A 144,179-nucleotide genomic window follows, 5' to 3' on the forward strand; every position below is an offset into this window, starting at 1 on the left:
TTTATTTCATGATGTTTATTTTTTTATGTGTGTATCTGTATGAACTTATGTCATATATACGTGTGTATATATAATACATGTGCATATATATACATATATGTGTACATATATGTGTACATATATGTATGTGTATATATATACACATATGCACACACATAAAAGAAATATAAAAGGTTATAGTTACAGTCATGGATGGACCTGTGATTTCTTTTTAATAGAGAAGTCCAAAGTGAAGAAACTACATCAACCAATGTAATAGGTATCTTCTCTGCAATTAGAATATTAGAAAATTACTTAGGACAGTTGTGTCAAACTCAAATAGAAATGAGTGTTCATTAAGTCATTCATTAAGCCATCTTGTGGGCTGAATTTCCCTTAGAAAATGGAATTTTATCATGTATCTATCTAAAATGGCTTAGTAGTATCTATTTGTTTATGAATCGATCAATCTATCTACAATCTATCTGTATCTATGTATATTTGTAGGCAGGTATACTGATTGTGTTGAAAAAATAATAGAAACAATCATCCCCTTCTAGAATAGATGTTAGTACATATTCATATAGTTTAGAGACTGTACTTTATGAGGATGAAAAAATGTCTGTAATGTTTTCTGTGGAGGGGGAGGGAAAGCATCATTGTTACTATAATAACAACAACAATACCGAGTTAGCCTTTATATATATCCATTATGCTACTATAGATACTTTTTGCCATAGAATCTTCTGAGTCAGGCGCCATATTAAAGACTTTACAAATAATGTCTCACTTGATTCTCACAGTAATCCTGGAAGAGAGGTACTATTATTACCATCATTTTATAGTTGTGGAAACTGAGACACAGAAGATAAATCATTTGTCCAAGGACAAGCAGCTACTAAGTATCTGAGGCTGGATTTGAATTTGATTCTTCCTGCCTCCAGGTCCAGTGCTCTTATCACAGTGTCACTGAGCTGCTAATCTCCCACCCACAAGAAGATATAAATTGAATATATCAATCTTAGAATGACAATTTAGTCACTACTAGATTAAGTAGGATTTTACCCAGTTACCAGAATGAATAGGTTCTTCATATTTGGATGGCTCCTTTGAAAATTTAAAACATTTATCTTGACTTTACCATTTCTTCCTGCCTCTCTGTGCATTCCTCCTTTCACATCTGTATTTTTTGGAGGAAGGCATTCTCTAGGCAGATTTTGGTATTCTGCCAGCTACTATTGCTAGCTGGCTGAATAGCATCCTACAGGCCTACTCAAACCCAGAAGAATCAAAGTACCACCTCCTCCTGAAACGGTTTTATCACGTTCTCTTCTCTCCCACACTTCCACCCTTTCACTTGGCAAAACATAAGACTTGGAAAATTGCCCCCACTCAGTCACTCTTTCAACTCTAACACCTGGCTGTGATTGTTGAACTAAAAAGAAGTACATAAAGACCCCCAAAATTAGAAATTAGTTTTGTAGTCTGATTTGTATAAGACATGAATTTGAGAAGGGGGAGTTGGAGCAAGTAAAAAAAAAAAAGAAATGAAAAACATTGTTTCTCTTCTCAGTAAAAGATTTAGATCTCTATGTTGGCATAAAAAGGTCATTTTTGGCCTGAGGGGTTTGATGTTGTTCTTTTAAGTTAGACCATCAACCTAAACTATTTTTAACACTTGCCACGAAGAACAAATGACCTTTAGTTACTTGCCCAGAAGACAAGTGGTACATTAACACACTAAATACAGTGGGTTAGCATCTCAACCCTTTCTTTAATTTTCAATGAAAAATTCTTAGATATTTTAGAAAATAGTATTATGTGATGATTTTTTTCTTTTTATTTGTAAATTTGATATTTCAACTGAGATCTATATCATCTGCATATTTCAGTCATATGGGATTGCATTTGTTCACTCAGAGTAGGTGAAATGATGAAAAGATCTATATTGAGTGTGGAAGTAAGGTTAAAAGAAGGCAATACAATGTTAGTGTTCACAAACTGCCCTTTTATTTAACTGCTCTTTATTCTGACAAGAACCAAAGATTAAATAGATAGTTTCTTCAAAAGTAAGTTCAAATCGGCCTTTTTGATATGATGGCAGATTCCTTGTTGGCACTGCAGGTGGTTCATATATTCATATTTGTCTGTTGTATGGAAGGAACTCTAAAAAGTATAAGGTAAATAGAGTATCAGGGATGTATGTATGTATGAACAAAGAAACTGGGTATTGAGGAAATAGTTATTTAATCTTAAATTAAATGTCATTATTATGAAAATTCTATTAAAATTTATTATTTTTTTCCTACAAATATTTTGACATTATTTTTCAATCTTTCAATCACATTACCCAGGAGCTAAATTCACTTATTCCACTTATCTCTCATGCTATTTTCCATCCTATCATTTAATTTTAGGAGGAAAAGGCTAATACTCAGATCTTGCTTATAGTAAAATTGTGAGATCTAAACTGCTATCACCTATTTCTTTGAGAAGCTTTTGTAGTAAACACTGATGTCTTTCTGATGTCTAGTATTGAAAGTTTTAATCTTAAAAAAGCAAGGAATAGTAGTAAAATAGCAACTCTGAATTTGATGGGCAGACTTATCTATCTCTTTCTGTCAGTTACTGCAATAATAATTTAGGTATTATAAAAGTTGACGATGACAAGTTATAGTCCTGGAATTCAGCTTCAGACATCCCCTGCCTTAGTTCAAGTAAAAGAAGTTCAACACAGACTTTAATCAACCTCTTTTAGAAACAGTGTGGTAGAGTATATCAGTGAGTCTGAGGTAATTTCTGCTTATCTTCTAATTCTGGTAAATTCTATTTTAATCAGAATTTTGGACATGAATTTTCACCTGGCAGTTTCCAAAGCAGGAAGAAACTATATAAATTTCTCAAAAAAAATGTGGTCTTTTTCCATAAATCTGTCTTTTCTTATTCATTTTTCTCATACTCAGGAAAAAAAAATCTGTAGACATATACAATAATTTGAATTATAAATTCATTTAAGATTTTAGTGATATATATTTTCTTTTCTTTTTATATTTTATATATTTTTATAGAATAATATATCAAGAATATAAAAAAGTTTTACCTAGAGGAGATACAAAATAATGAACATTTTCAATTTTTTAAATTTAAAATTTAAGTGATTAAATTTTCAGTTGTATGAAACATAACCATGCCTGTTTTTTGTCTCAGTAGGTTCACTGTGTCTTTAGGATCAATTTTTAATAGCCTAATATTATTTGTGCAGCCATTTTACTGTTAGTACAATAAAAAAAATCTTAGTTCATTGTCTTTTAGACGTCCCTCTTTTTACACAGTATAAGAAATGCTCCTTTGTAAGTGTCATATAGAAAAAAATCTCCAATTTTCTTTTTCTCTCTTCAAATTCTAAGCCACTGTGAATTCTTGGAAATCATAGAAATTGGAGAAAAGATAGATCTTATAGCTCATTAAACATATTTTGAGGGTAGAAATAAACTGAAAAAACACAGCAAAATACAACAACAACAAAAAAAAAAACCCTATAAGTAATAAACTCCCTTAAAAACCCCAAATATCAAATATAAGAAGAACTTAATTACCAAATGAAAGGAATACAAACTACCTATTGACTCAAGTAAGTTTGTTCCTTATTTCCAAACAAACCTGAAAGCATATGCAGAATGAATATTCTTTCAGGAGGCATTTTACCATATTGGGTGGGCAGCTACTGGAGAAGAAGTAGCAACCACTGCCTCAAGGTGGGCATAAAAAAGATAGAAGACAGAAAACTTCCAAGAAGCCATTAGAATGGCACAATCACAAGGTAATTCTGAAGCATTTGTTTCCTTATCTTAATTATAGAGAACTCCATTTTAAAGTTCACATAATAATAGCTACCATTTTTATCACATCTACTCTGTACCAGATATTGTGCTGTGCTTTACAAATATTATATCATGTGATCCCCTGGGACCCTGGGGAGGAAGGTACTCCCTTTACATTTCATGAGATTGAGGCAGATAGAGTTAAGTGACATGTCCAAGATCACACAACTACTAATTATTTGACAAGACTCAGTGGAATTATTTTCTATGTATTTCAAAGGAGATTTGATTACAATGCAGTTACAATGCAATGGATGATGACTATCACTTTCTACTTTGTGAGTCAGTCACTGAACTTCTTTGGGTCTCAGTTTTTTCATTTATAAAATGAGGGGGTTAGATTCGATCACCTCTGACTCTTAGAAACTGGATCTTATACCTATAAATTTGAAAATTGTTTTATTTTCTCTTTTTCTTTGTATTCCTTGTTTGGTCATTAATTTTTTTCCCTCATCCAGAGATCTGAAAATTAATTTTTCTGTCTCTTCTAATTACCTGATGATATAATCTTTCACATCTAAGCCATGTATCCATTTAGGGCTAATCCTTATTATATTGTAAAATGTTTTTAAGCCTAACACCATGAATGCAAAACAGTATTTGTTGTGGTGTAAGAAATGACCAAAGGAATGGTTTCAGAAAAACTTGAGAATACTGGAATAAAATGCTTCAGAATGAAGTGAAACAAAAACAATTTGTATAATAACATTAATATTGTAAAGATAAACAATATTAAAAAATAAAAGAACTCTGATGAACACAATGACTTATTACTATTCAAGAGGATCAATGAGGAAGTATGTTTTCTACTTCATGACAATAAGTGTTGGTCTCCAGGCAGAATAAAACATAAATTTTGGCCTTGGCGAGTGTAGGGGTTTGTTTTACTTGACTATGCATAAGTCTATTTCATTGGCTACTACCTATGATCATATTTCACATAATTATAACTTCAAATAGTATGAATTCAAATGCATATGACCACTTCATAAGATTAATTATTCAGATCAATTGAAACTTGACTGTATTTGTTAGAAGTATTTTTCTTTCTTTTTTTATTTTTTTCATTGGAGTGGGAGGTGGTTCAGAGGGAGAGAACATACTGTTTGTTATTTGAAAAAAAAATCATAAAGAAACTGATGGAAATTTGAAAGAAAAATATTTTTAGTATGGATAGCTATATTAAATGGATAAAAACCACATATTATCTCTCTTTATCTCTATTATCTATGATACTGAATAGGAATGCCACAAAATTCTAAGTAGCTCATTAATATGTATTTCTTGGATAAATGCTTCAAGTGCCATTGATCTAAGGTTAGTACTGAGTTAAAAAAAAATGATTGGTCTGGATTGCATTTGGGAATATAGATAGCATTTTTGATAATCCCAAATCTCTTGCTGACACAAAATTTTGTCTTTATTACAAATATTCTTATGGTGATGTCATATAATTTATATGGCTATAAATTATAGAATACCACAGTCCCAGAGGAATCAGTTTCAAGTGAAGAAGAAAGAAATGAAAAAATACATGGAGTATAACAAAAGGATGAAATCATGGATTTACCAAAGTTAATATCTATTTTCAACAATATAATTTCATTTGGATCCAAGTGTAAATCATATAATATTATGACCTGCAAAGAATAAAAAATCAGAGTATTCATGAAAAGGAATGGATGAGTTGTAAAGAATGAGAAAGCATGGGTAGGTTGTCATCTGTATCTTAACAGGCAATATCTATATCAACAAGATCACTATTTTATTAAAGTTGAAGTACATTTGAAGCACAATTCAATTCAATAAATATTTATTTCATTTCTTTATTAAACCTGTGTGGAATTCACATTTTGCATACTTTTCTTATGGATTATTTCCATAGCAGCTGCTTTTGATATCTACTATTTTATCCCACAAATTCTCTATTCTATTCAAATGGTTCTAGTTTTGCCTATTTTCTTGGTTGTCCAACTCTTCCTGACCTACTTGAGGCTTTCTTGGCAGAGATTCAGGAGTGGCTTGCCATTTCCTTGTCCAGCTCATTTTACAAATGAGGACATGAGGCAAACCAGATTGAACCAAGGGTCACACAGCTACTGAATGTCTGAGAATGGATTTGAACTCATAAAGACTAGCTTTCCTGATTCCAATATCAATATTCTATCCACTCCATCTAGATGCTAGGTGGTACAATATTTAGAGTGCAATGTATAGATCTGAGTTCAAATATTGCTTCAGACATTTACTAGCTATGTGATACTGGAAAAGGCAAACACTTCAGTATTTCTGCCAAAATAAAATGAAAGAGACAAAAAAAAAGGAGGGGCACAAAGAATGATTGAAAAACAACAATAATAATAGCAGGCATGTGAGTTAGTCATTATTGATGTAGTCCTAATTTTCTATTTTTTTCTAGGACTATTGGGTTGACACAGTGTATTGAGTGCTGGTCCTAGAGTCAGAAAGATTAATCTTTCTGAGTTTAAATGTGGCTTCAAGTTCTTATTAGCCATGTGACCTTGGGCAAGTCACTTAAACTTGTTTGCCTCAGTTTTCTCATCTGTCAAAAGAGCTGAAAAAGGAAATAACAAATCACTCTAGTATCTTTGACAAGAAAAATCCAAATGGGCTCAGGAAGAGTTATACATGATAGAAAAATGACTGAACAACAAAAGCATCAATTCTATGCAAAGCTCTGTACTAAGTACGGGCGATACAAAGAAAGGCAAAAGGTGGTCTCTGATCTCAAGAAACTCATAGTCTACTGGGGGAAACAGTATGTTAATAACATTGTATAAATAAGTATACACATATACACATATAAATTGTATAATTAGAAATAAATTAAATAATATAATAAATTAGAAATCATTAGCAGAGGGTTAGTTTTTGTCACTTGGGATATTTCTCTCGAATTGTCAAAGGAATATTGAGGAAGTATGATCCTTTACCATTTCGCACTTTCATATTCTTAGAATTCTTAGTATCTTTTAGGAAGGTAATTTTAATTTAAGGTATTCATTCCATAGAAACCAGAAATATGGAAATAATACCAAATATGGGTGATATAAATGAATAAGAACAAATAAATAATTTAAAGAGGGATTGTAATGAAAAGTAGTTTAGACAGTATATGACTTAAACCTACAGAAAGCAACAAATCTAATGTACTTTAAATTTTATAAATTAGACTAAGAAAGAAAAAAATTCCAAGTTTGTCATTTTCATCCCTTTTGGTAAAATTTGCCTTCATTTCATGTGTATTATTATTAGTAATCCAATCTGAAGAAATGAAGTGGCAAGCAACATGGGTTAAAAGAACTAACTAGGTATAATTAGCTGAAATGTGAACTATAATGGGAAAAATAACGAATAGCCAAAATTTACTTCTTTGTAAAGCTTTTGAGTCCATGACCCTCAGTAAAAGGAAGTTAATGTGAGTATCACTGGTGTATAGTCTATAACCTCTTTGCAGTACTTTCAGGTCAGCAGTATATATTAGCTTCAAATATACATGGACAACTTGTACAAGAATCCTTCTCTAGCATAAGGCATAACTGATTAAGCTCTGTATTTTCACAGATGGGAGCCTTTTTTTTTTTTTTTGAAGAATTTAACTAGAGAACTTTTAGGATTTTGTGCTTTTTGTGGATACAACTAATGAAGGGAATTTGAGTGGCAGAATAGGAAATATGTTTTAAAATGTATACCTAGGTGAAATTGATGTGCGACAAATGCTTAGGTAAACCTTTATTTTAACACTAATTTGATTTGTTCGATTCATATTAACTTAGATATTGCCACAAGACATTAATCTGTTTGATGGCTTACAGGAATATTTTTGGTTAAGAATCCTTTAAAACTGATAACTACCAGGAAAAGCTCTATTACAACTCACTATATTCTCCAAGAGCTTCATTAAAGATATTGAAAAACAATTCATATGTAATAGATGAGTCAACTTTAAAAGGAAGATTTCTATCAAACCACTGCAAAACAGAATAATATTGAGAATAATGTATTATTACTCATTCGATTTTCAGTCTCATTTAAAAAGACGACTATTAGTGATCCATGTGTAATCTAAGAGGATATTTCATGACATTTTCCAGTTCATAGTATGAAAGTAACAAAGGAGGGGAATGCCCACAATAGGATTGAGTTTCTGTAGTGAAAAACTGAGAAGAACCACAAGTAATTCTCACTACAGGGAAACTACTGTAGAGCTTTTTGATACTTTGACTTTCTGGGAAGTGTCTACACATTTTTTCTTTTTCTTTCTTTTTTGGGCAAAAGAAATACTTTCTGAGTTTAAGTGTTATTTAGAGAATAACAACATATCACAAACATACACACACACACACACACCCTGTTTTTGAAAGAAAAATGAGGAAGTTCACTCAAATGACTCATGTGGAGTCAGTGATATCTGAGAATAAGTACCATTGTAATTGTATTTGAGTTTCCCTTGTTAGTATCTTAACTCTTTATTTCTCAATCATTTACCCATTATGAAAGAGTTGGCATAGATTCTCAGCTTGTTCATAAAAACAAGTAAATAAGCAAACTTATTGAACAAAACAGGGCAACGAAAATTGGCTCCACAAAATAATAAATATCTAGAAAATTATTGAGAAATAGACATTTATCCTAAACTTTTTCTTTCTAAATTTCCAAGTTTCTGTTTAGAGATAATTCACAGCTGCAGATTTTTTTTTTTGTTATTCTCTAAAAGACAGAATTCTTATAATATAAATTGTCAAGGAGTATCACAACCAGGTAACAAATAAATGAAAATTACTTTAAATATTATTTTTTGAGAAAGCATAAGTTTGCTTTCAAATAGATAACAAGTTGTTGGAAAGGGAAAGACCTTCATGGAAAAGAGTCGGATTAAAAGTTCTCAAAAATCAGTGGGAAAAGATGCAATGTTTTACATTTAAATTTATTTTTCCCCAACTGACCAGTTGCCATATTATCACTGGTTTATGTACAGTCCTATTGATGTTCAATAAATGGTAATGGTGAGAGGTAAGTATGACATCTCTGATTTAGAAAAACTTGGTGTCAGCATTAACATGACTGAATAATCTATGAGGAAAGTAGTTCTCGATATGTTGTTTTGACTGAATGAAAACTGGTCTGATTTCTCCATTCTTTGCTTTGGGGAATTCTACTTAATCTTTCATTCTTTGTCAGAGCAAACTGTCACTTAATGATTAGGGACATGAGTTCTGAGTATATAGTTTTCTCTTTCATATGAGATCCTTTCTTACTGTTAAAGTTGCCTGTAGAGTTGTTGAGAGTTTTAAGTGAGGTGGGCAAAGTCAAATGAATGATAAGCCTTAGAGATGAAATTTGATCCCACCTTTAGAGAGAGAGCTCCTTGCACCCATTCATGCTACTTCACTGAGACATTCATACCAATATAACTAACATTTAGTAACAGACTATTCTGTGTATGACAACAATCTATCAGAAAATGTTCTAAATGTATCTTTTAAAGAAAAAAAAAAGCTAGAAAAAGAATAAAGAAGAAGATTACAGCCCTATTCAATGAGGAATTTTAATGTGAAACTAAACATTTGCCTAAGCTTTTAATATGCAAAATAATAAATTATGTAAGTGGTATTGAGGGATATGACATGATAAGAAAAGCAAGAATATTTGACATTAATATTAATACTTTGGTACTTAATGGTAATTCATAAAATTATTTTAGTATAACAATCAAAAAAGTTTTAAAAAAATCTTTAAAGAGACATAAGTTAGAAAAGCTTTGATTTCAAATTTCCTAGGGTTCTTTGTGAATTTTTTTCAGTAAGGTATAAATTAAGCTTTTAAATTGTTTTAACCCTTTTTTTGCCATTTGATTTTAACTCAGTTGTTTGAAAGCATTGAAGTTTCTTCATAGAAATGTTTATTTTTTCTTTTTTCCCCTTCTAATACATCTATTTGGTACTTTAGCAAAATATATGATTTTTTGGCACATTTCTGTCATCAACTAGCAGCTTTGGTCAAATGTAATTTTCTGTATATACTGTCATTTTCTGATAGATTTCAATGGAAAGAAAAACACTGTCCATTACTGGAGGTATTCTAGTATATCACAAAAATGGTACTTTGCAGTAAATTAATACCTTTCATCTGAAAAAATTTTTGAAAGCTTAAAAACACTAATTTATGGTAACTCTTAGTGCCAGCAGTATGTATCCCTCTTTCAAAAGGAAGACTAACTTTAGTCCTAAGAAATTATTCGACTTGTCCAAATCAACAAAGGGAGTTACTCCTCCTTTTTCTAGTGTAACAAAAAATAATATCTTATTGTTTTTCATATATACTTTGAATATTATTGCATTTTCCCTATGGGCTAGTGAGAAATAACCATATTTAAATCTAGTATGAGAATATCTGTTATGGAGAGTTCAAAAATTATTGGTTTGAGGCAGTATTCAACATTTAAAAGAGTTGTTGATTTCTAAAGCAAAAAAAAAAAAGAAATATGTGCATACACTTAATGCATGAATAAAAATATTCTTAGAGAGTATTTAGCCCAGTTCCTTAAGCATAACTGTAAAGAAAATGAGACTGAAAGAGATTATGCCTCATATACTCCAGGTTCCAGATTCATTGTTTTGCCTCTGCTATTGTTCCTTTCAAAAACATCTACTTAGGATTCTTTTTATTCTTTTCATCCACCTATAAAGGTAAGATCTTAACCTTTTCCCCTTCACTTTTTTATCAGCTAGTTATTATTGATTTTAATTAAGTCTGGATTAGTTCTTGTTGTTCTCACTTCCTTCAATAAGCCAAGAACTTAAGATAACCCAAAAATTAAACTTCTAGGAGATGTCTGTATATTAAAAATCTTCCAGTAGTAGCATAAATTGCATTTCTGTCTAGGTTTAGTATTTCTTTTTGGGAAAAATACTTTGTCAGAACAGGTTTCTATATTTTTTTCCACAAGGTTATTATTACTTTCCTGCTTACTTTTATCCTTGCTCAGATATTATTATGCTTCTATTTTTTCAAGTTTTTGAATATAAGCATATGATTTATCTAATGTCTACTCAGCATTAACACATGATCAGTGGCTCTAACAATAGAAATTGTGGGTGACAATAGCAAGAACAACAGCAATAATAGTAAATATAATAATAGTGTTATTAGTCACCAAGATGTAGGGGTTAGATGAAAAGCCCTCACAACTGATAGAATTGATCACCCCAAGACATATTTAGAAAGATGAATGCCTCCTTGTCAAAAAGGAAAAAGAAATTGATAAATGTTCTCAGTGCATACAATAAACAGTTAAACATTTACATAAATATTTTTTGCAGCAAACAGAGCTCACTTCACTAAGCAATAGACAAGACTGATGACAGGTATATACCACTGGATTTATTGCATGAAACTAGAAGTGGTTTAACTCTGGGCAGAATCTATGAAAAGACTAAAATTCAAAAGTGGGATCCATGTGCACCATCTGCAAATATTTAGTCAACAGTGTGTTGACAAGAAGAACCAAACAAATGGATGAGTCATATAGATTTGTTTATTAAAAACAGAGACGATAATTATAGCAATTCAGGATCATGTCATTGCTACCAAAATTTTGAGAAAAGTTATCCTTAAGGACCTAGACTTAGTGATCAATGCAAATTATCCAATGAACTGGCGAAAACTATGTAGCATATTACTATGGTTTACAAAAATTATCATGTGCTTATAAATGTGTGATCAAGTAATAAGGATCATATCCCAAAGGTCACTTGTAAAATAACAGATTTACAAATACTCTGTTATAAATGCCAAACCCAAGATATTCTTGAGAATTCATCAGATAGATTATACAATTTCTTAACAAACCTTTTGATCAATTCTCTTTTTGCTCCTCATTTCACCTGGGAAATGGACAACACTTCCATTAAGATTCATATGAACTATCAGTATAAAACAGTTGGCCCATTTGTAGCATTTATGGTTCAGCTTTCCTAAGTTTATGGAATATTTGTTTTTTCCCCATAGACTGCTTCATCCAGCATTATTTTGTCTTATTTTTTGTTGTGCTTTATTTATTACCCATTTGTCGTTACTGATTGACTTACTTTCTATTATTTACTCTTTATGATCTGGTCAAGAATCAAAGTACAAACTGCCAAGTAGCTTTATCATTATCATCACAATAAACAGACATTTTTCAAATCACCTGCTGTGTTCAAGGTACCATGCCAAGAGTGCAAAGAGGCATAAGACACAATTCTAATCATTAAAGAGCTTCTAATTTAGTTGGAAGACATTGCTGAATATGTCTCTATTTGTTCTGGGAACTCTGACAAAGCAAGATTGTGACAGGATAAGAAATATGGCAGCAGTAACCAAATAAGAGATTTATTAAGAATGAGGTGACCTGAAGGAAGATGTATTTTCAGAAGATTCATCTGTTGGTGATGAGAAAAATGGATTTGAGTGTTGAGAGACTGGAGGTAAAGAGGCCAGTTATCAGACTGTTGCAGTTGTTCAGGTGTGAGGTTATAACTGGATGCTCCTGAGAATCTGGGTGAGGTATGAAGAAGAGGAAGGAATCAAGGATGATCCTAAAGTTGTGATCCTCAACAATACAATTGTAGTTGAAGATCTAGAGTTTAGCACATGGTAGGCATTTACTATATGACTGTTGATGAATTAATTGAATATATTTAATAATTTCTAGGGGATTTTTAAAAAATATAAAGTGATTAACTTGATGTTTTATAATTTATCATATTATTTCAAGTGAAGATTTTTAAAATTAATATGGGATAAAGTGCATAAGGCAACATGAATTAGTCAATAGCAAATTGTAATCCAATAATTTACATAATAAGACATTAACAGATTAAGAAATATTAATCATACATAATTTTCCTACAGACAAAATTTCCCCCATGACAGAATTCAGTATCTGAAATGACATTACTTTGGGTGTGTCATCCAGATGGATTTAGTCAAGCATGACTTTAAGGTAGTTTATACTCACAGACATAATTTCTTACATTGTAAATGATTCTGACAAATCTTTGGCAAATAAGTAGTTATAGAGTGGTTCAGTCTGATAAGCCTTGATTATTAAAACTTTTGTGTTATCCATGTGAAAAAAAAAGTTGTGGCAAAACAGAAAAAAAGTCCTGATTTACTCCCAATCTGAAGACTCTTCTTCAAATCTGATATCTGTGTATTCTGAAGAATGAAATAGTGTGTACAGAAGTTTTCATGCAAATTGAATACAAAAATGATGACCAAACTACCAAATAGCTATTCTTTTTAGGGCTTTTTGTTTTGTTTTGTTTTGTTTTTGGTAAGACAATTGGAGTTAAATGACTTTCCAAAGGTCACACAGCTAATAAATGTTAAGTATATGAGGGTGGATTTGAACTCATATCCTTCCTATTCCAAAGCTGGGCATTATCCACTGCATCATCTTATTGTCCTAGCTATTTAAATAAATTAAACATATGGTCTCATCTACATTACCAATGTCCCTTTTCTTTATAGTATTGTACTATAAATCTTTTGATGATGGTGGTGTTGGGAGGGCTGTTATTGTTCGGGATTATTTGGGAGTCACAGACAACAGTATGTAAATAATGTTGGTATATATTAAAATACATCATTATATGTCTTTTAACCTTCTGGCATCTTTGAAAGAGAGAGAGACAGACAGAGAGAGATGGAGGGAGGGAAGGAGGAAGAAAGGGAGGAGAAAAGAAAAAGACATATAGAGGGAGAAAAAGAGAGAAAAAAATAAAGGGTGAGTGGAAGACAGAGAAGGAGAAGCAGAGAGGGAGAGAAGGAAGGAGAGAAGAAGGGTTGGAGGGAAGACGATTTGGAGAGAGAGACTTTCAGAAATATATGTATATTTTGAATATGACAATTCATATCATGTTCTAAGTTATTATTAAATGTACTTTTCCTAATCAAAAGATTTTAATATTAGTGAAAAATCTCAAACCAAGACTTTTCAAAATGTCCATAGCAATTACTTTTAAGGACAAAGCAAACAGTTTGCACATTACTTTAATTCTTGGCTTTCCCACTCATATGGATTAGACAGAAACTGATTACAAACACTATGACAGACACAGTTCAATGAAGGATCTTGTTAGGTCTAGGATACTGAGGTAAAGTTTCCTTAATTTTTTACACAAAATTCAAAGAAGTTGCTTAGAGTTTCATGATCAGGTTCCCATTTTGTTTTTGAATTTTCAGCTTCACAATTGACTCTTGTATGTTAGTTTAGAAGCAATGATTTAGATTTATTAAACGATTAATTTTCTATTAATTAGGAATTATCAGGATGGTTACTGCCTTCCACATCATAGATTGTTTTGCATTACCTGTTAGGGGAAGGCTAAATAAGGAAATATCTTACAAAGAATACAAATACAGCAGGATTTTTTCACTTAAGAACCAACTATTTCACTTGCTCCATTCTTTAGTGTCAATCCAAAAGCATCTCCAACTTCCTTTAGGTTCCTGTCACAGTTTGCTTATCTGTTTGCAAGGCGTCTGTGTGATCTTTCTTTTTGCGTGCTTTCACTTTTAAGATCTTGCCTTTCTTATGTAAAAAAGGCAATTAGAGTCATATCTGTTTATTTTAAATAAAATGGCTGTTAATTAGTGTGATCAAAAACCCTGCCATTGTAGACTATAGGCTTCACTTTGTAGTCATACTAAATTGAGTATGGTTTGGTGCCAATTGACATGATAGCAACACAAAGTCTGTTTTTTTTTTTTTTTTAAACTTGATGAACAAACACATTTATGAAGCTTTGTTATCTTCTGGTTTAGATCTATAGGTTCTGAACGCATTCAAGTTTTCTTATTTCTTACTGATTAATGGCATGGTTGCTACTTATTAAAAATGCTTAAAGTTTTAAAAGCAGAAAAAATATTATTGATGAACTTTCTCCTTTTGCTTTTTCTTTCTCCACTTTTTTAGAGGATAATTTAGACAAAGTGCAGTTGCATGCAGTTATAAAAACTACATTTTCTTTTAGTCAATTAATCACTGATTTGTAAGAGATATAGAGTACCATCTGATTATGTTACATCTAAAGCAAAAAAAAATTGTTAGTGAGCAAATAATGTTCTGCTTTTCATATCTCAATTTTCTGATTTACAAAGTAAAATTATGTTTTTATTAATTTATTAGTTGTTACTGAGAGAAGTGGGGCAGAGGCTTATTATCAAACTCTCAGGACTACTTCATACTTTTTACAATGATTGAGAACTCCCCATGCCCATGTCCAGGAACTTTTGTTTATGTGTTTATATTCATCAATATTTGCCATGCTAGAAATGAAAATATCTTAAAATTATTATGAAAATAGTTCAACTTTACTAAAATGTTTTGGGTACACCAAGAAATGTTTTGGGTTTTTTTTATGACAGTGCATAAAGGGTTAACCTAGAAATTCTGACGATAAAGGCTCAATTTCTACTTCTACATACTAGCTGTATGACCATGGGGTAGGTACTTAACCTCTCAAGATTCCTTGGGCAACTATGACTAAAGTATGACAATTTACTTTGATAGGAAAATTCTAGCTCCAGCTCTCAGGATGCTATAGCTTCCTAAAAGTCTCCAGGAGTAACTCAGAGAAGTATTGGGGTAAAATCTCTACTGATGTCAGATTCCCCATAAGTTTTTTTCCCTAAATTATCAGGAAGTCAGTGATTAATATAGTCCCATTAAACACTTAATATTAGATAGCTTTTGTAAAAGGACACATATTTCAAAGACACATATGTGCAATTCCCTCAATACCAGGGCACACTTTCTCTTGCACCACCATAGTCTGGAAAAGTAAGCCCAAAACTTAGCTCAATTCCTGTGCAACATTGGTCCTACCAGGTTCAGATCCTGATGTAGCTCCTTTTGCTGGGTTAGAATATTAAAGGTCACTACTAATGCTTGTTCACAGAGGTATGTGTTGTGATAGTTGTAAAAAATGACCTGGATTTTGACTCTTGGATTTTTGAAACCTCCTGATATTTGGGACACTAGAGACTGTTTTACCCTCATTTACCTTGGAAAAGAATAAAAGAAAAGGCCAACAACGAAGGCCACTTTTTCAGGGACTCTGTGTTCTCAAATCTTCTCTCTTATTACAAGGTCTTTCATTATACACTGTAAGAGTTACTGAACTCCCTTAATCAGCAGAGAGCTGGTAAATATTTAGCATCTAAGATCTGAAATACACACATAAACTTTTAAGTTTATTCTAAGTTGCTAACATTTTCTTAAGTCTAGACAATTAACAAAACAATGAATCAAGCCCTGATACTTAGCGAATGCCAATTTCTGAGGTGTGAATGCTCACACTTCAAATTTAACAATCTCTCCAAGAATTGGCTCCAATGTTCTCCTGGTTCCAACCCTCGCCTTGATCTCAACATTCCCAACACTAGTTCAACTTTTATGATCAAGCCCCTTGAAATCTTCTACCTGCTCCTAAGTGGTAGTTTATTATTAAACTTTTAAAAAAGAAAATGCAACATGGTGAACACAATAAAGTCTTGTAGTGTCTTGGGTACGTTATTCTAAATACCAACACTCATAAGTTTATATTATTTCTCTTTCTCTTTAATTTTGTTTCTATTTCTATTTCTATTTGTTCCTAACTCCACATGAAACTATTATGCTTCTTCCTTTTATTATTTATTACGCATTTAACATTATCTCACCACCCTATCCACCTGGACTTTTTCTGACTTCAGAGCCAGTGCTTTGTCCACTATGCCATCTAACTGCCCCTAATGTAGCTTTCCTAAAACACTATCCCATTCTCCAGCAGAAAATCCCACTGGTTTCATCTTGTCTCTAGGACAAAATGAAAAAGTCTTCTATTTTGGATATAAAATCCTTCCTGATGATCTCCCACCCTACCTTTACAGGTCTATGATATACTATTCCCTTCACATATGCTAGATTCCAATTAAAGTGGCCTACTTACTATAATTTATCCATAAAATTTCATCTTTTGTTTCATACTTTTGTACAATTTGTCTCCTATCTTCAGGATGCATTTTCTGCTCACTCTTCCTCTTATAAAACTTAATTTCCTTCATAGTTTAGTGCCAGTGCTAATTCCTTTATGAAAATTTCCTGATCTCATCAAGTATTAGCTTGGCTCCATCTATCTTTCCCTTATCTTCCAAATTAAATTTTAGTTAACTTGCAAATACTTTGTATTTATTTATATGTGTAGGTCTTGGTTTTCCTGTTAAAATGTGATGAAGACTATTTGATTTCTATCTCTGTGCTTTGCAAAGTATCTGGCATATGAAAGCATTTTACTATAAACTTGTGAGTGTTGATATTTAGAATAATGTACCACAAGACTTTATTGTATTCATCATGTTGTATTTTCTTTTAAAAAATTAATAATAGCCTTTTATTTTCAAAATACATAGAAAGGCACTACAAGACTTTTATTGTGTTCACCATGTTGAATTTTTTTAACATTTTTTAATAATAGCTTTTTGTTTTCAAAATACATAGAAAGGCATTTTTTTTGACATTTACCCTTGCAAAACCTCATATTCCAAATTTTTCTCCCTCTCTTCCTTTCCTCTCCCCTAGACAGCAAGTAACCCAATATAGGTCAAACATGTACAATTCTTCTAAATGTTTCCACATATATCGTGCTGCACACGAAAAGTCAGATAAAAAAGGAAAAAATGAGAAAGAAAAAGCAAGCAAGCAACGTGTATGTTCTTAAACAAGTAAGTGTATTTGTGCATTTTAGAACAATTTTGGGGGGGCAATGGGAGTTAAGTGATGCGTCTAGGGTCACATAGCTAGTAAGTGTCTGAGGCCAGATCTGAATTTAGGTCATATATACTATGCCTTCTTACTATCCCTAGAACAATTTTCAATATTAGGTTTTCTATCTCACTTTTAGTTATCCAAAAAAGTACAATAATCAGAAAATTCTGCTTAAGCAAAGTTACTAGTTGTATTACAATTCATTATTTACATATTGATGCACTCTTCTCTTCTATAAGCAAAAAAAAAAAAAAATACAAACACAGGGATGATTATCAGGGAGGAAAAGCTTGTTTGGTGAGGTGTGTAATAATACCATGGGGTTATTGGATACATGAAGAAAATTCTGATTTGGCTAGGATTGTCAGGCTAAAAAAATACAACAGGAGCATCTTGAGTGAATGTATCAATTAACATTTCTTAAACATTGCTATTGTGCCAAGCTTTGGGGATATAAATTAAATAATAAAAGAGAAAGTTCTTGACCTTAAAGAGATTACATTTTAGACAATCAGAAGCTGGTTGTAGAATCTACTCTATGATATTTTAGTGTTTTTTTTTAAACCAGATATGATTTCATTGGTATAGGAAACATCTGGCAAGGAACTTCCTCTACCAAGGTCAGATCAGCACCAATGCAATGTTTAGTCTTATAGGATTGCTTGGGATATTGACAAGTTAAGTGACTTAATGAAATTTATTAAACCCTCAAATAAGTGTGCTAACCAATTTAAATGTTTGATTCTTTACTTGTCTTGGAATATTATGGACATGATATCTCTCTTCTGTAAAGAATTATTTCTTGCTATTTGGCCTTAATTGTCTTAATTACACTAATTATTCCTAGTTACATTAATCATTATTGATTTGTCAGTAATGATACATCTTTTGCCAAATGTCTTTTGTATATAATATTTCCTATAGGATTGTGGGTGATATTATAATGACACCTGGAGATGATATGCTATAGATGTGGCAATCAAATAAAGAATATGTTATAAACCTATTATTAATATGAGTAATTAACAAATGGAAGTCAGTGTAGATTTGCTGGCGTAGCTATGCTTTGATTTTCATTTGAAGATATCAATGTTTGAAGCTCTTAAGTTACTTGGACTGAAATATGACAACATAATGAGCCAGCATAATTCATATATATGTATATAGTATGTAATCTCTCATTTTATATTCTTACATATGTCATATATATTTTATGTATAAAGTAAATATTATCCAGCAAAAAAAATTTTCCATCAAACTAATTGATACTTACTAGAGTTTCTTCAAATAAACTTGTTTGATTGTTTATCTCATTATAGGAAAAGAAAAAAGAAATAATGACTAGAGGACAGTGAAAAAAAGTAAATGTAATCAAAAGTTATAATGTTCAATATGTTGAATTAGGCATTGAAAGATCAATGGCAAATCTAAATTATGTTGATGATGATATTTTAAAACTATAATATTTTATGAATGATAGCATGGTACAATGATAGAGATCTGGCCTTGGAACCTTCTGGTGATGAAACTTTCTCAACTAATACAATTTGTGGGTTGTTTTGCAACTTACCATCTTATGATTAAATCCCTTGCCTAAAGTCTCAGAGCCAGAATGTGTCAGGGCTGGGACTTTCAGCTATTTGTACCAGATTCCAAGAACAGACTATTGTCTCCTTCACAGTGTTATCTTAAAAAATGTAAAATATCATAATTGATATAATTTAAGTTGCCACTGGTCTTTCATGGTATTTGTTATGTATCATTTTATTCTAATTCAATTTTGTATTGAACAATAAAATTTTTTATTATATTTGCTTTTTTTTTTTTTTTGCCCTTTAGGTCCTTAATTTTTTTTTCCCTTTCTTATAATAGGATAAAAAATCACAGAACTTCATTTGAAAAAAAAAAACAGTGGATATTAGCTAGTTTAGCAGAAGAAAATATTTTTGTTGTAAAATATTCATTCTAATCTGCTAATGTTTGCTTAATGGTATATCCACAGAGAGTGAACACTGAAAATCAGAAGCAGATTTTTATGTTCCACAGAGACTAGGTATCTTTTCAAACACTGAATGTGTGGGTATGTATGTTTTTCTCTTTAAGTTCCTAGAGTGAACAAACTTAATACTTTATATAAAGTGATTGTACATGAATTAGATACTGAATGAGACTGAAAAAAGTTATACCACCTACATAAATGAAAGATGAAGACTACATTTATATTGTGTAACAAGTGAACCTGAATACCTAAGGCGGAATTTCAAAAACCCAAATATAAAGTGGAGATCCAAATTCAGAATCAGGGTTTGAAAAAAATGAGAAGAAAAAGCAGACAGACTCTTAAAATTTAAATCAAGAGTTTAAAAAATGTAAATTAGGAGTCCCAAAACAGTTGTCAGGAAATCAAAAGTTGAAATAAAGGACTTGGAACGTGGTTAAAGACCTATGAAACTCTAGGTAAAATTGACTAACAGCAATTTGTAAATTCAACAAGAACTGGAAATAAAGAATTAGGTAGCCCTTAGCTTCAGAGATAAGGGAATTGAGAAAGAGAAATGTGAATATTTAACAATGAATCCTGTAAGGGAAAGACTGTGCATCAGAAACTAAGGTCAGTCAAATAAAGTTTTTTAAAAGAAAAAAAAAGAGAAGGAATTTTAAAAAGCATGAAAGAGAACTTAGACTCTAAATGAGATAGATTGGCTAACCATGTTGGTCTGCATATTGCTTAGGTTTGCCTGGCACTGTGGATCTGGGAGTCAAGAACTTTTCCATTTTTTGTTTTTAAAAAAATTTTAATGAGCAAAAATCCATTTCCTCTTCCTCCTATCTCACTGGCTAAAAGAAAAACAATATCCTTGCAACAAATATGCACAGCCAAGCAAAATAAATTCCCTCAGTGCATATATTCAAAAATATATTTCTCTTAAGACTATTTCTCTGCCATTTGATATTTGTGGGGCTAGTCTAGAAAGCCTACAATACCCACGCTGCCTTAATTTTGGTTACTTAGTTGATCAATAATCTTTTAGAAATGCAATAGTTTTTATTTCATTATGGCATTATATTGAGAATAGGGATAAGGGCTGAATCTGTGATTTCTGGCTAGGTCTATGGCTAGCTCTCTTTTTCTGTATATTAGGTTCCAGTGCCCCTCACACATTATATTAACTTTGATTGATTAATTTTTCCTATTATAACATTAATATTCTTAAACTACCTGAATCCAAATATTTTATCTCAGATTTTAATGAGTTAATATTTTGGTAATTTGTGTGGAATATATTGAGAAAGTATTCCCATTATCTTTAAGATAGATTATATCCACTCTACTTTAAGCTCCAGAAGTAAGTGCTATTAGAATATCATTTGGTAAAATAATGAAGTGTCCCAAAGTGCCTATGTATCCTTTATATATAACTCTAAAAAATAAAAAGAGATATTAATTTGTTTTAAATTGGCTACCTTGATCAGGATATCCTCATATTCTTCTCACTATATGAGTTGCTAATTACCCACAATATTTCAGTCAACATACATACTTATATATAGACATACTCACATATGTGTGTGTATTTGTGTGTGTGTGTATAGAGAATGTAATGCTGGAACCTAAAATATCAGTCAGCAAAGTACTTACTACAGTATAATTTATCAAAACTCTATTTATTAGCTAATTTTCTACAGATCAGAACAATAAAGAGAACATTTTTGGCAAAGATTGAGGATATTGAGATCTTTGCTTTTGTAATTCCTACAGAGAGTGATTTAATAATAAGCTTTCTCATATACCATTAAAGAAATAGTATTAGATAGAAGATGGTGAGCAATTATAGCCCAGCTTCATTAAGGTAAACAATAAAGAAAGCAGGCTTAAACAATAAAAGGAAAGATTGAGTTTAGATTCAGAATATATATCCTAGGATCCTTTTGAAACTCTTGGATTTTCCTTGAGGATGATTTTTGTGAATGAAGCAATGAGGTTATCTCTGAAGATTCCATAATAGATCACTACTATATGTTTTTATCAGTGTCTATTGTGTAAAATAGCATGAATCATTATATAGTTTGTGTATATATGTAGCTCTCTAAGGAGACCTGTTAAAGACCTTAGCTTAAAAAAAAAAAAACACTGCATTCATGGCCATCTCTAGTAGTCTTGATATATATCTTGCCATTGGACCCAAATGGCTCTGGAGGAGAATGTGAGGCTGGTGACTTTTCACAGCCCTCTCTCACATCCAATTCATTTTCGTGTCCTAGCAACACCTCACTGATGTTACCTCCTTTTAAAGAAAGGACAAATATCAACAACAATAAATAATTAACATTCCTTAGCCAAATGCTTCATCCACTCAGTCACACTGCCTTTTTTTCACCCATTGATTCCAGTGCTGCCCTGGGGATCAAGTGTAACAAATCTAATCCTTCTTCCATAAGACAATCCTTTCTGTGTTTGACTATAGGCATTATATCCTTCATATGTATATCATAAGTATCATTTTCATTTGTGGTTTCTTGGATTTTTTTTTTCATACATCATGTCCTTGGGACATTGTGCCATTCAGTAGATCACTCAACGCTTGATGTTATGAGAAAGAAAATTCAGATTTATGCAGGTTTAAGACATATGATCTTCCTAAATATTAATTTTTGTTCCCAGAAATCTTAACTCAGAGAAATATTTAGAAAATAACTCAGTGTAAGCAGAAGTCAAATAGAAGTGTTAAATTTGTTCCATTAATGGGTTGAAATTTTAGATAATCAGCCTGTAATGATGAAAAACTTCCTAACTGCTATATAAATATTCTGGAAGAAATGATTCTCTCTCTACCTACTAGAAACTTTCAAGAACACATTTGTCTTTCCTTACTACTGAAGAAACCGAGGCAAGTGGGTCTCTTGAGCTGCTTCTTAGCTATAGTAGGGCTAAAGTTGATTAAGGAGCTATATCAGCAACTTTTTTTTTTAACCACAGAAGATGGAAAGAAGAGCAGTTTACAGAAGATGGATATGAGTATAGATAAATCATCTAAATTAATATTAAGTTATATTATTCACCATTCTGAATGGTTAATAAATAAAATAAAACAAAATAAAAGCATATGACTTCTACTTGCAGGGAAATAAGGCCATAATAATTGGCAATGGAGAGAAGAAAAAGCTATTGAGTTTTTATTTTACTTCTCTTTTGTCTGGCAAGAAGAATGATCTTGGAACATTAAGTTGGCAAAAGAAACAAGGTTAAGAGAGAAATAATACTTCAACTAAGTCAGGAGCTAGTAAGATAACACCTAGATGCCATAGATGACTTCATTACCTGACTCATATCCTTTGGTACTGAAAGAATTGTCAGATGTGATTATTAGAGGATGAAAATTATAAGCCAATAAGTTTGACTTTGATTCATACAAAATTTCCAGAATGAGTCATAAAAGAGAATATATAATGTAATTCCAGAAAAGAAAGTGAAGAGTTCACTGATCAACTAAAGTTTCCCTAAGAACAGGCCATTTTAGATTATTAACTGCATTTCATTTTTGATGGTATCCCTAAGAATAAAGTCTATTAATAGAATTTACCTAGATTTTAGCAAAGTATTTGGTAAAGTATCTCTTTATTTTTGTGGAAAATATGAAAAGATCTGGACTAGTAGTATGGTCAAATGGATTCTGAATTGATAGAATGGCCAGACTCAAAGAGGAGTCAATGATTGATTGTCATATTAATCCCATGGAGCCTCTGAGATCTGCACTTATCCATGTGCTGTTTAGCATTTTTATTAGTTGTACAAAGGCATTGAAAGAAAGCTTGTAGAAAATACAGATGACAGAAATCTAGGAGGGATAACAAAAAAGATGTGGGGAAAAGCTGTATCCTACCATAGGATGACAAAGTCAAGTATTTTTAAAAATCTTGAAATATTAAAAAGATGCAAATAGATGAGAAAAAATGTAAAACTTTACAATTAGACTCAAATAATTACTTTCTGAGTATATTTTGCTATTGTTCATTCATTTCAGTCATGCCCAACTCTCTCTGACTAGGGTTTTCTTGGCAAAGATACTGTGGTGGTTTGCCATTTCCTTTACCAGTTCATTTTATAGATAAGGAGACTTGCAAATAGGGTTAATTGATTTGCCCAAGGCCACACAGCAAGTAAATAACAGACCTTGGATCCAGGTCTTCTTGATTCCAGATTTGGTACTTACAGTTATTAAGTATGATTATATAGAACATTGTCAAAAAAGAATCTAGGGTTTGAGATGGGCTGCAAACTCATTATAATTTTTCAAACTCATATAATTTTTTGTGGCAACCACAAAAGTTTCCAGGAATAAAGAGGGGATAGTTCCTCTACAATCTTCCAAGGTCAGATATCAGGAATAGTGTGCTCAATTTGGGGTGCCTCAATTCAGGAAGGGCATTGATAACAGAGAGAATCTAAGGGGTAACCACAATGGTGAAGCATTGTGAGTTATGTCATATGAAGCTCACTTGAATTAACCAGAGTTGTTTAGGTTAGAAAAGAGAATACTTGGGCCAGATATGATCACTGTTAAAATAATTAAAAGATTGGCACTGGAAAAGAGGTTCAGTTTATTATATTTAGGCCCAAGAGTAGAATCAAGAACAATGATGGACCTTGCAAAGACACAAATTTAGTACTGAGATCAGGAAAATCTCCCAACCAATCAGAACTGTCCAAAAGAGGAATGAGCTGCCTCAGAAAATCTTTAAGATTTGGGAGTCTTTAAGAAGAGCTCAGATTACAATTAGCAGGATGTTTCAGCGGGTATTCCTACTGAATGTTGACGAGACCAAATAGGTGTATAGATCGTATCCAGCTCAGAAATTCTATGGTTTTATAATCTCCACAGTCTCATCATTGTTGCATCAATTGCCCTCATTTTTGACATGACTTAGAAACTTATAATATTTCAGCATAGGTTTTAAAAGAAATAGACATGCTAGTTCTTGTTCACATGTACTAAGTTTAAGTCCTAGACAAACAATAGATGTTTAAAATATTGAATAAGAAATTGAAGTTAAGAAAAAGGGAAAAAAGTTTCTGGTCATGTAACTACAAAACAGTTGAATAATATAGATTTCAGTGTACCAAAATAAAAATTACATTTAAACTGGGACCAAGAGTGGAAGTTTTAGGTCAAAAGGACAATTTTAGAAAATCATGGTGAGAGAATGAGAGCACTAGTTTATTGAAGAAATCATTTTACTGTCTTAACCAATACTCCAAATCTCATACCTATAATCTCCGAAAATATGTAGTCACTTAGCAGTTCACATATCCACCAATTTGTTCATTCTTTCTTACACCTGACAGTCTTATTCTTCTTTCAAAAAATAAGATATCAAGGACTTTGCTGACATGTGGAAACATAAGATCTTTTACAGTGAAAGAAATCTAAAGATCTGGTATAAAGTGATTGTATAATCAGTTAAAACAAAACAAAACAAAATAAAAACCTATTAAAAAGTGAACATGATATCAGTGACTTCTTTTATGATGGATTTCTTCCTGTAGTTTGTTATTTATTGTAATGGACAGTATAACTTAACTTTTCATTGAATAAATTACATCAAATGAATTTAAAAAGATAAGGGTTGTCTGATGACCTCTAAACTCTCATAAAATATAATGAAAAACCATTGAATTCAGAATCAAAAGGGCCAAGTTTTTGTCATTTGTCTTTGCATGACTTTGGGTAATTCAGGTAACCTCTCAGGCTGTCAAATGAGGAAAATATGTATCATAACTACCTTGCAGGACTATTGTGAAGAAGTGCTTTCTAAACTTTAAAAAACTCTACATTTTGAAGGAAAAAAAGATTATTATGAAGAAGCAGTATTCCTTAGCAGGTACATAGCTGATCTGTGTTGAGAAGATCTAGATTCAAGACCTGAATCTGGCACATGCTGGATTACTCCCACCATCTGCTGCATTTGCTCCTACTTTCAGGCTGCTGAATGATGTGGGAGAAAAATGTGAAACGGTGTTTACTGGATCCACTACAATTCAATGTTACATAATCTTAGTGTATCAAGGCAATCATTTTCTACCTCTGTAATAAGACTCACTATCCCAGTCACTGCAGCAACTTTTCTAAACCTTTTCATCCCTTTTCATACCTCCTATAGCTTTCCCTCCAACTGTCCTCTTAACTGAAAACTTTGCCTCTTATTTGAGTGGAAAAAAAATGGAGGCCTTTGCTGAAAATTCCCTGATCCCTCTTCCTCATCTCCCATCTTGATTATGGCTTTCTGACACTCTTTTCACCCCTGTCTCACATGATGAGGAGGCCCTTCTCCTTTGCGGAAACAAACTCTTCTATATGCACGTGTTCCCATCCATACTGTCACTTCCAACAGATTTCCTCCTTTATCATACCTACTTTCTCAGTTATCTTCAATTTCTTTTTGTCTATTGACTGCTTCTGCTTCTTACAATCACACTGCTGGGTCCTGCAGCTTCAAAGTTCATTCTTTGATTCATCTATCCTGATAGCTATCATCCCATATTTCTCCTTTTTAAAATTGTGAAAGCTGCTTACAATTGGTGTTGTCATTTCCATCTCTTTATCTCTGTCTCCCTCTTTTTGTGTATCTCTTTGTATTTTTCTGTATATTTGAGGCTTTTTGTGTCTCTCTGTGTCTTTTTGTGTGTCTCTGTGTTCCTGTCTGTCTCTATATCTGTCTCTGTCTCTGTCTCTATTTTTTTCTCTGTCTCTGTCTCTGTCTCTCTCTTTCTCTCTCTCCTTACCCCTTTGCAGTCTGGCTTCCAATCTAATCATTCAACTGAAAATGCTCTTTCTAAAATTACTAATAATCTTTTAATTGGCAAATCCAATGACTTTTTCTTAAACCTCATCTTTGTTGATATCTCTTTAATTTTTGGCATTGTTGATTACCCCCTTCTCCTTAACATTCTCATCCTGTAGTCTTCTAACCTAACCCTTCCTTATCGTTCTCCTTTATTAGATCTTCTAGGTTATTTCCATTTACTGTGTGTAACTCCAAGGTTCTTTCTTTGGCCCTCTTGTTCCTTTTGTGCTATTTCATGTCATCATTTCCTTAATTCCCATGGTTTTAGTATCATCACTATGCTGATGATTCTCAGATTATTTAGTGTTAACCTTTGCTCACCTCCAGTTTCATATCTTTAACTGTCTATAAGACAATTGAACTGGATGTCCTATAGGCATCTTAAACTCAGTTATGTCCAAAATTAAATTCATTCTCTTTCCCACAACTTCTCTTTTTCTAACTTCTATATTGTCAAGGGCACTAATATCCTCTGTCTTTAAGACTTATAACCTAAGTGTTAGTTTTTATTCCTCACTATTTCCCATGCTCCATATATTCAATCATTTACCCAATGCTATAATTTTTCCCTGATAACTAGGCAGCACAATGGATAGAATGCTGGGATTGGAGTCAAAGACTAATTTTTCTAATTTTAAATTTAGCCTCACACACTTCCTAGTTGTGTGACCCTGAACAGTTAATTTAACCTTGTTTGCCTCAGTTTCCTATAAATTTCCTGTAAAATGAGCTGTAGAAGAAAAGTACAAAACACTTAGTATCTTTGGCAAGAAAATTTCAAAAAGTCTAAATAGAGTTGGATATGACTGAAATGATTAAACCACAATGATAAATAAATTTTACCTCTGTAATACCACTGGTGTATGATCTCTTCTCTCCTCTGACAAAACAGCCATTCTGGTGCATGTCTCATCAGCTCTTGTCTGGATTATTGCAATCATCTGCCTGTTGGTTTTTCTACCACAAGTCTCTCCCTGTTACAGTCTATACTCCTCTCAGATTTGATATTGATCTTCCTAGAGATCAATTTTGAGCACTTCATATCCCCCTTTCCAAGCCATTCAATCAATTTCAGTTGATTGTTCTCTGTAGCTTTGTAATTCAAATATAAAGTCTTCTGTTTGGTATTCAAAGCTCTTTGAAAGCAAACCTCCTCCCACTTTTCCAGACTCCTTTTATTTTCTCTCTTCTAACTCACCCATCATGATTGATTCCAAACTAACTGCATTTTCATTTGCTGAATCTCATGTCTGGGACTCTTTCCCTCTTGATATCCACCTTCTCTCAAATCTGGTTTCTTTAAATTTTGGGTAAAACCTCTTCTTCTGCAAGAAGACTTTCTCAGTCCATCCAGTACTTCCCCTCTGCTTATTATCTATTGTTTGTACATGGTTATTTGCATACTGTCTCTTCTAGTAGAATATAAGCTTCTTGAAAGCAAGAACTTTTTTTCCCCTTTCTTTGTATCTCCAGCATGGCACATAGAAATGGCTTAATTCATGTTCATTGCCTGACTGACTACAAGCTATTGACAGTGTAGTTTGCATTGATGGATAGAGTTTCTATATGAAGATTTCCCAACATTGATAAAAATCATAATCTCAGACCCTTGCCTGCAAATATATATCTCTATTTATTTATCTGTCCAGAATCCATATATTAAACCAAATATACAGGAAATTGATGTTCTTCAACATTTAGAAAACTAATAAATCTAAAAATTAATTTTAAATAAAATTCACAGATTTGTCAAAAATATCGATTTTTACCTTATCTTACAGTAAATACAGTAAATACGATTTGGAATCTGGAGAAACTTTAAGGGTCATCTAGTCTAACTCACTTTACAAATTAGTAAATTAAGTACAAGAGAGATTAAGTGACTTTCTAAATGTTATTTAAATCATATGTCATGAGTTCTAAAAGTCATACATATACAGAGTACCAAAGACACTATTTGAACTCAGGCCCTCTGATCTCAGTACTAATAAAGATTTTTCCCACTGTACCAGCTACTTGCTTTTATAGGTATGCAGGTAAAATGAGCTGGAGAAAAAAAGCTCAAAGCACTCTAGTATCTTTGGCAAGAAAACTTCAAAAAGTCCAGGAAGAGTTGGATGTGACTGAAATGATTAAATAGCAACAATAAATAAATTTTACCTATGTAATTTGTATGAAAATTTTTCTTCAGACTAAGAATCTTAAAGTACTATAGAATTCTCTGCCTTCAAAGGAAGATTTCACTATGTTTAGTAAACTGCCCTTACTAATTTTGTAAATATTTTGAGAGTATGAGTTGAAAATTAAAAACAAAAACAAAAACAAAAAATCCCCCTAGTTAAACTGATTTGACGAAGATATTCCATTTCTTAAGTTTTCTAGTTTTCAGTTTTCCTTTATTGTGGCAAGAAATTTTGTTTATTTTTATTCTTTGAATTTTAGATTTGGAAGGGACATTAAAAATCATTGCTACTTTCTCCAATTAAACCAAAATTTCTAATATGTGTAGCAGGTATGAGGGATATCTGTTTCCAAATATAATTAGATAGTATAATGGATAGAAATTTGGGCCTTAGATTGGGAAAATCTGTATTCAAAATCTTTCTTAGACAATTACTTAGCTATGTGATGTTGAATAAGTCATTTACTTGCTTTGTACCTTAGTTTCTTCATCAGTAAAATGGGACCAAAAATAGCCTCTGTTGCACAGGATCAAGTGAGATAATATTTATAAAGCACTGAGCACAGTGCCTAGAATATAGTAGAGACAATGTTTTTTTTCCTTTTTTCATACCTCTTCTCTTCCATAGAGAAGTAGTTACTTTATAATGATTCATTTCATTAATATATGTATATTAGCTTATACTATCCTTACATCATAAGCATGATTTTATGTATGGAAAGACTAAGATATAAAGAACAGGCAATTAATAACAGACATGGTTTATAATCTTGAGGTACACATTCTCACTACTAATGATTTCTCTGTTTCTCTATGGTAAAGTATGACATATTTAGTGTTTTAGGAAGTAAAATTTTATTTTGCATATATTGAAGCTAAAAAACTTTGATCCTGTGAAAGAAGAAAAAGTGGGAGGGAGGAGAAATCAGCCTTTATATAGTGCCTACCATATACTAACTACTATGTTCAGTGCTTTACAAAATATTCTCTCATTTGATTCTTTTTTTTTGGGTGGGGGGGGAACCATATATGTGATACATTTTCACATCTTAGTTTCTACTTGTATTGATGTTCTGAAAGTCACTAAACTTACCTTGGGCAAATTTGAGCTACATAGAAAAATTCTTATTTTTGTTAAGGTTATAATAAACACATTTTACTACTCTGATAATATAGATTTTTTCCTATTTAAGAAAAAATTCCCTTCCTTGAAATTATTTCACTAGTATATATGCATGTTAGGAAAGTGTGTAATACTTTACGATTTTATATATTTGAATGGGAAAAATGTAATCTCACATCGAATCTGTTACCCTTCCAGTTTCCCTTAATTCAGAGTTTAAGATTTCTTGAGATCTTCCATAAAACAGTGAGTGACTTTATTAATAATTCAGAGTCCAAAATCAATGCATTTAGGAAAAGGACAAAGCTGCAACCTTTTCTGATTCAGCTTAATAACAAATCTGGAGAAGATCCTACCCAAAGTACAGGTAGAATTTATCATCTTTAATATGAGACATAGAAATTCAGGAAAAGACTCGGAGAAGACTGGGATGCTTCTGCCTCCTTCTGTAAATGAGCTGTCATTAGCTGGAAGAAATAAGAGACCCAGATGAGTGATGAACACACCTACGTACATATACACAGCTTGATTCATTTTACAAAAACACAGCTTTTATTTTCCCCTCCCAAAGGCACTACTTTAAATAGCTTTTAAGATAACAAGTGAAATGTAATTGATGATCTTATTATTTACTTTTCAAAAAAAAATGTCCACAGAATTTAAACAATTCTTGAGCTGGACTATTCAGTCTGACTCCTCTATCAGTACAATCTGATACCAAGCAAGGACTTAGCAGGCGATGCTACGATTCTATGAACAGAGTTCATTTGTATAAGTTGGCTAGCAAGATTTTGTACAATTGTCCATTTCTTGCTATTTCTGTCAGAATCAAGTTTTATAAACCCCAAATTCAACTCTCCTTGACACACCCCTCAAGAAGAGGGAAAAAAATTCCTCCAAAAGAGCACTTTAGACAATAACATCAAATGACCTGATTGCGGCTATACAGCTATCATTCCTGAAGTGGAAAAGATGCTTTTACAATAGACCAAGGAAGTTTCCCAAAGTGACCACGTCCAAACAATTTTAGGCAACCTTACCTTTTGATATCTTATGTATGAACCACTCCCTCCCCGTTTTCACTCTCTGAACCCTTTTCACAGAGGAGTAGCAAAGATTAACTGCGCTGCTCCTGCTTACTCACCAGCTGAAGTTCCTTTTTGCGACTTTCATTGTGAGCTTTTTAAAAAGCCACACAGTACAGTGACAGACACTATCATATTCAATTGGACATGCTTTCTGCGGATTTGTTAAGGATTTACTCTACACATTTGTAGCATTTAGTTGCTATGGAGATGACCTCAGTAACAGCCTTTAGGTTGGACCTAGACATTCCTTTCATTTCCATTTAATTTGATTTGACTGCAAAATGTCACTTCCATTGCATTGATTAAGCTTCATTGCTGCCACAAGCCCTGTTAGAAAGGTTAAAGGGCAGGCCAGCCACTGTCATTTTGCTCCCTTACCGTTTTCTGATATCAATACAGATGGGCTTTGAAGATGAGAAACTCCTTCACTGAATTGATGCAAGACTGATTTCCCTTGCCCACCTTCCCTATAACCTCTAAAACACAATGAAACAAATTAGCCTCAGTTATTTCTAATTGCCAGAAGTCATGCTTAAAGAAACAGAAACAAAAACAAACATTGTTTCTATTATAACTCTAAGAACTTGTATGAAACATAGTAGGCTGAGTGTTATGCAATGCAGCTTTCATCTAAAATCTTTTTTCAAGTATATGCTGTTCTTATTTTAGAGTGGAAATGGATGAGGATTAAATTGGGAAATTTAGTCATATGTTTGAAGGATCGTTGAGAGACGGTACAGTGTAAGAGTTAAGAGAGCTAACCTCAGAACCATAGTCATTCCTTTGACATATACTGGCAAGTCTCTAAGTCTCCAGGTCTTAGGAAATTGTTCTTCTTGTAAGTTACAGGAAAGGTACTGCTTTGTATGGGTAGAGAGAGTTATGAATAAAACCACAGATTTGGTCCATTCCCAAATGTTTGAAACAGTTATTCTTCTTACTTGAAAAAGGTATTGGTTTCTGGGATTAGTGATCAAGAGTTCTAGGTAATACTGTGAAGGAGAGAATTTTGTCTTTGATATGTTTTTTTTCCTTCTCACTTTCAGTATCTGTAAGAATCCAGGATTCTTATGCAGTGAATAAGAAAAGGAAATAATTTTACATTTAGGTGTTAGGGCCTTACACTCTCTAAAGAAAAGTGATTATATTTTAAAACAAGCAGATAGGATATTCTATGAATATTAGAAGGCAACGCTTAACTGAATTGTAAAAGGTAGTGACTCAGGGCTAAATTGGGAAGACAATTTGGGAGGAAGATCTGCTAACACTCAAGTTTCCCCTATTGCATGTTACTTTCTCCACAAAACTATTTTGGAGAATTTCATCATAACAAGGGAATGGTTTAACAGAGAGAACAGAGGGAACAAGTATTTATTAAATACCTACTCTGTGCCGGGCATTGGGCTAAGTTTTTAAAAAATTAATATAAATAAATTAGTATTAATCTTAAAAACATTTATAATATTAAAATGTGTAAAGGGATTAACATAATGCTTGACATATAATAGGTAATCAATAAATGCTTATTCTTTTCCTCTTCTCTATTTTACTGCTCTGTTCTTATGACAGCATTATTATGATTCCCCAAACAGTTGCACTGAGAAAGTGGCCCAGTATAGGAGAAACTGATTTAAGGGTTTATTGATATTTTCATAATGTATTTAAATTTCTTAGTTGAGCTGAGAATTAGTTTATACACAAAAGTTTTGTCTGTGTGTTTCTGGTATATAGCCCAGAGTCTTGAACCAATTCAACATTCAATAAATAATAGTCTGATTGGATTTAATTGTAGATGTTTAAAAAAGTATTCTGAGATTATTAGGCTACACTTTAGAATTACTGGTTTAATACCCATTCCATCCCCTAATGCCAATTGTAACTTCTCTATGGCTTATTAGTTTATTTTCAGTTGAGACAGCCAAAAAATTCATTGCTATGTGGCCAAATTGGCGATGAATTTCTCCAAACTTAGATAGGTTGATCTTCAGGCAACAACAACAACAACAACAAAAAACAACCAACAACAATAAAAACAAAAACAAAACAAGGTAAATGAAATTAGAATTAAACTTTGCATTCAATTCACTATCATGTACAGGTCAAATGGTATAGGTCAGGCAAGAGTGACAGTGTGTTGTGGACTGGGAGAAAGGCCAAGCACCAAAGTTACCAGGGGAGAGGAGCAAATTGGTTAATAGAGCAGGCAGCTGAGGGTCTGAACCAGGGCATCAAGGCAAACTCAGTCAGTCTGTCAAAGACAATGATAAAGACTTTGTGATTACATGGAAGTCAATGCAGATGAAGGAACTAGGGTAGGGTGAAACATCGATATGAGCCAAAAGGTCAGAAGCCAGGTAAAAGAGAAAGAAAAGCAGGAGGAGAGCTTGTACTGAATGACAGGTTTTATTGTGCTCATATCCTCTGATATATTCCTTTGATTGAAGAACCAGGCACAATATTGGCCATTCCCTCCCTATTATTCCCCCCCTTTTTTTCCTAAAGTAGTGCTGTCAGACATCACAATTTGCAAAAATTACTTCACAAATACACAATAACAATACCACCCTCAGCACTTTGAATTTTTTATTTTTTTAAATTAGGAAGCAGGGTATTTATTTTATCTCAGGTAAAAAATGAAGATTATAGTCTGAATTTTTTGGAATAATTTTATGATATGACACATGTTCTCCACCTCCATAATTGTTTTGGTAATACTTACTGAAAACCTTGCCTAACACAAAACTGTCCTAAGATTAAACAAGCTAATATATAATAGCAAATAGATAAGGTGTATTGTTTTATATTCTAGTACAACAAGGGAAAAAAGTTTCATCTTTAAACACAGGAAATAATTAGTTTACAGTAAGACAGGTGTCCCTTACATTTCTTCTTTTCATTTGTAAAATTCACAAACTGTCAAGTTTGTTTTGTATAGAAATCAGTGGCTGTCTTCTTAGAAACTATTACAGTGAAAAAAATTGATTGTATTAGGACAAAAAGATACAAAGAAAAGAATTTTCACAAAAAAGTAGCCAAATGTTCTATCTTACTATGAGAATTGATCCCAGAAAATGAGAAAATTTTATGTCTATATAGTCAAACAAGAAATGCCATCAGCTTTAAAATAAATATAGATTAACTAAAAAGTTACAGATTTTTTTATGCTTCTTGGGTGAGAGATGGCCATCATTCTTTGATATAATCATAATTATAATACCTCAAACTTATTCAATATGTCCAAGTTTGCAAATGATATTCTGCATCAGTTTTGCATTTGTCTTAGAGAATAGCCCTATGAAGCATGCATGGGTAACAGTGAGCAATATCTATAGTGAAATCCCCAAAATCCATTTTTTTCAAGTTAGCATGAAAAGTAACCAGTAACATTATTAGCTCCTTCTTTTAACTGATTCCTTCCTTAGCATCTTTGTCACACATCTGGATCGTTTATTAGGAAGCAGACATTTCCTATGCCGGTACTGAATGCAGTGATTTGCACTTTAAAATGTGGTGTTGAGAACTCTATTTGGAACGTGTTGCTGTATATCAGATTGAGCTTTAATAGTGTTATATTTCAATCTATAAATAACTGCTTTTCTATCAGACATTAAAACAATGTATGGTATGTGGCAAAAAGCAAACTGCCAAATGACTTCTTAAGTGCCTTGTTAAAGCACGTCATTATAAATTTTATATACTGGCTAAAAGACTATAAAAATGGATATTATGCATACTACATTTTTAGCTTTACTAATCTATCAGCATAAATGATTTATTTTTATACCATGAAGTTAGAATTGCTAATCACATTCTATAAAGGGTGACATGATTTTTGTTTTAATTTGTATTCTGTCAGATTAACAGATGAATCATGAGGGAAACTATATGTCAGGTAATGAGAACAAGGTGGGTCATTGTAAATGAGACTCTATCCTTAATAAATAGAAGAAAGAAAATGGAGGTAGTATGACTGAATAAAAAACAAGGCTTATATGCAATAGCCTTCCCAAATATATATTCTTTTGAAAATAAAGTTTCTGGAAACTGCCCATTTAAACATAGAAGGGATGATGGAGAGAATTAAAACTTAGCCAGACCTGTGCTCAAATGATATTTCTTTCCTATACCATTTAGTCAATATCCTTTTAGGAAGTCAGAGTATTAAGAGAAGAACACGCCTTATTCTTCTTATGTTTTTGTTAGCTTCATAACAATTCAAATGTGAGACCTCATTTTTTTTCTAGGTTTCAGTTTCCCCAACTATAAAATGATGAATTTTGACTACAAGACCTCTTAACTCTCTTTTACCTGAATGAGTCTATGATTTTTATATGTGGTATATGGAACCATATTCCCTCTTAGTGTGAGAAGCCAGAGATATATCAGGAGTTCTGGGACAGGGCCTAATCAGTGTAGTATATGGATAACCTACTTCAATAACAGAATAGTAATCTGTAGGGCAAATGGTTTGGAGATTTTTAGCCTCCAAAATGGATTATTGCTTAATAATGGAAGTTGAATTTAACCTCCTATTTTGGGGGGATTCTAAAATGAATTGAATCAAAACACTTTAATCTGAATTCTTTGCTAAGCTGTGTACAAGATAAGAGTTTATTTTAATTTAATCTTATTTTCACTGATGCCTTTTGTTTTAATATTACACCCATTTCCAAATCTTTATCTCTCCTGTGCCCTGTCTAGTGAGAAATTGCTTATAGTCTAGATTCAAAAAAGAAGAGAACTAAAGCAATTTAACAAAATTAACTATTAGATTTATCATGTGTGACATAAAAAATATTCCATGTCCTATTCCAACGCTCTACTAATCAATAGTACCTCATCTTTGCAATGGATAGAGGGATGCATGTTTTCTTAACTCTTTTTCGGAGCCAAGTTATATTTACACAAGATTCAGTTTTGTCTTTTTCTTTTTATGAATACTGGTTTAATCTCTTAATTATTAATACTGGTTTAATCTGTTAGGTGGTACAGTGGCTAAAGATCTAGGTCTGGAGTTAGGAAGAGTTTAGATTTAGCCTCAGTCATTTAGTTAATTGAGACAAGTCAGTTAACCTTGTTTGCCTCAGTTTCCTCATCTGCAAAATAAGCAGGTGAAGGAAATGGCAAATCGTTCCCAAGAAAATTCCATGGAATTTAAGTCATGGAAAATAAAATATTACTAAAATGACTAAATAAGAATCATGTATGTACTATTTTCAGAAAAGAACAGTCTTTAAAAATATGATTTCAAAGGATTCTTACAGTTGCTTTTTTATGTATCATAAACTAATTTTGTCCTGTGGAATTTCATTTGTAATTATAACTGAAACAAAAAGTGCTCAAGTACAGTACCAAGCATTAAGAAAAAAACATCAGATAATAATCCAATAAGCCAGTAAAAAGTCAGCAAACTTTTGAACTTCAAAAAAAAAAAAGATTCAGTTCAGGTTCTGTTGCAGCTTTGCATATGGGATCAAACAGGCCCTTCCTGCATCTACACCGTTTTGCCCATCTTTAATTAGCTGCTTGTCTTTCAAGTTTCAGGATAGCGTGCTTCACAGATGACGTGCTGTGTATTAGCAGCCTGGGCTGAGACCCTGCAGTGAAGCTATTTTATGTGAGTTGAAACACAGACACTATATGGATGAGACCATCAAGAAGATAAAACTAATTCTAGCCTATATTTCAGGAAGTCCAAGTATATTCAAAATATCAGTGCATTCTTTCAGTGACAGTATTAGAAGGAATAACCCCTTAGTGCCCTGAAAATGAAATGTCAAACAACATATAATCATCTTCGTTATGGCAAAGAAAAGAGGGAGAAATGAGGGAAGAAGGGAGAGGGAGAGAAAATGAAGGAGAGACACAGAGAGAAACAGACAGATAGAGAGAGAGAAGATAAGAGACAGAGACAAATAGAGAGAGACAGAGAGACAGAAATATAGAGACACAGAGAGACAGAGACAAACACACATACAGAGAGACAGAGACAGACACACATACAGAGAGACAGAGAGAAAAACAGAAAAAGAGAGAAAGAGAGAGAGGTAGGTTTCTCTTTGTGTCAGATTTTTGATGTCTTAATATTCCTTTATGTATAATTTTGTAGAAAGTGATAATAGAGTTCCTGTCAAATTAGAGGTGATGGACTTTTTAACCTATGTCATGGGAAAAATAGTTATTATCATAAACATAATTCAAATAAAAGTTTATTTGTAATGCCATTATGCTGTAGGGTGCATTCCAAGCATATAATTGTATTCATCATAAATATTAAAAATTCAGAATGTCATTAGATTGAAAGGGAAACATTTTTTTAAAGTTTCAAATGCTTGTGTGTGAATATTTAGACCAGGGCTCCCCTTCAAGAGGGATCATTGTTTTTAGTTCTTAAAAACAAAACAAAACAAAACGGGAGTGATTACTGCAAAGAGATGTAGGTTTGAGTAATGATATTGTTAGCTGAAAGATAGGAAGTGATTTCCTCTTGTCATTTCTCATCTTTTACATCAGTACTTATAAACCAGAAAATGAAACATACATATCAAGAAAGTGTCTAGTGAGAGAAGGAAAGTTCAAAGAGATTTGAGGAAGGAGAAAACATTTAGTTGACTTTCAAGGAATGTCAATGAAACAGTGACAACATTTCTGAAACTTGTTTGGCCATCAGTCAAAATTGCATCCCTGAACCCAACCCTTCTATACTAAGTGGGAAAGGAGATGAAAAGGAATGCTATTATCAGTCTGCAGGAATTTTTCTAGACCTTTAGTGAAAATCATCACTGCTTAAGTAGTTATTTCAGTATATTTTCTACAATTCAATGATCAGGAGATACATTTTCACACATTCTAAAAAAAAGTATGTAGAGTATCTATTAAGATACTTTTTGAGGGGTGCACAAAAGTTATATTACCCATTTCCAACAATAGAACCAAGGAAGAGGAAAAAGACTTAAAAACAGATAACACAGTCTTAAGGGAAAAACATATTTCTTCAATATCACCATTTCCAAAATTACCAAATTGAATCACTAGATAATTAGATTAATTCAGCTACTCTTTGATTTTATTTGGAAAAAAATGTTTCTACTCCTAGATATCCACAGGATAGCATAAAATGGAAATACCTGGCTTTTTATAACTAAAGAGCTATTATCGTCATGCTGAATCAGAGAGAACTAGACACTTTTGGAGTATCAACACCTGGAACCACTTTGTTAAAAAGGCATGGCTTGGTACAGCTAACTAAAGGTCACAGAGTGGGAGTAAAAATTGGCTCTTGTTTACCCATCTTAGCTGGCTACCAGTTGGTTCACTTTAATTGGCTATCATGTCCACTTACCAGAAATTGGCTCTGTTTCACAGCTGTTGGATGTTAGAACATAGCCACTTGGAACCAATTTATCTGAAAAAATATTTTGCACAATGTTCTGTCTGCCAGAATATTGTTTCAGATTACCATTCTTTCATAGAAAAATCACTAATTGTGTATAGTAATATCAGTAACATGAGTACAGCTCTAGGACCTGAGAGTCTTGGCTAAATTACTATATAAACAGATAATTCCTAAGCACAATGTAAGAATAGCATCATAGGGGGCTGAATAATAATTATTGTAATTGAATATAGAGGTACATTATAACAAAGGGGACAGGAGCAGACTGGGGATTAGGACAATTTAGGTTCTTTTTTTTCCTGACATATTAGCTCTGTAACCCTGGAACAAACCATTTGATTCTCTGCAGAAAAGCTGCTGATCTTCATTAGAAGAGTAACTTTCACTAGGAGTTTTCTACCCCAATGAAATCAGTTTTGGAATGTGATGACTATTATGAGCAGCTAGGTGATACAGTAGATATGGTTCTAAGTTATAAGGATTTAGATGCTACTTAATTACAGAATCAGAATTTCAGAGTGGAAAATAGACTTGTCTGTATCTGAACAAGAAACACAATATGTTTGATGAGTAGTTCTGTAGCCCTTGCTGAAAAAGCTTCACCTACTAGGGCTTAAAACTGTAATGTTTTCTAGAGGCCATTTCATGAACCATTTAGAAATGTTCACTATTCTAGTTAGGAAATCTAACTACAATAGTTTCACTTTCCTTTTAAATTCTGTAGATGTCTAGTGTCCATATTATTCATTTGGAATATGTGGCTTGTGTTATATTTTCAATATTAATAACATGAGAGATGAGAATATATTGTAAAAAATTAAAAACAGACAAGTGGAAAACTTGGGTTCTGGTCCTACTGTGTCACAATGTGGCCAGGTAACCACAAATAACTTAATCTTTCTGAAACTATCAACATGGACGATAATAACTGCTCTAATAGTTGCAGAAATTCAGGATTTCTTGTTGTTCATCTAATTTTTTTATAATCCCATTTGGGTTTTCTTGGCAGGGATACTGGACTTACTATTTCATTCTCCAGCTCATTTTACAAATGAATAAACGAGGCAAACGGGGTAATGACTTGCTCAGAGTCACATAGCTAATAAGTATCTGAGGCCAAATTTGAACACAGGAAGATGAGTTTTCCTGATTCCAACTCTAGTATTCTATATTCTACATCACCTACCTTCCCAGAAACTGAGGCAGATGAAGGTAAATTTGTCCAGAGTCACATAGATAAAGTACCTGAGGCCACATCTGAACTAAGAGCTTCCTGATTACAGGCCTGGTACTCTATTCACTGAACCATTTCACTGCCTCAGCTGTGAGGAACTATTACTGTCAATCTATAAATAGTCATTAAGTGCATACTGTGTGCTAGGCACCTGGGAATTTTAAAACAAAATTGAAATAGCATCAGGATTCAAGGAGCTTATATTCCAATGGGGGACAACATGTACATATTCTGTACATTTATAAATTCTGAATGATATACCTGAATCAATACAAGGTGTTTTGAGGATGACCCTACAATTGGGCAGAACTATTAAGGAAAATCTTCATGTGAAAGGTGGTTCTTGAACTGAGTACCATTGAAGGAAATGAAGGTTTCTAAGACGGAGAAGTGAAAAGGGGATACATTCTGGGCTTGAGGCCAGTGCAAAGGCACAAAAATGAGAGATGAATCATGTGTGTGGAACAGTAAGCAGACTAGCTTGGTTAAATGGCGGGATATGTGAAGAGGAATAATGTATGAGGAAATGTATTAAGGGGCCAAATATGCCTGACTTCCCCTTCTAGAATTCAGTTTCTTGAGTGGTAGGAACCATGGTTCATATAGTTAAAGAATACGTTATCTTAAACATTAAAAAAATTTTGTGGACCAGTGTAAGGATTTCTTGACATGTAAATTATTTCTACTGACAGAGATCTGCAACTTATCTGTGATTTGTGGTCTTAGGGAGTTGCTTATGTCACTAAGAGGTTTAGTGACTTGCCTGTCATTACACACCGAATATGTGTGATATGTAGGTTGCAAGACTTAAATCCATGTCTTTCTGGTTCCATAGCAACCTTATGTCTACTATGCCATGCTGCTTTGCACATGGGTATTTAATAAATATATTGTAACTAATCGACTCATTTAACTGCTGCTCTCAATTAACCCTTTTGAATATCAATCAGAATGAAACTTGTCCAATAGAAAGAAGAAAGTAAATAGGTCTGTGGCTTGCATGTATCTAAAATATGTTGGAATATAATGAGACATTAAAGTTTTTTTGCACCTATTACAATACATACTACTTATTAAAAGCAGATTGCAATACAGACGACTCCTTCATTCCATTGCCACAAATCATTGTCAAATTTCTTAGATTTATGTCTAAGTTCCTCTATAATTCAGCTCCAATCTGCCTTTACAACTTTGACTTCTAATTTCTCTTAAAAACATTAATATTTAACCAAACTGGATAACTTTTTTCCCCTCAAACATACTCATTGCTTTCTAGCCCCAATTATTTTTTGTAACATTGTTTTATTTTCTCAGTGGTTTCCTACCCTTCTTTTCCACCTCCTATATACCAGTTAAAACTGTCGCATTCTTCAAAGTCTAGCTGAAATGCCAACTACTCCATGAGGCCTTCTGTGATATTAACTTTCTAGCTGGTAGTAATCTTTCTCATCTGACATCATAATACCTTATACTTCTTTTGTATGGTTATATTCTGCCTTTTATAATATTTTATACCATTATCTATGTTAGATTATAAGTTGATTCAGGATAGCAACTATAATTTTTTTCAAAAATTTTCATAGAATATTATACAATGTTTTGAATCCTTCTGGGACAGAGTTCTTGGAACTTACAACACTTCCACTCTTCTCTCTGTCTCTTTCTCTTAATATTTATCCATTCATTTAGTTGTTTATTTTTGCAACTCTCTAATTTGCTTTTGTAACAGTATGTATGATCCTTACCTTTATTTCTATTTTTAATAATAGCTTTTTATTTTCAAAATATATGCAAAGATAGTTTTCAACATTCACCCTTGCAAAACCTTGTGTTCCAATTTTTTCTGCCTCTCTTCCCTTCACTGCCCTCTACTAGATAACAAGTGATCCAATGTATGTTAAACATGTGAAATTCTTCTATTCATATTTCCACAATTATTATGCTGCACAAGAAAAATCTGATCAAAAAGATAAAAAATGGAGAAAGAAAACAAAAAACAAGCAAACAACAAAATACCATGTTGTGATCCACATGCTGTCCCCATAGTACTTTTTCTGGATGCAGATGGCTCTCTCCATGATAAATGTATTGGAACTGGAATAAATCATATTATTGAAAAGAGCCAGGTTCATCACAATTGATCATCATGTTTTCTTCTAGCTGTGTATGATGCTCTCTTCTATTCATTTCATTTAGCATTAATTCATGTAAGTCTCTCCAGGTCTCTGAAATCATTCTGCTGGTTGTTTCTTGCAGAGCAATAATATTCCATAACATTCATTCACATAACTTATTCAGCCATTCCTCCACTGATGGGCATCCACTCAGTTTCCAGTTCTTTGCCACTACAAAAAGGCTGCCACAAATATTTTTGCATATGTGGATCCTTTCCCCTTTTTTATGATCTCTTTGGGACACAGACCCAGAAGAGAAACTCATCAAAAAGTATACACAGTTTAATAGTCCTTTGGGTATTCCAAAAATTGTTTTTCAGAATGGTTCAATCACTTCACAACTCCACCAATAATGTAATAGTGTCCCAGTTTTCCCATATCTCCTCCAACATTTATCATGATCTTTTTCTGTCATCTTAACCAATTTGCCTTTGTTTTTCAAACCCTTTTCCGCATCGAAGGGACTTAAGATCATAGAAGTAAAGCTAGGAGGGGCATTGTTCAGTCAATTTTATTGCAACTGATCCTTCTTGACCCCATTTTGCATTTTGAAATTTTCTTGGTAAACATACTGGAATGGTTTGCCATGTCCTTCTCTGATTCATTTTACTGTGAAGAAACGGAGGCAAACAGGGTTAAGTACTTATCCAGGGTCACACAGATAGTAAATGTTTAAGATAAGATTTATACTCAGGTCTTCCTGACTCCAATGGTGGACACAATTACCCCTAATACTGCACTGTTTGGGAAATAGGAGATGTGTTTTATCTAAACTTTTTTTTTCTTTTTTAACATTTAGAAATTAGAGCACAGGTCTCATTGTGGTGCTTCATTTAGCACATGAGAATTTAAAAAAAAAATCATTATACTAAACAAGGTCAATTCTGATTCCTTTCAAAGTCTGAATAGGATTTTGATGGATAGTCTTCTAGTAGAATGTTAGTAGTACATGGCTAGCTATGATGTGTAAAACTACATCACTAAATCTCAGTTGCCAGAGGCCAGAAACAAGCATTGGATCCTGTAGGGCAGGAGGATCAAATTACTTAAATGTGAGTTCAAACTTCAAAACAAGGTTCAAGTCCAAGAAAAGTGACCTATCCAGGGACCAAAAGGACAATTTCCCAATGAGGCATCCATAAGATCTAAAGGAGAGGCATGAAGCAGAGTCTGCAGTCAATCTATGGCCTTGTGAAACTGAGTGTTTAAAAAGTTCCAGGCATGAACAGAGTTCGGATACAATCCCACATAGTGAAAGGATTCCTGAATCTTTCTCAACTTGAGTCTATGATTTCTTGCCTTTGTTCTTCTGAGTGAGTTTTGTTTCTGTGGCTCTTGGCTACTGCAGGTGATTTGTAGATGGGAAATAACTGTGTCCAAGAGGCAGTGGAAATGTAGTCGGCTTCTTCTGGGAGCTATTTAACTTAATAGGCCCTGTTTTATTTTTTCACATATACAAACCTTCTTTCCTCAAGGTTTCCAGTCAGTCTTTCAAGACAAAGAAGGCATGAAGTATAGAAGAGTAGACTGGGAAAAGCTAGCAATCCTTGGGGAATTTGGGATCAGATTTTAGAAATACTGTTTCATGGAGTAAGCTTAATCTTCTGAATATTGACATTTAATGCAATAGTATTCTAAGGACTTAGGTATATCCAACTTATTTAGTCATAGATGACATGAAATAATATATTTTACTGCTATTGTCCTATTGAGTGTTGAAAAAGCTGTCTCTTCTTGTTCATTCAAATCTGATTTCCCTGCAAAATGAATGTACATCTCAATCGGTTACATTTAGAATACACAAAAGCAGTTGATTTATGTCAATACTGATTATCGTGTTGCCTGGCCCGCTAGGAGATGTTATCCTTTCAGCAGCCAGTCAGTCTTAATATAATGTATCAGATATCTTTAATATTATGGTGACTCATCCCTGTTTCAATACCTGAATAAAACAGACACTTGACTGATGCCATCAGTGAATAGTTTATTTTTAAATATATATTATATACAAGCATGGCTTATCTTTATAGTTAAAATGTTTCTTACCTGAAATAAACTGATTCAATATGCTGAACTGTTAAAATTAATTGGTCATTACTTAAAACCAGTAGATAATATTCAGAATATTAGATGGAATTTGAAGGTTCCATGGGGTGTTTCTAGGGGATTCCTGAAAGCGTAGTCATAGGGCGCATTTGTGGCTATTTGGTGACCTCTAGACTTAAGTCCAACACTACATTAGGAATCTACAACATGTATAAAGATTTCATGATCTGAATAATTTAGAAAACCACAATAAATAAAATCATATATTTAACATTTCATATATTTCTACAAAACCATATATTTAGCATATATATTTTATAAGGAAGGGTGGATACCTGAAAAGCATAAATAAAAATAAAAAATAAATAAAAATTGATATCAAAACTAAACTAACACAAGATTACACTTCTGCTTTCTACTATAAATAAATGATGATTAAGTTGATAAGGGAGGGGGGAAAATAACACAATATAGATGTAAATTAGTCAGTTGCTTTAAAAAAAATCAATGGATATTATACCATTTTTAAAAATTGCAGTGTAGCCACGATAGTTTTTTCCCCCCTTCTCTCTCAGCAGCTATTTTTGACTACTTATTTTGCCTGTAGCTGCATGTACTCAATTTTTCACACCTTGTTTAGACTTGTATGTTTACCATACCACCACTGTTTTAAGTTTCCTACCTCCCTAAATCTACAAAACACTTAAGAAAGGATTTCCATGTATTATATTTTGTTCAGAGAGCCTTATCTCAAGCTGACATATTTGCCCATTTTATTTTTTAAAGGAATATATTTGAGAATTATATATTCACAGTTCTGTTTTCATAGCCTGGATTAGGATATTTCTGTGAAATTCCATTAAATAAAATTTTCCTTAAAATAGTTAACAATGCACAAAAAATGCTGATACAGTATTTTAGCACACTTAATTATTTCTTTTTTTCATTGTTTATCATTGTTTTCTCAATCTTCCATATCATTACCCACAATGCTTTGTTAGGTTTTCTTTGAAAATTCCTTTCCTCTGAACTTACTATGAACTTCTGTCTGTAACATGTTGCCATAGAATACCATAGTCATTTTTTAAAGGAAAAAAAAAAGTTTTCAACAATGGGGATCTGTTGTAAACCACAAATCAAGCCAAATTCCAGGTGATTTTAAATAAGTAAAAAAGTATTCACTTGCTAATATTAGTCTATTTAAAGATTCAATGTCTGATGAATAAGAAAGGTAATGAAATATATCCTAGATATGGAGTATAAGCAATGTACATATAACATCCTTTGTTTTGTCTTCTTTTTTTTTTTGTGATGACTATTGTGCTGATGCTTTGAAAGTATAGTGACACAAATTTGTGGATGGAAGGGGAAGTTTCAAGAGATGAAATAGGCTGAAGGAGAGGAACACACACAACATTAGTGTTCATGTAATGTTGGAGGTAGAAGATTGCTTACCTGATGTAGAACAAAAAGATGAATTGAACATTTCTGATTTATGGATACAGGCAATATTTTGTAATCATAATTATCCTATTTAACGAGTCCTATCAAAGAGTTACTGTTATTTTGACAAGCTAACATATATAGAAAGTTTACTATATGCCAAGCACTTTGTTAAGTATTTTGCAAATATTATCTTATTTGATTCTCATAACAACCTTGTAATTTAGGTGCTATCATTTCCCCCACTTTTACAAATGGGGAAATTGAGGCAAATGGGTGGAAATAACTTTTTCAAGGTTACATAGCTAGAAAGTAACTAAGGCCTTACTTTTAGTCAAGTTTTCCTAAATTTAAACCCAGGACTTGGCTCACTGTGCCACCCAATGGCCCTTACAATAAATTGTTACAGAAAAAGAGACAAATAATTTTGATTCAAAAGACCTGGATTCTGTTTATAGACAGATAACTGATTAACATTATGACCTGGGACAAAACATTTCCCTTGTCAAGACCTTAATCCTTTCATTGGCAAAGTAAGTGGGTTGAACTAAGTTATCTTCAAGACCCCTTCCAGCTTAATATATATATGGCTTTTATCATGTTGTCACATTATTTGCACTTATCTAAACATAAGAAATTATAGGTTAGTGTACAAAAGAAGTTCAGAAATAAAAGTGAACATGTCATACTTTTTGCATATTTTATAGAACTGCTTCCTCTTCCCCCTTTTAATAAAAGAAAGTAGCAGATAAATATAGAAAATAGATTTGTATCTAAATTTGCTTTGGTCTTATATGTTATGGTATTGCCAAAAATAATCCAGTTTTTCTTTTCATTTTTCAGTGTATGTTTTATGCAACCTGAATAGCTTTCTTTTATCATTGGAGATTTGAAAGGTGTGCATGAGTTAGAAGCTATTGGAAATATATGGATTAAGATAGGGATTAGAGTTGGGATTTCATTGTGGGAGGGAATTCCAAGTGAGGATGCTCTCTTCAACAATTCAATCTAGCCTTTTTAATCATTATCTTTCCAGATCTCTCTACAACTTTGAAATGTTGATTATCCATTTCTCCTTGATATTCTTTTCTCTATATATCTCTGTGTCACCAATCTTTCCTGCTTCTTGTTGTATACTGTGAATATTCCTTCTCAGTTTCTTTTGCTATTTCTTTACTTCACACTCATTAAAAGTGGGTAACCTCTAGGGCTCTGTCTTGGGCACTCTTCTCTCCATATGCCAATTCGTTTAGTGATTTACATCAGCTCTTATGGTTTCATTTATTATTTCCTTGCTGATTATTTTTAGATCTACTTGTTTAGTCATTTTTTTGTCACATCTGACTCTTTGTGACCCCTTTTAGGGTTTTCTTGGCAAAGATGCTAAAGTGGTTAGCCATTTCTTCATCTCATTTTACAAGGTAAGGAAAATGAGGCAAATAGGAGAACATCCACTCAATGTTCATTCACATCTCTGTGAAGGAAATTTGGAGAGCCTGAAATTTTCTGACCTACTCTTCCATCTTCCCAGAAGCTCCCCCTCAAAAAAAAAAAAAAAGAGAGATTTAAATGACTAGTCTAGAATCGCATAACTAATCTCTGAGGCCATATTTGACTCAAGTTTTCCTGATTCCAAGTCCAGCTTTTTATGCACTGAGCCATCAATGCTCTATTTTCTACTAACATTCAGATTCACATCCCTAACTCACTACTAGACATCTCAAACTATATATGCAAAATGAAACTCATGATCTCTCTCACCCCAAAGTCCTCCCCACTTCTGAATTTCTCTATTATTGTTTAGGACATTACTGATCTCCTAGACACCTAGGCTTGCAACCTAGATGTCATCTTTGTCTCCTTACTCTGTCCTCCCTGCTGTCCCACCTATTCTGTATCACATATGCTGCCAAGATCTGTCAAAAATATCTAAACATCTTTTGAATGTTCCCTATTCTCTCCTTCTTCACTGATAGCACTTTACTGGTTTAGGCTCTTTTCTCTTCCCAATTGAACTACTGCAATAGCTTGCTGATTGTTCTCCCTGCTTCATGTCTCTCCCCACTCCAGATCATTCTCCAATCATCTGTCAAATTAATCTCCCCAAATGCAAACTTGGCCTTATCACCCTTCTACTCAATAAATTCCAGCAATTACCAATCACGTCTAGCATCAAATATAAAATCCTCTGTTTGGCATTCAAATCTCTTTATAATCTGGCTCCCTTTTTCCTTTTCCAGTCTTCTTATACCTTACTCCTTCCTATATATACTCTGTAATACAGTGGTGTTGGCCTTCTCGTTCCTTACATAAGATGATCCATCTCCTGATTCCAAGTAATTTTACTAGTTGTTCCTCATGCCTTGTAAATTCCTTTCTCACTTTCACCTTCTGGCTTCCTTTGTATCCACGATAAAATTGCATCTTGTACAAAAAAGTCTTTCCTGACTTCCCTTAATGCTAACACTTTCTCTTTAGTGATTAACTCCAGTTCATCTTATATTTACCTTATTTGTATATAGTTGTTTCTATGTTGTCTATGGCATTTGGCTGTGAGCTTCTTGAGGGCAGGAACTATCTTTTGCCCTTTTATGTATCCCTTATGCTTAGCGCAATGTCTAGTACTTAGCAGGAGTTTAATAGATATTTATTAACTGATCTGGAGAAGTGGTTCTCCAACTTTTGTTTTCAGTATCTTTAAACTTTTAAAATTGTTGAGGATCTGTCCAAAGAATTTTTGTTTATGTGTGTTATCTTTATAGATATCCATCAAATTAGAAAGCAAAACTAATTTTGAATTTGTAGACCCTTTGAAAAGATTTTAGATTCTCCTAGGATTCTGTGGATCATTCTTTGAGAACCATTGACCTACAACACTAAAAAGGTTCATTGAGTTGATCAGGGTCACACAGATATGTCACAAGTGAGATGAATCCACTTTTTTCCTGACTTCAAGTCCCCTTCTCTAACATTATATTCCATTGCAGATACATACAAAATAGATACACATACACATCCATATCCATCTATTTGTGCATATATATATATACATATATATATACACACACACACATATATATATATATGAATACACACATAGATATATAAGATATATACATACTTTAGCATATATCTGTCTTATAATGTGATTAGAGGGTATATGATTTACATATGGTATAAAAATGAAATGGACAAAAATAATGTAAATAATATTATTATATTACTGAAGGTAAAGAAATATACTCCATGTACTTTGAGCCTTGCAATTTTTTTTTTCCATCTGCTGAACTCATCTTGTTCTAAGGCTCTCTGTGATCTCCTTATCACCAATTCCAATTGTTTTTTTTTTTTTCTGTATTCATCAATCTTAACTTCTCTGAAGCATTTTCCCCACTTTATTGATATTAATACCCATTCTTATTATTTCTGATAAACTACAAATTCCTTGAAATTTACTAGGAACCAGGTCTTAATCATCCTGTGCTTCTAGTGCTTAAACTAGTACATTGTTCATAGCATATGCTTAATTTCTATTAAATTTTGATTGACATGATGCTGAAAACAATTTTGTTTATTTTTTTAACTAAAGTACATGTCTTATATGGAAGCTTATGTGAAAGTTGCTATTTTTGTTCTCTATATCCAGTGTAACAATGGAATGTAATTTAGAAATTCTGTGTAGCTTCTAACATGTCCAGAAAATTCATAAACTTTTTTCTGGCTCTTAAACCACTTCTTTTAAATGTCTTTTGTTGATTTTTTTCTCCCTTCTTCTACATTCTTATGTACAATCTCTCCCTTAATTGTGTTATACACTTCCATTGCAACAGTTAACACATCTTTATAGATGATTCAAAAATACATACCATTCCCAAAACTTCTCTTATTTTAGTCTAATTGCCTATTATTTGCCAGCTGTATCCACTTATATATCCCAAACTCCTCAAAAATATTTGTGTCTAAACCTGAATTTATCATTTAAATCCTGAAACTTATATTCCTCCCTAATTTCCCAATTTCTGAATCTGTTTTTTTTTTTGAGGGGGGAGGAGATTATGATGAGTGCCTATTTTTGTTGGTAGAATTACTGTTCTTCTAGTCATCAAATTTGAAACTTTTGGAACAACAGTAATTCTTTACTCTCCTTCATTTCTAGATGCAATCAATAGTCAACTGTTATAGACTTGACCCATTATTTTTGTCATTAACATTATTAATAATAATAATTCTTGCTGGCTTCACAGAGCAATTTCTTTTTATTAAAGAAATACTTTTTATATACTTTTATACTTTATCTCACATTAACCTTATAACATCATATATTATAAGTATTGAAGGTATTGTTTTATTCAGTTTATTCACCTTTTTCTTGTATCTTTCTTATTTCTCTTGGGTCTTAGAATTTGGAAGAGATGTCATAAGTCATCAGTTTCAAACTGTATTTAAAGAAGAATCTTCTCAACAATATAGCTAATGGAAGGTCTTCCATATTTTTTAAAGTCCAAAAGGAATCAGGAGGCCATTCACCCTTGAGACACCCATAATACTTTTGAACAGTTTTAATTACTTCAAAAAATTTTCCTTAGATCAAAAAAAATTAGCCTCTTAAAATTACAATTTGTTTCTACTTGTTGTGAACAATAGAACAAAAGCGGCAAGTCAAATCTTTTTTCCTACATAATATGTTTGAAAACAGTTACCATGCCCTCCATAAATCTCATCACTTACTAAATATATCTGGTTTCATATATCATGACCTTGAGGCCTTTGATCAACCTGGCAACCCTTCTCTAAATGCTCTCCATCTTCTTATCCAATATATCATTCAGTCCTCTATGTTTTGCTTCATCCTCAAAGCTAATGAGTAATGTATGCCCTATCTTATTTATTGACCAAAATAACAGCCCAGCACCAAACACATTTCCTAGAATTTTTCCACTAAATATTTTCTTCCAACTTGACATGGAATAATATTGCCTATTTTTGAGATTTGACTACTCAAACCCTTCTGAATTTACCTACTAATTAATTGCATTCATATCCCTTTTTCATTTTCCATTTTTTCACAACAGTGACATGAAAAATTTTCATAAATATTCTGCTAATTTCAAGAATTACATATACATATAACTATATGTAACATATGCATGTGTTACATGTATATATGTATATGTTTCTATGTAATTAAACATAGAACTAGATATAACTAACTGTGGATTATATAACTAAATTAACTATATATGCTTTATATATGCAATCTGTATATATTAACTATATATATAGTTTATAGAGTTATATAATCCATAGGGCTATGTAGTTATATTTTTCTTTTGACAAATATGGAAATTATAGAATGTTAAGGAGATACTAGTGTAGTTAATTAGCAGGTAAATTCAGAAAAAATAGTAAATGAAATTATATATGTATATATATATATATATATATATTTTTTTTCATTTAACAAGCATTTATTTTTCTCCCCCCAATGAAAAAACAAAAAGAATATCTTTTTAAAAATTAATATGCATAGTTAAATTAGACAAATACCTGCCTTAGCCATATCCAGAAATATATATTTCATTCACCATCATGAGTCCAACTTTTCTTTTTTGGAGCTAACTATTCTACTTTATTATCATTCCCTTGGCTGATCTCAGCATTGATCAGAGATTTCTAATCTTTCAAAGACATTTGTTTTATTGTGTAAATTGCTCTCATTATGTTTTATATTGCTTCATAAAGCTTATTGATATGACTTGTTCTTTTTTGAAGCTATGCAAGGTTTTACTATCCAATGATTTTTTTTCAGATGTTCATTACCTCTCTCTTTAATTATTTTCTAGAATTTTGCTAAGAACCAAAGTAAATCTCATTGATTTATAAGTAGTAGACTTTTTTTCCTTTATCTTTTTTGAAAATTAGGAAAATACTTTTTTACAATACTCTGGAATAGCTTTCCATTTATTTTATTATAAGCTTAAATCATCAATAAGCTGAAACATTCAAAATACAAAGCATAATTAAGAGGATTGCGTATTCTTCATCATCTTTCATTAATTCAACGATTATGTTTGCAAATTTTTTGAATAACCTATGTTATGAATGTGGTTCATCAAGGACACCTAGATGCCCTTTGGTATGTTCCTTTTTATCCTGTTTATCAACTGCCTCTACACTATTTTTGTTCTGTTTTTTCTAGACCAAATATCTTTCTAACTGGCAAAGAAAATAGAAGCCAAATCAAAATTAAGTACTTCTGCCTTCTCACCATTATTCATGATTGTCACATCTACCTTACATAGTAGTCAGATAGCTTCATTAATCTTATTTTTGCCTTGAATATATTAAAAGCATCCCTTTATTTTCCTTTCTAGTCTTAGCTCATTATTAGTTTTAACATTCCTGTGTTTCTTTAATATTTTCCCCAAATACATATTTTAAAAAATAACTTTTTAAAGTTGTTAGTTCTAAATGTTATCTCTCCCTCCCCTCCATTTTCCTTTATCTCCTGCCTTCAGCAATCTAATATAAGTGTGTAAAACATTTCCATATTAGAATGACATGAAGCTTGATCCTCCATCAGTTAACTTTACTTCCATGTTTAAAAATCTGAGACAGTTGGTGAGCTCCCTGTGCATCCACATAGATCTCATTAGACAAATTTCCTTTTCAACTGAGACTTGGAATTGTTTCTTTATGTTTTTAGAATTATATTCTTGAGAGCCTTTGGGATGTCTTTCACCTGTTATTTTAAGCCTATGGAATTTGACCTAGACTTCCTCTGAATCCAAAAACCCAGACGTCACTTCAGAATTTTCTTAGCTTTTTTCTTTCTTTCTCAGACCTTGAAGATGAAGTAACCTTTTCCCCTTAAAGTTTCCATCATGTTCTCCCCAATAATATGTTCCTGCTTCTTGGTAAGAATCAGCTCTAGAATATATTCCTGCTTTTGGGTTGAAAGAAATTTTTTTTCTTGAAAGAAAGAATTGCTCCTAATATGATTTATTTTGGGCATAAAGAGATCTCTATTAAATTTCTGGCTCATTTCAGTTTTTGATCACAGCTGAATCATTCCTTTGTGATGTATTTGTCTGTATTTCTTCTGCCCAGGTTGTAGGATCAGAGTTTTAGAGCCCAACATGCTCAACCCCTGAATTTTACAAATGAGAAAACTAAAGCACAGAGATGATAATTAATTTGTTTGGGATCACCCAGTGAGTACCTTAGCAGGATTCCAGCTCATGTCCATCTATCAGTCAGTCAACAGACTGTGCTTACTATTCCAAGCACTGTGCTAAATACTGAATATATGAAAAAAGGCAAAAGATAGTCCTTGCTCAAAAGAAGATAATGAAAAAACTCTAGGTAAATACTATCTATCTGTTTGTCTGTCTTCCTAGATCACTCCAAAAATGTTTCTTAAAAGATTTTCCTCTTTTTCTGTGATCATACAGCACTTTGAACCTATCAAATATTACTGTAGTATACTGAAATTTTCATTTCTTATCCATCTATTGAAGGAGATATAAACATACATACACATATATACATTATATGCTATATTTCTGGTGTTTATATGTTGCTTCCTCCATTCAGATGAAATATAAATGTGTCTATATACACATACATACACAGTACATACATATATTACACATCTTGTATGCAAGTGTATTTACATATGTGCATACATATAATATATATCACTATTGTACTCATACATATATATATACACACACCTATATTACACATCTTCTATATATACACACATACACTACTACCACATTCATTTGTATGTGTTTATATCTATCTATCTAATACACACATATCTGTATTACATATCTTATATACATATATACAGACACATGTATATATGTATACATACACTTTATCACTCTGTGTCTGTGTGATAGAAAGTAATTTGAGATAGAAAAGCAATATAAACTGGGAGGAAGTTCAAAGACTTCTAGCAGAGGTGAAATTTGAGCTGTATTTTTGAAGAAAGCCAAGGAAACTAAAATGAAGATGAGGGGCAGAGCATTTCAATCCTGGGGAACAGTTAGTGCAAAGGCAGTAGAATGGAAACAGAGCTGGAGAATAATGTATGCAATAATATCAATCTTGCTAAAGTGATAAAGTGATGACAAAGGAAATGAGTAGAATAAGGAGAACAATTTATATGATAATAACACACTATAAAGATGGTTTTGAAAGCTGTGAGAATTATAATCAATACAATGTCCACCCATGTCTTCAAAGCACTGATGATGAAGTCTGCCTTTTGACAGAGAGGTGATGGATTTAGAGTGCAGAATTAGATAAGCAATTAGGAAATTGTTTTTTTTTTCATTATGTATATTTGTTATTAAGAATTTTCTCTGTTTAATATGGAATGAGAATTGGTAGGGAAAGGCATTTTTTTTATTGTTAATAAAAAAAATGGTTTTAAAAGAAAGTGTTTGGTGATATTTGCTGTAGGCATGGGATGTTGCACATTCTTTCAGATGAGATCCCATATTGTTAGTTTTGCTTAATTGTTTTATCTTGTTATAGGAGAGCACTCACAGAGTGAAGGGTGATCTGGAAATGTCTGCAATGTAAAATACATCAGCAAAACTTTAAATTCAAGAAAATGAAATGTCATGTTTGAGGGACTTCAGGGTTTTTGAAAGAAAGAACACATGTAAAAGAGTCAAGTGGGAGAAGGGTGGAAAGGTTGGAAGAGGCCATTTTATGAAGAGCTTGAAATACCAGAGCTTTAAATACAAGTTTATTATTGACACTTGTATTTCTCTTTTTCAATGTAGAACCCTTTGGTTGAATTTCCAGAGTATGTTAGTTGTGATCTATCCATGGCTAGGAAAATGATCTAATATTCACATACTTTAAATCATGTGTACAGAAAGTCAGACTCTTTTGTTTTTCAGTTTTTATTTCATCTTATTGTCCTTTTGTCTCATTCTTTTCAAAATTATTTATTTTTTTAATACACATTGCTTTATGAATTATATTGGGAGAGAAAAATCAGAACAAGATGGAAAAAACCAAGAGAAATGGGAGAGGGAAAAACAAAAAAACAAAAAAAGAAATAAACATAGCATGTGCTGATTTACACTCAGTCTCTCTAGTTCTTTTCCTGGATGCATATGGCATTTTCTGTCTAAAGTCTATTGGGAGTGTTTTGGATCACTGAATCACTGAGAAGAACCAAGGCTGACATAGTTGATCATCATAATTCTTGCTTTTATTGTGTACAATGTATTGCTGGTTCTGCTTGTTTCACTCAGCATCAGTTCTTCTCAAGCCTTTTTTAAAATTAGCTTGTTCATAATTTTTACAGAAATTCAATTACCTTCATATACCATGGCTTATTTAGTCATTTCCCAATCAGTGAGGATCTACTTATTTTCTAATTCTTTGCTACTGTAAAAAGAATTACTACAAATGTTTTTGCTCATGTGGATCCATTCCCCTCCTTTATTATTTCCTCGGAATATAGACCCAGTAGTGGGACTTCAGATCAAAGGGTATGCACACTTTTATAGCCATTTGGGCATAGTTCGAGATTGCTCTCCTGAATGGTGGGAACATTTCACAATGCCATCAACAATGCATTAATGTCCCAGTTTTCCCACATCTTCTCCAACATTTATCATTATCTTTTCCTGTATCTTAGCCAATCTGAGAGGTGTGAGGTTGTACCTAAGAGTTGTTTTAATTCAAATTTCTCTAATAAATACTGATTTAGAGTATTTTTTCTTATGATTAAGGATGGCTTTAATTTCATCATCTGGGAATTATCTGTTTATATCTTTTGACCATTTATCAATTGGGGAAGAACTTGTATTCTTATAAATTTGACACAGTTCTTTATATATTTTAGAAATGAGATCTTTATCAGAAATACTGGTTGTAACAGTTTTTTCCCAACTTCATATTTCCCGTTTAATCTTGTTTCTGTTGGTTTTGTTTGAATGAAAATTTTTAATTTAATCTAATCAAAGTTATCCATTTTGCTTTTCATCATGTTCTCTAGTTCTTCTTTGGTCATAACTCCTCTCTTCTCTAAAGATCTGATAGATAAATTATCCCTTGCTCTTTTAATTTGTTTATGGTGTCATCCTCTATGCCCAAATCATGTGTGCATTTTGACCTTATTTTGGTATGAGATGCGAGATGTCAGTTTATGGCAAGTTTCTGACATACTTTTCCAATTTTCCTGACAATTTTTGTCAAGTAGTGAGTTTTATTCCAGAAACTACAATATGGAGGTTTATCAAATACTAGATTACTCTAGAACTTGATTATTGTGTCATGTGTATCTAATCTATTCCTCTGACCCACTACTCTATTTCTTAGCCAGCAGCAAATGGTTTTAATGAATGCTGCTTTATAATATAGTTTTAGGTTTGGTACTGCTAAGCCACAATCCTTTGTATTTTTTTTTCTTCATTAATTCCCTTAATGTTCTTGACCTTTTGTTCTTCCAGATGAATTTTGTTATTATTTTTCCAAATCTATAAAATAATTTTGGGCAGTTTGGTGTGGCACTGAACAAGTAGATCAATTTAGGCATAATTGTCATTTTTTATTATATATGATCTTTTTAGCCAGCTAGTCATTTTTAGCCAGCTAATCATTCTTCAAATGTGTCTTTTTTAAAGATGAACTGCAGCCTAGTCATGAATTCTTCCCATATCTATATTTATAAGATAATTATAAAATATATTTCTAAAACTTGAGTTTATATGGATACTAACAATTTACCATTTTATGAAAAATGTTTGCTCATATCTTTTGACCACTTTTAATGGATTAAATTTGATCTATTTATATTCAGCCCAATTTTATCTTCTTTTTGCATTTTGACTGTTGTCCCATGTTTTAGCTAATTCTAGTCTTGAGTCATTGTTAGATTCAATGAACATGATTTTATATCTCTCCCCAACATTAAATAGCACAGTACTATAAGGCCCTCTAAAGTCTCTTGGAGACTTCCTCTTGAGTTGTCATAGAACCATGACTTACTACTCTTTGAGTTCCTTAATTTGATTGATTCCTAAAATGAGAGATTTAAAAAAAATTTTTTTTCCTCTCCTTACAATGTGGAGAACAGAGAGGTACTCTAACAATTTGTTTACATTTTCTTTTAGGTTGAAACCACCCTGCACGGAAACAGAAAAGTTATCTGATCATGGCAAAAATATAAATATTTTGTAAGTTCTTATTTTTATTTCTGAATTTTCAGTGTTTAATGGTACATAATGTTTGTTGAAATTAACTTGTTGGACCATATATTCTGATGCTTTTAGAAGTAGCCTTTTCTTTGTTACCCATCCAACAGATATTTGTTGAGTCCTGAACTGGTATAAAGCAGAGCAATGAGTCTTTGCCTTCAAAAAGTTGATAATCTAATAATATCTCAGATTGCTGTTGAATTTGCAAAACACAAATTGATAGTGTTAAGTGTTAAAGATGAAAAAACCAAAATTGGAAAAAAATTAGGTAACTGGCACAGAGTAACTAAGATATTATCAGAACCAGAGCTTAAACTCAGCTTTTTTTTTTTTGACTGAAAAAAAAAACTGTCTTAAGTCCAATAGATTGATAAGAAATGAAAAGTACAGTAAGTATAATAATATTTGATAGGCTATATATAGTTTAAAGTGCTGTACAATCACAGAAAAGAGGGAAATCTTTTAAAGAAATTTGGAATGATCAAGGCAAGCTTCACTTCTGAAGAAGAGAAAACTTTGACAAGGAGGAAATGTGAGGAAGAATCCCTTGCAGAGGTAGGGGATTCAAAGAGATAAATAGAGGGAAATTCAATGTTTGTTTTTAGAATAATAATTCAGATTGGCTGAAAAGATACATCATGACAAAATTGTGAATTGCCTTGAATGACCAGCTAAAGAAATTAATACGTATTTGGTAATTTTAAACTGAAGAATATTATGATGAGAATGATGCTTTCTGTTGTTGATGTATGGGTATGTGAAAGAAAGAGACAACAAGAAAGAAAGAAAGAAAGAAGAAAGAAAGAAAGAAAGAAAGAAAGAAAGAAAGAAAGAAAGAAAGAAAGAAAGAAAGAAAGAAAGAAAGAAAAAAAAAAAAAAAAAAAAAAAGAAAGAAAGGAAAAAAGAGAGAGAAAGAGAGAGGCAAAGAGATGCACACAGAGAAACAGACAGAGACAATGAGAGACACACAGAGATACATACACAGAAAGAGACACACAGAGATACACAGAAAATCACACATAAAGAGAGAGCGAGAGAGAGAGAGAGAGAGACAAAGAGGGACACAGAGGGACACAGAGAGACAGAGACAGAGAAACACAGGAACAGAGACATAGAGAAAGATAGAGATGGACACAGAGAGAGACAGACATGGACAGAGATAGACACAGGCACATAGAGAGAGGTGGACACAGACAGAGATGGACAGTGAGAGAGAAAGAGACAAGGAAAGACAGAGAAACAGAGGGACAGAGAGAGACAGCGAATTACAGAGAGAGATGGAGAATGACAGAGAGAGAGAGAGAGAGAGAGAGAGAGAGAGAGAGAGAGAGAGAGAGAGAGAGAGAGAGAGAGAGAGAGAAGAGAGAGAGAGAGAGAGAGAGAGAGAGAGAGAGAGAGAGAGAGAGAGAATGAGAATAAAAATCAGGGAGAACAGTCATGAGTGTGTAGCAATTATTTAGGTGTGGGACATTAAGGGCCTAACTTAAAAAGTAAGTAGTGGAAATGAAAACAGAACTAATAGGAAACATATTGTGCATTAAAAAATTTTAGCTACTGGTGACCTTTTAGGAACTACCATATTTGTAAGAGGAAAAACTTGATGAGAAGAAGAATCCAGTTAGGATTTGGTTTGGATTTTAAATGAAGTGAGAGTTTAGTAGCAGATAAAGAACCCTTCTTTATTTGAAATGAGGAAGGTAAAGGTGATGATATTTTGTAAAGAAATGGAATTACAGTATGCATCATTATAGTAGTTTCATAGTTGTAGGTTCAAGTAGAGAAGATTTGTACAGAGGTCACCAGAGGGACAGGGACATGATGAAGAGTGCTACTTCAGTTTTTATGCCTCTGGCTAGATAAGGGATTTCAGTTTCTATTACTGTGATTTTTTTTTAACCTCCAGCTCCTACCAGCATGATTTTCTTTGCTTAAAAAAATCACAGGTTTCAATATACAGCAGTTAATTACAGCATTACTAAGCTTTAATCAAATTCTTAGACTTAGCTCTGTACGATGCCCAACTCAAGAAGGATCATCCAATTCTTAAGTGAATGCCCATTCATTTTGAATTGTTGCCCACAATTTAGACATACATAAAATCATTCACTGCCTGATTCATAAAGCATGTGATTTTTAAATGTTTCAGAGGCCTATTCAGCATTAATATTTGTTCAGCAAAAAATGACAGGAACATCAGTGATTTTACAATTCTTTTTATAGAAACAATAAATTTCCTTAGGTCCAGCTATTTTGAACACATGATAAAATCATATATGTAGGTACTTCTACTATTAAGACTTCTACATTTTTAATTTTTCACACATGTGAGACAAAAATAAAAATGTTGAATATCTTTTCAGAGATACTTTCAAAGTATTTTTATTCAGGTCTTTATGGTTTAGTGTTTAGTCCCTTCCAATGCTGAAATTTTGGGATTCTATGACAATTAAGAAAAATTCTAGAAATATTCTGAATATTCACAACATTGAATTCTAATTTTAAAGCAATTATTTATATATAGAACAGGCTTTCAAAACTGCGCTATTTTAGGAGGAAGACAACATGAAAACTATCTGATAATTTTGCAGAAATTATGGTGAACTTATTTTTTTTTAAGGATAAGCAGAAATGTAATTCAAGATGAATAAAATCTGCATGTTAGGCCCTTTAAAAGAAAATGTTTAGCAAAGCAGAGTGAGATCCAACCTCAGAATTGGTTAAGTTCAACTTTGACAAATACTGGTAATGTGACCTTGAACAAATACAACCTCTCACACTAGACAACTATGTAAGACAATCTAAATCACAGAAAAGGTAACTTTATGCATTAGAAGAGAGAGTTTCTTAATCCAGGAATTCTCTATACCAATGAAATCACACTCCCAGTCATCATTCCTATATTCATTCCTTTTATTTTTGAGGTGCTAGTACATTTAATTTAGAAACAAGAGGTCATTATATAGTCTGTGGTTTAGAATTCCCTATACCAATGAAATCACACTGCCAGTTTCCATTCCTATATTTGTTCCTCTTATTTCTGAGGTGTTAGTATGTTGAATTTAGAAACAAGAGGTCATCACATACTCTGTGTTTTAGATGGAACTTAATGTCAAAAGTTTCTCACTATATAATTATTTTTTTACATAATTTTATCTCATATAATGATTTTGATCCTACTAATAACCTATAGTAACATTGGAATTATGTGGCATTTATGGAGAAAATCTCTTTGAAGGTAACTCATATGATGTTATATTTTCATATTATTTTAAAGAAATATACCTGATCTTGTCTTATAGACAAAAAAATGAATTTGCCACTTTTCATAAAAGCCTTTTGAAAATTGTGTAGTCCTTTGGAGACAGAATGTATGGAACCTTTGCCAATGAGTAAACGCCCATGATTAACAGCACGGATGGTGTGATACTTTTGGAGTCTCGTGAAATTATGCTATAGGTTTCCTTAAAAAAATAAGTCACATATGTTCTGTGATTCCAGCCCTTTAACATGCCCCAAATAGGCTGCGTATACTGTGCACTTAAATTGTTCCTCTAAGCTTCCAAAATGTGATTTGATGACTGATGATGATGCAGATCCTGAAAGAGGAAAGGGAAAAATGTCAGGAAAAATTGATTTTGAATTTTTCTTAGCATCACTTAAAAGTAAACTATATTTTATTATTGTTGAAAATCTGATAACCATTCAGATATATTCCATTTGACTGAATTGAGTAAAATTTAAGGACTATAATAGTGTAGATTATGAGAATGTTTAAATATGATGTACTTGTCTTGATGTAAATTGTATCAAGTAATAAAGAGTTGGCTGTGTTTAGTGTTGAAATAAGAGTCTACTGATCCTCTTGTTTAATATGTTATTTTCAATAAAATTATAGGGAAATACAAAGCAAATAGATGTCTTATGCAAATACTTCTGATTTTGCTGAGAGTCAACTCTCAGAATGATAACTAATAATAAATGATTTATTGGACATCGCTAGAGGCCTTGGAAAATATAAATCTTTGAAAATTCGAGTAAACATTTAAGTGTTTAATATATACAAAACACCATGTTTTGGCAGTCTAATTCTTTTTTTTTTAAAAATTTTTATTTAATGATTACTTTATATTGACAACATTATCCCTTGCACTCGTTTCTTTTCCGATTTTTTTCCCCCTCCCTCCCTCCACCCCCTCCCCTAGATGGCAAGCAGTCCTTTATATGTTGGATATGTTGCAGTATATCCTAGATACAATATATGTTTGCAGAACCGAACAGTTCTCTTGTTGCATAGGGAGAATTGGATTCAGAAGGTATAAATAACCCGGGAAGAAAAACAAAAATGCAGATAGTTCACATTCGTTTCCCAGTGTTCTTTCTTTGGGTGTAGCTGCTTTTGGCCATCATTTATCAATTGAAACTGAGTTAGGTCTCTTTGTCAAAGAAATCCACTTCCATCAAAATATGTCCTCATACAATATCGTTGTCGAAGTGTATAATGATCTCCTGGTTCTGCTCATTTCACTTAGCATCAGTTCATGTAAGTCTCGCCAGTCCTCTCTGTATTCATCCTGCTGGTCATTTCTTACAGAACAATAATATTCCATAACATTCATATACCACAATTTACCCAGCCATTCTCCAATTGATGGGTATCCATTCATTTTCCAGTTTCTAGCCACTACAAATAGGGCTGCTACAAACATTTTGGCACATACAGGTCCCTTTCCCTTCTTTAGTATTTCTTTGGGATATAAGCCCAATAGAAACACTGCTGGATCAAAGGGTATGCACAATTTGATAATTTTTTGGGCATAATTACAGATTGCTCTCCAGAATGGTTGGATTCGTTCACAACTCCACCAACAATGCATTAGTGTCCCAGTTTGGCAGTCTAATTCTTATCAAAAGTTGCTATCAACGATTGATGAAGACATAGATGACTTGCATATGCAAATCAAAGAAGTCACAGAGAAGTTAACACATTGGATATAAAACTGAGAAGCAAAAGTTGAAAAAATTCTTGACAAAAAGCTACATTGATGGATCATATCAAATAGATGGAAAATAAATATATCTTAATTCCGTATTTAATTTAGGAAAATGTTAGTTGATCAAAAATATTTCTCTTCACTGAGTGAAAAATTAATAAATATTTAATGTTGTAGTTAAAAGGGAGCTATGGCTTGAAAATCCACATGAAAAAGATAAATATAGGGCTGTAAAGTGGGCAGGAAGATGGGATTTGGATTGAGAGAACTTGAGTTCAAATTCACAATTTATTCTTTACTAGTTACTAAACCTTTGGACAAATCATCTGGAGCCTAGTTTCTTTATCCCCTAAAATGAAAACAAATTTGACTAGAATAACTCTTTAAGCTTCTTTTCAAGTCTAAATTTATGATTCTATGATCCTTTGATAGGATATGAGGAAGAAACAATTATGGTATGTAGTCTCAATATGAAATCAACAGTGTGAAAAGATAGCTGAAGCAATGAATTTTGTTTTAAACTACAATTAGAAGCCTCATGTTGAGGATAACAATGGTTCTCTCCAGATAACATACAAAATATTTTGATTGGTTCCAGATACTACATTTTAGGAAACTGCAAAGCTATATACCTGGATGCTGACAGATTTGAAACCATGTCAAAGAGGGAACAATGATAGGAATTAGGAATATTTAACCTGGAGAAGAAAAAAAATGTATAATGCTTTTTGATGTGCTATATTAAATGGGGAAAAAAGGATGAGATTAGTTTCTGTTTTGGCTTCAGAGGTCAGAAGTAATTGCAAAGGCTGTTGAGAGACAGATTTTGGTTCAATATAAACAGGCCAAGAAAAACAAAACAAAACAAAAAATATTTTCTCACAACCAGAGCCACTGAAACTAGCTGTTTAAGGAGTTGATACAATCCAAGGGAGAAAGGTCAGTGATCCAGGATTTTGACTATTGGGTATAATCTAGTTCAAGTACAATTTGGACTAAAATATCACCAAAATTCCTTCCATCTCTAAGGTTCTTTGATTCTATAGCCTCTCTTAATTATCTCATCCTTTTGGGTCTCAAATGAACCTTTTCTTTTCATTTCATCTAATTTTTTCCAAGGAAAGTAAATCAAAATGTCCAAATACAACAATATAAAGATTAGATATTGCATGGCCCCTAATATCATAGAGCTTATAATTGAATAGGACCAAAATATTGTTTGAGGTTTTTGTGTTCAACTAATTTATAAATATGGATGTGTTTTGTCATCCTAGAAAATAGAATTGGCAGGAAAAAAAAAAAACTCTGGCGGCATAAATCACTTATAATAGTTTTCTTCATAAAAGATCTGCATGTGTGCTTTTCCTCTCCCATTTAAGAAATGTTGTTTAGCCAATTAATTTCTTTTCATGTTCTGAAAGTTATCTTCTATTTGGTTGCTCTCTTACTGAAAGGTCCGATTAGAATAATTGTTTCTACACTTGTACTTGCAAGACCAACAAAATGAGGGGAAAATTAGCTTTTTTTTTTTTTAAAGGAAAACTTTAAAACAATTTAAAGTCTTTCAAAATCTGAGTCCCTGACCAAAAGAAGGATTACCCTTTCATGTCTGTTTCCATGAAGATTTACAAAAATGGTCTCTTTTGCTTGTGTAGTCTATGGAGATTGAAGCTTTGAATTACTGAATTGTAAAAGCTAATAATGGAAAAGTTAACTTTTCTGAGTCTTTCAGATCAATTAGCCTGCATAAATTCAGAGTTACACATTTCTCTTTGGTTTCAAATTAAATCTTTTGCTTTTCTTTACTGATAATTATCAGGGAATTTTTTGAGGGGTGCTAAATATAAAATGCATAAAGAATAAATAGAATAGTTCCCTTCTCAAAAGTGTGGATTCTCATTTTAATCCTCTTCTTTCAAGATTTTAGAGCAAAGAATATAATATTTGGAGAATTTATCAACACAGATCTTCACTGTTTGTTTTTCAGTCTACAATCAAAACGTCCATAGTCCGCAGCAAAACCCTGAATAAATAAATATTTAGGTTTTCAGACTTCCTAATAGGAACATAAGGGCAGTGTTTTTTGCCTTTTAATTTGCTCTTGATATTTCCTAGTTTCCTGAACTTAGTTTTCCCAAGATTATAAAGAGCAGAAAATTCTATCAATCCCTAAAGAATAATTCCCATCACTGTTGCCTTTTGCTATCACACATTCACACTTTGTACATTTTGCTTCTATAGAAGAATATCTGAGGTAATTCTGTGGTTGAAAAAGATATCAAAGAGATAGAAGATGGATTTGATATTTCCATATATAGAAAATACTGTAAATAGAATGGCAGCTGTACTCATAGCAGATCGAATACATATGCTGAAAAGACAGATAAATGATCATACTGAATTTATCCTTGTTAACAGTAGCAATGAAAACAGATACTATATACATGTCCATGATATATTCCCATGTTTTGAGGATGACATTGAAGTTCAATCAAATGTTAGCCATTTTCAGTAATAAGCAGATGTGTAAGGTTTCATTTATCTGCTTATGTTTTACAGACTATTAATTGTGTTTACTTTTAAATTTTCTCTAAGTACTAGTTGAAACTTTGCACTTACTTTTTTTTCAGTTAAAAACAGTGCTTTCTTTTTCACTTAGCCTTCATATATGAATGGTAGATATAAGATATTTACAGATGAGAAAACTTAGATATTAAGTTACTCTGACCAAATTGGTGGCCAAATAACTTCATATCTGTGATCCTAAGTTTTCTCATCTGTAAATATTCTGTTTTTTCATTAATTTTCCACATTATATTTTTTCACATTTTAATATTGCTTGGGGAACCAGAGATGGATGAATATCTAAACATAATAACAGTTATATAGTACTTTAAGGTTTGTAAAATATTGTACATGCTATTTTATGGGACAGTTGGATTCAATCCAGCAAACATTTGTTAGATACCTATTGGAAGTAATATACTGTGCTAGATTCTCTGGATTCAAAGATGATAAAAGGCATAATCATAATTTAATAGATGTGAACATCAAGGAGCCAGAGAGACCATCTAATTAATACTTTTATTTTACAAATAAGGAAACTGATACCCAAGGAGTTTAATGGCTTCCTTAAGATCACAAAAGTGAGTATCAGAAGCAGGTTTTTAATGTAGGCCTTATGACTTTCAAAAGAAAACTGAATATTAAAGCTTGAGCTTTCTCATAAAATAGCTCAGATTTCCAAAGTGAGCTTTTAGTAATGAACTCTAACTTTTTGATAACAAATTTTTAAATTTTTTGAGGTAGATGTGATTGCATAATTTTTACTTTTCATAGAGACTGATATATAAAAAGATTGAGACTTCATTAATATCATATAAGCTTTTTTCCACCCATTTTTTCCACAGTATATTATATTCTATTCTTTAAAAAAAAGACAGAACTTTTGAAGAGTGAATGCCATTGTTTGAATTAGAGTTCTTAAATCTTTCAAAGTTATTTGTCTTTATTATGTTATTTCACAAAGAGCTTTTTGGGTTTTGTTCATTTCACTTTACATCATTTCATTCAAGTCTTCCTAGATTTCTCTTTTTATTTTTTTTCCAACAGAATTGTATTTTATTATATTCGTGTACTATAATTTATTCAGCCATTTCCCAATTGGTAGACATCTCCTTTGTTTTGCTTGATTATGAATGTTAGAAGGAATTTAAATTTTTTTTCCAATGGGAAAATAGGTTGGGAGGAAGAAAAAAATAGATTTTGGTAATTTAAAAAATAAAATTTAGTTAAAAATAATGATATTCTTGTATAGCTCCAGTTGGCTATATTTTATAAGGAGGTCATGCAATGCCTTGTAGTTTACATTTGCTGCATGCAAAAACTGGACAAAAATGCCTCATTAAAAACAACAATAAGAAAACTTGCTTCTAATTCTGGCTCTGACATTAAGTAGTCCTATAATCTTGGGCAAATCACTTAACCTTTTTGGGGTTGTTTCCTCATCTATACAAATGAATACATGTATCTAAAATTCTGCAGTTTCTTTCTCTCTGAGTGATAACTTATTTGCTAAAAAGTATCATGGGAATCCAAAATAAGTTAGGCAACATTCAGATAGACTGTGTCTACCTCCAAATAAATGGCTTTTATAGTAGGACAATAATGTTTTTCAGTATTCCCTATTTTTGGAAATACTATATAATTGACAAATATTTTCATTAGAGAGTCATGTGAGAAACAGAATTTTTCAGTCAAGGATTTGAAGTCTTACAAAATTTGTGTTCAACCTACCAAATGATTCTTTTCTACACCTGTGATGGCCCAAAAAGCCCCTTTGAGTTTAATCATGTAAGCCATTTCCAATATCTCCAATATGTACTACACTTCCTATATTAACTCTTTATCACTCTCCACAGTGGCTTTTCCAAAACTTTTCATCACTTTTCAAACTTCCAAAGCTGCCTCCCCTCAGTGTCTCAGACGAGAACCTTTCCTCATATTTTATAGAAAACACTTGAGTCCATTTACTTTGATCTCCCTCTTTTCTCTTCTTCCTCCTCTCACATTATTCATATGACCTCTACCACTATCTCTTCCTCACCCCATTTCACATGATGAAATGACCTTGCTTTTTACCAAGGGTAATTCCTCTATTTGTTCAAGTTATCTTATTCTCTTCTGTCTTCTCCAATAGATTTCCCTCTCTGTTACTCACACTCTCATTTATTTTAAATCTTTCTCTCTCTAGTGGCACAGGTCTTACTATCTTCAGATATGATATGTCTCCCTCACTTTGAAAACAAAAAAAAAAACATTTGATGCTTTCATCCCTTCTATTTTACTATATCTCTTCTTTCTGCCTTTTATAGTTAAAATCTTGGAAAAGATCATCTACAGTTAAATGTCTCCACTTTTTCTCCTCTCACTCTTTTCTTAACCCCTTATAATTTTGCTTTTGAATTATCATTGCATTGAAACTACTCTCGCCAAAATTACTAATAATTTCTTTGTGGTCAAATCCAGTGACCTTTTCCACAGTCCTCATTCTCCTTGACTTCTCTGCAGACTTTACCACAATTGATCACTTTCCTTGATGCTTTTTTTCCCTTGGTTGCAATACTACTCACTCTTGGTTTTCTTCCTATTTATCTGATCACTCCTTCTGTCTCCTTTCCCGAATCCTTTCCCAGATAATCAGAGGTCTGGCTTAAACCCTTTTTTCTTCTCTTTTCCCGCTATTCTACTTCACTTGGTGAATTCATTAGCAACATACATTTAATTAGCTTCACTATGCTGATGATTTTCAAATCTTCCTGTCCCAGTCTCTTTACAAACTTCCAATCTTGCATTTCCCACTGCCTTCCAGACATCTCAATTTGGATGTTTTATAGATATCAATAACTCAGTATGTTCAAAACAGAATTCATTTTCTTTATCATTAAAGTTCCTCTACCACTTCGTTTATTACTGTAGAGGGCAATACTGCTCTCTCAGATGCTCAGGTTCACAACCTAGGAGTCATTTGTAATTGATCATTATTTCTTACCATCTACCCTCAATCAGATCAAAGCTGTTGCCTATCAATTTCACTTTTGAAATGTTTCTTGAATATACCCCTTTCTGTCCTGTGACACTGCATCACTCTACTGCAGACCCTCACCACCTCATGTACAGATTATTCTAATAGTTGCCTGCCTTAAGTCTCTCCCCACACCAATCATCCATTTAGCCTCCACAGCAGTTTTCCTAAAGTTCAAGTTTGATCATATTACTACCTTGCCTCAAGATTAAATACAAAATGCTTTGTTTAGCATTGAGTCTTTCATAATCTAGATTCCTTTCTATCTTTATAATTTCCTTATACCTGACTCCCTACCATGTAGTCTTTGATCAAGTGACATTGCTTTCCTGACTTTTCCCTGTATGATAAACTCCATCTCTACTGCCTCCCATTCCTGGAATGCTCTCCCTCTTTGGTTCTGACTGCTGACTTCCCTGGCTTTCTTTAAACCTCAACTAAATCACACCCTTTATAGGTTGCACCAAATCCTCTTAATCTCAATGAGTTCCCTCTGTTAATTATTTCCTATTTATTCTATATGTACTTTACTTTTATATATTTGTTTGCATGTTGTCCCCATTAGTTATAAGTTCCTTAATGTTAGAGAGCATTCCCAGTACTTACCACAATGCCTGGCATACATGTTTATTATAAATGTTTATTTATCGATTAATTGTACATTGGTTTCATTCTCAAATCATAGATATAAATGAGCCATGGATCATTTGCTCATTTTCAAGGATTTATATCAATCAATCAACCAACAAATTAGCACTTATTAAGTGATTATTGTCCTAAGCTTTGTGGATCCAACGAAAAAGAGAAAACAATGCAATATCCCTTTTAGACAATAGTGGTTCTCCATTGCAATAATAAGTAGCATATTAAAAATATTTCTCCTAGGGCAGCTAGGTGACATAGTGGATAGAGCACCTGTCCTGAAGGATCTGAAGTTAAAATTTGGCCTCAGACACTTAATGTGTGACCCTAGGCAAGTCATTTAACCCCAATTGCCCAGAGGCATTGGCAAATGTTTGGGGGGCAAAAGTTTATATATATATACTCCCTTTGACAATTCTATTTGGAAGTACAGAATAAAAAACTAATTGATCACTTTTGAAATTTTTCTTCAGTCTTAATCTGAAAGGGTGAAATGTGCACATTTCATATTGTGAGACATCTTTCATGTGGAAATTTGACTTGACAGAACTTTTTAAATGCCTTTGTGTTATGTTAGTGATTGAGAAAACCAAAGGCTGTATAGTAAGAAAAACAGTGTTGCTTTCCTCCAATTTAATCATGCCATACCATATCCCTGGGGGAAAATATGCATATTCTGTGGTCAACAAATTAGACACAAAAAGATTAACTTCCTGAAAGATATGTAGTCAATCAAGCACTATTAATTCTAGAAACTAAAACTTAGAACTTACATGCTAATTCTTCCTGCAATACAGTATAACTGTTGTTTTCAATTTATATTAATTTTAATATCATTGTGAAATAATATCATATGGCTTTGTATCTTGACATAAACAGTCCTATCTCTCCCATTTTCACCCCATTTCTTCCCACCAATTTTTTTTAAATTTTACTTTCTATTGCTAATCTGATAAATAACTGTTACAATTTGATCATATGATCAAAATTGTAAAAATGATAGCAGGTAAAGGTATGACAGGCTAATATTCTCCTTAGTTTGTCAACTATCTTTTTATTTTTATTTTCACTATATATTATTTTTATCTTTATTTTTGCTATTTTAATGACCCCTCCATGAATCCCCCCCCCCAAAAAAAAGAAAAAATATAGAAAGGAAAAAAAAAAAGAATCCAACATGTATAACAAATTTTGCTAACACTTTCAGAATTGCCTCAAGATGAAATTTCAACCTGAAGGAGTATTTGGGATAGAGGAAAAATAGAGAGAGGGCATGGGAGAAAAGTGAGAGGAAGAGATACTATGTCAAAAAGACTTCAGAGATGTAGTATATACAATGTTGAAAAGACTTCAGAGGTTATTAAACAGATTTGAGTTACTTTTGCTTTTCATGGATTTGCTTTGGAAGGAGGGACAACCCTCTTCCCTCAATCAACTGGTTGCATTTGCTTGTTCTTATAACAGACTGAAGGGAGAAGCTCTTGTTTAAACACTAATGTATTCCATAAAAACTAACAATTACGGAATGTTTTTTAAAAAGAAAATTACATTAAAGATGAATGAGTGTATATTGAAATAATTATGTTTTAAGGTGTGTAACATTAAAAGATATTGAATGGAATATCGACTATTTTGTAGAAATAACAATAATGAGATTCCTGTCACCTAATCTTACAATAATTGTGTTATTACTATGCAAATGAAGGCATTACTTAAAAAAAAAAGTAAGGAAGCTAGTCAGATCCTTGAGGCAGTCCTTTTTCTCCTCTTAAAGCTATGCTATCAATTCTTTTTTAGGATGAAGATTTTTTTTTCAAAACAATTTGGAGATGTTCATTTCATTATTTTTCACTAAAATTCCATTACAGTATTTTTCAGCTGCCATAGGTAGCAGATCAATGGTTGGTGATTTTATATGTTTTTAGTCTCATGTAGAACCCAGAGGAATAATTAAACCAAATAATTACACCTTAGCTTTATCCTCTATAAAAGAAATAGAATATGTTTCCTGCCCAAGATGTAACCTACTGTCCTTATCTCCAGTCTCCATGCATACATATCATTGTTGGTTCTAACATGTGATCCCAATGCTTCTCAATAGCCAGCAGGGTCATTTTCAGTTGAGATCCTCTTAGGGACACCTTTTGCCTTAAAATGTAATTCACTTGGTCCTTCCCAGTCATTTCTAAATCAATACCTCTTAGAAGAACCAGGCATTATCTTCATTGCTTATATTCATTTTATGCCGTATGGCACCAACTATCAATGTCTGGGAAAAATTGCATCTTGGTTCTTGACCCAAGGCCATGCCTGTTGGTGCAACAGAATAGTATTTTCAACTGATGCCTTAGGGGCTTGCATCTAAAAAGTTAAATTGCATTTCCCATGTAGATTAAAATTTTTCATTATAGTAATTGATATTTATAGATAATTTTTCAGGAATCATACAAAATTCCATTAAAAATTCTTTGCCCACATATAACAGATGTATTAAAAGAAGGATAATTCAAAGCGAGTACTTAACTGGTAAAATTCAGCACATTCAGTATTTTTAACTGAGATTTTTAGACTATAATCTATAAAGAATTTATAGTGTGAGAAGTAATGGAGAGTAGTAGATAGGGAACTGTCCTTAGAACTAGGAAGTTGTAAATTCTAATTCTATCTCTGATACAGAATGTTTATGAGATACTGAAGAAATCATTCATCCCTTTAAGAATATGACATAGAAAAAGTATGGACCCATATTGGCCAGGAAAATTTCTTCATCAAGAAGTTCCATATACCAAAGAATTCATAGGTCAAGCCTCTATCCCTAACATGTAAAGTAATATAATTATAATTAATTTGGTATTGCTTATTATTGATTTAGTTACTATGCACTACTTTCTATATACAAAGACTAAGAGGAGTGGAGAAAAGAGCAAGCATTTAAATAGTGATCCAATCCATACCAGCCACTAGGCTAATGATCACTTTCCTGATATTACCTCATTTAATCCTTACAAAAGCCCTATAAGCTAGGTACCTCTTATTACAAATGACGATAGAAGTTTAATGACTTGTCTAGGTTCACACAGCTATGAAGTATCTGAGGCCTAATTGGAACTCAGGTATTTCTAACTCTGAGCATAGCACTTTCTCCATTGTACCAGTTAGCTGCCCATAGTTCTTAAACCATGAGTTGGTTATTTGTACTTATAACACAGATTAATACTGTTAACATTTGATTTTTGGTCCATTAATGAAAATAGCCTCAGAGTACTGACAGTAAAGGTCTGAGGTGTTAAATGTGAGACTTTTCAAATTTATTATGTATAGTGCTCTTTGCCAACATGCTATCTCTTTTTCTTTTAAATAAATGATTTATTTTTACATGTGTATAGAATGTCTCTCTTAGTTTTCCCATAAAGAAATAAAATTCTCCAAGAATATACATAATAAAGCAAAATAAACCCTCAAATTGTCGAAGCCCTGAAGTTTTAGTACAGTTTAAAACTTTGAAAATTTTAAACTATATTGTGATTTGGGAGTGGGATATCTGTATATGTATATATGTATATGAATTTTAAGTTTATCATCTTTCTGGCTTGAAGTGAATTGCTTTTTTTTTACACTCCAATCTCCTGAACTTGTAGTTTATCATATCATATTGATAAAAGTTCTAAAGTCATTTGAGATGTTCTTTTCCCTTTCTGGAATTTTGTTTTTATATAAGCTGTTCTAGTTCTACTTACCTGCGTCTGCATCACTTCATGGAGGGCTTCACATTTTCCTCTGGAAAGGATCCTGAAAATTTTGTCATTTTCTATGGTACAATAATATCCCAATGCACTCATACACTATAATATTAGTCATTCTCATATAGAAAATCTCTTTGCCTCTTAGTTTCTAATTTGAGACTACTATCAAAAGAGCTGTTATAAATATTTTTGTATATAGAGGTCATTTTTCTATTTAATCTCTTTAGGGATATAATCCTTATAGTGGTACAGCTATATCAATGAGCTCATAATAACATTCAAAGTAGTAGAAGGGTCATAGCATTTGTTTTTATTACATGCAAATGATAAGATAGTCCAGAAGAAAGATAAATGAACCTGGAAATGAGAGAACTCTACTCAAATTCAGACTCAGCTACTTACACCCTATCAGTGTCCCAGTTTCCTTAATTATAAGATGAATGGAGATGAATTAGATGATTTCTGAATGTATCCTATCATAGCTCCAAATCTCTTCTAAAAGTGTTCATTATAGAATGTTAAACCTCAAGAGAATCTGTGAGGTGGCCTTGTTCAACCTTTTGATTTTCTAGATGATGAAATATGGACCAACAGAGATGAAATGACTTGCCTGTAACTACACAGTTATGGCTAAGTCTCCTGATTGTAAGTTCAATGCTCTTTCTAGTATACTGCATCACCTCTCAAAAGCTGAATGCATTGGCCTTGACCCTGGGTGTCTGCATAGAAGACAATAATTTATCAGTGAATCACAATTGATTTTCTATTCACATTAGGAGAGAAAATAACATTCATTTCAGACTTATTGTTTGCAATTTATGATATATGAAATATGTGTGTATTTATAGATATAGCTACATCTATATCTATAATTAAATACCTATGTATGCATACATAATATATGCTTGTATGTTATTTAGCAAAAGTCAATAAGTTTTAGTATAATTTATAGTATTTTAAGGAAGACTAAAATGGCAATCAGATTTTTCCATATAGTTTGAGACATGTACTACTCCTTGAATAGATGACATATTTGGTTTCTTATTGGTCTTGTTAGGAAAGTTTATTTTACAGATCCTCAAAATCCCACTATTGACTTTTACTATCTATAAGCAATTATCCTGATTATTCTTTTTAGATCTCAAATACCACCTCATGATATGCATGAATTAATAGTCACACATAATAGTATGTATTATTGTACCAAATAATAGTAGTGTATGATAAATTGTCTCCATTAACAACAACAATAAATCATATTTCTAGTCACTGACTTAACCACCTGTCTAGGTAGCACGGCCCATGTTGTTGAACAGGGTTTTTTCTAGCCAAGGTCACTGTGCAATCAGTCCTTGCAGATGGGGTTATAGTGAGAATTTTGCTGGAAACTGTGGTCAACTTAGAATCATGTCCTCTGTTCAGATTTGATGGGAAGTGCTGATGACCTTAAATGGAGCAAATATTTCTTACATAGCAAGTATGCATGTTTGAGTTGTTAAAGAAGAAAATGCCAGAGTCCATTATTTTATCCCATTCAATTTTTAAACATAAAAATTGAATTAAACACAAATAAAAAATAGGGGCATGTTTAAGTGGCACGAACATTTTTAATATTACATTATCACATGGGATAGACAAAGTATAGGACTAATATGTTAGGACATCTTAGATCTAGTCATGCCTTTCTCACTAATAGTTGTGTGATCTTGAATACATCATTTTACATCTCTGAGTTTCAGTTTTCTTTTCTGCAAAATCAAGTCACTGGGATGTTGTGTCTAAGAGCTATTTATTTTCAAAAACAGATAACAAATAGGAAAAGATAATCTTCCCTCATTGATATTCTTCCCATCCCCTGTGCTTTTGTTTTACTTTAATTGAGTAGTAGAATAAAAGGAAACTGGGAGGGTAGTCTTCAGGGAGAGGGGAAGGGACTTTTGACTGATTTGGCTGTGTTCATGAGATTCTTTGTAGTGTGTATTCAGGTAAGTATCAAGGAAGACCACAAGGTCCACCCTGGGCAATAATAAGGACCATTGATGGTCATGGTATAACTATGAGAAATATCATGATGGTCATAGTATTATCATCATGTTAAATGATTTGTCTTCTCATACTCAAAGTCTTCTGACTACAAATTCATCATTCTGGTTTCTGTGCCTATTAAAACACAAAATGATTGTGTAATTTTTTCAACAGCAAATTTATTAACCAAAACATCATTGTGTTAAAATGGCATCGTACTTTTTTGTACCACAAAGTTTTTCATCTCTTAGTAGTCAAGTAGTAATTTTGTGCCAGGCAGTCACACACTGACAATTGAATGTAATAACAAAGAGAGGAAAATTTTTTGGAAATATTCTAATTTATTTAACCATTATTGCTAAAGAAATGGCAAATAACAAAATATATTAGTATTCCCTCAGGGAATAAAATCACAATATATCAAGCAAATCACTTAATATGTTACCCACAGTTAACTCTTATTTTGTAATGCCAGAGAAACTGAGGCAAGATAGAGATTAGAGAGTTTTTAATATTTTGAGTTTCTGAGAGGGAGAAATTTTCTGGGGGACAGATCAGAAGGCCTTATTCCCCCTAGGGCTGAATTGGACTTTCATCTCAAAGAATTCAGCATCAAATGTAAGATTCCAATGATTTTTATAAGGCTCTAAGTCATCAGGGGAGACAAAAGGGTGGAGTCTGAACACTGTTGAGCCCAAGAATTTACAGGCAGGAACCATCAATTTGGTTATGATAGATTGGGAGTAAAAGTCTGATAAATTAGAAGTGAAGGGAGTAGTCACTAGAGATAGAAAGTATGGAAGAAGAGACAGGTAAGTATATCTATAAGTAACTTATCTTCAATTTATGGCTCTACAGAATGCTATTGGTCAGGGCTCTGAGCCCTAATTATCTCAGTGCTAATGGTCAAGAAGAGGGTTTGCATCCAGGGGGATTGAGGCAGAATAATTCAAGGAAATGAGGCAGGACAATTTAGGGAAACTGAAGCAAGACAATTTTGGGAAACTGAGGCAGAACAATTTAAAATAATATTTCAAGTTGTTCTTGTAAATATGAAAATAGATGTGTATAGTATAAACTTATCAAACTATTAAAACTCAATACAAATGTCTGTTATCATTGTTACTATTATTATTGTCATTAAAGTATATTTACATTTTAGACATTATGACTGAGTTTGGCATAGTGCTTGGCACAGGTGCAATGCCTATTGCCTTAACTTATTGACTGCGAACTATTTTTCATAGTTTTTATTTGACCTCTAGGAACTGAAACATCCTACTAATGATTATAGGTTTTCCTAAGCACTTAGAATTCTGAATCATTTTCTTACAATGATATTTTGGTTTGAACAATAAACAAAGAATTATGATGGCCTTGTATACATGCATATTACATATATATAGTTATATATACTTATCCTATTGCATATCATACTTATATATTTTTAAGCTTTACACAGTATTTTATAATTGTAACAGGCATTAAATCAATTATCTCATTTGATTCTCATATCAACCATACAAGCTAGCTAGACAATTAGCATTGTTCCTCTTTACAAAGGAGAGCATTTAGAATAATAAAGGCTAAAAGGTGCCATTAAGCTCAGACTCTGGGACTCCAGATTCCTTCCTTTTTCCTATTGTAGTGGACTGTTTTGATTATCATTTACTAAACAAGACCATGTTTCTCGGGCTATAATTTCCTAAATGGCATGATTACACAGGCATGTATGTTTTGTAAAATGGCCTAAATGCACAACCTATAATAACTTTATATGTTAGAAAGCAAGCATTGCATAATTAATTCTGGATTGACCTTAGAGACTAGAAGATCTGTATTCAAATTCTGCCTCTGATTCTTAGAAGTCATGTGACAATAGGAAACAAATATGGCCTCTCAGTGCCTCAAGCAACTGCTAAAGGCAGCAAGTTATAGTTTAGTTGCTAATCTGGGTCAGAACAAGGAGTTCCTTGTTACATTAGTAGGATTGTTTGTGGATACTTCTCTTCTCCTGCCCCCCCCCCCCCACCACCCAAAATCAACAGATCCTAATGCTTTCTTATATTTATTATTTGTTAACAAACCTTTTATTAAGGTAGTAACAGGAAGTTATTTGTTTGCATACATATATATGTATATTTATGTATGTAAAAGAATCTAGGTATTCTAAATTTATTAATAGGACATCTAGTTGATATAATGCATAGAGTGCTAGGCCTGGATTCAGGAAGATTCATCTTCCTGAGTCCAATTGTGGCTTTATAGGATATGTGACTCTGGATAAATCACTTAATTCTGTTTGCCTCAGTTTCCTCATTTGTAAAATGATCTGGAGAAGGAAATGGCAAACTACTCCAGTGTCTTTGCCAAGAAAATCCCAAATAAAATCATGAAGAATCAGAAAGTATTACTGAACAACAAATTTCTTTACAAATATATTGTTGTAATTTTCTAATTATAATTTTCTAATAATTAATTTTATTTAGTGTTTTACAATAATCCTGTGAGAGAGGAATTAGTTATTATCTCAACTTAAAAACTTATGAAACTGGCATTTGAACTGAGCTTTCCCTAACACCAGGTCTAACATTGTATTACCTATGCCACATTTCTTCTGGTGTTCACCATGTAACATTTATTGACCAAATGTTAAGATCAACTGGATTACATTGATTCTTGATATGTAACAGGACATCTGTCTGAATTAACAAATGAGTAAATGAAAAAGCATATATTAAGCACTTGCTGTGGACCAAGCAGTATGCTAAACACTAGGATATAAATACAAAAGCAAAGTCAGGGCCTGCCTTCAAGGGTCTTATATTCTATGAGAAGGAGACAATAAATTTAGGAGAATGGTGAACAGGAATGGGCACTGCTGTTGCTATAAATTACAGTGACAAGATCATAAGTGAAAACTATGTTTTTTTGTCCTGCAGATTTGAAAATAGTGCTTCTAAATACATGGTGAACTTGTGGTTAAAAAGATTGGTGTATTATCAATACTACCCTTTGTTTTATGAATGCAATTATAATTTATGTGATAGATTCCTTTGATTTCCCAACTTCAGTATAAATATATACACTACTTTGGGGTAATAATTAATAGTAATTGAGTACTACTAATAATTACTTCATTGCATATTATTCTCCATTGATGTAACTCCACTGATGCTTAGATTGTGATGAGATACGATGATATGGCATTTAATATTTTCTATCATCTGGACCAATCTACATTACTAGCAGTTCCAAATAAGTAGTTCCTAGTTTTTCACCTCCATACATCCATGCAGGCCATTTCCATATCTAGTACATTCAATCTTTATTGTTTCTTAATGAAAACTTTATTTTACTCCAATGCCCAGTTTATTTGTCATATCCTCTAGATAGTCTTGCGAGAGCCTCTCAAGAAAATGAATTTATCATAAAAAATTTCAGAGTGCATACTTTACCTACACCTTTTTTTTTGTCCTCATCATTTGCTATTGTTTTGAAGCATATTTATTTGTGTAGCCATTATGGCTTCTCTGTGGCATGTAATGTGCTATTGTTTTTCATTTTTGTAATTCTGATGTCTGGCACAGTGCCTCATGCAGAGAATAGTCAGGGCTTAACAAATGTTTGCTCAGTTGAATTAAACCTACTTCTAATAGACTAAATTTCTCAAAGGGAAGAGCTTTACCCTTTTTATTGTGCAATATTTGTATTATTCAAAGCTGGCTACAGAACACTTAGCTATATCTCCCACTTACTCTTACTATATGATAACATTTCTTCTTTAAATATACTGTTTATTTACTATCCCCTAATAAACCCTGTGATTTCTATTATAACAGCAAAACACACACACACACACACACACACACACACACAATCCTTTCTACTCTTTCAACTTCACAAGTCCCATCCATCATTTTAAGTCCAGCATTTCTAATATAATTTTTGAGTTATAATATCTTTTTCCCTTCCATATCTGCTTTTTAAAAAATCCAACAACAGCAACCTTTAATGATTCTCTATGCTCCTGTATTTTGAGTGCCTTTCCAACAACTACATCTGTTCTTAGAACACATTTATTTTATTAATAGTTAATAGAGGTGTTAATGCCCTATTTCATCACTCTTCCATCCTCTTCCTCCTCCTCTCTTGATGTCCGTAAAATCTACTTTCATAAATATCTGTTGGTTTGAGTTTACATGGCTATCTAAAGCTGCCTGAATTAATTTAGATAGAAATTTTGGAACTAGAAAGCTTATCCATGCAATAATGTGGGTTTCTCCTATTTGCATACTTTTAGCTTAAAATGTTTTTAAAGTTAAATTTTTTCCATTAAAATTATGTCTGTAAATTAGACAGATTGTTGGCATTAATTCTTCATTCTATCACTTTGTCACCTGATGTATCATATTAGAATTTATCAGCATTGTCTTTTATGTTTGAAATTGTGACCTCTTTTTGGATGCAGCCATCAAAGATAGGAATGAGTAACAAACCTGTGATTTCCTTGTTTTAAAGAACTCCTGAATAAAGAAACTTCCTTTACTTAAGGACACTGGCACCTCTATATTTTATAATCAAATCAATTTGGAACTGAATAATTGCATGTTTAATCTATATGATTTCACTAAACCTTGCCCTTCCTTTCCTTTAGATGTGAGGTCCTGTGGGTATAGAATATTGCTTATATTGTCTAACATGAGAAATATAATGATATATTTTCCTGAATTGTTTTCCTTTTCTTATCTTTTATGTTCTTTGTTACAAAAAGTGGGTGATGGGAATGAATAGAAATAGGAATAGATTTGGAAAAGAAAGTAGTATAAAAATAGAAGAAATTTATAAAAGTATATTAAAATAAGGTAAACTATATAGCCTTATACTTCCGTACTAAGCTATTAATCCTTCCTCCTTTCTTTCATTCATTTGTTATTTTGTTCTTTTATAGTTTACTTCATTTACATTCAAAACAATTTTTTATTTGTTTTTAAAATTTTTGAGTTCTAGTTTCTCTTCCTTATCGCTACCTATAGTTAAGAAACCACTTGTGAAGTTATACAAAACATTTCTGTAAAAGTCAAGTTATGAAAAAAATAGACCTCCCACCCTAATAAAAATTAAAACCCTGAAGAAAAATTAACTTAAAAAGAGAGACAGAGAGAGGGAAAGAAGGAGGGACAGAGAGACAGACTGACAGATAGAGACAGAGACAAAGAGAGACAGTGTCTCAGTCTGTATTCAGATACGAAAAGTTCTTTGTCTGGGTATGGATAGGATTTTTCATCATAAGTCCTTCAGAATAGTCATGGATGATTGTACTACTGAGAATAACAGTCATCCACAGCTGGTCATCCCAGATCATTGTTATTATTTTGTATGGTACATTTCACTTTGCTTGAGTTCATGGAAGACTTTCCAAGTTGTTTTATTTTATCCCTTGAGAGCATCTTGCTCATCATTTCCCATAGAGCAATAATATTCCATCATAAACATATACCATAGTTTATTGATAGGCTAGCAATCCTGTTACAAAGGACTTGTTAGCAGTGATTTGTTCTTTGTTTGATTTTTTATTTTTGAATCCAGTAGCAATTTTGCACCTGAGACAGACATGACCAATAATGAGAGAGTCAGAGAGGACAGCCTAAGGTAATCAGGCTTCAGTAGCCACACCTTTATGAAGCAAGATAAACAGGTTAATAGCCTGAGAATTAATGTGGAGAATAGTTATACCACCCTCAAAATGAAGCATGATGCTCATTTTTGGAGTGTGAGGCAGAGTTTGATTCATTCTACCTAAAATACAACTTACTTTTTTTTATCTCCAGCACCTAATATAGTACATTTACTGAATAAATATTCATTGGATAGTATAAACCTATTCTTGATGAAATCATTTTGGCTCTGTTACCATTCTTTCCTTTCTAGATGCTCACTAATCATCCCTTTAGTAATAACTCATAGAATTTTGCCAAGAATTGAAGTCGAACTCATTAATCTATTTACACAGTTTGTAGACTTCATTCTCCACCCTTCCCTTGCCCTGGCAAGAAAATTTGGACAAGTTTTTGCTATTTCCCAATCTGTGTACTCTCTCATTTTTAAGAGTATTTCAAATATTACTGACTGACTCAGCAATCAAGCCTACCAGTTCTTTCTCTAGCTAAGGTCTATAACTTTTAGAAATCAATCAGTTGTTGTACCATAATTCTCTTATCAATATGGGCATCAGCAGTGGATTTCCCATTTTTGCTCTATTTATTTATTTATTTGTTTGTTTGTTTATTTATTTATTTATTTTAACAGGGTAAAAATCATTCCTGATGACCAAGAGAATATTTAAAAAAATAATTTCAGTAGCTTTACCTTTACTCTGGTATCTATTATCTTTGTACTATAAATTTCTAGCAGTGGTCATATTTCTTCTTTGATTTTCTACTTTTCCCTAATATAGCTAAGAAAACCATTTTGGATTTATTTAGCATTCCTTGCCAATCTTGGGTCACTTTGAATTTTAGCACTTCTGACTCATAGAACTATGTCATACTTTTAACTTTCCTCTTGTAACTATTCTAGCTTCTACAATCTATATATGTCTTCTAAATAAATTAGTTGTTATGTATTCAATTCAGTAAAATAACTTGAGTTCTTGCTATGTGCCAATCATTGTGCTAAGCAATAGGGATACAAATAAGAAAACAGTCCCTGAACTCAAGGAACTTACAATTTAATAGAGGGAAACAACATATAAAAAGAAGCTAGAAAATAGTTTTGAGAATGTGGATTTAACACTGTCATGTAGGCATCTTGTTCCATGGAGTTGAAACCAGGCAGAACTGAAGTTGGGTGTAAGGAGAGAGGAGTGAGCTAGAAGTCTAATTCCTGCCCTCTATTGTAATGCCAGAGAAACTGAGGCAAGATAAAAGAGGGCTATGGGATAGAGTATTAAGTCATCTTGACTCCCTATGTTCAAATCTGGCCTCAGACACTTACTAGCTATATGACTCTCAGCAAGTCCCTTAACCCTGTTTGACTCAGTTTCCTTATCTGTAAAATGAGCTGGAGAAGAAAATGACAAACTAGTTCAGTATTTTTGCCAAAAAATTTCAATTGGAATCATGGAAAATCAGACGTAACTAAAAAAGACTAAACAATGACAGAAATAACAAAAGAAAGCTTTAGAAGGCATTAAGGACTTCATTCTCCAGTTTTTCAGTCAGATATGCATCTGTATTGATCTCTTCAGACAATTGCTCTCTTCGATGAAAATTATTTCTCTCTATGCCTTCAGAATTTCATTCATACTATCTGCTCATTCATTCTAGGCTGATCTTCCCTGTGGAATTTTAATCCAATGGTCTAAAATACTATTTATTCCTTTTCAGAAATGTGTCCTGAAATATGTCAATCAGGATATGAACCAAAATTATAGGTTCATATCCAACTATGTTTGACTTTCTTCTGCTTCTTCTTCTTCTTCTAATAGTAAGATATAGTGGTCACTTCCTCCCAAGTTGATCATCATTTCTACTGCAGTAACCAGTTCCAGCTAATTGCCAAGAATCATATTCAGAAGAACAGTTAATTTCATTACTTCTTCTTTTCTTTGTAGAACAAAATTATTGGATTGAAAGGGGCTTACAAATCATCTCCTCTAACTCCTCTCTCCTCATTTTGCAACTTGCTCAACACCACACAGATAATAAGTGGTAAAATTAGAATTTGAATCCAAGTCCTCTGAATTTAAATCCAACACTCTTATCAAGGCAATCAGTAAATTCCTCCCAGATCTATCTTAGTTTCTGCTAACTTTCAAGTAATTGAAGTTCTCCATAATTTCTTAAACTTTCCTGGATTAGGATGTTTTCCCATCTGATTTCTGTATTACCTTTATTGTTAAAATCAAATCAACAAATAAATGTATTAATACCTCTTGGCAAAGTTGCCAACTAAAGAAGAACCTCCTTTTTCTTTTACATTATATATACTGCTATCTCCTGACAAAGGTAAGGATTTTCCTGCTTTTTTAATTGCTTTTAGTTGAAGGCCTTCTCTCTTCCTCTCTCTAAACATTTTTTTTAAAAGAACACTTATTCCACTGAAGAATTTCAAGAATGAAGAAACATTTTTCAAGCCCCTTTGTCTTCTTTATTAGAAGGAGACCAATCTCAATAGTTAATTATGAGAGAAAAGAAATATATTCATTCTATTCTGGCTATTGTAATATTTTTTTCTTAATTTTTGCAAAAGAAAACATCTGTTCTTTTTCATTCCAGTTTCAGTGATCACCTAGCCTGGAAAATTGCTGTGGCAAAATCTATGTAGGCAATTTCAGCTCCAGAATTGTCATTCTCTTTACTTTATTCTCACTTTGTAAAGCACACTAAACATTCTCTTCTTACCAACTTCCTTCCCCTTTTCCTCCTGTTCTGTTAATTGGATGATTCTCCTTCTTATCATCTTTCTTCTCAAGTCCTTTTGTGATTTGAGACATAACCTTATTCTCCTTTTTTGTTATCTTTTTTTTTCCACCTTATCATTCAATTTGTCATATTTTAGTCTTCTCAAAATTTCTGATGATATACATTAATCTCTGGTGTTTGTAATTCTATAATACACCAAAATAATTTTATGAATAATTTTATAATTCCTTTCTTTCTTTCTTACCCTTGCAAATTCAAACTTTTCCCTCTAAGCCCAGTAGTGAAATATACACATTTGAAAATCTGAACATACTTGATGTGCCCTTGGGATACTTATTTCTATCCAGGTTTATTGATTCTGTGTTTTTGTTTGTTTTTCTTCTTATCTACACCAAATGCCAAATGTTTTATGGTTCATCTTTTACTGAAGTTATGAGTGTACCACAATGGAATGGAGAATACTTCTTCCCTATTTGTAATGCAATATTAATATGGACATATAAAATGACCAAATGAACTTCTCTAATTAACTGTTCATATACTGGAGTTATTATGGTTGTCCTTTGACTAATTCTAAGTTAGTAGTTACCATATAATTTTTTTTTTAGTTCATGAACATTTGGGTAGATCTCCAATTTTATTTTTGATATTGAAAACCACAAAGACACTTCTAACATTTAAGCCCAAGCAAATGAAACTATTATTTAATTATAGTATCTAATACACAGTAAACCAGTGACAAATGTATCCTTTCATAATGTGTTTTGGTCTTAGATGCCATTTGGGGGGCTCTTATAACCCTTCTACAACCCAATCCCCAGGAAGCAAACAAAGATGCGTAATTTGCATCTGCTTTAAAAATGTCTCAGAGATTTTGGCTCTGTGAGTGTCAGGGGATTTGTAATGGAAATATTGCAAAGGAGAAAAAGGCCAGAGTGAAAACTTTGTTGACAAGAGAGTTCCATGGGCATGTGGTGAAAGCACATCAATAGATGTGTAAATATAGATTCTGAAAGGTTTTTTTTCTCCTCACATTAAAAAAGACTATATATGTGTGTGTGTGTAGACACACACACACACACACACACACACACACACATATATTTAAATGATATTTCTTTGATTCTGATTAGTTGGTGTAGGATTGATAGTGGCTTTCATCAAGAAGGGGGAAGATTTAGAGATAGTTCTATAGCATAATGTTTCTTTTTCAGTTCAGATACTTCCTTCCCTGCTCTTCTTACCACTGGTTGTTAGAATAGGCAGATGGCTTTCTCTGTACATGATGCTTTAATGGTGTTCTATTATTTGGCCAGTACACAGGCTTGGAACAGAAGGGCAGTGGAACTCTCACTTCCATGCAGAAAGTTAGCACATTTACCCTCTTCTGGCACTGGGTCATACAGCCCAAGTTAGTATGTGAACTTAACTTTTCCCTGGGGGAAGTGCAATTCGCTTACCACGATACCAGGTCAGCTGCTAAAATCTGATTTTTGTAAGTGGGATCAGGTCTCTGTCCAAATTTAGATAGCATCTAAGTGGAAGCAATTTAGACATTTAATCAAACCCAAATCTATTATACAAAAATTATGAATATTTCATTATAGATTCATAGGGCTGTGTATTTGTGTGTATTCAAGGATAATAATAATACTGGGATACATTTCAGAGGAAAGAGATGAGTGAAAATTAAAACACACACACACACACACACACACACACACATATACACACGATGGATTTAAGCCCAAGCAAATGAAACTATTATTTAATTATAGTATCTGACTGTGAATATAAATGGATGGATGCAGAGCAAGATTTTTTTAGCTTAGCTACTGGAATATTTCATACCTAAAAGAAGTCTGTCACTAAGAGCTGGAGGTTCAATCTTTCACAAAATGAAAAGAAGAATTTGTGGGCACATTATAAAATTATTATCTTTCTTTATTGTTCTGATCATCACTTTAGACGCAAAGATAGCTGTGCTACGTTTTATGGAAAACATAAAACTTTGCACAGAGTCTGGCTTAGACAAAATTGCAAAGTGAGGATGTGATGTATGCATGATAAAGGTTCTCCTTATTTCTTGCATTATTGGAGAATTAAAAATGTTGAACCTTAGTTGATGTAGCCTAAAATATCCCAATTTGTCACTGTCATTAAAAAAAATCTGTTGGTATTTTTGGCAAAAGCATAAGTTTAAGCCCCAGTATCCTGACTAAATTCCAACTTAGATGAGTGATTACATTCCATCTGCCATATTCTTTTCCCCATCTTGGTGGCTGTGCTCCAACTCAGAAGCAGAGTGTATCAATGACAAAATGAACCAACTCAATGTCAGCAAATTTTCAAAAGTATTTTAAAGATAAAACATTAAGGTAATACACTATATAGATAAGATTAATTTATTTTCTAATAATTCACAGTTCCTTTAATTAGTAAACTTATATTGACCTATTACTTTGGTAAAGAAAATAAGAAAAAACAAGTTTTGTTCAGCCTTTAAAGATGAACATTTCTATCTTTTCACTTTTGCTTTATCCTTTGTGATATTAGAATAGTCTGGTAATATGTTTTCAATCTACATTAAGTTTGGGACTGTGTTTGCAAACTAATCAAAAATAAAAATAAAAAAAAAACATTCTAAACAGTTATAATTTAATCAAAGTTATTATTTAAAATTACATCTTTACATCACCTATAAAAGCTTATCTAATTTAGTCTCCCTTACCTTTTACTATGTTTTTAGTAAGAATATATAATATCACATTTAAAAAATAATAGTGTTACTTAATTTAGCAAAATTTTCAGCAATGTCCAATATGTTATAGTATCTGAAATTGGATTTGTTTTTTAATTAATTTTTTTTTTGCAAGGCAGTTGGGGTTAAGTGACTTGTCCACAGTCACCACTCTATCCACCATGTCATCTAGCTATCCCTTGCAAGCATGTTTTTAAACACATCTTCAATTCTAAATCCCAGATAAACATTCCAAAAAGTATGATAATAAAGATCCCAAATGATTCATAAAATTATCTTTAAGGGCCTCACTTTTATATATTGGATTTTTAAGTGGGTTATTCCACAATCTAGTAAATGTTTTAAATTATTCTCATTCATAGATCTTTCCCTCCTCAGATGCACCTGAATGAAATCATCATAATCAATCCATTAATCCAGGATATCTTTATGACACAATTCCATAGTGACAGAATTATATGTCAACATTTTTTTTTGCCTTGAATTTTTACTAAGCACCTCCTCTATGCAAATCAATATGCTTGGCACTAGAGAAACAAAAAGAAAGTATAAAAAGTAGTTTCTATCTTCAAGGAACTTACCTTTTCCTAGAGTGTATGGTATATGAAATATATATATATATGTGTGTGTGTGTGTGTGTGTGTGTGTGTGTGTGTGTGTGTAAAATCCATTTCTCTTTCTCTTCTTGGAGGAAATACATGGAATATATATAGAGAGAATACATGGAATATATAGAGAGAGAATATATGGAATATATATACATACACACACACACATATATATATATGTGTATATATATATACATATATATGTAATTTTTGAGGAGAGAGATCCTTGAAAACTAAGGTTGATAAGGGTTGGGGAAAAATCTAGGCAGAGGTTGAGACTTGAATAAAGTTCTAAGAAATGAAGGTGAAGAGGTAGTGCATCCCAGTCATGGATACAATCTATGCAAATGCATGAAAATAAGTGATAGAATATTGAGTTTGGTGGAACACAGCATGTGTGAAGGAGTAATGTGAAACAAACCAAAAGTCACCCTGGAACCAGACTGTGAAGGGCTTTAAATGCCAAGCTGAGGAGTTTATATTTTATTCTATAGGCAGTAGGGAGCAATTAAAGGTTTTTGACCAGCTGTCTAACTTTGTTAGTCCTATGCTGGAAGATTATTTTGGCAGCTGTGTGGTGTATGGGGTGGATAGTTTGGAAACTAGGAAGAAGATTGTACTAGTCCACTTAAGTGTTATCAGCGAGGGTAGTAGTTATATAAATGAAAAAAATACAGGAGAAATGTGTAAGTGTTGTAGAGGTAGAAAAGAAAATTGATTATCTGTGGGGCAGAATAAATAAAAGATGATCCAGTGATTACAAAGTTAGCAATAATCTCTAAACTGCAAATATAAGGGCCTTTCTTAAATCATCATTTTTTAACCTCTCTGCAACTTTTGTCAGTAACCCTTTCCTTCTTTCATATTTTGTTCTCCAAGTTTTCTTGACATCATTGGCTCTTGATCTCTTCTTACCAATATCATATCAATACCATATCATTCTTGTTAGTTCTTTTAGCTGGATTTTTATCTAGGCTACCTTCTCCCCTGTCCTGAAATCAGTGGTGACTCTCAAGAATCTATCCTGGCACTATTTCCATTTCTCTTCTTGGAGGAAAAATTTATTGGTGATTTATCCTTCCATGGTTTCTCTATATATGCGATTTTTAGATCTATTTATCCAGCCCTAACTTCTCTGCTAACTTCCTATCTCTGATATCTGGATGTCTCAGGAAATTTTTAAATGTTCCAATCAGAATCCATTATCTTTTCTTTCCCCACAAACTCTCCTCTTCCTTACCACTTCATTATTAAAAGAACATCATCATCCTTATAGTCACCTAGGCTCTCAAACTAAGTGTTATTCTTGCCTCCTTACTCACTCTCTCATTCCCTATCCCATCCCATCACCATATCCACTTTGTTTTCGAATTTTACCTTTATGACATCTCTTCTATATAATTCCTTTTCTCCTCTGACATTGCCACTACCTTTTATAAGACTTCATCATCTCATGCCCTTCTGATTAAACTCCCTGCTTCAAGTACCTCTGCAGTCCAGTCCATTATCCAATCAGCTATCAATGATCTTTAAGCTCAGGTCTGACCATGCCATGTCTTCTATTAAATAAACTCCAGCTGTTTTGTACTATTTCCAGGATCAAATCCAGTTTGGATTTTTAAAAATATATATTATAAACTAGTCACTTTCTACTTTATTTCTTTTCAATATTCTATGATATATGATTCTGTGATCTATGGCATGCTGTTCTGAGTATGCATTTTCACTTATATTCCATATAGTTCTTTTTCTCCTGGCTTTCTTCAAGCCTGAACTAAAATTTCATCTTTTCCAAGAAAATTTCCCTTAAAGCTAGTACCTCTTCTGAAATAAAAACCTAGTTATCCTGTTTCCTCTGTTAGATTGTAAACTCCTTGAAGACAGGGGAAGCTTTTTTCTTTCTTTGCATCTTGATACAATGCCTGTCATTTGTATTTCACAACAAGTATTTGAACTTCAAATTTGATTTGAAGGTTATAATTGGGTAAAGTAATGTCTGAGAAAAATAGGGAAGAATGGAGGAAGAACAGGTGCTTTTGCATTAATCAGGGGTAAAGTTCAAGATAGAGATATATAGACTTGAAAGCTATTTTCTTATAGATGATGGTTCAAGCCAAGGGAGGGAACTGATGCAACTGTAGAGAGAAAGAAAAGCAATCATATAATAGAGCCAAGACAACACAGTTGAGGACAATTTGTATTAGATTCAATGTACAGAGGATAAACCAGTAAAGAAGAGTGAGAAAAAATAGTTAGCTATGAGAAGAATCAGGAAAGAAAAGAAAGATGAAGTAGGAGAGGGCATACTCAGGAGAAGAGGAAAGTCAATATTGTTCAAAGTAGCAACGAATCTAAGAAAGATTAAGAGTGCAAAAAAAAATACTAGACTTTGCAATGGAGAGATCCTTGTGAAAATATCAACTACATCTTCCAACTCGTAGTTAAAGGGGAGATATTTAGTGTCATGCACCATTTTTAACTACCTGTCTTTCACACATCTTCTTGAGTTGCATACATATCTAATCTTTAATTTGATTCTGCTTGTACTGTTTCATCTCTCTCATCTATTTCCATGGCTTGTTACCTTGATCTAGAGGCAGAATAGTGAAGAAAAGACCTTGATTTTCTATCAGAGTTCCTGGGCTTCATCTCAATTCCATCACTTATTACTTCTATAAATCTGGGCAAGTCATTTAATTTCTCATCTGCAAAGGGAACTTTGAAATTAGCTGATTAGTAAAGTATCTTCAAATTTTAAATCAATGATCTTTCATATTGCTTTATCATCCTCAGTAGCTCTTGCTGGTGATATGTTCTCATTGGCTTATCTTATTCCATGTTCATTAGACTATAAACTCCCTGGGAGCAAAGCATTCCTTATTTCATTAGTAGCATCACACAATGTCTGATACTGATGTTGGATTAACAATTTTTGTCTATGACTATACCTATGGGTATAAGAATGAAGACTTTCTCTTACCAACCTTGATACCATTTTTAATAATAACTTGGGGAGAAGTGTTTATATACATACATATGTGTGTGTGTGTGTTCAGGTATATAGACATAAAGTCTATATCTAAAGAATATATATGAATGTGTGTATACACACACACATACACACACACACACACATATTCAATTACAAACTCAGTGGAGCTATTAGTATGGTGACTTTATCTAGTTTAGGATATCCAGTTATTTAAACCATGTTTTTTTCATTGCCTATCTTACAAAATGTGTATGCTTCTGGCATTACTTTGCATCTGTCCATTAGCCAATCTGAACTAAGGATGTAGTAACATTTTCATATACTTTTTTTTTCCTTCTAGAAACTATAGCATAAAAGTTTCTATATGGCAGTTCACTAATATTCTCAACTGCCATATTCTCCTGGTCCCCAGGAGAATTTCCACTCATTTTCTTTTACTATCCCTTCTGTCCTAGTAGGATGCTCTTGAAAATGGCACCAAAAAGCATTTTGCTTCCCTTAGCTACCAGAGAAATCTCTCATTTATAAATTATTAATATCTAACAATTAACTAAGGTCATTAATTTATGTAAACATGATAAAAAGAGAGATTACAATGAAATAAAAACTAATACCCTAACAAAAAGATCATGTTCATGAACCCAAAATGATGGGCTTTTAAATCAATCAAACTAAGCAGGAAATGTCCTGGATTTATTCTTCCTGTTATGTCAGAAGCTAAGAAATGTAAAGCCATGGCCAAAATGGAATACCAATTATATGTGACTTTTATAGGGGCCTTTAAGGTCTGCAAAGTTAATATATCTCATCAGATCTTTATGGTAATCCCATGAAGCAGATAAATGCTTAGAGAGGTTAAGCTGGCTATTGTTCTACAGCTAATTATTACCTGAGTTGGGATCCAGATTCTCCTCTTCTTGACTCCAAGTGGTGTTCTATCCATTATACTATGTTGCCTCTTAAAGTCCACAGGACTTGTCAGAAAGGAAGACCAAGCATAAGTTTTTATGATCCACCTAACTAAAACTCCATGTTTACTGCTGATTTGCAAGGTAATGCTTGTGCTTCCACTTCCTAGTAGTGGAAGTAGAAATTCTGCTGTAATACAAATAACTTTGAATTGAATAAAATCGGTGACACAAATCCCCTAGGTCAAATCTATATCATGCTATTGTCCCTACAGATTGTGGCTTGCATTTCTGGAGCTCCTAGCTTATCTTCTCATTTAACTGTTTTATGTATGGCCTATTTAAAGGAAAGCATACTTTAAATGTGTAATAAAACAATTTTCAAATAATGTAAAATAAAACAAATGAAACATTTCCATTGAAAATCCTTCAGGTACTCACTGGATAATGATAATGATGGTTTTGCTTCAGAAGGATGTAAAAATCTGTTTAAACTTCAATAGAAATAATATTTTGGAGGATAACAGATTGTTTTCCATCCTCACTCCCCAATCTTCTATTCAAACATCACTTTAGTGTATCCCATGTGGGAGATAAAACTTATAGTAATAACTATAAATTTGGTTTTATATTCACATGTATATAAGTTGAGTGTTACAGAATTTGATATTCTTTCTGTCTAGAAGACATTATTATGTTAGGGTATATGATATACTCTTATGAAATTAAGTTTGTTATGAGAATTACTTGCCCAAGCCTAATTGAATATGTACATACTTCTCTTCTTAATTATTTTAAAGATATATCCAGGAAAATGGCATCAGGATATTGGAATAAAAAGAGACTTTGAATCCAAAGTTTGCTTGAACCAATATTTACATAGACCAGGAACTCCTTTATAATACATCCTGAAAAGCGATCATCTAGATTCTGATTAAGCTTTAACAATGGGGAGCTTATTAGCCCCTGAAGCAATTCGTTCTATTTTTGGATAATTCTAATCAGGAATTTTTTTTCAGTTTTTGTCCAAATCAAGCCAAATCTTCCTCTTTGCTACTTCTGTACCAAATTTTAAAGAAATATAATTTTCTTAGACTAAAAATATTGACATTTTAGGCTCCTTCTAGTTTTACAAAGCAATTTATTTATATTTCCTATCTTCTTACATGGTTGAACTCATGATTGTTGATGACCTAGCAAAATGATATAGAGTGAAAAGAATAAATGGATCCAGAAAGGAGTCCTGGGAGACATAGATATTTTGTGGGGATGATATTTATATAGAATCATATTGATGTTGAAAAGAAGTGTTTGGAAAAAGAAGAGAAATAGGAAAGTTATGAAGACAAAAGAGAATACAATATTCAAGAGGAGAAAAATAGTCAAGTTGAAAGATGAAGAAGTAGATTTTGATTCTGTCCTTCAGTATGTTAACTATTATGACAATTCTCATGTCATTCACAAATTAGGCAAATGTGTCAAGTATGCCTTCTTCAAAAATGTTGAGAAACAGAGCAGCTCCTTAAGAACTTCCATTAGAAATGTTGGTACCCCTCTATAACTACTATTTGGGTTTGCTCATTCAATTAATTCCAAATACACCTAGTTTTGATATTTCTAACTCATCTCCATTTTATTCAAAAGGAAGTAGAAACACAGATGCTTTGTCAGTATCAACAATATAGAATCAATATTATTTTTCTTTAAGACGATGTGAGTTTATTCAGGAAATCCCAAAGAATGAATAAACCTAATTTAAATAATATCCAGCTTTAACAAATTAACAGGTATAAAATATTTCCAGAAAAATCACCAGAATTTCCTTATATTACTCACAGAAAAAGTAAGAAATTAGAAAATAATTTTTAAATAACACTAAAATTGAATATTTAGGAGTTAAGCCACTCAAATACACAGAAAACTTAGAGAAATGCACTTATTTATTTTTCACATAACTAAAAGAGACCCTAAATTTGTGTTTTATGTATATATAATAAAGTTGAAAACAATTAAGAAATTAAGAACAAAGTTTATGATATCCCAATCAAATTACCAAGAAAATATTTTAGACAATTTGAAAAAAAAATATCAATGCAGGAAGAAACTGATTTTAAAATAGGAAAGAGAGAAGATGCTATCATTTCTTCCTATCTTGTAATACAATAAATAGTATTCATTGTTTATGGATAATAAAAAGCCTTTTATTTGATAGAATAAAATTCTGCCTTTCAGGTGTTTTTGTAAGAATGTGTTCCCATTCACAAATTGTAAGCATTCCAGATTCCTTGGAATAAATAAACAAACCAGTTCAATCACTTTTGCCTACTAAATGTCAAAGTATAAAATTGGGAGATGAATGTTCAATCCAGGTAATAAACATTGTGATAAAGTAGATCAAGTTCAGAGTCCAAGCTAAAGAAAGATTTCCTGTGGATTGTGAAGTATTTGTATTTGTGGATGACCTTTTATTAGTTGCATCAAAATTCAAAAAAGTTGCAAATCCTTTTAGAAGCTATTCATGCACAAAGGGAAATTGATGTGGTAGAAAAATGTCTATTGCCAAATTTCAATATATGACTAATAAATTAAGACGAGTATTACACTGAATGTGGTCAGCAAGGTGATACAATGGATAAAAGCACTAGATCTGAAATGAGAAAATTCAGGAGATCCTGAATTCAGATCTGGTCTCAGACACTTACTAGCTGTGTGACCCTGATCAGGTGACATAACCTTGTTTATCTTTGTTTCCTATCTGTAAAATAAGCTGGAGAAAGAAATGGCTCTATTATCAAGTAAACCACTCTACTATCTTTGCCAAGAAAACCCTAAATAGGACCATGAAGAATCAGACATGACTGAAATGCCTAAAAAACAACAATAAAAATCAGAGTGCAATAAGAAGGGACATGGTGGATATGAACAAGCTGCAAAATATAACTAATGAAAAGCTCTGATGAATGGGAGCAAAGGACATAATGAAGGAGTTATATGATTTGAAGAGATGTTGGAATCCTCTTTTCTTCCTCTTCTACTTCCTCTATTTTGTTTCCCTTTTTCTCTGATTTTTCTCTCCCAGCATGATTCATATAGAAATATGTAAAAAAATGAATAAACATTTATAGCCTTAGAAAAGAAAATAGCATAAAAATAGGAACATAAATCAGAAGAATAAACCAGATAACCTAAATCAAACACATCCAAGAGTCTGTTGTTAGATAAATCCCAGAACATAGAAATAAAAATAGAAAGAAAGAGTTGTGAACTGTTACTCAATTTGAGTTAATGAACCAAAGTTTGAACTTATGCTCTACTACTGTCACCTAATTTTGAGGAAGTCAATTAATCTTTCTGAGCCTCAGTTTCCTTCTCTGAAAAAATAAAGGAATCAGTCCAGATGGGCCTCTGAGGTCCTTTCTTTTATTTTTCACTCTGGGGTACCATTAACCTATAAACAAGAACTGGGAAAACTAGATAGCTTGGTGGAAAAGGAATTTGGGTCATAATTGTCTAGTATAAACCACAATAAATATGAAATCAATAAATTATATAAATATTTTAAAATTGTGCCTTAAAATAGAGAAAACTTAAAAACAAAATTTTATCTATTTCACAATTATGCAGAATGGGGTAAATTCTTGCTTAGTTAGAAAATAAGGAAAATTTTAATATGCAAAATTTGTTGTTTTGATTTTACAAATTAAAAACTAAAATTAAATTTAAAAATCAAGAATGATCAGGACAAGAAAACATTATATCAAAATTCCTTTCTAAAGGCTGATATCTAGAATATTTAGGGATGATATAAACCTCTAAGACTCAGAATCACTTTCTAGTATTAAGTAGTCTTAGAATTAGAACAATTGATTTTTCAAAAGAAGAAACACAAATTGTCAATAGCTATCTGAAAATCTCATAAAAATAATTAATGCAATATTATCTGATAATTATATTTATACATATATATGAATTTAAAAACTCAATGGTATCATCTTATACTTAATTAATGAACCAAAACAATAAAAGATTAAAATACTTCATTGAAGGAGGGTTTGGAAAAACAAGAATATAGTTCATTTCTAATGGAATTGTGAATTAATTTGGCCAAATTGGATCACAATCTAGAATCATGAAAGTACAATTTTATAAATATTTTCTCCACTTTATGATCCCATTACTGCTTTGGACCAGAAATTATGATTATGCATATATACACACAAATACACATATCTATATACATACAAAAATATTTATAGCAATGCTATTTGACATAGTGAAAACGTGGAAATATTATGTGCCTAGTGTTTGGAAATGGTTGAATTAATTGTAGTATAGAGATTATAATACAATATTCAGCTCTAAGGAAAGATAAATCTAAAAAAAATTGAAATATGGGAAGACATATGAAAGATCAGAGAGGAAAATGTAAGACTACTATAACTATGTATAGATAGATAACATCAAATAGCAAACAAAACTCAAATAAAAGATAAAGTTATTAATAACAATCTGTTATAAACCTTGCAGGAAATTTTATTTTATTTTTTCCCCTTTCATGAGAGGCAATTGGGGTTAAGTGACTGGTCCAGGGTCACACAGCTGGGAAGCGTTAAATGTCTGAGGTCAAATTTGAATTCAGGTCCTCCTGCCTTCAGAGGAGGTATTCTATCCATTGTGTCATCTCCTTCCCCAACTAAATTTTTTTAAAGAAATAATACTCAGCAAAATTCTAAGTTTTCCATGAACTTTCAGTTACAATTGCTCTATTACAGTGTTTTGCTTAACTATTTTCAAGGAATGTACTTTGTGGGTGGTTATTGGTAGATTTCTTTTGGTGTATCTGTTCTACCAAAATAAAATTGAACATTAAAATAAACAAAAATGTAAATAAAATTCTAAAAATAACAAAAGACAAAACAGTTTTTATTTATTTATTTAAATAACTTTTTATTGATAGAACCCATGCCAGGGTAATTTTTTACAGCATTATCCCTTACATTCATTTCTGTTCTGATTTTTCCCCTCCCTCTCTCCACTCCCTCCCCCAGATGGCAAGCAGTCCTTTACATGTTGAATAGGTTACAGTATATCCTAGATACAATATATGTGTGCAGAACCGAACAGTTTTCTTGTTACACAGGGAGATTTGAATTCAGAAGGTATAAATAACCCAGAAAGAAAAACAGAAATGCAAGCAGTTTATATTTGTTTCCCAGTGTTCTTTCTTTGGGTGTAGCTGCTTCTGTCCATCTTTGATCAATTGAAACTGAATTAGCTCTCTTTATCGAAGAGATCCACTTCCATCAGAATATATCCTCATACAGTATCGTTGTTGAGGTATATAATGGTCTCCTGGTTCTGCTCATTTCACTTAGCATCAGTTCATGTAAGTCTCACCAGTCCTCTCTGTATTCATCCTGCTGGTCATTCCTTACAGAACAATAATATTCCATAATGTTCATATACCACAATTTACTCAACCATTCTCCAATTGATGGACATCCATTCATTTTCCAGCTTCTAGCCACTACAAACAGGGCTGCCACAAACATAATAAAACAGTTTTTAAAGAACAGTTTTAAAATACTTAATTAGCAATTTTTTTGTGTTTGTTGTTTTATTTGAAATAATGTGGCAATCCCAGAACTTTTAATGACCCAAAGAAATGTAATTTTTTTCTTCAATATTTTGTTGTTGTTTATAATGGGAATTCTAGGAGGCATTTGAAGTGATGGCACTGTTATGATGAAGATGATATGATGAAGAACACTTAAAATATTAGATTGAATTTCTTAAAGGTTTTAATCTGAAATTAATTGTTTAAATTATCCAGTAACCAAGGACAATGAAAGATTCCATTTAATTCAGTGAGTGATTTACAAAAAGTGAGAAGTTGTAGTACAATATAAATAGTTTATGAAAATAGGGAATTGAAGCTCAACATATACATTCTTATTCATAATTTAAAATAATACAAAAATTATGAATAAAATTCATAATATGCGATAATGAAAATTAAAATTCATTTAAGTTTTTTTTTTAAACCTTATTTGTATTAAAGTAGTTTTACCTTAGTCAATATGATGGAAATTTTTATCCAACAATCTAAGCATCTCCTTCAAGCAAGGTGCTTGTGAAGATACAAAGATAGAAAGCACGATTTCATGTGTTAACATCTCAGCATGCTATGCATTGCTTTGCATATGTGGTAGGTTCTCTATCATTAAATGTTTGCATAAGCAAAATATTCTAAATTAGCATAGCATACATCCATTTACCATATACGTATGAAGGGTATATGAGTAAATTTGTAGCAATAATAATGTGATGAAGTTTTTTTTAATATATTAAGTAGTGAAACAAAAAAGAAATAATAATAATAAATAAAAATTACCCTGTATACATGTACATGTAATGAATCTTTGTTTGGGTAATGGAGAGCAGAAGTAGGACCAAAGATGTTTATAAATGGAATGGCCTGTTAAAGGAAGTAGTGGGTAGTCTTCAAAAATGAATTGGATGGCTACTTATTGGGCATGTAATAGATGGGACTCACACTTCTGATAAGAGGTAAGGCTGCCTGACTTCTGATGTTTCTTCTAACTCTAGGAATATATGTTTCTCTACTAAATTTAATTCAACAAATATTATTAAACTAAACACTAGATCTCTTTACTTGTTAATGGGAATAATTTTAATATTGAAGTTATATCCCAAGTAATTAATATATCTAATATTTAGGTACAATTTCTTATTAATTAGATAGCAATGACAGCATGGATATATTAACATACAAATCAGTGTGATGTGTTTATTATTAACAATTAGAATGTGAACCAAATTCACAATTGTAGATGAATAGAATTTCTACTATTGTCTCATTTCATTATGGTGGCCATTATTAATAAAATGATTATTAAAATTATTCAATTTAAGGTTTTAACACATGACAGTAGGCAATTTGTGCTGGATTATTTCTTATATTTCTTATCTAATTTCTATCCTTCTAACAATTATTCAGAATTCTATAATTCAGAAGTTTATAAATAGATAGTTTATACTCTATTATGGGACCATGTTAAAAAAAAAACCTATTGAGAATATTTCATATAAAAAATATACTTCATGTAGAACATATCTGAGATCACTAAAATGATTTTTAGAAATAATAGAATTATAAACATTGTAAAGGAAAATCTGAAATTTACTTGGAAAGTCTTTCAGCAATATTAGACCATGTGTGAAGGATTTAAAAGCTTCACCATATTTCTTAAAAGACATGCTTGTTATAGAACTCTGTTTAAAGTATTTTAGGGAAGAAAGTTGAAAAATCTTATTATGGAAGGAACATAGGCTATAGTTTCACATTCAAAGGGAAAAAAAAAACTTTCTGCCTATTCTGTAGATGTTGTACTCTTGTTTTTGAAGTAATATACTAGGATTTTGTGTCTTCCCTATAAGTAGTTGTCAGACAGTCTTCTCTTTAAGCAATTTTTGGCACCATGAGGAGAAGAGGAAGAAAGTCATCCAGGTGGTTGGCTAGTGTTACCTGGGTGAAATGGCTATAGTGGAACTTCCTGTCCTGTGGTGGTCCATCTGCACAAGGACCAAAGCGGGCATGAAGTATAAATGAGAAGCTGAGCTGCTTCTAGGCAAGCACCAGCAAGGGTTAACCAGGCTTGCCAGTGTGAACAATGGAGATAGGGCAGCTTTAAATGAAATGAGCTGAATATTTCATTTGACCACTCAGCTGCCTGCTCCAATTGCCTTCTTTACGAAAATAAGAGCTTAATCTAAAATGACAACAACATCAGTTTCTGTGTGCTCCAGTCACACTGAACATGACTTCTTTAACATAAACACTATTTACATGGACTGTCTGGATATAGCAGGGAATCAGGAGCGTGCCCAGCTAAGACACAGGGTACAATGAAGGACGAGGAGCAGGCAGCTGAGAATTAACATCAGCAAATGAAAGCCTGACCCTCAGAGGGCATGTCCCTGATACATTTTAAAATGAGAGAGCTTTGCACCAGTAACCTTAGCCTTTGTAAAGACTATGCCATTTAAAAGAAAATAGCACCTTTTCAGTTAGACATTTAACCAAATGCATTATGTCTGACCCATTTTCCTACTTATGTGACATAACCCTGGCTGCAATTACCAGAATCTTTCAAACAACTACAGCCAGTTAGCTCCTTGCCTAGTCTCCCTTTTCAAAGTAACTTGCACTTCATGGAGATAAAGACGGTATCCCATTCCATGAGGGCAGAGCAGGCGGTGACCTTAGAAGAGTTGTGATGGAGAGGCTGAGACCCTTGAACTGAAGTCTTTGATGTCAGGGGTAGAAGTGTCCAGGGAATCCCAGTTTGGAAGTATTAACCAGTTAGAGAGTTCCAGGAGATTGACAATGGAATTGTGAAGAGATAATAATATATGTAAATAAAAATAACTTCTTTCTACTGGTACCTGAAATTTGATCTTAAAATAGATAGATATAAATGACATTACTTAATTTTTCTCTTGTTTGTTGAATATAACAATTCATTTTCTTCATTTGGCATATATATGAGTGTGTACATATCTATATACACACATACATATGTGTATGTATACACATATATATTATATAAATATATACATACATAAATATATGTATATAAACACATACATACAAAATCATTCTTTTTTCTTTTTTTTTTCTCTTTCTCTTTTTGTCTCTGTCTCTGTCTCTGATATATATATATATGTATGTATGTATATTAAACCATCTATAAAGTAAAGCTCAGATAAGTTGTTGACATACCCTGTCATACAGCAAACAAAGGATATATATTCAAATCCCTTATTTCTACTTTATTTTAGTCAGAAATTATTTTCCTAGTTCTAACCTATCTTTTCTTTTTTTTTTTTTTCTGATGTCTCAGTTGTAGGTCTTTTAGGAAGTTTAAATGAGGTATAAATGCTGAAAAAGTCATAGGGGCTCTGTAAAAAGTAGAAGAGCCAATGAATCAGACATTTTCTTTTAAATTCACTTTTTCCCAATCCTCTTACCTTAGTATCCTAAGTGAGTGCTTCTATCTTGTAGTTTCCTTCTAGTGGTATTTTGTGTTGTTTTGTTCTTTCCCCAACACACACTATTGGGAATTCCCAATATGGAAATTCATTTCACTGATAAAGATTAATGAGTCACCAATAACTTATTTTTCATATAATTGCCCAGGGTCACTGAAAAGTGAGGAGAGACTGGTATGTCTAAGAAAGGCTATGAGGCATCAAGGGTAGGACTTGAACCCAGGTCTTCCTGACTAAAAAGTGGCTCTCTATCTTCTATGTTGAGATGTTTTTCTCTAGCTATGTTAGATATTAGATAGTTATTTTTCAAAAAAGAAATGTTTAATTTTAAATAAAATACTTTTAAAGTTAGATTATAACAATAAGGTTAAATTGGGTGTGAGTAGTCCTAATGGTAGAATTAATTAAGAAGAGCAGGTCTAAGTTTATTCCCTCTGAACTTACTTGGGGCATGACTATGTCTCCCCAAAAGTTTGAATGTATGGTTCTATGGTTCTAATAATGTGGTTTATACCACATTGAAATCACTGTAGATTCCACTATGTTCTTTGTATGCTTAATTTAAATTTGCCTTCTCCAGAACATTAATGACAGGATGATATGCACATGTGTCTCTCATGTACTTTTAGAAGCCTTAATATAATTGTGCTATAATTTCACACAATATACTCTCCCCCTCAGATAATACATTCTGTCTCATGACTTTGACTTTTATCCTATGCAGTCCTGTCATCAGAGCTCTAACCCCTTATCTCCAAATGCCTACTGAATATTTCCACTTGGGTGCCTTACAATCATCTTGAACTCAAAATGTCTAAAATGGAATTCATCATCTTTTCCAATAAACTTTCTTGTCTCTGTTATTAACACCACCATTTCCCCAGGTATTTGGGCTCAAAACCTTGGACTAATAAACTGACTTGACCCTACGTATTTAAATATCTTCCCAATTATTCTTCAACTCTTCTCCCATTGTTGTCAGGTTAGATTCTTTAGTATCCCATGAGAGTTGTACTCATTGCTATCTGTCTTTACTTTATTGTCATTGCTCGGAAAGCCCTTTTACTTATGTGTATCCAAGGACAGCTAATCATTCAAGGCCTTGCTCAAACCCAGAATGCTCTATAAAACCTTACCTGACTATTCTAGCCCTCACTAATCTATTCTTCCCGTGAACTCCTTTGACCCTTGTAGTCCTTGACACACATTGGAGTGTTAAACTGTAAGTTTTCTTGTATTATTTACTGCAGTTTTTCATGTGTATGTTTCATTTATCTAAGTACATTAAAAAAAACCTCTTTGAGGGAAGGGAAAACCCTTTTATTTTTCTTTGGTATTCTCAGAATGATAATTACAGTGCCAAATACATTGAATATGTTTGAGATTTTTTTTCTAATGTAATGGAAGTTAACCAATTTAATAAAAGCTTGCTGAGAGACTCATTAAATATTTAATTCTGAAACTAGAAAGAGAACAAAATAAATCATACACAATTTATTTACATTGCTATATTCTTTACATTATATACATATATGATATATAATCTATAACATGATATATTTATATGATTAACTTAAAAACAAATATAATTTTCATAATGATCTTGAGTGGATATAGTAGAGGCCTGTTCCTCTGGGGGGAAAAAGCCACTGACAGAAAAAATCTGATTATCTAGGGTTGTGGTTGCTGCAGAAGCAAGTAGCTTGGAGTTGGGGGGAGGATGGTTTGCAACAGAAAGCTTTCTACTTTCAATCCCATCTACTACTGACAGATGCTTCAAAGTCTGGATATAACTATCATCAGTTTAGACATGAGTACTTATTATATAATGACGCACATATAGGAAGTCATTTTTATTTATTCATTTTCTTCCATGACTAGAAGCAGCAAGAACAATTATGAGACTAATGCCATATCAATCAAGAAATAATGCGATATGAATAGTGGAAGTTACTATGTGGATACAACTAAGTGGTATAGTGGATAGTTTGGGGCCTGGCCTGAGGAAGACACTTTTCATGAGTTTAAATTAGGTCTCTTATACTTACTAACTATATGATCCAGAGCAAGACTTTTAATCTTATTTACCGTAATTTTATCTATGAAATAAGTCAGAGAAGGAAGTAGCAAACTGCTCCAGGATTTTTTTTATCTCCCCCCTCAAAAAGGAGTGGGGCATAAAATGTTGGGCATGATTAAAATGACAAAAAATATAATCAACCATAGAAGTGAGGAAAATGAGACAGATGAGATAAATGTTATGCAGTTTGAATAGCCAGTTCTTGATTTTTCTTTGGATAGAGAATGAAAACTCAAAGAAAACTCTGAAGTTACAAACCTGGGTAACTGAAAAGATATTTTTTTCCTCAACAGAAATAGGAAAGCTAAAAGGAAAAAGGTTTAAAGTAGGCAAGATAATAAGTGATATTTTAGATACATTGAATCTGAGATATAAATGGGATGCTCAGGTGATAATGGTCTGAAAATTTCAAGAGAGTTGCACATACATGAGCACATGGGATCTGATGAGAACTCTAAAAAAAGGAAGGATGTAGACAAATGAAAGATTGCTTCACACTTCTCAGATTGACTAAATGACAGAAAAAGATAATGATAAATGTTGGAGGAACTGTGGGAAAATTGGGACACTAATGTATTATTGGTGGAATTGTGAAATAATCCAACCATTCTGGAGAGTAATTTTGAACTACACCCAAAGGACTATCAAACTGTGAAAACCATTTGATCCAGCAGTATCACCACTGGGTTTGCATCCCAAAAAAATCATAAAACAGGGAAAATGATTCCATATTCAAAAATGTTTGTGGCAGCCCTTTTTGTAATGGAAAAGAATTAGAAATTGAGTAGATGTCCATCAATCGGAGAATGGATGAACAAATTATGTTATATGAATGTAATGGAATATTATTGTTCTGTGAGAAAAATTGAACAGGGTGATTTCAGAAAAGCCTGGAAAGACTTATATAAAATCATGCTGAGTGAAGCAAGCAAAACCAAGAGAATATTGTGCACAATAACAAGATTATGTGATGATCAACTGTGATGGTCTTGGCTCTTTTTAACAATATAGTGATTTGAGGAAATTATAGTAGATTTGGTTTGCAAAATGCCATCTGCATCCAGAAAGAGACTATGAATACTGGATATGGATCAAAACATAGTATTTCCACTTTTTTTTTTCTCATGTAGTTTCCCTTTTAGCCTAAATTTTCTTGCACAGTATGACAAACATAAAAATATGTTTAAAAGGATTCCACGTATTTAACCTATATCATATTACTTGATGTCTTGGTGAGAGGGGATAGATTAGGGAAAATTGGGAACACAAAGTCTTAAAAAAATAAATGTTGAAAACTGTCTTTATATGTATTTGGAAAATAAAATACTACTGAAATTTTTTTACAAAGTAGAAAGAGGAGATTAATGAATTTGGCATGCAACTAAAAAAGCTAGAAAAAGAACACATTAACCCTCCCCTCCCCCACAATTAAATACCAAATTAGAAAGTCTGAAACTCAAAGGAGAGCTTAATAAAGTTGAAACTAAGAAAATTATTGAACAAATTAATAAAACTTAGATTGGTTTTAGGGAAAAAACCAACAAACTATATAAACAGTTGGTTAATTTGATAAAAAAGGAAAGAAAAACCAAATCACCAGTATCAAAAATGACAAGCGTGAACTACCACCAGGGAAAGAGAAATTGAAACAATGAAATAATTAGGAGCTATTTTGCCCAATTGTATAGCAGCAAGTCTGACAATCTAACCGAAATGGATGAATACTTATAATAATATAAATTTCTCAGATTAACAGAAGAGAAAATAAATTAATTAAATAGTCCCATTTTAGAAAAAGAAATTGAAGAAGCCATTAATGAACTTAATAGGAAAAAAAAATCTCCAGGGCCAGATGGATTCAGAAGTGAATTCTACCAAATATTTAAAGAAAAATTATTTCCAATACTATGTAAACTATTTGAAAAAATAGGTAGAGAACTACTAAATTCCTTTTATGAGAAAAAATATAGCACTGATACTGAAACCAGGAAGAGCCAAAACAGAGAAAGAATTTTTTTTAAAAAGAAAAAAAGAAAAATGAAGGATTTTAAGCTATAGAAGAAGAAGCCAGTTCATTCAGTATTCACTAAATCATGATTTATTATTAAGTATCTACTTTGTGCTAGAAACTAGGAACACAAAGAAAAAAATAAAATAAAACAAAAAACTGCCCTCCAGACACTTAGATGCATCAAAATGAATGATATCCATCTTTTTTTCAGTAAAATATTAAGTTTTTTTTTCTTCTGAGAGATAAAGGTGATAACTGGTATCAGAGTGATGAAGATAAAAACGAACTCCCAGAGAGATAAAGTGATTTGCAACAGAAAATTGATAATGGATATAGTAGTATAAATTGTCTGTTGTAATATCATGCCATTGAGAACTGATTAGAAAGATTGAACAGCCTCATAATGAGCTTAAATATCAAGTATAAGATTATGCACAGTAAGAATTAACATATGCTCTATTATTTTGTGGCATTAAAGAAGTAACTCACAGTTTTACGCTCTTGTAAGAATTTTCAAAAATTTTCCTTTCAGATAAGTAAGGAAGAATGATTAATTCTGCTTTACAGATGAGGAAGCTGAGGCAAACAAAGGTTAAATGATTTATTCTGGATAAAAAACTTAGTAAATGGGGCTTGAATTAAGCTCTGTTAATTAAAAATCCAATAATTTTTTTCCCAGTACACTAGGATTTTTTATACTTTTTTCCCATTCACAGCCCCTTTTTGCCTGAGAAATGTTTAATGTGACCTTGGATATATAGATATATAAAATAGATATACAAATCAAATATTTACTCATAATAAATCATAATTTTACAACCTTCTCATTCTGTTATGAGACCACATGTGGGGTCATAAACCATAGTTTAAGGAGCTGGGCACTATACCAACAACTATCTTCCCATTCTTAAGATGCCAATAGAGTAGACATAGACTGGAATTTTTGGGACATCATTTCATCCTTATAAAATAGTGACAAGTTTTTTTTTAAAGCACTATATATTTAAAATAACTAATAATCGACTAATTGTTGAACATATCTCAAAAATTTATAAAATATGCTGTAGTAGAATGATCAATTCCTTATATTACTTAAAATATAGAATGTTATTATCGACATTCATGATCTTCTAGTTATTTTTTTTAACATTTTAACATAGCATTTTATATTTAACATCAAATTGGTATATGAAGTACTAAAGAATTTTCACTAATATTTGGACCTCTAAAAACTTTAACACTAATCTGTATATTACTGAATATTTTATTTATGTAATAATTCTAAAATGTCATCTGATTGTATTTTCCTGTAGTCTATCTTAATTTAGTTGTCTGTGAGTCATTTCATGTAAAAGCAAATAATTTTTAAAAAACCCTCTCCAAGGCTCCATCTTCTTCTTTCCTTCCTTCCTTCTTTCCTTCTTTCTTTCCTTCCTTCCTTCTTTCCTTCCTTCCTTCCTTCCTTCATTCCTACCTTCCTTCCTTTCTATTTATCTTAGGATAACCATGTAGCCAAGTCCATTTTTTCTATCCTCCTTTTTCTATTCTTTTAAAAAAGAAAATGCTATCAATATCCTTTGTTTTCATATGAATTACAATGTACTCTCTAGTTGCTTTTAGAGAGAGTCAGGGATTTTAACTAAAGAGAGAGAGGGGAAATTTTAGTAAAATAAAGAAAAACATCCAAAATGTCTGATATTATTTGATATTATTTCATTAATTTGATATATTTCATCTGAAACAGATGATTTCAAAAAGTCATATAAAGACTTATGAATTGATAAATAGTAAAATAAATAGAAGCAGAACAATTTATAGAAATATATTAATATTATAGAAACAATGTCAAAGACTTCTATAATTTATTGAGAAGAAAATGAAAAATAACATATAAAGACAACATTTAAAGCAAACTTTGAAAATCATAAGAACTGTGATTAATGTTGTGATTATGTATGATTCTAGAGAACTAATAATGACACATTTGATCTACTTCCTGATAGAGAGATGATGGATTCAGGATACAGAATAAGACATATTTTTAAAACATGATCAATGAGTGAATTATTTTTTTGCTTAGTTAATTATATTTGTTACTAGGAATTAACTTTTCTTTTTTATCAGATGATATAAGTAGTAGGAGGGAGAGAAATAAATTTCTGTAACTAAAAAATCTTTATTCAAAACAAAAGAAAAATAAATGTATTTGAAAGTTCTACCATTCAAAAAAATTCTTTTAGTATTAGAAGAGAAAATATGGATATGTACAGAATTTGGAATCAGGGTACCAGATCTTGGCTCTGAAACTGGTTCATTTTGTATCTTTGTGCAAGTCATCTAATGTCTGTGACTCTATGGTTTTTCCTATTTGAGATAGTCTAATCCCATTAGACTAGATTATCTTAACTCTTTTCAATCTCTAACATTCTATGATTTTGAGTTCTATTCTTTTATACTAATTAACTAATGGGTGATAGATTTAATCTTAACCTAATTTCCGTGACTTTTTTTTATGTTTAAATGAAATATGTAGCCTTACATTTGGAGGGGGGGGGGAAGAAGGGGGGAGAGAAAGCGTTGTCTATTTATCGCATCTCTTTTATTGGATAGACTTATAAAATTGGAAAAAAATTAGTCTAATTGATTTTTAGTAGATAATTTAGTAGCAGAAGAGCAAATTCTCCAATATCTTGGAAATTCTTAATATTTGAGTGGTTAGAGGTAGTAGGGATAAATGTTGGTGCAGTGAACTCTTCATTCTCTTCCAGCCTTTCTTTATGATTCAATATAGTAGTTATTTCTCTAATGAGACATGGTCTCAGTTGTTTTATTCTTGACTAGACTCAAAGAAGAATTCATAAGGCATAATTTAGTAATAGTGATTTTGTAGCAGCTGCTCCTACAGAAGGTGAATGCCATGCTGATATTGATGAGATTATTAATTTGTATAGTAGAGAGAATTTAAAATGGTAAATGGGATTTGTCTGCTAACTCTCATCTGTCAACCTTAACCTATCCAAAGCATAAGTTAACTATATCATGACATCAATTTTACATATATATACATACATACATACATATATATATATATATATATATATATATAGAGAGAGAGAGAGAGAGAGAGAGAGAGAGAGAGAGAGAGAAAGAGAGAGAGAGAGAAGAGAGAGAGAGAGAGAGAGAGAGAGAGAGAGGCTTTTTTTTACATTGTAATTATTTTAATATACTTTGTAATCTGAAAAGTGTTCATAAAATGTTGATAACAGTGAGCTTTTGTCACTGGGGACTGATGCATGTTTTTGTATTGCTAATATGCTTTCAAATAAATTTTACTTTTGTGTTTAATTTAGTTTGTATATCAAGATAATGTTATTATAAGAGACCAATAAAAGTAACATGGAAGAAGATCTATGAGCTTTTATTTAAAGAGCACATATGGCTTGAATCTTCCACCCAAAAATGTTTCCTACCCTGGTTCAGGCCAGTTCATATAATTCCTATTAGTAGTGTCCTCTTTGAGTATTTTATATTAAGAATTTCTGTGTTAAAATATTGTTTTCAGAGTTAGTGGAAGACACAAATTAAGCTATATGTAGATAGAAAGAAAGAGATCTTTTATAAAGTCTGATGGGTGGGTACTGTATTTCAGAGAAGAGATCAGTGCTTAGAAATTCATTAACTAGAGGTGAAGAGGAAATACTAAGGTGATGGTAAAAGAAGCAAAACAGGAAGAATAATATCACGAAAAAATTCTATAGACTCCATAGTTAGATGTGGAATATGGATGAATCATTTTCAATTCAGATGAAAAATTAGAACAATGACAAAAACGAATAGCAAAAAATAAATTTTAACACAGCTTCTGGGAGGCATCTGATATGTTTTTGACTTATCTTACTGACAGTCTAATCTCTGAAGGCAGAGTGAGCCATAAGGGAAATTATTACCCTGAACTTATTTTGGACCTATAAGAAATAAATTATTGGGGGCATAAAAAGTACCTAGAGCCTTGGAAGGGTGACCATAAAATCTTAGAGTCTGTAGTAGCACAAGACATAAAGGATTCTTTATAATTGATAGTAGATCCCTAAGAAAATATGGGCGAATGAGTTGTGGTAATTGAGTTCAGATATCCTTCATGAACTTAAAATAGCAACATTTCACAGATAAGTGAAAGGAATAAGTGGGGAAAAAATAAGTGTATGCCTCTGTTTATATATGTGGGAGCATCCAAAACAAATTATAAACATGATGAAAAAGAAAAGAATGTGTGTGTGTGTGTGTGTGTATGTGTGTGTGTGTGTGTGTGTGTGTGTGTGTGTGTGTAAAGAACAAAAAAATCACAAGTTTAGTAAAGTATAATTATTCTTATAACCTTCAGAGATGTTAAAAATCTTCATAAGAGGAATTCAAAAATTGGAATCTTTAAAAATTGACATAAAAAATCAAAGAACAGAGAAGAAAAAATTTAAGACTTGACAGTTTTGAACAGTGGCTAATATTTTTGAACAAATTGATGGACTGTATGAACAGAAGGTCCCAGATAGAAGACATTATGCAAAAATGGCATAACAAATAAATTATTAAATAGCACAAGTGAATGATTATTATTTGAAGAAATAAAAAGCAGAACTCAGCAAAACACCTGGAAAATTATTTGTCTCCAGAAAAATATAAAGAGAAGAGCTTGAATATCATATTTTAGAAATTCAGAATCAGAAGAAAAATTTGCAAAAATGCAAATGATAGTCACTCATCTACAATGTCATGGAATCTCCAGTCTCCGATCAGAGTGGAAATACAAATATAACTCACCTACAAAACTACTCATCATTTCACAAGCAAGTGGGCAAAAGGAAATCATATGTAAATATATTCGAGTGCAAAACTATTTTTTTTTACCAGATTAGCACTCTCTAATTTGAATTTTTCACCAAGAAAGTATAATAAAAGAAGACACTGACATTTTAAAATACTAATGAAAAACAAGGGAAACTGATTTTACTGCTAAATTATTAAATTATTTTCTCAGCATACATGAAATATTTAATCAATTCAACAAACATAAATTATATTCTGGGGATTGTTCTAAGCATTACAGATAAAAAGATTAAAATGAGGACAATCCCTGTTCTAAAGGCACTCCAATTATAGGTGGGGAAAAACAAATCTTTAGAAAACCAAAGGTTTCCTTTTGCAAAACTACTTTTGTATTTTTGAAATATAGGCCAACCATAAGGTATAACACTAAGAAGAAAAAAGGTTCGAAAATTATGAATTATTAAATGATTACTCTATGACATGTGATAAGGAGTTAAAAAAAAAGATTGTCTCTTTGATGCCCTACTTTCCAGGAGATACTTTATAGAACAATAGATACAATGTATGTTATAAAGAATTATAGTGATCATAAATAGGTTTCTACCTTACCAATGATGATTTACATGGAAGAATTTGCATTAAGATATTACATACGATATGTGTGATGAAAAAAAGAGTTTTCCTGGTCAGCCAGATGAGTGATACCAGATAGATTAGACACTTATTTCATATTAAATGACTTTTAGGAATACTTTTAAATATGTGGAATAGAACCAGTAAAGAGGACAGATTATAGAATCCAAATAGTCACACAAACTAAGACATGAAAGGTTTAAATAAAGGGAAAAACTATATTAAAATGACTTACAGTTCTAATGAAACCTATTCACCTATTCTAATAATGTGAAGAGAAGCACATAAGTAATGAATTATATAAAAGAGTACTTTTAACCTATAAGAAAAGTGTCATGAGCAAAAGTTTTTCCTCCAAAATACTAATGATATTACAAAAAGAATGCTTATGATATATTTGGAGTAAGAACAAGGAACACTCTATGCCCACTGCTTAGGCAGATGGCATGATGTTACCAGAAGACAGAGAAAAGATGATCAGCTTTTATTTAGCTTTTATCTTCTGAAATAAAGTAAATGATTTGAAAATGGCTAATGGAAGAGTAGGCATTTAAGAGATATAAGAAGATAAGAGAGGAGCTTACTACTTTAAATGAGCTCAAGTTTGCATGTTTGAGCAAGTATTTTTGAAAAATTATAGAAAAGTGACAAAAAGGTAGAGAGTGGAAAGAGTCACCAATAAGAAAAATGAATCCTAGAAACTCCATGTTAGTGAATGTGCTTCAAATATTTAGAAAAATTCTTTACTGGATTATTAAATAAATATTTCTATGCATTTAGAAAGTAAAGCAAGAATTACTGGGAACTAGTATGGGTTCACTCAAACTAATATCATTTACATTTTATTGAGTTGTGTGGGGAGTGTTGGAAGGAAAATAATAATAATAGCTAGCATTTATACAGCACTTCCTATATGCTACATGCTGGCAAATTAATGTCTTATTTGAACTTGACAACATCCTTGGAAGGTAGGTGTATTATTAACCCCATTCTACCTCTGAAGAAATTGATAAGCAAAGATTAAATGATTTTCCCAGCTAATAAGTCGCTGAGGTCAGATATGAGTTCAGGTGTCAGGTCATAGAACTTTATCCACTGTGCCATCTAGCTTCACTTAATCAGAAAAATGTCAAATATATATTTTTATTTCAGTGAAGTTTAATTTATTGTGTTGTCCCAGTGGGTAAAATGGGGTAAAAATACAAGTTCCATGGCAGGCAACATAGTTAGAAACATTTTTATCTATTTTATTTTTGATAGGCATTTTTATTTTTTATTAAAGCTTTTTATTTACAAAGCATATTCATGGGATAATTTTTCCAACATTGATCATTGCAAAACTTTTGTTCCAAATTTTCCTCTCTTGCCCCCCACCCACTCTCCTAGTTGGCAGGTAATGCAGTACATGTTAAATACATTGAAATACATGTTAAATCCAATATATGTATACATATTTATACAGTTATCTTGTTGCACAAGAAAAATTAGATCAAGAAGGAAGAAAAAGAAAAACTGAGAAAGAAAACAAAATGCAAGCAAATAACAGAGAGAGTGAGAATGCTATGTTGTGTTCCATACTCTGTTCCCATGGTTCTCTCTCTGGGTGTAGTTGGCTCTCTTCATTACTATACAAGTGGAACTGGTTTGAATCATCTCAATGTTGAAGAGAACCACATCCATGAGAATTGATCTTCATATACTCTTGTTGTTGCCATGTATAATGATCTCCTGGTTCTGCTCATTTCACTTAGCATCAGTTCATTTAGGTATCTCCAAAGCCTCTCTGAAACCATCCCTCTGGTAGTTACAAAATAATTGTATTCCATAACATTCAGCCATTCTCCAATTGATGGGCATTCACTCAGTTTCTAGTTTCTTGCTACTACAAAGAGGGTTGCCACAAACATTTTTGCACACATTTTGCCCTTTCCCTCCTTTAAGATCTTTTTGGGATATAATCCCAGTAGAAACACTGCTTTGATAACTTTTTGAGCATAGTTCCAAATTGTTCTCCAGAATGGTGGGATATGTTAACAGTTCCACCAACAATGTATCAGTGTCCCAGTTTTCCCATCTGCCCTCCAACATTGGTCATTATATTTTTCTGTCATCTTAACCAATCTGATAGGTATGTAGTGGTATCTCAGAATTGTCTTAATTTTCATTTCTCTGATCAATAGTGATTTGGAGCACCTTTTCATGTGACTACAAATAGTTTCAATTTCTTCATCTGAAAATTGTCTGTTCCTATCCTTTGATCATTTATCAATTGGAGAATGGTTTGAACTATTATACATTTGAATCAATTCTCTACATATTTTAGAAATAAGGCCTTTATCAGATCCTTTGGATGTAAAAATGTTTTCCCAGTTTATTGTTCCCTTTTAATCTTGTCTGCATTAATTTTGTTTGTACGAAAACTTTTTAAATTAATATAATCAAAATGATCTTTTATGATCAATAATGATTTTTAGTTCCTCTTTGGTCACAATTTCTTCCTCCTCCACCAATCTGAGAGGTAAACTATCCTATGTTCTTCTAAATTATTTATAATATTCTTTATGTCTAGATCATAAACCCATTTTGACCTTATCTTGGAATATGGTGTTAGGTGTGGGTTTATGTTTACTCTCTGCTATACTAGTTTCCAGTTTTCCCAGCAGTTTTTGTCAAACAGTGAATTCTTAAGCCAAAAGCTAGGGCCTTTAGGTTTGTCAAATACAAGATTATTATAGTCATTAGCTATTTTGTTCTATGAACCTAACCTATTCTATTGATCAACTTCTCTATTTCTTAGCCAGTACCAAATGGGATGACCACTGCTTTATGATATAGTTTAAAATCTGGTACAGCCAGGCCACCTTCATTTGCTTTTCTTTTCATTAATTCCTTTGAAATTCTCAACATTTTGTTCTTCCAGATGAATTTTGTTGTTATTTTTTCTAGATCAGCAAAATAGTTTTTTGGGAGTTTGATTGGTATAGCACTAAATAAATAGATAAGTTTAGGGAGTATTATCATTATTATATTTGCTCAACCCATCCATGAGCACTTGATATTTTTCCCAATTGCTTAGATTTGACTTTATTTGTATGGAAAGTTGTTTTGTAGTTTTGCTTATATAGTTCCTGACTTTCCCTTGGCAGATATGTTTCCAAATATTTCATATTATCAGTGTTTATTTTCAAAGGAATTTCTTTTTGTATCTCTTGCTTTTGAATTTTGTTAGTGATGTATAAGAATGCTGATGATTTATGTGGATTTAGTTTGTATCCTGCAACTTTACTAAAATTGGGAATTATTTCCAATAGCCTTTTGGTTGAAGTATACCATCATATCATCTACAAAGAGTGATAATTTGGCTTCCTCATTACCTACTCTCATTCCTTTAATCTCTTTTTCTTCTCATTGCCAAAGCTAGTATTTCTAATACAATATTGAATAGTAATAGTGATAGTGGGCAACCTTGTTTCACTCCTGATCTTCTTGGAAATGGTTCCAGTTTATCCCCATTATATATGATGCTTGCTGATGGTTTTAAATAGATGCTACTGACTGTTTTAAGAAAACATTTATTCCTATACTCTCTAGTGTTTTTATTAGATATGGGTATTGGATTTTATCAAATGCTTTTTCTACATCTATTGAAATAATTATATGGTTTTTGTTAATTTGGTTATTGATATAGTCAATTATGCTCATAGTTTTCCTAATATCCAACCAGCCTTTCATTCCTGGTATAAATCCTACTTGGTCATGGTGTATTATACTGGCGATAATTTTCTGTAATCTCTTTGTTAATATTTTATTTAAGATTTTTGCATCAATATTCATTAGGGAGAATGGTCTATAATTTTCTTTCTCTGTTTTTGTTCTCTCTCATTTAGGTATCAGTACCATGTCCATGTCATAAAAAGAAATTTGGTAGGAGTCTTTCATTCCTATTTTTTCAAATAGTTCATATAATATTGGAGTTAATTGTTTAAATGTTTGGTAGAATTGACATGTAATCCATCCGGTCCTGGGGATTTTTTTAAGGGAGTCGATTAACAGCTTATTCTATTTCTTTTTCTAAAATGGGACTATTTAAGTAATTTATTTCCTCTTCTGTTAATCTGGGCAATCTATATCTTTGTAACTATTCCTCCATTTCACTTAGGTTGTCAAATTTATTGGCATAAAGTTGGGCAAAGTAACTCTTATAATTGCTCTTGTTTCTTCTTCATTGGTGGATAGTTCTCCCTTTTCATTTTTGAGAGTAACAATTTGATTTTCCTCTTTCCTTTTTTCAATCAAATTAGCTAAGGCTTTATCTATTTTGTTGGTTTTTTCATAAAAACCAACTCTTAGTTTTATTTATTAATTCAATAGTTTGTTTTAGTTTCAATTTTATTGATTTCTCCTTTTATTTTTAGAATTTAAAGTTTGGTATTTGATTGGCGGTTTTTAATTTATTCTTTTTTTAGCTTTTTTAGTTGCAAGCCCAATTTTTTAATCTTTTCTTTCTTTCTTTTATACAAGTAAGTATCTAGAGATATAAAATTTCCCCTTATTACTGCTATGGCTGCATCCCATAAATTTTGGTATGTTGTCTCATTATTGTCATTCTCTTGGATGAAATTATTGATTGTGTCTATGATTTGCTGTTTCACCCATTCATTCTTTAGGATGAAATTATTTAGTTTCCAATTACTTTTTGGTTTGTTTTCCCCTGGCCTTTATTGAATGTAATTTTTATTGCATCATGATCTGAAAAAAATGCATTTACTATTTTTGCCTTTCTTCATTTGATTTTGAGGTCTTTATGTTCTAATATATGGTCAATCTTTGTGTAGGTTCCATGAGCTGCCGAGAAGAAAGCGTACTTCTTTCTGTCTCCATTCAATTTTCTCTAAAAATCTATCATATCTAGTTTTTTTTTTTTTTTTTAGTATTCTATTTACCTCTTTAAGTTCTTTCTTTCTTTATTTTGTGGTTTGATTTATCTAGTTCTGAGACAGCAAGGTTGAGATCTCCCACTATTATAGTCTATTTCTTCTTGCAATTCACTTAATTTCTTTAGAAATTTAGATGCTACACCACTTGGTACATATATGTTTAATATTGATATTGCTTCATTATCTATGGTACCCTTCAGCAAGCTATAGTTTCCTTTCTTATCTGTTTTAATTCGATCAAATTTTGCTTTTACTTAAACTGAGATCAGGATGGCTACCCTGCCTTTATTACTTTACCTGAAGCATGATAGATTCTGTTCCAGCCTTTTAACTTTACTCCTAGGAGCAGAGCCAAGATGACAGAAATTACACACGTTTCTTTCAGACCTTCTCTACAACCCTCAGATTAATTAACAAATGCAGCCTCTGAATTAACTCTGCATCAGCAGAAGCCAAAAATATTAGGAGTGCAACAAAATATCAGCAGAAGATAATTTTGAAGATTGTCAGAAAAGGTCTATTTCAATTGGCAATGGGAGGGAGGCAGCCAGCACAAATAGCTGAGCACAAATGCCAGTGCAGACAATGCAGACTCACAGGGCAATTCAGTCTCCACATGGTGGTGCAGATTCCATGTGGTGGAGAATGTATGGGGAGGAAACAGACTAGAAAAGGTCTGTTTCAATTCAGAAATGGGAAGGAGGCAGCTGAACATAAATGCCAGCACAGAGAGCAGAGAGTGCTAGGATGGTGCAGACTCCTTGGGAGGTGTGGATTCTGTGTGGCAATGTGGATTCCTTGTGGCGGAGAATCTACAAGGAGGAATCTACAGGAATCTACAGCAGTGTTGGCCACTCTCTCTTGGTTGCAAGCCAGTATATCAGCAGAGAAGTTATAAAACATCCTACACAAACACAAAAGATCAATAGTGAACCTGAAACACCAGAATCTCACAAGCCCCAGTACCATGAGTAAGTCAGCATTGACTCAGCACAGCTGGGGATTCTTGGAAAACGTCCCCCTCCTTAAAAAATAGACCTTAACTTTTTTTTTTTTTTAATGAGTAAAAAAGTAAAGACAACTCTGATAGTAGACAGCTTTTATGATGAAAGAGAAGAACAAATTTCAGACCCTGAGGAGACTAAAGTCAGATTTTCCCCAGATAAAGCCCCCAATGCAATATAATATGGTCCCCATCACACAAGGCTCTCCTAGAATAAATTAAGAAGGATCTTAAAAGAGAGCTAAAAGAAAAATGGGGAAAGGAAATGAAAAATTTTCAAGAGGGTTTGGAAAAGGCATATAATTCACTAAAAGATAGATTTGATAAAATGGGGGAAAAAACAACTCCCAGAAAAACAAAATTTGTGAAATGAACAAATAAACAAAAAAAAAAAAACTCCCTAAAAAGCAGAATTTGTGAAATGGAAAAAAGAAAATAACTCCTTAAAAAACAGAATTTTTGAAATTGAAAAAAAAAATTCCATAGAACAAAATAACTCTTTTAAAAAACTCAATTAGACAAATACAAAAAGAAGTAAAATAGGTAAATGAAGAAAATAATTCACTAAAATTCAGAACTGAACAAATGGAAATGTCAATGAGACAACAAGAATCAGTCATACAAAACCAAAAAAATAGGAAAAATGTAAAATACCTAATTGGGAAAACAACTGGCCTGGAAAATTAATCTAGGAGAGACAATCTAAGGATTAATGGACTGCCTGAAATGCATAATAAAAAAAAGAGCCTAGACACTATTTTTCAGGAAATCATCAAAAAGAACTGCCCAGATATCATAGAATCAGAAAGTAAAATGACTAAAAATAGAATCAGCAGGCAAAATAACCATTGAAAGAATTAACCAAAGACCTCCAGAAAGAGATTCCAAAATTAAAACCCCAAAGAATATTGTGGCTAAATTTCAGAACTATCAAACCAAGGAAAAAATATTACAAGTACTCAGAAAGAAACAATTCAAATACTAAGGAGCCATAATAAGGATTGTTCAGGACCTAGCAGCTTCCATTTTAAAGGACTGAAGAGCCTGGAATTTGATATTTTGAAAGGCAAAGCAACTTAGAATACAGCCAAGAACAAATGCTAAACTGAGCATTTTCTTTTAGCGAAGAATATGGACATTCAATGAAACAGGTGAATTCCATTTATTTTTGATGAAAAGATCAGAGCTAAACAAAAAATTTGAACTCCAAATATAGAACTCAAGAGAAGCATAAAAAGGTGAAAAGAAAAAAAAAAACTCTTGAGAACTGTATTTCTGTTATGGGTATAAATAGAGAGTACCTGTATAATCTGATTTTACTGTTATAATATAAAAAAAAGAAACTAGAGGTGGAAAGGGAATTGTAAAAGAGAAAAAAGGGGAAAAGTGGAAGTAAAATGAGGGAATTACATCTCAGGAAGAGGCAAAGAAAATCTCTTGAGGGAAAGAAGGGAGGCTGACGAATATTGTGTGAATCTTTCTTTCATCAGATTTGGCCCAAAGAAAGAATATTAGATATATTTGGTTTCACTGAAAAACATCTCTCATCTTAAAGAAAAGTGGAAGGGGAAAGGGGAAAAGGAAAGAGGTAGGCTAAATAGAAGGGAAAAGAGAATTAGTCGGGGAGAAATATAAGAAAGGGGGAGGGTCTCTAAAGGGGAAGGACGGGAAGGACTGCTTGAGGTAAGTAGTGCTCATTTCAGTTTATTTTAAACAGTCCATTTATGATTGTTGATTGGCTAATGGATACTTGGAGGAGGAGGAAGGTTTTATGGGTTTCTACTGTATTTTGTCTTTGGGTCTATCCTGCTTAACAGTTGCTTAAATCAATCATATTGATGGAGTGTACCTACTTTAGGCTATAATTATCATAGCTGTTGCATTAGTGAGGTAGAATATAGCTCATAAGTAGTTGGATTTGTACAAGCAGAATTTGCTCATGTTTCTTTTCCTGGTCTTTAGATTCAGAATGTTGATTGTTTGACAGCAGTAAGATCATAATAGCAAGCAAAGTTTTCCAAAGCTCCTAATCATTCTGGAAATATATGCTAGATGTCATCTTCCCCTATACATATCTATCTAGGTAAAGTTGGTTTTAGAGAGCTAGAGGTCTGGGATGAGGTCTGAGAAACTACCAAACAGTAGCTAGTACAATCCTCATATACTCATGAGAAGACCTCTCCTTACCAAATGCTTTAGATCATCCATATAAAAAAGGTTGTTTAAAAAACTCAAGATGTAATCTAATTTAAGACAAAGCCTAATACCCTAATTGATTTCTGGCTTTACAATCACAAAAATCAAGATTTAAAAAATCATGATAGTTTGCAGTGATATATTAGAATTAATAAGTTGAATCTTAAAAGGATAAATACCAAGCATAAGTTCTATATATATTAATATATTTATTCAACAAAAATTCCTATGGAAAAATAATACAACTTTTTAGTGGAACACAAAATGATATAAGTTATCATTACTGATATGATATTACTGTGGGAAAAGCTAGCATACTATGGAGATACTTTAGTAAAAATATAATAACAAAGAAGTGAATGCATTTCCTTGGTCAAATTACTAAATATATATATATATTAATATATATATATATATATATATATATATATATATATATAGTTTTAAAGAGGGATATTTGAAAACTCTAAATATCTCCAGAGTAGAAGGAAAAGTAGTAGAATGGAAACCATGTCATTTGAAGATTTATAGAAGGAATTTAGGGTATTTTGTCTATTAAAAGAAAGTTACTGAATTTAAACTTTTTTTCCTAATTTTTCCCCCTGACCTATAGGGTAGTCATTATAAAAACTCTAATGTGAGTACTGCCTTTTTTTATTTTAAAGAGAAAGACTCTTAAGTTGAGAAAGAGGAATGAAGTGGTGAGAGAAGTTCGAGTTGAGAGCTAATTAAATGTCATAATTTTGTAAAAGCTAAATTAAAATATATTTCAAAAGGTAGATTCATTTCATACAGGTAGTTAGATTTTATGATTTTGAAATCTGAAAGTTATATTTTGAGGGCTGTTCTATATTTAATATTAGGACAGGCACATAACGGGAAAAGAATTCACTTGAGTCGCCACAGTCACATTGTTCAGCTCTCTAAACAACTAAAGACATATTTCCAGTTGTATTCAAATACTAGGGTTTTGTTTGTTTGTTTGTTTGTTTGCTTTTGTGACTAATGCCCAAACAACAATAATATTCTTCCCTAATAATTTATATGGATCTCTGATTTTCAAAAATGCATAAAAAACATTAAGGTATATAATATCCCTTTATTAATTTATTTTAAATCACTTAGAGGTATTCAGAAATGTCATAACCATTATTTGCCTTCTGTCTTGTTATAAAGAATATAGAATCAACAGCACAGAATCCCAAATTTGCCAGAGATTTTAGAGCTCACTCAATCCAACCTATAATCTCTAAAATATTTTCCCAGAGTGTTCAAAAAGTCACTGTTTGATGGTTTCTTTTAATGAGGAACCCCCACCTCTTTCAGCAGCCCATATCACTTTTGGACAGCTCTTGTTATTAGGAAATTATTCTTTCTGTATTCTATATACCCTGTCTCAGTTTCTCCATAGCACTGGTCCAACCAACTTGCTGCCCAATTAATTTCACAGATGTTGCAATAAAAGAATTAAAAGTAAATTACTTAAAATTGCAATCTATCTTCTTTTTTGACCTGTTTCTATTCATTACAATATGTGAGTTTTGTTTTTGTTTTTTGTTTTTTGTTTTTTTTTTAGAAAATTGGGTTATATGAAAAAGAACATAGTGATTAATGGCTATTAATATGGAGAAACTGAATTCAGGGTGACAAAAAGTTAGATGCATCTGACTGAAGACAGGTTTCTAAACATATATACAAATTCCGTCCATACACAATCTGTATCCTACTTAGATAGGGCTTCCTAGTGTGAACATCATATTAATCGGGGGGGGTCATCACACTTAAAGGAACTATACAGCTCTCAACAAAGTAGTTGAAACATCAGGTCTGTATTGATTTTGAATAATCCTTGTTAACTGACAGAAATAAAGATGCATGCAGAGCTGCACTTGTTTTCCTCTTTCTGGATTAGGATATTGCAGTCTGCCAGCAATTAAAGCCTCCACTTGATCTGCAACAGTGTCTGGCATCTCAGGCAGTGCTAATGGCCAGAAGTGCCATTTTGCCATCTGTGGCTGAACTGGAATTTCTATACCTCTCAAGATACAGATCTTGCCACAATGATTTTTTCTGCCCCTATCTGCACATAGGTTGAATTACTGGGATGGTGTAACACTATCCTTCAGCTTCCACCTCAGGGTGGGATCCTTAATCATTAATCAGAGCTTCCATCTTTGATATTTTAATGTTAACAACTAGCATTTATATACTATTTTAAGGTTTGCAAAGCTTTTTAAACATTAGCTCATTTAATCCTTACAATAACCTTGTAGAGTAGGTATTTTATAGATGAGGGAACTAAGATTGAGAAGTTAAATATCTTGCACAAGGTCACATAAATCAAAGTATCTTAAACTTTTCCCACTTTTGACCCCTTTTCGCCCGAGAAATTTTTATGTGATCCTAGGTGTGTAGGTATATGAAATCTGTACAAATCAAATATTTATTGATAATAAATCATAATTTCATGACCTTCACATTCAGTTACGTGACCCCACAAGAGTTCACAACACACAGTTTAAGAAGTTTTAACATAAGTAAGTGGGAGAAGATTTGAACTTGTTTTTTTTTTTTTTTTTACCCATCTAGGCCTCTACTCAGCTGCTTAATTTCATATCTAATGCTGGAAAATGTTATATTCCTATGTTTAATTCCTATATATGATATTTGTATATATGAATATTAATATATTAATATGCTTTTACATAACTATACATGTATGGTCTCTATATTTGATCAGCTGATGGAGATCTTGTGGTAGGAAATACAATTTCATTCTCTCTTTTACCTAAATTGAAACTAAATAATTGCTTAGTAATGTCTCAGAATTTTCTTTAAGTTCCTGATTATCTATATTTCTATATCATGTTTAAAAGTAAGTCAAGAGAAGCAGTCTTTGTTGGTCACTGGTAACTATTTACAAAATACTTCGTGGGTCTTTTAAATCAGAACATTAGTTTATCTATGAATGAATAAATGAATGTAGGAATGATAAAAGCATTTATTATGGTCTTGGTATGTGCCAGTCACTGTGTTAAGAGCAGTGAGTTCAAACTCAAGAAAGCAAGATAGCCTCAGCACTTAGAAAGTTTACCTTCTAAGACATTCAGACCAGGGAATAAATCCTTTTCTTATTTGACAGGATAATTTAAAGTATTATAAACTTTTGCTGGTACTGAAATTTCCAATAATGTACTTTCTTATATGTATAACAGAACTGATTATTATTCTTTGTCAGTCCCTTCTTTATGAAATCATATGCTATACAATTGAATAAAATTCAAGTTAGTAAAGGGAAAGAAGGAGTTCATAAATCTGAATGAGACCACACTTTACAGATCTGCTCAGTAATTCCACAACAAAACAAAGGAACTTCGCTAAACCTCTAACAAATGTGTAACTTGAAAATCAGATACTCACACTGTTTTGATAGCAATTTTAAGTGAATAGAGAGCTGTAAAAACCACGTTGCTAGTCTAATAGACTCTCTTTTTTTGATAATAAGTGGGTTTTTTGTGATCTAGATGTTTATAAGCTTGTAGAATCATATATTTATAGTTGAAAGAAATCTCAGAGATCTATACACTCATTTTATAGATTAGAAAGCCTACAGCTAGGGAGCTTATGTGATTTAGTCACAATCACACGGGAATTAAATCTTATTGTTCATTATTGAATAATCAATAAATTTGCAAAAATTAATAAGTAGTACTTCCGGCCAAGATGGCGGAGAGGAAATACACTTCTGTGTAATCTCCGTGTTTTTCTCTCACTATTCATTTCATTTCATGCCTCTGAATTAATGCTCGACTGAAAAAAAACCATACAATTACTTACCAAGAGAAACCATCCTTGAGACTCGTCAAGAAAGGTCTGTTTTTGCGCGAGGGCGGGGACGGTATTTGGAAGCAGTCTGAGGGCAGCAGCGGCAACCAAAGCACAGATAGCAGCTCAGAACCGGGTGGAGCGGAGAGGTGGTAGGACGCGATCGCAGCCGTCTCTGCGGTGAGAGCTTTGCTATAGGAGCAAATCAGCAGCCCAGCAGAGAAGCTAAAAACACCGGGGGTGAAGAATACAATCCGGACAGCTGGAGTTTCTCGGGTCCTGGCCACCCCTCCCCCACAGTGTCTTAACCCGCTCGGATCTCAGAGCGCTCGGATCTCAGTGCGCAGGCGCCATAGCACAGTAGGACCTGTGCCTCACAAATACCCTGCCCCTCCCCCAAAGAAAGCAGCCTCCATTCAAGGGGTTTCTTTTTCCTTCTGTTTCTTTGATAGTTTGTCTTTGATAAATAGACAGAATGAGCAAGAAACTGAAAAAGAATTTAACCCTGGACAGCTTTTATACAGATAAAGAGCAGACTCCAAACCCTGAGGAGACTAAAAACAAACAGTCCCCAGGTGAATCCCCGAAGGAAGAGACCTCATGTCCCTCAGCACAGATGAATCTCATGGAGGAAATTAAAAAGGCTCTCACAAGGGAGCTAGAAGAAAAATGGGAAAAGGAGAGGGAGGCTCTGAAAAAGGAGAGGGAGGCTTGGCAAAAGAGCCTGGAGAAGTCAGTTAAAGAGAGAGTGGATAAAGAAACCAAATCCTTGAAAAATAGGATTAGTGAACTGGAAACAGAAAACAGCTCTCTAAAAAACAAAATTGGCGAAATGGAAAAAAATTCCACAGAACAAAAGAACTCAATTGGACAATTAGAAAAAGATCTTAAAAAAGTGAGTGAAGAAAATACCTCACTGAAAATCAGGGTCGAACAATTGGAATTGAATGACTCGAGGAGACAAGAAGAATCAGTCAAGCAAATCCAAAAAAATCAAACAATGGAAAAGGATGTGAAATACCTTCTGGGGAAGACAACAGACCTGGAAAACAGATCCAGGAGAGACAACCTGAGAATCATCGGACTTCCAGAAAAGTATGATGAAAAAAAAAGCCTGAACACTATCTTCCAGGAAATTATCAAAGAGAACTGCCCAGAAGTCATAGAAACAGAAGGTAAAATAGACATTGAAAGAATTCATCGATCCCCTACTGAAAGGGATCCTAAAATCAAAACACCAAGGAATATAGTGGCCAAATGCCAGAACCCTCAGGCAAAGGAAAAAATACTGCAAGCGGCTAGAAAAACCCAATTCAAGTATCAAGGAGCCACAATAAGGATCACCCAGGATCTGGCAGCATCCACATTAAAGGATCGAAGGGCCTGGAATATGATATTCCGAAAGGCTAAGGAACTTGGTATGCAACCAAAAATAACTTACCCAGCGAGATTGAGCATCTTTTTCCAGGGAAGAAGATGGACATTCAACGAAATAAGCGAATTTCATCTATTTCTGATGAAAAAGCCAGAACTTAACAAAAAATTTGATCTACAAGCACAGAACTCAAGAGAAATCTAAAAAGGTAAAGATTAATCTTGGGAACTATATTTCGGCTGTAAAGATGTATAAAGAATACATGTATACCTTGTTCTAGAAACTAGTTGTGGAAAGGACATTGTACTAGAAAAAAGGGAAAGTGGGGGTACTACATTTCATGAAGAGGCAAAGAAAACCTAGTAAATCTGAGAGAAAGAATGGAGAGGAATGAAAATAGTGAGTATTTTACTGCTTTCAGAATTGGCAGTAAGAGAAGAATTTTAGACATATTCATTCTATGGTGAAACTTCTCCCACCTCATTGAAAAGTGAGAAGGGAGAAGTGAAAAAGGAAGGAATAAGCTAAGTGGAAGGGAATACGGTAACTGGGAGGGAAAGGGGTAAGTTGGGGGGGGGGAACTCTAAGGGGGGGGAGGGATACTGAAAAAGGGAGGGCTGTGAGAAGCAAGGGGAGCTCACAAGCTTAATACTGGGAAGGGGGGTAAGGGAGGGGGTAAGGGAGTAAGAAGGGAGAAAAGCATAAACCGGGGTTAACAAGATGGCAAGTAATACAGAATTGGTCATTTTAACCATAAATGTGAACGGGGTAAACTCCTCCATAAAGAGGAAGCGGTTAGCAGAATGGATTAAAAGCCAGAATCCTACAATATGTTGTATACAGGAAACACACCTGAAGCGGGGTGATACATGCAGGTTAAAGGTAAAAGGTTGGAGCAAAATCTACTATGCTTCAGGTGAAGCCAAAAAAGCAGGGGTAGCCATCCTGATCTCAGATCAAGCTAAAGCAAAAATTGATCTAATCAAAAGAGATAAGGAAGGGCACTATATCTTGCTAAAGGGTAGAATGAATAATGAAGAAGTATCTATATTAAATATATATGCACCAAGTAGTGTAGCATCTAAATTCCTAAAAGAGAAATTAAGAGAGCTGCAAGAAGAAATAGACAGTAAAACTTTAATAGTGGGAGATCTCAACCTTGCACTCTCAGAATTAGATAAATCAAACCACAAAATAAATAAGAAAGAAGTCAAAGAGATAAATAGAATACTAGAAAAATTAGATATGATAGATCTCTGGAGAAAATGTAATGGGGACAGAAAGGAGTACACCTTCTTTTCAGCAGTTCATGGAACTTATACAAAAATTGATCATATATTAGGACATAAAAACCTCAAACTCAAATGCAGTAAGGCAGAAATAGTGAATGCATCCTTTTCAGACCATGATGCATTGAAAATTACATTCAATAAAAAGCCACAGGAAAGTAGACCAAAAAATAATTGGAAACTAAATAATCTCATACTAAAGAATGATTGGGTGAAACAGCAAATTATAGACATAATTAATAACTTCATCCAAGAAAATGATAATAATGAGACATCATACCAAAATGTATGGGATGCAGCCAAAGCGGTAATAAGGGGAAATCTCATATCTCTAGAGGCCTATTTGTATAAAATAGAGAAAGAGAAGGTCAATGAATTGGGCTTGCAACTAAAAATGCTAGAAAAGGAACAAATTAAAAACCCCCAATCAAACACTAAACTTGAAATTCAAAAAATAAAAGGAGAGATCAATAAAATTGAAAGTAAAAAAACTATTGAATTGATTAATAAAACTAAGAGTTGGTTCTATGAAAAAACCAACAAAATAGACAAACCCTTAGTAAATCTGATTAAAAAAAGGAAAGAGGAAAATCAAATTGTTAGTCTTAAAAATGAAAAGGGAGAACTCACCACTAACGAAGAGGAAATTAGAGCAATAATTAGGAGTTACTTTGCCCAACTTTACGCCAATAAATTCGACAACTTAAATGAAATAGAAGAATACCTCCAAAAATATAGCTTACCTAAACTAACAGAGGAAGAAGTAAATATCCTAAACACTCCTATCTCAGAAAAAGAAATAGAACAAACTATCAATCAACTCCCTAAGAAAAAAACCCCAGGACCAGATGGATTTACATCTGAATTCTATCAAACATTTAAAGATCAATTAACTCCAATGCTAAATAAACTATTTGAAGAAGTAGGGATTGAAGGAGTCCTACCAAACTCCTTTTATGACACAGATATGGTACTGATACCTAAACCAGGTAGGCTGAAAACAGAGAAAGAAAATTATAGACCAATCTCCCTAATGAATATTGATGCTAAAATCTTAAATAAAATATTAGCAAAAAGATTACAGAAAATCATCCCCAGGATAATACACTATGACCAAGTAGGATTTATACCAGGAATGCAGGGCTGGTTCAATATTAGGAAAACTATTAACATAATTGACTATATCAACAACCAACCAAACAAAAACCATATGATCATTTCAATAGATGCAGAAAAAGCATTTGATAAAATCCAACAGCCATTCCTAATAAAAACACTTGAGAGCATAGGAATAAAAGGACTTTTCCTTAAAATAGTTAGGAGCATATATTTTAAACCTTCAGTAAGCATCATATGCAATGGGGAAAAACTGGAACCTTTCCCGGTAAGATCTGGAGTGAAGCAAGGTTGCCCACTATCACCATTATTATTCAATATTGTATTAGAAACACTGGCCTCTGCAATAAGAGTCGAGAAAGAGATTAAAGGAATTAGAGTAGGCAATGAGGAAACCAAACTATCACTCTTTGCAGATGATATGATGGTATACCTAGAAAACCCCAGAGATTCTACTAAAAAGCTATTAGAAATAATTCATAATTTTAGCAAAGTAGCAGGATACAAAATAAATCCCCATAAATCCTCAGCATTCTTATACACCACCAACAAAATCCAAGAGCAAGAGATACAAAGAGAAATTCCATTCAAAATAACTGTTGATAGCATAAAATATTTGGGAATCTACCTACCAAAGGAAAGTCAGGAATTATATGAGCAAAATTACAAAAAAGTTTTCACACAAATAAAGTCAGACTTAAATAATTGGAAAAATATTAAGTGCTCTTGGATAGGCCGAGCAAATATAATAAAGATGACAATACTCCCTAAACTAATCTATTTATTTAGTGCTATACCAATCAGACTTCCAAGAAAATATTTTAATGATTTAGAAAAAATAACAACAAAATTCATATGGAACAATAAAAAGTCGAGAATCTCAAGGGAATTAATGAAAAAAAAATCAAATGAAGGTGGTCTAGCTGTACCTGATCTAAAATTATATTATAAAGCAGCAGTCACCAAAACCATCTGGTATTGGCTTAGAAATAGATTAGTTGATCAGTGGAAAAGGTTAGGTTCACAAGACAGAATAGTCAACTATAGCAATCTAGTGTTTGACAAACCCAAAGATTCTAAATTTTGGGATAAGATTTCATTATTTGATAAAAACTGCTGGGATAACTGGAAATTAGTATGGCAGAAATTAGGCAAGGACCCACACTTAACACCACATACCAAGATAAGATCAAAATGGGTCCATGACCTAGGCATAAAGAACGAGACTATAAATAAATTAGAGGAACATAGGATAGTTTATCTCTCAGACTTGTGGAGGAGAAAGAAATTTGTGACCAAAGATGAACTAGAGACCATTACCAATCACAAAATAGAAAATTTTGATTATATCAAATTAAAAAGCCTTTGTACAAACAGAACGAATGCAAACAAGATTAGTAGGGAAGTAACTAACTGGAAAACATCTTTACAATTAAAGGTTCTGATAAAGGCCTCATTTCCAAAATATATAGAGAACTGACTCAAATTTATAAAAAATCAAGCCATTCTCCAATTGATAAATGGTCAAAGGATATGAACAGACAATTTTCAGATGAAGAAATTGAAACTATTACCACTCACATGAAAGAGTGTTCCAAATCACTATTGATCAGAGAAATGCAAATTAAGACAACTCTGAGATATCACTACACTCCTGTCAGATTGGCTAAGATGACAGGAAAAAACAATGATGAATGTTGGAGGGGATGCGGGAAAACGGGGACATTGATGCATTGTTGGTGGAGTTGTGAACGAATCCAGCCATTCTGGAGAGCGATCTGGAATTATGCCCAAAAAGTTATCAAACTGTGCATACCCTTTGATCCAACAGTGTTTCTATTGGGCTTATACCCCAAAGAGATACTAAAAAAGGGAAGGGGACCTGTATGTGCCAAAATGTTTGTAGCAGCCCTGTTTGTAGTGGCTAGAAACTGGAAAATGAATGGATGCCCATCAATTGGAGAATGGCTGGGTAAATTGTGGTATATGAATGTTATGGAATATTATTGCTCTGTAAGGAATGACCAGCAGGATGAATACAGAGAGGCTTGGAGAGACCTACATGGACTGATGCTAAGTGAGATGAGCAGAACAAGGAGATCATTATACACTTCGACAACGATATTGTATGAAGATGTATTCTGATGGAAGTGGATTTCTCTGACAAAGAGACTTAACTGAGTTTCATTGGAGAAATGATGGACAGAAACAGCTACACCCAAAGAAGGAATACTGGGAAATGAATGTGAACTATTTGCATTTTTGATTTTCTTCCCGAGTTATTTTTACCTTCTGAATCCAATTCTCCCTGTGCAACAAGAGAACTGTTTGGTTCTGCAAATATGTATTGTATCTAGGATATACTGCAACATGTTTAGCATATATAGGACTGCTTGCCATCCTGGGGGGGGGGGGAGGAGGGAGGGAGAGGGAAAAAACGAAACATAAGTGATTGCAAAGGATAATGTCGTGTAGAAATTATCCTGGCATGGATTCTGTCAATGCGAAGTTATTATTAAATAAAATAAAATTTATTATAAAAAAAAAAAAAAAAAAAAAAAAAAAAAAAAAAAAAAAAAAAAAAAATTAATAAGTACAGTGTATTAGGCATTACATCAGGCACTTGATACACATCTTATGATTGGCCATTCACTTCACTATATTGTATTTTGCAGAATTTTTTATATGAATGGAATATGAATATTTTATATGAATGTTCTTTGGAATATTCAATACATATATTCATAGAGTGCATACAGTTAATCACATACAGTACTTACAAAGGTATATAGTACACTTCGACAACGATATTGTATGAGGACATATTTTGATGGAAGTGGATTTCTTTGACAAAGAGACCTGAGTTTCAATTGATAAATGACGGACAAAAGCAGCTACACCCAAAGAAAGAACACTGGGAAACGAATGTGAACTATCTGCATTTTTGTTTCTCTTCCCGGATTATTTATACCTTCTGAATCCAATTCTCCCTATGCAACAAGAGAACTGTTCGGTTCTGCAAACATATATTGTATCTAGGATATACTGCAACATATCCAACATATAAAGGACTGCTTGCCATCTAGGGGAGGGGGTGGAGGGAGGGAGGGGAAAAAAAATCGGAACAGAAATGAGTGTAAATATAATGTAATTATTAAATTAAAAAAAAAAAAAAAGATAATAAGTGGGTTTTTTGTGATCTAGATGTTTATAAGCTTGTAGAATCATATATTTATAGTTGAAAGAAATCTCAGAGATCTATACACTCATTTTATAGATTAGAAAGCCTACAGCTAGGGAGCTTATGTGATTTAGTCACAATCACACGGGAATTAAATCTTATTGTTCATTATTGAATAATCAATAAATTTGCAAAAATTAATAAGTACAGTGTATTAGGCATTACATCAGGCACTTGATACACATCTTATGATTGGCCATTCACTTCACTATATTGTATTTTGCAGAATTTTTTATATGAATGGAATATGAATATTTTATATGAATGTTCTTTGGAATATTCAATACATATATTCATAGAGTGCATACAGTTAATCACATACAGTACTTACAAAGGTATATAGTACATTTCAATATAGATAGCTGTAGACTTTTGTGACACTGTGTGTTCTTCTACAATCCCAGAGATCTCCCTCCATTTCCAATATAATGTAGAAGTATCACAGAAAGGAATGGTGGATGACTCAGGAACCCAACTGGATAAGAATCTTTATTGACTTTCATGAGAAGTTTATTAGCACCTGCTGTACTTTTATAATTTTAATCTAAACCAGAAACATAGACTTCTTGGTAAATTTTGTATGTCTTTTGTTGGCATCTCATGCCAGTCACCTAATGATATCCCTTTTTCTTGGAAAGATCATCTGTCTTTTAAACTCAGTTTGTTCAAAGATTTGTAGGATACACTACTATATTTATAATTGCACATTTGCTAGAATTAGAAGGAAGTTGGATGTTTTTGGAGACCAACCCTATTTTGAAGCATCAATTATTATTGACTTAAAAAAACCTAGGGCTTGGTTTTTACAAACCCCCAAATTTTAAATCCTGGAGAATAAGTAAACCTACACAATTACTTTATTTTGATTCCTTCACAAGCCCCTTCTCCCATATATCTCTGTGCATTTTTACTTTATGCTTTTTACTCCTTTCCATTTCTAACTTTGCTTATGAGTATGTTGACTTGGAAAGTGAAAAATATATTTTGCTTTAAGAAATTCTCCATTAAGATTACAGAATAATATTTTGAATACCTCCAGCTAGTTTTATATTACCTTTTAAGATGCTATTTGTTAATTATTCCAGTGAAGAGTCTGTGTTTAGAAAGAAAAGAAATTATAGTTTGGATATGCAGGCCATATTTAGTAGGTAATCTTAGTGTACTTTTGCTAGAATACTATGGGCCTTGCAATGGCCGTGTCAGGTTGGGATAAGAAGGATGGCATGGAGGATGTAAATGAGGATTGATTAAAAGAGAAGCAAGTGGAATATAGAAGGCTGGGGAAAGAGGAAGATGCCCCTTTATCCTCATAGTTGGCATTATTACCCATAGTCAAAGCTTTCTAAGTAAGAGCACTGTCTTTTTAAAAGCAATAGGGGGTTGGAGTTGAGGGAGTGCTCACAGCAGTAAGTATAACACAGCTGTGCTCTGTTTATGCTTAGGCTACAATAAAAACGCTATAAAATGTGAGATGTCATAGCTCCACTTTGCTTTATTTATACTATTTCCTCTGAGCTCTGTCACACTGCACATTCATCTGCTAAGTTGCAGCAAGAATGGAGATTAAAATATCACAGCTCAAAATAGGAGTCAAGCGGAAGGAGATTCATCATAGCCCTATTAAAAATATGTAAATATGGGAATGAAGTCATTTTAAAGCTATAAGGCTCTCTCCCTCTCAGTGACTTGGGGAAAGATCCCTGGAATGAGTGATGTGCTATACAAATGACAAATATATGGGATACTTTCTCCATTTTTTCACCCATCAAGATATTTGTTAAGATTAAAAATATTATTTGAATTGCAAATTACATATATGTTTTATCATAACCATTGCCTAAACTCAATGATAGGAAATATGATGTTAGTCTAAAAGAAATTTGGAAAGGAAAAGTTGTATATTGTTCAATTTGTTAGAAAGAGTAATATTGATATTTGAGATTTCATTTCTTTTCTGAAATATTACTTAACCTTGGAAAATCTGTGGATATTCTGTATTTACATATGGGGAAGTTTCAGTGAGAAATTGAGGCATAGTTATGTCAGCTAATTTGCTTGCATCCTGTAACCTATATCAGAGCTGAAATTAGAAACAAAAAGACCAGTGTCAAACTCCAGGGAATAATAATAATAATAATATTTATATCTTACCTATTATGCGCCAGGTGCTCTGCTAAGCATTTACAATAATCATCTAATTAGATATTCACAACAGACCTGACAGATAGCTGCAATTTTATTCCCAATTTTAGAGATGAGGAAATGAAGACAAACTGACTTTCCTAATGTCACACAGCTTCTAAGATCATTTGGCCCATACTGTCTCCATTGTATCATGAGCAACCTCTATTCCTTATTACAAATGTAAGTCTGACAATTTTTTCTCCATCCAGTGTGCTTCCTCTATAATACAACAAAGAAATAAGATGTTGATAGACAAGGAGCCAATTTTGATTTAAAGAGATAAATATTTTAGATGGTAGTTTGGAACATTCTAAAAAACATTTTAAAAAATCTCTTTAAAGCATTTACATTTTAATTTAAATTTTAAGCATTTAAAAAATGTGCTGCTAACCTAGAGCACTGGATTAGAAGCCCAGAAATCTGGTGATCTCAATGGTCTTTTTTGGACTTAGACTTCAATTTTCTGTTCAGGTAGTCAACCTTCTCTTGAAATATTTATTATAACCACCTTGCTCTTTTTAATTAATAAAGGATACTTAAAAATGCAAAATTGTTAGGTTCACAAATGATTAACTTGGTTCTTTCTAGTACAAAACAATTGCTCTGTCTTGGAATTAGAAAGAGTTTTAAAATATTTTCGTATACTATTGGCTCCCCCTTTGACCTAAAGTGTTTTTTCCCCTTGCAAATCACATAACTTGCTGTGCTTCAAATCTTGAATCAATAATTTTGATTACTGATCTATATATGCTTCAGTTAATCTCAGTTTTACAGCAGGATAGGACTTAAAAATCACTGAGCCCAATCCTCTCATTTCAAAGATGAAGATCTTAGGATCCAGCAAGCTTAAGGAAGTTGGCAACAACCACAAAAGTAGCTGGCAGCAGAGTTGAAAGTTTCCTATCACTCAGTCCTGGGTACTTTTCATTATCTGCATCAATCTTTGTGAAGCTAAATGATATAGTGCCTTGATTGTTTAAGGGGAAACAAAACAATTGTATGCTTTAATTAATTGGTGGAGTTTTCTCATGATCTCAGCTACATTGAATTTGATATTTTAGATCATTTATCTTATTTTGGCAGGCTTCAGGAAAGGATGCTGGAGAATCTGCCTTTGGCTGCCAGGAAAGTGGAAGTGATCAGTTTTTGATTGGCTCTGATGAAATTGATGTCTTGTGTTCTTCATAATTTATCTTGTGAGGCAACAATTTTCAAGGGATAAGGAAAAGGCTAAAGTAATTTAGTTTGGGGGAAGGAGGGAACAAAAGAAATACTTTGAAGTACAATAGTGGTTCTCATGAAAGAATAAGATTTTAAAAACTTAATCATTTTTTAGAGAGGTGATTAGCATCTAAATTTTAAAAAGAAATAAAAGCAATATCTATGTAGGTACCATTGTGCATTATCAGAACATAAACTTGGCCTAGAGCCTTACTTTATCTTTCATTATTAACATAAGTCTGGGAAAAACATATCTTATTTGAAGATATTAAATTGCTATGAAAAACTATTAAATATTTCATTGAGTACCTATAAAAATAATGAATCAAACTTTATGTTTGTTAAAAAGCATCCCTCCCAGGGCAGCTAGGTGGCACAGTGAATAAGAGCACTAGCTCTGAAGTCAGGAGGACCTGTGTTCAAATCTGGTCTCAGATATTTAATACTTCCTACATGTGTGACCCTGGGCAAGTCATTTAACCCCAATTGCCTCAGGGGGAAAAAAAGCATCACTTCTTTTATGGGACACTTCAGTCTAACAAGCTTACACAGTTGCAATAATTGTATTTTTTTAAGTGAATACTTGTCATTGATAATAAATTTCTTGACTATAAAATGATTTAAAGTTTGTTAGTTTCTTTTAAGTCCTTTTATAACATGCTTAAAGAAGTTATTTGGAAAAATACCAAAAATGTTTATACACACACACACACACACACACACACACACACAGAGTTTCAATAATATTGTATTCAGTAGATTCAGTTGCATATATAAAAATATATGTATAAACATGTGCCTGGACTTATGATTTATTGCCATTGGGAACTTCTGGATGAGAGAAAACATTGTCTCCTTATACTGATTGACCACTGATTGGCAACTTATACCTCTTAAATAGAGCTGCCAAGAGCACACTGAGCATTTTAATATGTTACTCAGGATCACAGAGCCAGTATGTATCAGGAGAGAAACTTGAATACAGTTCTTCCTGATTCTCTATTCACTATGACTCTCATCTGTATAAAGTATGTGCCTATTAATTTTAGCAAAAACTAACTTAGCTGCCCAATGGATAATGAAAAGGAGTGACTAAAATTTCATCTGAATTTTGGAGCTCATTAGCCATTATATGTAATTTACATAATTATAGGTGAAATTTCCTGCCATCAAGGATGAATATACAAAATCACCTGAAGGCCAGGGCAAAGAAGATGGACTCCTAGTCAGAAGTTAATGCTATGTAGGGAGAAAGGAGAGTAGAGAATAGAAAATCCTGACAAAGAATGTTTTCTAATACCTGCCCATCATTATTTCAAATATACTTCCTATATTAGAAGTTTTGTCACTGAGAGTTCACTTATTTGTATTTCTGTCCCATATTAGAAAGATAGAAGAAAAATGATTAGAGGACACCACTATCAGATTTCCAGACACCTTTTTATCATTCTATGTGGGATATAGAGTTGGATTGAACAAGTGCTTATTGTCAATCTGCTAGCTGCTGCTTTCTCTTAATGTCTCCTATTCAAAATGAACCAATAAACACAATGATAGACTATTGATTATAACCACAGAATCATATAATTTGAGTGAGAAGGGACTTCAGAAGTAATATAGTCTAACTGAAGCCCAAGAAGAATCCTCACTGACATATCAGACATATTATCATCTAGCCATTGTACTTATAAACAGTTCTATTATAATTTTTTCCTAATATTAAGCCTAAATGTAGACCTTTTCTTATAACTTTACATCTCAATTATGCCATATACTTCCCAAAACAAATCCAATCCCTTCTCCCCATAACAGTCCTTCACATATTGAAATTGCAGTGTTTATACAGGATTTAGTTTTTTTGTTTGTTTGTTTGTTTTTAACAGTTAACTGTGCATGTGCTGTTTTTCTGGTTCTGCTTACTCTGTATCAGCTAATATGTCTTCCTGTTCTTCTGTAAATCCCTCATATTTATTTTTACCATTACAATGATACATTTTGTTTAGTCATTCCCCATTTCATAGCCACCTCTTTTATTTTCAGCTCCTTGTCATAAAAGTGCAACGGTGAATGACTATTGGGCATATCTTTTTCTCTTTTACCTAAATGAAATATGTGTCTAGCAGTTAGATCTCTGCCTCAAATTATAGTTTGTAGACTATCTAAAAATTATATATTCCTTGGACTTCTTTGTCTCCTTTCTGGCACTCTGCTACTATTACTGCAGAATCAGAAAGGGAGGGTCATGTAGAACTGAGACATTTTGTCTTTTATTTTATTTTGTGGATTGTCATAGCTATTGAATTCATTAGTAAGTGACCAGCCTATTGGTGATGAGTCTTTCTATATTTATTTAGAGTAGTTCTCAAAAAGTAGATTTTCTTTGTTGCCAGAGCCATTTTTGAAACCTTTCCATCATTGGAGAACCTGCCCAAGCTTCTGTTCCCTTAACATAGCATTTATGAACACACAGTCCCCTCTAAATTATGATAGACATAAGGATAGGACTTTATGGATAAAATTGACATCTCTATAATTAATGAAATATATTTTACTATTCTGAAATATGAATCATAAGGGTTAATTGGTCAGATATGAAATTTATCATTCATATGAATTCATAAAAACTAACATAACTACTAAAACTGATAATAAAAACTTTTGAAAAGGGATAGTATGTCAAACTGATTTTTAATTCAATGATAAGAGTATTAATAATGCTAATCTATATAATTTAGGGAATGCCCATTTTTTTATTTTTAGGGAAATTTTGGTATAGAGTCAAATTTTACAAACAGTTGATTTAAATTATCTTTTTGACTGGCATTTATAAGATGTTCCTAACTTTTTTCTTTTAATAGTATTTATTTTTTCCAGTTATATATAAATATAGTTTTCAACATTTATTTTCATAAAAATTCTAAGTTCCAATTTTTTCTTCCTCTCTTCCTTTTTTCATGACACAAGATAGCAATCTGATATGTTCTATATATGTACAATCATTTTAAACATATTTCCATATTAGTCATGTTGTGTAAGAAAAATCAAAACGAAAAGGGAAAACCATGAGAAAGAAAACCAAAAAAAATAAAATAAAATAAAAATAGTATGCTACATTTTGCATTCAGTATCCATAATTTTTCTCTGGACATAGATAGCATTTAAGACTATATTATAGTCTTATAATATAGTATAAGACTATATTTAAGACTATTGAAATTGTCTTAGATTACTGTATTGTTGAGAAGAACTAAATCTGTCATAGTTGATCACACATTCTTGCTTTTACTGTGCACAATGTTGTTCTGGTTCATCAGTTCATGTAAGTCCTTCCAGGTTTTTCTGATATCAATCTATTCATCATTTCTTACAAAACAGCAATATTCTATTGCATTCCTATATCACAACTTAATCAGCTATTCTTCAATTGTTGGGTATCCTGTCAAGTTAGTCTATCACCCCCCGACACACACACACACACAAAGAGCTGCTGCAAACATTTTTTGCACATGTGGCTTCTTTTCCTTCCTTTATGATTTCCTTGAGACACAGACCCAGTAATGGCACTGCTGGAAAAAAGAGTGTACATAGTTTTTGAAGCCTTTTGGGCACAGGTTCAAATTGCCCTTCAGAATGGTTGGATCAGTTTACAACTCCACCAACAGTGCATTGATGTTCCAGTTTTCCTACATCCCTTTTGACATTTTGACATTTATCATTATCTTTTCCTATCATCTTAGCCAATATGATAGGTATGGGGTGGTACCTCAGAGTTGTTTTAATTTGCATTTCTCTAATCAGTAATAATTTAGAGCATTTTTCCCCATATGGCCATAGAAGACTTTAATTTCTTCATCTGAAAATTGTTCATTTGACCATTATCATTTGGGGAAGGGTTTGTGTTCTTTATGTCTGACTACTATAAATATTTTAGAAATGAGACCTTTATCAGGAACACTAGCTATAAAAATTGTTTTCTGTTTTTCTTCTGTTTTTGTTAGCTGGCAAATTTAATGCCTGAGATAGCTGAGAATATTTTTAGGACAGTCCTCTCTCCGTGGTTTTCCTTCTGCCTATATGACTGTTCCTTCTCTGTCTCCTTTGTTGGATCCTCTCTAACTCTAGATGCTTCTCAGGGTACTGTGCTGGACTCTCTCTCCTCTCCATTTATGCTGCTTCACTTAGAACAGCTCCCATGGATTAATTACTGTCTCTATGCTTATGATTCTTAAAGCTATATATCCTTCCCCAATCCCTCTGCTGATCTCCAATCATACATCTTCAACTGTCTTTCAGACATCTTGAGTTGTATATATAGTTGATATCTTAAAGTCAATAGTCCAAAATGGACCCAGTTGTCATTTCTTCTAAACCTTCCCTCTCTACTTTCCCTATTGGGGAGATTATCACCATCCTCCCAATTCCTTGGTCTATCAGTCTTGGAGTCCTTTTGAATTCCTCATTATTTTCTCATTTTCCTATCCATTTCCAAGCTGTTTCCAAGACATTTTGATTTTATCTTTGCCATATCTCTCAAATATGCCTGTTTCTCTCTTCTGACACTGACACCACTCTGATAAAGACTCTCATTACTGCATTCCTTGATTTTTGTTATTGTCTGCTGGTGGATTTCTTAAATTTCTCCCTGTGCCAATCCAGCCACTAAAAGGATTTTTCTAAAACACAAGTCAGCTCATGTCAAATCCTGTCCTCTGCTACCTCCTCCCCACCCCATAAACTCCAGTGGCTTTCCATTGCTTTCAGGATCAATAAAAATGATTTGTTTGGCATTCAATGTCTTTCACAACTGAGTCCCCTTATGCTTTACTTTCCACTCACTTTTCTGGCTTTTCCAGGAACAAAATGCTATATTTTTGGCATTCTCCCTAGCTATCTCCCATTCTTGGAATGTTCTTGCTCCTTTGCTTTATCCATTGGCCTTCCTGACTTCCTGCAAGTACCAACAAAAATGCCACCATTGCCAATGCAATGCCAAATGCCACCATAAGAAACCTTACTCAGTTCTCTTTAATCACCCAAATAAAAAAAGTACATGTCCCTTAGTCTTGGCAATTGTTTTAATTTTTGACAGCATTTATTTTCATAAAACAATATTCATCAAAAATTTTACTTGTAAAGATAAATGTTATAATTGCTTTGAGTCAATTGATTCCCTAAAGGAATTATTGGGATACTACATTTATAAAGGGATGGCCATTAATCATGATTGTAAGTAAATTTGAGGGGTTACTATGCTCCTTCCTCATATGTACTTAAGAGCTTTATTATCTATTGGCTTTGAGGGAGAGTTAGTCTATCACAAAAGAATATTGATATTGCAATGCTGCACATGGTGTCACAACATTGGCAAAGTGGCAAAAACAACATGCAATATTTTTGAATAGCATGGCATTTCTTTGAAGTACTGCAGGCAACGGAACATAAATCAGACTTAATGATGGATTTTCCAAAGATGTTTATTAATGTATTCTTTTAATCTAAAATACCTACTCTTGGCATTCATAAAGCCAGCAAAAGAGAAGTGAAAAGTATTCCTAAACCCCAGCAATTACTTGTAGGTGCTCAGTAATTAAATCAGTTGGGTACTAGATGATATCAAGACCAGAATACATAACATTCCCATTCTATTAGACTATTTTAAAGATACATGGCCTACCAAATTCCTTATATTTTTTAAGTGCCCAAACAAAAGTCTGAATTTATTTTATCATAAATGAAATTCCTTAGGCTCTGAAGTTTTCTGAGTTTTTAAAATTCTAATTTCCCTTTAACTAGACGGAGCTTCTTAACTTTGGATCCTTGGTACTTAATCCTTGTGAAACTAATGGGAATCTTTGGAATCTAAAGGAAGTGGGATGTGCACAATCCCAAAATTATTCCTAGAAATGCAAATAAATATATTGGGTTTTAATTAAACTAACTAACCACCAGTAGAATGGACTGTTTACAGAGGTAAATTCTTTAGTAAAGTGTTTTTTTTTTTAATATAGAACTTAGATAACTACTTGTTGGAATATTGTAGAAAAGATACCTAATAAAGTTAAATTGGATGAAATAACTTATTTGCTTCTAATTTTTGGATTCTGTATGTGATTAGTAATGTAGTATTATTAAAAGAATGGGAAATGGGAGAGATAACAATTTAATAAAGATTGAATAATCAAGTTTTGATTGCTAACATAGAATTTCAGAATTTCTTAGTTTTACTGGGAAATATTTGAAATGGCTGAAGTCAGAAGTTGGCTCATATGTTTTGTTTTCTAATGCCCTCTGAAGTTCTTTTCTAAGACAAAAGAATGTCATGTATTTGTGGATTGGAACTTTTTCAAATTGTCTTTGTGTACTAACCACATAATATAGTTCATGGCTTATAATAGCTATTACAAATACCTTGTAATAGGTACTTAATAAATGACCGTTTCTTCATTAACTGATTTGGTGAATAGTATTGGTTAATTGGGCATCTGGGTGGAGAAGTGTACAGAGGCCAGGCCTGGAATCAGTAAGAATTGAATTCAAATGTGACCTCAGTCACTTTCCTGTCTGTGTAACCCTGGGTGAGACATAATGTTATTTGCCTCTGTAAAAGGAGAAGGAAATGACACATCACTCCACTATCTTTTCCAAGAAAATCCAAATGAAATTACAAAGAGTCACACATAAGACTCTTGTCTTAAGGGAAGTAAGGGGAGCTAGTATAGGTAAGAAGAACAAGCAATCTAGAAGATAATCAGCAAAAAGGTATGGAGTTAGGAGACAAAATGTTATGTTCAAAGAACATTTAATAGATCTATATACCTAGAATTGGAGAATTTATGGAATAGAGAATAAGAGGGAGGAAAACTAGAAAGGTACAACATGGCCAACTTGTGAAAAGCTCTAAATGTCTAACAGAGGATTTTCTATGATCCTGGAGTTAACAGTTAGTCTCTAGAGTTTATTGAGTAAAAGGAGTGACGTGGTTGGATTTGGACTTTGGGCAGCTGAGGGGAAGAAGGACTGGAATAAGCAGACATGTGAGGCACAAAAACTAATTTAAAAAATATCTGACCCAATCTCTTCATTTGTAATATAAAGATAAAAATATTTCACTAGAACAAAAGAGTGTATATGGGAGTGATTTATGAAGTATGATTTGTACTTTTTAAGTTTCTTAATCTAAATAAGTAAACAACGAAGTACCCAATAAGAAGGGTAGACAATTGAGCATAAAGTATTTTTTGTGCTTTTTTTTATCATAGTTTACAAGTAATTGACTGTCATTTCTTTCACATAATTTATACTCACATAAAATATACATATGGCTATATATACACTATATAAATATACTCTAAATACTATAAATGCCAGTTTATTTTACTGAATGTTAATATTTACATTCCTATGGTTATGTATATTGTTTTCCTGGTTCTGCATTCTTTCCTCTCATCAGTTCATACAAGTCTTCCCATATAGCTTTGAATTCCATATATTCATGGTTTTTACAGAGCATTAAGTACATTATGAAGCATGCATTGTAATATACCATTACATTAATGAAGAAAAATCTGTTTGTCGATTCTCAGGTTATTGGGGACCCAAATTGTGTTCATTTATTTGTAATGACAGAAAGATCTGCTACATATAGTATATAGGAGATTCTGTGTTTAATCTTTTTGGATGTATATTTCATAATTGGATCTCTGAGTCAAGTTAAAATATAGCACAAGAAACTGTGGGCCTTTCAGTCACTATTTTTTAGCATTTTCCAAATTGTTTTCCAGAATGGTTGGACTAATGCAAGCTATACCAAAACCTTATTAGTGAACCTGAATTTCCATAGTTATTCAACATTGAATATTCCCATTTTTGGTGATCTTTTCTGGTTGGCTGGTTGTGTGGGATAAAAACTAATTGTGTTGTTTTTTAATAATATATATTTTTTAACTTTCAAAATACATGCAAAGATGTTTTCAACATTCATCCCTACAAAACTTAGTGTTCCAAATTTTTGTCTCTCCATTCTTTGCACCCTCCTTCTAGATAGCAAGTAATACAATATATGTTAAACTTGTGCAATTCTTCTATACATACTTATTATGCTGCACAAGGGAAAAAATGTGGTTTTATTTACATTTCTCCTATGACTTGGAGTAGTCCTTCAAATGATTGTTAATGGTTCATAAATTTTTCTTTTCAGAAATATTTCTTCTCCTTAAAAACTATTTATTGGGAAATGACTCACCTTAAAGCTTTATCAATTTGTGATAATTTACTAGATCTGTTGGATATAAAAAAACTTTATCAGATTAATTGTAGAAACATGTATAGAAGAATTGCACATGATTAGCATATAGTAGATTACTTTCCATCTAGGGGAGAGGATGGGGAAAAGGGGGAGAAATTTGGGACACAGAGTTTTTCATGGGTCAATGTTGAAAAATTATCTATGCATATGATTTGAAAATAAATAGAAAAATAACTTTATCAGAATTTTTTTTATTTTTAATACACATTGCTTTATGAATAATATTTAGAGAAAAAATCAGAGCAAAAGGAGAAAACCACATGAGAAAAAAAAACAGAAAAAAAAAGAAGTGAACATAGCTTGCTTTCTTATGTTTTTATGGTATCATCCTTTATGCACAAATCATATACCCATTTTGACCTTATTTTGGTTTGGAGTATGAGATGTAGGTCTATGCTGAGTTTCTGACATATTATTTTCCAGTTTTCTCAGCAATTTTTGTCAAATAGTGAGTTTTTATTCCTGAAGCTGGAATTTGGGAGGCAAATACTAGATTACTATGGGCCTTGATTATTGTGTTGTGTGTATCTAATATATTCCACTGATCCACCACTCTCTTTCTTAGCCAGTACCCAATAGTTTTGATTTCTGCTGCTTTGTAATATAGTTTTAGATCTGTTATGGCTAAAGTACCATTGTTTGTATTTATTTATTATTAATTCCCTTGATATCCTTGACCTTTTTTTTTTCTTTCAGATGAATTTTGTTATTATTGTTTTTAGTTCTATAAAGTAACTTTGGGACAGTTTCATTGGTATGGCACTGAATAAATAGACTAATTTAGGTAGAATTGTCATTTTTATTATATTAACTCAGCCTACCCATGAGCAGTTTATATTTTCCCAATTGTTTACATCTGACTTTATTTGTGTGAGAAGTGTTTTGTAATTCTGTTCATATACTTCTTGGGTTTGTCTTGGCAAGTAGAAACACAAATATTTTATTTTGTCTACAGTTGTTTTAAGTAGAATTTCTATTTCTATCTTTTGCTGGTGGGCTTTGTCAGTGAGATATAAAAATGCTGATGACTTGTGTGTGTTTATTTTATATACTGTAACTTTGTACCATATTAATGTCATAGAAAAAAATTTGGCAGTACTCCTTCTTTACCTATTTTTCCAAATTGTTTACATAGTATTGGAATTAATTATTCTTTAAATGTTTGATATAATTCACTTGTGACTCCATTTAGTCCTGGAGTTTTTCTTAGGGAGTTCATGAAGGTCTTGTTCAGTTTCTTTTTCTAAAATGGGACAATTTAAGTAATTTATTTCCTCTTTTTTTAATCTGGGAAATTTTTTGTAAATATTTATCCATTTCAGTTAGATTGTCAGACTTGCTGCATAGAGTTGGACAAAATAGCTCCTAATTATTGATTTAATTTCTTTTTCATTGGTAGTATGTTCTCCCCTTTCATTTTTGATAGTTGACTTATTGTTTTCTTTCATTTCCCTTATCAAACTAACCAAAGATTTATTGATTTGTTGTTGTTTTTTCATAAAACCAAAAAACAACAACAAATCAATAAATCTTTGGTTAGTTTGCTTAGTTTTATTAATTTAATTGTTTCTTAGTTTCAATTTTATTAATCTCTCTTTTGAGTTTCAGAATTGCTAATTTGGTATTTAACTAGTGTTTTAAAATTTGTTCTTTTTCTAGCTTCTGTCATTGCATGCCCAATTCATTGATCTCCTCTTTCTCTATTTTATTTAAGTGGCTATTTAGAAATACAAAATTTCTCCTAAAAACTGTTTTGGCTGCATCTCATAGGTTTTGGTGACTCGTCTCAATACAGTCATTCTCTTGGATGAAATTAGGGATTGTTTCTGTATTTTGTTGTTTGATTCATGTTTTAGAATTAGATTATTTAGTTTCTGATTGTTTTTTAATCTATGTTTCTCTGCCCCTTTATTGAATAATTTTTAGTGCATTGTGGTCTGCAAAGGAAGCATTTATTATTTCTGCCTTTCTGCATTTGATTGTGAGGTTTTACACCCTAATACATGGTCAATTTTTATGTGCCATGTGATGCCAAGAAAAATGTGCATTCCTTTTTTTCCCTATTCATTTTTCTCCAGAGCTCTATCCTATCTAGGTTTTCTAAGATTCTATTAATCTCCCTAGTTTTTTTTCTTGTTTATTTTATGGATAGATTTGTCTGATTCTGACAGGGGAAAGTTAATATCACACACTATTATACTTTCTGTCTATTTCTTCATACAATTGGCTTAAAACTTTCTCTAGAAATTTGCCTGCTCTACCACTTGGCACATATATATTTAATATATTTATTATTTCATTGTTTATGGTATACTTTATCAAAATGTACTTTTCCTCCTGATCTCTTTTAATTAGATCTATTTTACTTGTGCTTTATCTGATATCATAATTGCTACCAATTTTTTTTTTTTACTTCAGCTGAAGCATAATAAATTCTGTTCCAGCTTTTTACCTTTACTCTGTATTTGTCTCTCTGTTTCAAATGTATTTCTTGTAAACAACATATTGTAGGATTCTATTTTTTAATAAACTCTGCTATTTACTTCTGTTTTATGGATGAGTTCATCCCATTCACATTCAGTTGAGATTACCAGCTTTGTATTTCTCTCCATCCTATTTTCGTCCCTGTATATACTTTTGTTCTCTTTTTCCATCTTTTCCTTAGTAATGATCCAGCCCCCATGCTACCTTATCTCCTCTCATCTCTCCCCCCTTTCTTATAAGAGTTTTTAACCCACCCACACACACTATTTATCTTTTATCACTTCACCCCTTCTCTTACCATTTTCCCCCAGTGTTTCTGCCCCACCTTTTATCCAGCCTCTGTGTTTTCTTTCTTTTTTCTCCTATTTTTTTTATAAAGTTAGGTAAATTTATGTATAAAACTGAATGACTAGGTTATTCCCTCTTTGAGCCAGAACTGATGAGATCAAGCTTCAGACAATGTTCATCCCCCTCCCTTTTTTTCCTTCAATTATATTAGGTCTTTTGATCCTCTTGGTATGAGCTAATTGTCCCATTATACCTCCCTTTTTTTCTCCTTTTCCTGTAGACAATTTTCAACCCCTTAATGGTTTTTTTTTCTTTGATATCATCATATCTATCTGCATTCACAACTACACCTCTGTCCATGTGATGCCACTCTCTAATTGTCCCAATAACAGATATAGTTCTCATTTTCCCATCTAGGGATGTATACACTTTAATCTTTAAATAATAGATATTTTCCCCCATTTCCCTTTCAATGCTACTCTCAAGTCCTGTGTTTGTAGATTTAAATTTCTATTTAGTTCTATTTAGTTTTTTTTTTTAATAGAAAGATTGAAAGTCATTTACTTCATTGAAGCTCCAAAGCCTCCTCTAAAAGATGATACTGAGTCTCACTGGGTAGTTAATTTTTGGTTGTAAACCTAGGTCCTTTGCCTTCAAGAATATAGGTCTAAGTCTTCTGATCCTTTATTATAGAAGCTGCCAGATCCTGGGTAATCCCAACTGTTGCTCCTTGATACTTGAATTGATTTTGTCTGGCAGCTTGCAGTATTTTTCCCTTGAGATTGTAGTTTTGGAGTTTTGCAACAATGTTCTTTGGAGTTTTCATTATGGGACCTCTTTCCAGAAGTGATTGATGGATTTTTTTCAATGAATATTTCCCCCTCTGTTTCTAGAATATTGGAGCAGTTTTCCTTGATGATCTCTCAAAGAATTCTTAATTTGGTCATGGTCTTCAGATAGGCCAATAATTTTAAAATTGTCCCTTCTGGATCCATTGTCCAGGTCAGCTGATTTTTTCAATGAGGTATTTTACATTTTCTTCTGTTTTTTTCATTGTTCATAGCTGGTTTGATTGATTCTTGCTGTCTCATAGAGTCATTAGCTTTCATTTGTGTCATTCTAGTTTTTCATGTGTGATTTTCTTCAGTTAGCTTTTGTATCTCTTTTTCCAGTTAGTCAATTCTTCTTTTGGAAATGTTATTTTTTTCATTTTTTTTTTTTTCTGCATTTGGTCAATTGTATTTTTAAAGAGTTATTTTCTTCAGTCATTTTTTTCCCCTTCTTTTTCCAGGCTGTTGACTATCTCTTGCATACCTTTCATTTCTTTTTTTTTTTTTTTTTCATTTTTTCTTCTATTTTGCTCTTTGCCTTTTTGAAGTCTTTTTATGAGCATTTATTTTTATGCTTCTCTTGAGTTCTATATTTGGAGGTCAATTTTTTTGTTTAGTTCTGGTCTTTTCATCAGAAATAAATGGAATTCACCTGTTTCATTGAATGTCTATCTTCTTCCCTAAAAGAAAATGCTGTTTAATAGGGTAATTTATTCTTGACTGCTCCCAGTGCTCACCTTGGAATATCAGATTCCAAGCACTTCAATCCTTTAAAGAGGAAGCTGCTGGGTTTTGGGTAACCATTATTGTGCCCCTCAGTATTTGAATTGTTTCTTTCTGGCTACTTGTAATATTTTTTCCTTGGTCCGATAGTTCTCAAATTTAGCCATGATATTCCTTGGGGTTTTAATTTTGAGGTCTCTTTTAGAAGGTGTTTGGTGAATTTTTTCAGTGGTTATTTTGCCTTCTGATTCTATGATATCTGGGCAGTTCTCTTTGATTATTTTCTGAAAAATAGTGTCTAGGCTCTTTTTTCATCATGTATTTCAGGGAGTGCAATAATGCTTAGATTGTCTCTCCTAGATCTATTTTCCAGGTCAGTTTATTTTTTCCCAATTAGGTATTTTACATTTTTCCTATTTTTTTTGTTTTGCTTGATTGATTTTTGTTGTCATTGAGTCGTTCTTTCCATTTGTTTAATTCTGAATTATCTTTTTTATTTACATTTTTTTATTTTTGTATTTGTCCAGTTGAGTTTTTAAATGATTTCTTAATCTAGATAAATTAATTTTGTTTTGTCCAAAGATTTTCATCTTCATGTAATTGAAGTTATTTTGCAGTATCTCTGTTCATGATTTAATTAGAAATGTTTCCCTGGATATAACTGAGAAATCAGTGTTTCATTTTCATCCATTTCTTTTTGTCATGTGATCGTTTATATTTACACTTATAAGAACTTACTGTGATGTAAAATGTTGAGACTGATCTAAAACAAATTTAAGCCAAATTTCTTTTAACTTTTCCCAAGACTTCTGGGAATTCTTCCTTAAACAATTTGTATTTATAGCTATATAGAACACTTGGATCCCAAATTTGATTATTTCTAAGTTTTGCTTACATAGTTTCAATCACCAATCTATTTTTTTTTAATTTTGAAAGTTGTGCCCAAATTGTTTTTATGATGACTTATTTACACTTTGAAGTCAAAAATGCTATCTTATCCCATTTTCTTGTTTTTAAATTATTTTCCTTGAGATCATTTTATTAATTTTGGTCCTCCCATTCAATTTTTTAAAATTTTGTTTAGCTCTACAAATTTTTATTGTTAGGGTTAGTGTCAGTATTTTTAGTTAACTTATGTGATCCAACCATAAGCAGAGAGTATAACTCTGATTACTTAATTATTTATTTAAAGAGTATTTTGTCTTTGTTATTATATAGAAAGGGTACATTAGTGCAACCACCCAAACATTCCATTCCTTTTGTAATTTTAAATGTGCTTTCCTTTTCATTTTCCCCCTCACTACTTAGTTATTGCTATGTAGAAGTATCAATATATTCTAACATGCTTATTGATAGATTAACTTTCTTTTTAAAGTGTTATTTTATTTTACTTTTATATGACTGTTGAATTTCTTGCTATTG

This window comes from Antechinus flavipes, chromosome 5, assembly GCF_016432865.1.
Source record: "Antechinus flavipes isolate AdamAnt ecotype Samford, QLD, Australia chromosome 5, AdamAnt_v2, whole genome shotgun sequence".
Lineage (NCBI taxonomy): Eukaryota > Metazoa > Chordata > Mammalia > Dasyuromorphia > Dasyuridae > Antechinus > Antechinus flavipes.